Source organism: Mirounga angustirostris, unplaced genomic scaffold, assembly GCF_029215605.1.
Source record: "Mirounga angustirostris isolate CCGP_5_RB_7025 unplaced genomic scaffold, mMirAng1.0.hap1 SCAF_4, whole genome shotgun sequence".
NCBI lineage: Eukaryota > Metazoa > Chordata > Mammalia > Carnivora > Phocidae > Mirounga > Mirounga angustirostris.
In genome coordinates, this window is record NW_026991712.1 from 132,786 (window position 1) to 236,059 (window position 103,274).

General features: G+C 49.8%; 5 protein-coding genes, 1 long non-coding RNA gene and 1 other non-coding gene across 55 annotated transcripts; 4 read left to right on the forward strand and 3 right to left on the reverse strand.

Moving 5' to 3' along the window:
- Window positions 1-9,772: 9,772 nt before the first annotated feature.
- ZNF250 (zinc finger protein 250) lies at window positions 9,773-29,952 on the forward strand. 2 transcript variants are annotated; one of them, XM_045895616.3, is made up of 6 exons: window positions 9,773-9,973; window positions 17,145-17,237; window positions 17,463-17,604; window positions 17,809-17,922; window positions 18,106-18,168; window positions 27,903-29,952. In XM_045895616.3, exons 2-6 carry the CDS (start codon window positions 17,196-17,198, stop codon window positions 29,225-29,227), a joined length of 1,686 nt encoding a protein of 561 aa, XP_045751572.1. In that variant the 5' UTR covers window positions 9,773-9,973; window positions 17,145-17,195; the 3' UTR covers window positions 29,228-29,952. The 2 variants fall into 2 exon arrangements, with proteins under 2 accessions (XP_045751572.1, XP_045751574.1); XM_045895618.3 differs by having other exon boundaries at window positions 9,775-9,973; window positions 17,478-17,604.
- A 139-nt stretch (window positions 29,953-30,091) lies between these two features.
- Window positions 30,092-55,655, reverse strand: ZNF34 (zinc finger protein 34). Of its 25 annotated transcripts, none has more exons than XR_010410459.1 (8): window positions 53,572-54,165; window positions 49,377-49,464; window positions 47,781-47,834; window positions 47,276-47,362; window positions 46,841-46,982; window positions 46,294-46,413; window positions 42,502-44,046; window positions 30,092-30,656 (listed from the first exon to the last, which is right to left on the reverse strand). XR_010410459.1 is itself a non-coding variant. In XM_064587614.1 (8 exons), exons 5-8 carry the CDS (start codon window positions 47,306-47,308, stop codon window positions 42,683-42,685), a joined length of 1,659 nt encoding a protein of 552 aa, XP_064443684.1. In that variant the 5' UTR covers window positions 47,309-47,362; window positions 47,781-47,834; window positions 49,377-49,464; window positions 53,572-53,750; window positions 54,095-54,161; the 3' UTR covers window positions 41,967-42,682. The 25 variants fall into 25 exon arrangements, 22 of the variants coding, with proteins under 22 accessions (XP_064443684.1, XP_064443687.1, XP_064443685.1 ...); XR_010410458.1 differs by having other exon boundaries at window positions 30,092-32,690; XR_010410457.1 differs by lacking the exon at window positions 30,092-30,656 and adding an exon at window positions 37,616-37,948.
- RPL8 (ribosomal protein L8) lies at window positions 55,651-58,685 on the reverse strand. The gene is made up of 6 exons (XM_045895632.2): window positions 58,537-58,685; window positions 58,176-58,319; window positions 57,952-58,093; window positions 57,524-57,742; window positions 56,055-56,170; window positions 55,651-55,845 (listed from the first exon to the last, which is right to left on the reverse strand). Exons 2-6 carry the CDS (start codon window positions 58,311-58,313, stop codon window positions 55,687-55,689), a joined length of 774 nt encoding a protein of 257 aa, XP_045751588.1. The 5' UTR covers window positions 58,314-58,319; window positions 58,537-58,685; the 3' UTR covers window positions 55,651-55,686.
- Window positions 58,686-58,751: 66 nt separating this feature from the next.
- Window positions 58,752-80,148, forward strand: ZNF7 (zinc finger protein 7). 21 transcript variants are annotated; one of them, XM_064587598.1, is made up of 5 exons: window positions 58,752-59,053; window positions 67,763-67,807; window positions 68,139-68,298; window positions 71,736-71,936; window positions 76,082-80,148. In XM_064587598.1, exons 2-5 carry the CDS (start codon window positions 67,781-67,783, stop codon window positions 77,878-77,880), a joined length of 2,187 nt encoding a protein of 728 aa, XP_064443668.1. In that variant the 5' UTR covers window positions 58,752-59,053; window positions 67,763-67,780; the 3' UTR covers window positions 77,881-80,148. The 21 variants fall into 21 exon arrangements, with proteins under 21 accessions (XP_064443668.1, XP_064443672.1, XP_064443665.1 ...); XM_064587602.1 differs by having other exon boundaries at window positions 58,753-59,053; window positions 68,172-68,298; XM_064587588.1 differs by lacking the exon at window positions 58,752-59,053 and adding an exon at window positions 59,060-59,234.
- On the forward strand, window positions 62,008-62,080 carry TRNAQ-CUG (transfer RNA glutamine (anticodon CUG)). The gene has a single exon. It is a non-coding gene; the product is annotated as a tRNA-Gln (tRNA).
- A 5,253-nt stretch (window positions 80,149-85,401) lies between the features above and the next one.
- On the reverse strand, window positions 85,402-87,402 carry COMMD5 (COMM domain containing 5). 4 transcript variants are annotated; one of them, XM_045895634.3, is made up of 2 exons: window positions 87,308-87,402; window positions 85,402-86,148 (listed from the first exon to the last, which is right to left on the reverse strand). In XM_045895634.3, the coding sequence occupies exon 2, from the start codon at window positions 86,093-86,095 to the stop codon at window positions 85,421-85,423; it is 675 nt and encodes a 224-aa protein (XP_045751590.1). In that variant the 5' UTR covers window positions 86,096-86,148; window positions 87,308-87,402; the 3' UTR covers window positions 85,402-85,420. The 4 variants fall into 4 exon arrangements, with proteins under 4 accessions (XP_045751590.1, XP_045751589.1, XP_054368364.1 ...); XM_045895633.3 differs by having other exon boundaries at window positions 85,402-86,317; window positions 87,308-87,401; XM_054512389.2 differs by having other exon boundaries at window positions 85,402-86,662; window positions 87,308-87,384.
- A 1,730-nt stretch (window positions 87,403-89,132) lies between these two features.
- LOC135364048 (uncharacterized) lies at window positions 89,133-98,864 on the forward strand. The gene is made up of 2 exons (XR_010410462.1): window positions 89,133-89,170; window positions 98,387-98,864. It is a non-coding gene; the product is annotated as an uncharacterized LOC135364048 (long non-coding RNA).
- Window positions 98,865-103,274: the final 4,410 nt, after the last annotated feature.

Here is a 103,274-nt window from a genome sequence, read left to right on the forward strand (position 1 = left end):
TGTCATTTCTCAGAATACACAGTGCTGAACTCTTGAAGGATTCAGTGACATTTTCATCTCCCTCACTAACCTCAGGCTGCAGGTTGCAAGAGGGCTGTATAGCTTATTTAAACAAGCACTAATTCAATTAAATATGGTGTGTTCCAGTCATCAAATAACAGAGGCGAATTATAATGAGTGGTCTGGTTCCATTTTTTGATGTTTGCTGATAGCTTTGGAACCTCATCCCCCTTACTCTCCATGCCCACATCTGGACAAGCTGATAAGAAAGCTGTGCTCTCTCCTTTGACACCAGCAGAAGATTAAAACCACACAAGCCTTCACCTATGCTTGGCAATCCTACCCACCATACCCACTGACCACAATAAAGACCCTAAGTCAGTATCCCTTTCTTGGCTCTCCTCTCAAGCCATTTCACACCAGTTTGAGGGACATTCCCTACTCTCCCCAGATACCTCCTATCCATGCCTTCAAAAAAAAAAAAAAAAAATAGAAGCACTAAGCACTCTTTGGCCCCATGCGTTCCACTCTGTTCTTTGGTTTATGGACATCAACAAATTCCTCTGTGTTATGACTTCTCTGAAAGTTCCCTTCAACTTCCTGGGTTTTTTTTTTTAAAGATTTTATTCATTTATTAGAGAGAGAGCATGAGCAAGGGGAGGGGCAGAGGGAGAGTGAGAAGCAGACTCCCTGCTGATCAGGGAGTCTGATGTGGGACTCCATCCCAGGACTCTAGGATCATGACCTGAGCTGAAGGCAGATACCTAACCAACTGAGCCACCCAGGCATGCCTCAACTTCCTGTTCTAACTAAAACCTGGTTGTCCCCCGATCACACAGGTCACCTGAAGCCTTCTCCCTCCCCCATGTACCATTGGAACCGGAGATTGGGAGGGTGTCCTCCTTGCTCTTTACTTCCACTCCCAGACATTACTCCTACCTTCAACCAACAACCCCAATTCCTTTAACAACAACAAACAAGCCGCTCTAACAGCTGGTACCTGGCCTGGTACAAACTGCCAAAAGATTCATGTGCTTGGTAGAGTCCTGGGAGATCTCCCTCTTATAACCCCACAGTTCATGCCCCACAAGTGGCTCCTGAAACTTCTGGGGTCAAAGACTGATGAGGGGGAAGAAAGAGTTTCCCCCAATGTCCATAGGCACCCCTCCACATGAGGTGAAGCTGGGAAACTCTGGAGCATGGTATGTGTAGAGCAGGGCCAGGATATTTGCTAATCCTAAAGCCTCCATGGCTTGGAGAGAACTCCTGAGTGTGAGGGGAGAACAGGGCCCTGATGACTGGGAACAATTCAGGCCATGCCACGACAGCTGTGAGAGCAGAGTCTTAGCTGGACCATTCTCCTGGGGCTTGGCAGGCAAGATCCAGACAGTCATCACTGGCTACGGGGCTTCCCTGGAATTAACATGAAGGCATGAGTGCAGCCTGGCTCCCCAGTACCCCATGTGGCTTATTCTGCATGTCTTCTTCTGTGCCCGTGGGCTAGGCTCTGAGCCTTTCCACATTACAACATCAGCTGAGAAGACCACTCCCATATGGAAATTTGATACAAGAAAAAGGTGGCATCTCCAATCTTCTTATCAAGATGATGGGGGAAAGGATAAACCTCAAAGTATGTAGTTTCGGGATAATCAGATAACCATTTGGAAAAAAAAAATAGAGCCATTCTTCACATCATATATCAAAATAAATTCTAAATGAAAAACATTTAAATGTAAAGAAACAAAACCAAACAAGTAGTAGATGAAAACATGAATTCCTGTAGAACCTGGAAGTTAGGGAAATTGTACTAGCACTCAAAATCAAGAAACAGTGATAAATTTGACTACACAGAAATCAATATTTGCCTGATTAAAAACAATATAATCAAAGTAAAAAGACAAATGACAAACTGGGGAAAATATTTACAACTCATATTACAGATAGCTTGTATAAAATTAAGGTATAAAAGATTGTTTTAAAAATAGGGCCTTGGGCGCCTGGGTGGCTCAGACGGTTAAGCGTCTGCCTTCGGCTCAGGTCATGATCCCAGCGTCCTGGGATCGAGTCCCGCATCGGGCTCCCTACTCCTTGGGAGCCTGCTTCTCCCTCTGCTTCTCTCTCTCTCTGTCTCTCATGAATAAATAAATAAAATCTTTAAAAAAAAAAAACAAAACAGGGCCTTATTGGGCGCCTGGGTGGCTCAGTCGTTAAGCGTCTGCCTTCAGCTCAGGTCATGATCCCAGGGTCCTGGGATCGAGTCCCGCATCGGGCTCCCTGCTCGGCGGGAAGCCTGCTTCTCCCTCTCCCTCCCCCACTCCCCTTACTTGTGTTCCCTCTCTTGCTGTGTCTCTCTCTGTTAAATAAATAAAAAAAAAAATCTTAAAAAAAAAATAGGGCCTTAATTTCAACAAACGGTACTTGGACTATTATTAAATAATCCCATACCAACAAAATGAACCTCAACCCTTACACCACACCATATATAAAAATTAAAAGGTATCATCAACCAACTAAAAAAAGGGAGAGTGGGGAGGACTAAAATATATATATCATCAACCAAAATGCAAAGTAGAAACTTCTAGAAGAATATAGTAAAAACCTTAGTGACCTTGACTTTGGCAAATATTTATTAAATAGGATACAAAAGAGCATGACATTTCAAGGAGGGAAATCAGTGAATAGGACTTCATCAAAATTTTAAACTTTTGTTCCCCAAAATGAAATAATATGAAAAGGCAAAGCACTATCTGGGAGAAAATATTTGCAAAACATATATCCAACAAATACTCTGTAGCCCACCCTACAAAGAAGTCCTACAACTTAATTAGAAGACAAATGACCCAGTAAAAACTGGCTTAAGATATGAATGGACACTTAACCAAAGAATATATGGCAAATAAGCACAAGAAATGACACTCAGTATCATTAAGCATTAGAAAAATGTGGGGCACGTGGGTGGCTCAGTTGGATGAGTGACTGACTCTTGGTTTCAGCTCAGGTCGTGATCTCATGGGTCATGGAATCAAGCCCCATGCCCGGCTCCACGATTAGTGGAAGTCTACCTGGATATTCTTTCCCTCTGCCCCTCCCTGACTTGTGTGTGTGTGTTCTCTCTCTCTCTCAAATAAATAAATAAATCTTTAAAAAAAAGGATGGGGGAGGGACAGAGGGAGAGGGAGAAGTAGACTCCCCGCCGAGCAGAGAGCCCAACATGGGGCTTGATCCCAGAACCCTGGATCATGACCAGAGCCAAAGGCAGACGCTTAACCAACTGAGCCACCCAGATGCTCTAAGTCTATTCTTTGTAACTATTTCTCTGTTATCAGATTGCTTATTACAACTTGTACAGTTGCATCAAAAAGGATTATACAGGGCTTATTTTATAATTTTTTAATCTTAAACAATTGATAAATTGGTGCATTAAAAATATCTGCAGCTTGGAGCCACCTGGGTGGCACAGTTAGTTGAGCATCTGACTCTTGGTTTCAGCTCAGGTCATGATCTTATGGTGGTAGAATTGAGCCCCATGCCAGTCTCTATGCTCAGCACAGAATCTGCTTGAGACTGTCTCTCCCTCTCCCTCTGCCCCTCCCATTGGTGCTCTCTCTCTCCAAAATAAATAAATAAATCTTTTTAAAAATATATCTGTAACTTATGTCACAATGGGTTAACATAATAGCACTTCTAAAACCAGAGGGAAGAGACCACCAACTAGGAAAAGAAGCAAGTCACAGACAAGTGAAAATGGTGCTTAAATATATGAAAAGATGCTTGACTTCACCCACAAAGATGCAAAAGGAAACCACATTGAGATGCCATTTCTTCTCAGATTGGCAAAATTCCAAATATTTAACAAAATATTTGTTTATGAGGCTGTGAGGAAACATCACCAATGGGAATGCAAGATGGTGCAACCTATGGAAGGGAACTAGGCAACACACAGCAAAAACGAATTACAAATGCCCACTGAAGGGGCACCTGGGTGGCTCAGTCAGTTAAGCATCTGCCTTTGGCTCAGGTCATGGCCTCAGGGTCCTGGGATGGAGCCCCATGTCAGGCTCCCTGCTCAGTGGGGAGTCTACTTCTCCCTCTCCCTCTGTCCTCCCCACTGCTTGTGTGTGTGCTGTCTCTCTTTAAATAAAATCTTTATAACAAAACAAATGCCCACTGACCAGACAATTTGTAGGAATCTGTCTCAAAATTAAACTGGCAAAACTATGCAGAGACCTGCACAAAAACTATTCATTGTAGCACTATTTTTTTTTAAGATTTTATTTATTTATTTGACAGAGAGAGACACAGCGAGAGAGGGAACACAAGCAGGGGGAGTGGGAGAGGGAGAAGCAGGCTTCCCGTGGAGCAGGGAGCCCAATGCGGGGCTCGATCCCAGGACCCTGAGATCATGACCTGAGCCGAAGGCAGACGCTCAACGACTGAGCCACCCAGGCACCCCTCATTGTAGCACTATTTTTTTAAGATTTATTTATTTACTTATTTGAGAGAGAACACTTGAGGGGGGAGGGTCAGAAGGAAAAGCAGACTCCCTGCTGAGCAGGGACCCCAATGCGGGACTAGACCCAGGATTCCAATATCATGACCTGAGCCAAAGGCAGACGCTTAACTGAGCCACAAGGTGCCCTGTAACACTATTTTTAACAGCAAAAGATGGGAAACAACCCACATGTCCAGTAATTGCAGATTAGTTCAATACACTATGGTACATTCACACAGAAGAGGAGTATACCGCTGCAAAAAGGAATAAGGAATATTCCTAGACACTGCTAATGAGAGGTCTCCAGCACACTGTTAAGTGAAAAAAGCCAAAATGCAGAACAGTAGGTACAGGATGCTACTGTTCATTGAAATTTACTCAGATTTTAAATAAATGGTTACCAATAGGGAGAGGAAGGTAACAGGTTGGTGGGGACAGGGAGAGAAGCCAGACTTCTCTGAATGTACTTTGTTTTGTAGACTTGACTTTGGAACCATATAAATGTTTTACATAATCATAAAACAAAATTACATGAAAACCTGAAAAATTTGGGGCACCTGGCTGGCTCAATCAGTGGATCATGCAATCTCAGAGTTGTGGGTTCGAGCCCCACATTGGGTGTAGAGATTGCTTAAAAATAAAATCTTAAAAAAGAAAAAAAAGGGACGCCTGGGTGGCTCAGTCGGTGAAGCGGCTGCCTTCGGCTCAGGTCATTATCCCGGGGTCCTGGGATTGAGTCCCCCATCGGGCTCCTCCCTCTCTGTCCCTCTGCTTGTGCTCTCTCTGTCAAATAAAATCTTTAAAAAAAAAAAAAGAAAAACCTGAAAAACTTAACCCTAAAGAGCAAAAGCAAAATGAAACAAATGAACCAGTATATATTGTTAGAGTCTTAACCCCACAGAAACAAATTATTTTAATTTACTTTAAAGCAGAGGAATACCCTAAATGACATATATCCTGACACAATAGAAAGAACTACAAAAGAATGTTAGACTGTTTTCGATAATCATACTGTTAGTAATAAATGGCACTGTTACTTTTTTTTTTTTTTAAGATTTTTTTATTTATTTACGACAGAGAGAAACAGAGAGAGAGGGAACACAAGCAGGGGGAGAGGGAGAGGGAGAAGCAGGCTCCCCGCGGAGCAGGGAGCCCGATGCGGGGCTCGATCCCAGGACCCTGGGACCACGACCTGAGCCGAAGGCAGACGCTTAACCGACTGAGCCACCCAGGCGCCCCAATGGCACTGTTATTCTGACACAATTATATATAAATAATAAAGTTAATAATTGTGTTAAGGGACGCCTGGGTGGCTCAGTCGGTTAAGCGTCTGCCTTCGGCTCAGGTCGTGGTCCCAGGGTCCTGGGATCGAGCCCCGCATCGGGCTCCCTGCTCCGCGGGGAGCCTGCTTCTCCCTCTGCCTCTGTCTCTCTCTCTGTCTCTCATGAATAAATAAATAAAATCTTTAAAAAATAATAATAATTGTGTTAAGATAATCAGGATCCAAGATTTTTATTTTTATTAAACATTTTTATTTAAATTAAATTAATTAACATAACATGTTTTATTGGTTTCAGAGGTACAGGCCTATGATTCATCGGTCTTACGCAATACCCAGTGCTCATTACAGCACATGCCCTCCTTAATGTCCATCCCCCAGTTACCCCATCCCTCCACCCTCCTCCCTTCCAGCAACTCTCAATTTGTTCCCTATGATTAAGAGTCTCTTACAGTTTGTCTCCTTCTCTGGTTTCGTCAGGATCCAAGATGTTTAATGCAAGAGAAAAAGAGGTACGAATATAAAGAAGTTAATAACCGCCTAGCCCTAAATTCAAATCTGAAGTATCAGTGTGAACTCCTGAGGTATTTTTACATTAAAAACTTTTCCTCGCTTTCGTCCTCTGAAGACAGGCGTGGTAACCACCCTGGTGGCAACGGGCACTCCTAGAGTCCCAGGTGTGTGCCCCAAATGCCATTTCCCGCTGGGATGGACTGGGGTTTCCTGAGAAAACTATGTGATTCTAGGGCTCCAGGCATTATGGGAGATGAGTTTGGAATAGCTTGTCTTATCTGAAATCAAGTAAGTGATCAATGATCACAGGGCTTGCACCAGAAAGACTCAGGGTGAACTTAAAGAGGCTTCCACTGGCCAAAGATGGAATGATTATTAATTTTAAAAACTGTAATGGATTAAAATCCATCAAATATGTTAAAGTCTTTGAGTTCAAATGATAATAGAAAGAAAGAAACATACCTAATTGGTCACCTCTGAAGAATGACATTAAACCAGAAGACAGAATTCCTTACCTTACTCAGTCCTCATCAGGATAATTGTACTCTTAATCCCCTTCACCTATTTCACCAACCCCCCCACCCACCCACCAGTTTGTTCTCTGTAGTCAAGTCAGCCTTTTGATTTGGCTTTTCTTTTTTTTGTTTTGTTTCTTAAATTTCACATGACTGAAATCACATGGTATTTGTCCTTCTCTGATCGACCCATCCCACTCAGCGTTATACTGTCCAAATCCATCCATGTTGTTGCAAATGGCAAGATTTCATTCCAAGATATTCCAAGCTTGTCTCCCACTATTCTGAAAGCTCATAAATAAAGGCAATAATTAAGCATTTAACTTGCCTGTCCTGTATGGATGCCAAACAGGGGAAAGTTTGTCTTTCTGGAACTGTTCCCACAAAGGCAGAAGGGATACCAATACCAGAATGTCACCATCTTGCAAACTCCTAATGAAACACAGCTAGGCGGTGACTCTTACTGGAAATACATAATGTTCACTTATGAAGTATTCTTGTGTGCCAATGCAAAATCTAATTACTCTCCACCTCTAAATTTACAGGAACTTCTAGTGACAAAAAGACACCCCAAGAATGCAAATGCCAAAATCCCAAATATGAGAAATTCCACAGGATGCATGACCAGACTTCGATAAATTTCAAAGAGGTGAAAAAAAAAAGGGGGGGGGGGAGGAAACTATAGATTAGGATATTTAACCCTTATGCTCATTGCAGCACTATTTACAATAGCCAAAATATGGAAGCTGCCCAAGTGTCCACCTACTGATGAATTAAGAAGATGCAGTGTATATAATATATACAATGGAATACTACTCAACCATAAAAAAGAATGAAATCTTGCCATTTGCAACAACATGGATGGATTTGGACAGTATAACGCTGAGTGGGATAGGTCAATCAGAGAAGGACAAATACCATGTGATCTCACTCCCATGAAATTTAAGAAACAAAACAAAGGGAAAAAAAAAAAAAGAAAAGCCAAATCAAAAGGCTGACTTGACTACAGAGAACAAACTGGTGGGTGGGAGGTTGGTGAAATAGGTGAAGGGGATTAAGAGTACAATTTTCTTTTTTTTTTTTTTAAGATTTTATTAATTTGACAGAGAAAGAGACAGCGAGAGAGGGAACACAAGCAGGGGGAGTGGGAGAGGGAGAAGCAGGCTTCCCACCGAGCAGGGAGCCCGATACAGGGCTCAATCCCGGGACCCTGGGATCATGACCTGAGCCAAAGGCAGACGCTTAACAGACTGAGCCACCCAGGCGTCCCAAGAGTACAATTTTCTTGATAAGGATTGAGTAAGGTAAGGAATTACTGACTCACTCTACTGTACACCTGAAACTAATATAACATTGCATGCTAACTATACTGGATTTAAAATTTTTAAATAAGATTCTAGTTTAAAAAAAGATAAAATGTAAGTCTGTATACCAAATGCATTGTGCATTCCTAGTTTTGATGGGGTTTTTGGAATATAGGTGAAGTCCGGAGCCCATGGCCAAGAAAGAATACTTGAGACCTCTCTGGTGCAAAAAGGTGGTTTTATTAAAGCACGGGGACAGGACCTGTGGGCAGAAAAAGCTGCCCCGAGTTTGTGTGGTGTGGCTCATTACATACTTTGGAATTGGGGGAGGTATGGAAAAGGGAGGTTTCGAAAGGATTTTTGTATGTTAAAGAAGACTCACAGGATACCACAGCCTTGCCATTGTCAAGCTAAATTTGTTTTTCCTTCTAGTAAGGCATTAACAGTAAGATAGTTGGGAGCTTCCCAGAGGAACATTACACTTTGCCCACCTCAAGTATCTGTCGATGGGCTGCAGATTATAAGGACAATTAATTGTATCTACATTTCCTTCTGGAAGCCAGGTTATTGATAGAAATGCTTTGTTCTTGTAGATTGCTAAGACATTTATAAACTGAGGGAGACTCGTGTCTCGCAGGATTGTAATCTCTATAAATGATTTGTTTTTCCTTTAGGGCAGCCAGGCGTGCCTGAGGAATGTCACATGTATCTCACGGGGCGGGGGCGTTGTGGGGTGTCAGCTTCTGCTTTGTCCTCAGTTTGCCTTCTGCTCCCTCATCAGTTTGAATCACGATTCGCACAAACCGATTAAAAATAAAAACAGTATGAGACAGACGGAAGACTCTCAACACTGGCTATTTGATGATAATAAAGGATAATGGCTAACATTTAGGTGTGATAATGGCTTTGTAATTACCCTTTTAAGGGTCCTTATGGGATTGGGGAAGTAATAGGGAAATAGGTGAAGAGACTCGCTGTGGGTAACTGTTCTAGGTGTTTGATGGACACGTGTTAAACTACTCTCTCTACCTTTGTATAGCGTTGGAAGTTTCCATCATAAGAAGCTAAAATGAAAAAGTGCAGAGCGAGAGGGGCGGCCCCCCCCCCCCCCCAGCCCGCTTCATTCTTCTTCCCATCCCAGCACGCTCGCTGCCTGAGGTCCCTGGAACTCCCGATCCAGGGGTTCGCGTTTCAGGAGAGGCGAGACGGCCAGCTCTTCCTCCCGACCGCTCCCTCGGGCATTCTAGTCCTGGCTGCCTGAGCCTCCTCTCCCGGGGCTGCTCCGGCTGAACCGCTCACCGCCCTCCCGGGCGCAGGCCTCAACACCCCCCACAAAGTCCGTGAACACCAGTGCTGGTGGTCGAGGAGGCACTGTCACCGCCCGGCCCTTGCCCGGTCCCGGGGCACAGCAACAAGAAGCGACGTTCGGGGCGGGGGGGAGGGGTGTTGCACCCGGCTTGAAGCGGGAGAGGGAACGGTGAGACAGAATTGGGAAACCCAGGGCAACGTCGACGCAGTCCCGGCGCTGGGGAGCAGCACTACAAACTTCCGCAGGGCTGCCGGAAGTGCAGTTCGCGCAAGGCCGGAGCGCGGTGTGGCCTCTCTAGGCGCACCGGAGGTCTCGTCTCTCGGTGGCTCTGGAGCGCGCCGCAGAGCTGTCAGTCAGGAAAATGGCGCAGGCGGGGAAGGCGGGCCCGACGGCCGCGCTGGGGGATGTCGCACGCTAGGACTGGTGGCCCGGGGTGTGGGCGGGGACTGAGGAGGCGGGGCCCCCCGGGATTGGCGGATGCGCCGTCGAGGCGGGGCGCCCCCTTTGTCTGAGTGCGTCGCGGGCGTCAGTCTCTTCGCGCGTGAGCCTGCGGCGTGGAAGGTGAGTCGGGGCGCGTGTGGGCGCTGGCAGGCCGGGACCCCCTGTCCGCACGGGAGCCGGAGCTGGGTCGTTCTCACGGACCGGGCACTTCCCCGCGGGCACGCTCTGCTCCCGCCCCTGGCGCCGGTGCCCTCCTGCGGACGTGCAGTGGCGTTCTCTCTCCGCGGACCCCTCTCTCAGCCCCCAGCGCCCCGCCTTCCGCCACACCCCAGTCCCCTGGCTGCTCCTCGCTCCCGGGCCTCTCCCGACCCCCACCCCTCGGCCCCTGCCACGCCCGGGGCCCCCCTTGCCCTTGACACACCCCAGGCCCCCCGCGGCCGGGACCCCGGGCCCTCACCCACCGCGCCTGCCACGCCCCGATTCCCTCCCTCCCCCCCCCCCCGGCCGCGGGACACTTCAGACCCCCCGCACTCCCAGCCGCCCGGCCCCTCCCCCGCGGACTGCGAGCCGGGCCGGAGTTGCGGGGATGCCGCGGGGCCTCGGCCGAGGGGACCCGGCGCGACTGCGCCGGGGGGGGCGCTCAGCGACCCGCGAGTCCCGGGCTCGCTCTCGAGGGCTCCCCAGAATCCGGGACGGGAGGCTGAGAAGCCCCCGGGCCCCGCGGCGGGCGGTTGGCAGTCGGCCGTCTCCGCGCCCGAGCGGCCTCGGTGTCTCCCTGGCCAAGGGTGCTGCCTAATTTTACGTTCTTCTCCCTGTTCCTGTCCACGCCGTCTTTCCCCTGTTACTTTGTAAGAGCCCTTTTTAATGAATGAGACCGGTCTTTTCTGATACGCGGATATTCCCCTAGTTTGTTGTTTTTCACATTTCAGTAGAAGGTAATGTTTTTTCTTAAAATGTAAACATGTGAGAGAAACAGAGTCGTCGTCGGGAGCAGCCTGCCAGCATGCGCAGGGGAGGCACCGGCTGGCTGGCCTCGTACCCTTTCCGGATTGGCGTGCGCTTTTTCCGCCTCCAGCCTGAAAGGGAAGCTCGGGGGCAGAGGGGTGGCCGTGCCGTACCGGCCGATTCTTGTAGATTGTTCACCTGGAGACGGCCTTCGTGGCGGTGCGTCGTCTCCGTAGGGTGGGCCCGGAGTGGAGCGAGGGGAGGCTGGGCCTTAAGATCGCCCTCCCCGCATTGTTGTCGCATGAATGTTTTCATTTCCGTTCCCCGGTGATGGCGAGGTTGAAACTCTTCGTGTGCCTCTGTGCTCCCCCTTTTTTGCCTTTGTGTTTCCTTTGTGATCCGCCGGTTCATACTCTCCTCCGTGTATGTTGAAAATGCTCTTCACAGACTGACATTTGAGTCCAGTTACGGTGTTTTGTTCTGGTTTGGGGTTTTTGAAGAGATTTCAAGTTTTTAATGGTAAAATATTTACTCCTAAGGCTTTTGAGCTTTGTTATGTTTCAAAGGGCTTTGCCCTTGCCAAGATTATTTTTGAAGTAAACCCTTGTTTTTCTCTGGTACTTGTGCAATGTTGGAATCATCTGGAATTTATTTTGGTGTGGGGGGAGGGGACTCCAGCTGCATTTTTTTTCACTATACTGTTTCTAACACCACCTATTGAATAATCATCTTTCCGTTGATTTGGAAAACCACCTTTGTCATGCATTAAATTCTTACATGATTTTGGGTCCATTCTGGAATTTGATGGCTTTGATGTGCATAGGGTCTTCATTTTCATGCAGCAGATCTGGAAGTCTCTGCCCCCATATTTCTGCTTTTGGTATTTTGCTTTGAAAGGACCTTCCCACCTGAAATAATAAAAACTTACCTATTTGCATCAAGTTCTTTTTATAAAATGTACTTTAAAATTTCAACTCATTCATTCATTAGCCTAGTGGATTCATTAGACTTGTAGTATTTGATATGAGATGATCTAATTTTTTTCTGGCCTATTTTTTTTTTTTTTTTAATCTTTTTGCTCTACTTTCTGGGAGATGTGTTGAACTTTATGTACAGGCCTAATTTTACTTTTCCTAAAGCATTTAACTGGTCCTAGCCCCATTTACTGATCATCTTTCCTCAGCAATTTGAATTGCGTCCTCTGTTCTCCATTTGTTTATACAGACTTGGCCCTGCTCTGCCCCATTCCTGTGTCACCCCTTTTCGTCCAGGCCCACTTGGCTCTAGGCACCTTGGTTTTGTGGATACAGTGAGAATTTACATCTCATTTCTAAACTTTGTTTTAAACTTGTTTCTTGTGTCATTTATGAACAGAATCTTTTTCCCTCTGTATTTTCTGACTAGGTGTTGCTGGTGTATAGGAAAGCTATTGGTTTGGATGCGCGATCATTCACTATGGAAGATTGCAGGGTTGTTGGGGCGCCTGGGTGGCTCAGTCGTTAAGCGTCTGCCTTCGGCTCAGGTCATGATCCCAGAGGTCCTGGGATCCAGCCCCACATCGGGCTCCCTGCTCAGCGGGAAGCCTGCTTCTCCCTCTCCCACTCCCCCTGCTTGTGTTCCCTCTCTCGCTATATCTCTCTGTGTCAAATAAATAAATAAAATCTTTAAAAAAAAAAAAAAAAGATTGCAGGGTTGTGCTTTGTGTTCGCAAGTGGCTCGGAGGTGCCTCTTCCGAAGATGCTTCCACCATGGAGGGCAGGGTATTCCAGCAAGAAAACCCATAGGTGAGGATGGTGAGGACAGACGGAGGAAGATCCTGGGAGCCACCCACCCCAGACCAGGGACTCAGAGTGTGCCTGTCCTAGCTTGTCCCTGTGGGCGGGGTCTTTGGAGGATAGGCATGCTAGCTCTTTTACATCCAGCCCATGAGGAGTTCAACAGGGGCGTTAAGTTCCTAAAACTTAGCTTACAAAACAAAATAATAATAAATGTTAAATTCTAAGCTCTTTATGTCTCTGCAGTCCCTTCTTTAGTTCCTGTCTGTATTGCTGGCTGCTCAGTCATCACGAGAACCAGAGCCTGCTTGGCACAGAATGTCTCACTGCAGTGTGGCTTCTTTCCCATTAAGCATCCAGTGCTGCTGAGAACATTGATCTATTCTGGTTTTGTTTGGGTTATTCCCTGAGGAGATTTCCAAAAATGAAATTCCTGCATCTGAAGAATGACTGTGGCTGATGGATGGGTGGGCACTGGTGCAGGGACCCTCAGGGCGGGTGCGGTTTGTGTTTGGCCCTGTGTTGGGGGTGGCATAGCCTTCTTCACAGTCTGCTCTGATACTCCATGATGGTGATTCTGGCTCTGGGACTATCTGAACAGGACTGGGCATGCCCACCTGTTCTACCTTCCTGCCTAAACTCCTGGGTTGGGGTGCCTGGGTGGCTCAGTCTGTTAAGTGTCTGACTCTTAATTTTTGGCTCAGGTCATGATCTCAGGGTCGTGAGATGGAGCCTCGCATTGGGCTCTGTGCTGAGTGTGGAGCCCGCTTAAGATTTTCTCCCCCTCGGGTGCCTGGTGGCTCAGTTGGTTAAGCGACTGCCTTCGGCTCAGGTCATGATCCTGGAGTCCCGGGATCGAGTCCCGCATCGGGCTCCCTGCTCGGCAGGGAGTCTGCTTCTCCCTCTGGCCCTCCCCCCTCTCATGTGCTCTCTCTCATTCTCTCTGTCTCAGATAAATAAATAAAATCTTCAAAAAAAAAAAAGATTTTCTTCCCCTCTCTCTGCCCCTCCGTCCCCTTACTTAAAAAACAAACAAACAAAAACTCCTGTGTTTTTCTCACAGAGCAAAGCCTGGAGGTGGGCATCAGAATCATGGGGGTCAGGGTGGAGGAGAGGGTATCTTACTAAACGCCAGTTTTGGTGCCCTGGATGGCTCTTTTTACCTGCCTGACAGTTGTCAGGTTTGAGGGTCACGGTGCTTAGCACATATTTACATGCAGCCACAGACTTGTTCACAACTAGTTAGTATCACTCTTTGTATTGGTTTTGTTCATTTTTTTTTAATCAGAATACAGGTGTCTTAGTTCCTTTGGGCTGCTATAGTAAAATACTGTAGACTAGGTAGCCTATAAAACAACAGACATTTCTCACAGTTCTGGAGGCTGGAAGTCTGAGATCAGGGTGTGTCCATGGTCAGGGAGGACCTTTTAGGGTTGCAGACGTCTTGCTGTGTCCTCACGTGGTAGGAGTGAGGAAGCTCTGTCAGGGGTCTTAAAAGGGTATTGATCCCATTGTGAGGACTCCACCCTCATGACCTAAGCATTTCCCAATGGCCTCACCTCCTAACACTATCCCACTGATTAGGATTTCCCCATATGAATATTGGAAGGACACAACCCTTCCAACCCTAGTAACAAGCATTCTGGTATGCTTTTACTTGGTAATGTGTGAGGGTCCTTCTAGGTAGAGAGCCTTGGTTTCAGTGCTTTTCTAGGACTCTCTCTCCCCCTCCCCCATCCCCAGGAATCTTCCCCTTTGCCCTCTCCACCCACCTCCATGCCTCACTCATACTGACAGCCTGGTTTTTTGAGTTAATCTAATTGAATGAGCACCACAGCATTTGACTCTGCCCCTTGCTCTCCTCTTGCGGCCCGAAGAGGAGGGTTGTGATCTCCGTTTTATAGGTGAGGAGAAAGCACATACACACACTTCTTGGCCCTGGGGGCATTGTTTCTGAAAGAGGACATTATGGACATGCTCTTCGCGTCCCATCATTTCATTTACCCATTGGCTGTCTCGCACAGCTTAAATCTTTCGGGGTGCATGACCTGTCTGGAAGGACTATGGATTGGCAGTGGCACCATCCTTGACTCTGCGTCCATTCCAGGGGAGCACCCACTGTTGAATGGTATATCTGATTCATCTACATACTGCCAGGTGGCTTTCCTGAGAAAGAGTGTGAAGTATGGTCTCATAGCTCTTTAATTTCATTCACTTACTCAGCAAACATTGGACTGCTGGCTGCTCTGCTGGGACACGAAGGGAGAAAGAGGACTGGACGACGCAGAGGCCCTCAAGGTTGGGGGTTCAGGAAGGGCCTCAATGAGAGGGTGATATGGCCAAGCACCAGCCAAAGGGCAGGAGCCTCCCTAGCAGAAGGGAAGCCCAGACAGGGTTCTGAGCAGCCTTGTAGTAGCAGTGGAGGGGCAAAGAAGGGTTTGAAGCCAAGGACAGTCATTGGTCCCACCGCTGGGGGAGGGGCACAACCCTGTTGCAACAGGGCTGGGTTCTGGGTGTGTTTGGAGGATGGATTAGGAGTGAAAGAGTGAGGAGGAGGCATGGCTGGGTGGCTCAGTCTGTTGAGCGTCTGACTCTTGGTTTTGACTCAGGTTATGATCTCAGCATCATGAGATCAAGCCTTGTGTTGGGCTCCACACTCAGCGGGGAATCTGCTTGAAGATTCTTTTACTCTGCCCTTCCCCCTGCTTGTGCGCACTTGCATGCACTCTCTCTCAAATAAATAAATCTTTAAAAAAAAGCCAAATGCTTCCTGGGGTCAGCCGTACCCATCTCCAGCACCCACTGGGGAGATCCTGAATGGAGTTCCTAATCCTGGCCCAATTGCAGTGGGGCCATAATGCAGATGACTGCCTACTTGCACCAGGTCCCCAGGAGACCAGGGCTGGATTATCCATGAAGGTCAAATTCTCATGCAGCTGAGGACCGATGGAGGCCCTGGCTGAGGGCACAATATCCAGGAGACCTAGTGGGGACTGAGTTGCAGGAGGACAGGTGACCAACTGTCACCACTGCCAGCAGTGGACAAGGATCTGGCCACATGGAGGTCATAGAAGACCTGGACCAGGGCCGCTTTGGGGTAGGTGGGGAGGGTGGAGACCACACAGGGGAAGCAGCTGGACAACACCACGGGGAAGATGACTGACCAGGAGAGATGGCAGGATGGCAGGTCTGTGCGCTGCTCGAGAGGGTGTGGGTGTCCGGTACACCAGTAGGGCAGGAGGCAGAGCAGGTGGTGGCAGTGACTTGGTCATCGTTGTTCTGAGATCTGGTGAGGCAGCCTTCCCCCCCCACCCCAATTCTTTCAAATCTTATTCTTACCTGTTCTCCAGCATCTATTGTTCATATGAATGTTAAGGTAGTTCTACTCCTTTAAGACTCCTATTAGAATCCTAATTCTAATCTAATTAGAATTAGATTTCTGTTGCATTGACACAGAAACACAGATTTGGCGGGAATGGGCATTCTTGGTGAACTGAGGGATGGAGAGAGGCCAGCCTCTCTCCACCCGAGTCTGCTATCATGTTCCTCAGAGGCAGCTGCAGTTAGGAGTTCCATGTGTATATTCCCAAAAGCTGTCTATGCAAACATATGCATACATCTGATGTTCTACAAAGAAAATGGGGTTGTAGTGCTTCCTGACTTCCTGACCCCAAGCCTTCCCTTTAGGCAGTCCGCAGTGTGAGGCATCCTGTTTGTCAAGGTGATCTTGTACCATTTTTCCTAGAGTGATCTGCCTGCTAGGTTTCTGTGTCCCTGTTGCAGACTCCTTGTGACACTCCCAAAAGATGTGAGCCCCATTCCCCCATTAGGAGAGCTCTTAATGCTCCCACCCCCCTGTTTTTTCCAGTAATTTGAATATGACAGACACCTCAGGTTAATTTGTCCTGATATGTCTCCAGAACCTGCCCACCCCCAGGCCTCCCCATAGTGCTCAGACCAAATCCCTGGATGACTCTGGACTTAATCTACCAGAATCAACCATGTGACATGCCTCCGTTGCCAATCCCTGGTGGAGCTACCACCAGGCTGATGACCCCAGCCTCACTAGAGCACCACGGCACAACCAGTGGAGACTGAGGCATCAACAGGCCCACAGGAGTTACGGTCAAGTGAAATATGAAGGGCCTGGAGTGTGGACCTCAAGCAAAACCAGCCATTCTCAGCCTGTCTTCCCTGGAGATTATCTCTGGAGGCAGCCTGGCCTGGCACCCACACCGGACCTGATGACGGCTTGCCATCTTTGTGTATACTCTGGCACCAGCCCTTGTGCGTGGACTGTGAGCCTGAGCAGATGGCTCCGAGTCCTTGTTAGCTCCCAGCTGACCATGAGGACCCCAGGGTCTGGAGAACAAAACCTTGTGGCTGGAGCCTTGGGGTGCAGAGGTGTCCCCAAACATCTCAGAGGGGATGTTCCTGGGCTCATGGTTAGAGTCCAGGGACCATGGTTCCTGAACTGTGGGGTAAGAGTGGGGGGGCGGGGCTGGACTCCCAGAACTCAGAATCTGTGAGGGCAAGGCTGGGCCCCTCATGTGTTCCCACCTCTTCCTCAGCCCCACAGGCTCCTCTGACTTCCATCTTCCTCAGAAACCTCGGGATCAGGGATGGCAGCGGCCAGGCTCCTGCCACCACCGGCAGGACCCCAGGTGAGCTGCCCCCGAGGCCTCTACATTTCCTCATAGCCCTCCCATGCCCGGGGCTCCAGGTGGTAGCCTGAGTGTCACTGCCTCTATTGAATTCTGCAGCCTCTTCCCCCCACACCAAGCTGTTCACATGTGTTTCCCTTACCCTCTAACCAAGGGCATCTCCACTCCCCCCCCACCCCACCCTGCTCCATCTCAGATGTGGAGACTTAGTCCAACCTGCAGCAGCCCCTGTCATTCCAGGCCAAGGTGACCTTTGAGGATGTGGCCGTGCTCCTCTCCCAGGAGGAATGGGACCGCCTGGGCCCTGCTCAGCGGGGCCTCTACCGACACGTGATGATGGAGACCTATGGGAACGTGGTATCCCTGGGTATGGCCCCTCAGCAGCCCTCTTCTGTGTCTGTGTGCTTGGCCAGGGGTTGGGGGCCCTGTGCTGGGGGTTTTGGGGTTGCCTCCAGGTATTCAGCTCTAGAGGAATGTTAGTCCTGTCTGTCTTATGCCTGCAGGTCACTCAGGCGGGGTGGGGGTGTTCACAGATACTGTATTGACAAAAGGCCTTCCCTCCCGTGAGCAGGACTTCCAGGATCAAAGCCCAACGTGATCTCTCAGCTGGAGCGAGGAGAAGAGCCATGGGTCCTGGATGGGCAAGGGGCTGAGGAGTCTAGGGGCCTGGGGAGTGGCCATTCAGGTGAGTGAAAGGAGCTGGCCCTCCTTGACTTGGGGTTAATCAGGTCCGGGTGGCTGTGGGCACTGACAGGTGACAGCAGGAGTAGCTTCCACCTGGGACCTCTTCTGGCAGAGGCTTAACTCAGTGAATTGCACTACTGTTGAGAAGTGTTTTGTTGTCCCTTCAACTCTTTTCCTTTTGCAGACAACTACAAACATGACCACATGACAGCTCGTATGCGACAAGACAGTTCACCCTGTCCGTGGGGTAGGTGTATGTCTCTTCTTTTTAATCCATACAATTCCTGCAGGTGTTAATGCTCATGATTCCCCAGAATGTAAAGAAATTTCCTGGGGTGCTCTGATGCAGAATATGTTCTTCTTACACAACACATACAATCTCTACAAAACTGTCAGGAGGGGTTTTCTAAATTAAAAATTTGTTTCAGTGGAATTGTTTTTTTTCCCCTTTGTCTTGTCCCATGTAAAACATTCTTCCCTAGTCTGTCCTTGAAACAACCGAAGCCATGATTCTGAAAGTGAGGGCTCTGCTTAGCATCTCCTGCACCACGCGGGCACAGGGTGGCCTGGCGCTGGCACTGACAGCAGCTTAAGTCTGTCTGCGAACATGAAAGTTTGACCATGCGTTGATCTGATGCCATGGATGATTGAGTAACCTCCTGTACAGTTATTTTTTTAACTTATTAAAGTCATCTTGCTCATCTTGTTATTTTGGCATCAGGGAAGAAACTACCTATCCAGGAAACTTCAACCAGTAGAAATGATACTTTTCAGTGCAAATGGGTAATTATTTCTTTGGCTTACTAGCTTTATTCTATGACAGTGAGGCTTTATAAGTCAAACAGTTTCCCAGTTTCAAAAAAACATAACCTTTTAAAAATAAGATGTGTAGAAATTTTACCAAATAGATGACAGTAAACCCAGATTTTTTAAATGAAGAACCTATTAGTGTTACCATTTTTGAAACAATATACACTTAATGATTGTTCTGAAGATAATAAAAAATAAACAGAAATATCCAGTAGGAAAAATGGGCACAAAACTTGAACAAGTTCTGACAGAGGAGGAAAACCAAAGGGCCAATAAATGTGAGAACATGCTTGGCCTCATTATTCATCAGGAAGATGGAAATCAAGACCATTTTGATTTACCATGTTAACACCTTCAGAATGAGAAAAAAAAAAAATGGAAGGATCTGACTATCAAGTTGGAATGAGGATGTAAATATGCACACTCACCTTAGAAAACAGTTTGGCATTATCTAACGAAGTTGAAAATACAGGTCCCTATGTCAAATGTTCCACTCTTGTGTATATAGTAAGGATGTTTGTTTGTAAGCACCAAGAAACATATACAAGAATCTTAATAGAAGCATGCTTCATGATAGAAAAAATTGGGAATGGGGCACCTGGGTGGCTCAGTCGTTAAGCGTCGGCCTTCAGCTCAGGTCATGATCCCAGGGTCCTGGGATCGAGCCCCACATCGGGTTCCCTGCTCGGCGGGAAGCCTGCTTCTCCCTCTCCCACTCCTCTGCTTGTGTTCCCTCTCTTGCTGTGTCTCTCTCTGTCAAATAAATAAAATCTTAAAAAAAAAAAAAATTGGGAATAACCCAAATGTCCATCAGCAGTAGAATAGACAGAAGAATAAACTGTGGTGTTTTAATAGGAAAGGACGTGTTGTAGTGAAAATGGTTTAATAACTGCTAGGGAACAATATGATGAATCAGAAACACAGTGTTGAGAGAGGAAAGCAAATTGAAGAAGACCAGGTACCATGAAATTATAAAAATGTTAGAGATATGCCTAATTAAGTTATTGGTTAAAGATACAAATTTCTAAGATAAAACTGTTTTTTTTTTTTTTAAAAAAAGGCATCTACTTCCAGCCAAGATGGAGTAAACAGAGATGGGAGTCACCCTCTCACTTGAAACAACGTAAAAACGACAAGATACATGAAAACACAGCTCTCAAGGTGTTGGGCATCATTCTCTCAGTGGAAATCAATCGAGGAAGGAAATTAATCCCTGAGAGACAGGAAACAAAGGGGTGATCTCTACAGTTGCCCCAGCTCACAGCTTGAAGAAGATTACAGTGCAGGGAGGGGAACTCTGGCAGAGCCCAGTGGTCTCCCAGACTTGAGGACACATAGCCAGGAGTCCAGAGACACCAGGGAGGCTAGAAGTCCCACAGAAGAGTCCATTTGACAAAGAGAACTCTGGATATCCGCAGGGAGAGCCCTTGAGTATTAGCACTCACAAGGGAACAGTCAAATGCCAGGAAAGAGCCCCCTCTTTAGAAGGAGTAGCCGCTACAGTAGCCAGGATTTAAGATGGTCTTCATAACAGAATGAATGTTTGTGCCCCTCTCCCATTTATCTGAGGAAGCCCTAAACCCCAATGTGAATGTATTGGTGATGGAGCCTTTATGAATGTGTGAGGGTCCTTCTAGGTAGAGAGCCTAGAAGCGGCCATGTGAGCACCAGAAAGTGGCTGTCTGCAAGCCAGGAAGAAAGCCCTCACCACAAACTCAACTGCACTTTTGTGGAAGTAATTTATGGAAGTAATTAAGGTGAGGTAATAAGAGTAGGGCCTTGGTTTGCTAGGATTAGTGTCTTTTTAAGAAGAGGAAGAGAGACCAGAGCTGTCTTTCTTGGCACACACAACCTCCCAGACCACTGCCCCATGATGTACGTGCCCTACCTCCATAATCCCCATAATCTCTCGCTGTGTCTCCCTCTGTCAAATAAATAAATAAAATCTTTAAAAAAAAAAAGAAAGAAAGAAAAAACAGTCCTGTTAAACTGACCAGAAATGACATCAGTGATAGAATTGGGAGACAAGGATATTAAAATAAATTTATTCCATATGTTCAAGGACTAGAGGGAATACTGAGCATGTTAAGTAGAAGCATGGAAGATCATCGTGAAAGACCCAGATCTGATTTTTTTTTTTTTAGATTTTATTTCTTTATTGACAGAGACACAGCAAGAGAGGGAACACAAGCAGGGAGAGGGAGAGGGAGAAACACGCTTCCCGTGGAGCAGGGAGCCCGACGCGGGGCTCGATCCCAGGACCCTGGGATCATGACCTGAGCCGAAGGCAGACACTTAACTGAGCCACCCAGGTGCCCCCCCAGATCTGATTGCTAGAGATGAAAACAACAATGTCTGAGATGAAGAGTTCAGTGCGTAAAATTAGTGGCAGATTAGACATTGCATAAGAAAAGATTAGTGAAAACAAATTATTTTGAAACTACTGAAAAGGAAACAGAAGGAAAAAAAAAAGACTACAGGATATCAGGGAGCTGTGGGACAATCTGAAATAGCCTAATACATGTAGCTGAAGCCAACAAAGGAGGATGGGAGGGTCAGAAAAAATATTTTAAGAAATGATGGTTGAAAATTTTCCAAATTTGTTGAAAAGTATAAACTCATCTAAGAAACTCAACGAACCCTCTACCTAATAAATGAATAAAATTACACTAAACTACATCATAATCAAAAGAAGTGTTATAACTAAGAAGCCAACAAAGGAAATAAAATAGAACCATGAAAAGTAAGTTGATTTTTTTAAAGGAGAAAGAGAAGAGGAAACAAACCATGGATGTTTAGTGACTGCTCTAGGGTTTACAATACACATCTCTCACCATCGTTTACCTTCCAACAACGTTAACACCGTTTCACAGGTAGCATAAGACTTAGAACAGTAGACTTCTGTAGTAGTCCGCTCAGGCTGCCATAACAAAAGGCCATTGATGGAGTGACTTAAACATCAAAAATTTTGTTCTCACAGTTCTGGAGGCTAGAAGTCCAAGACAAAAGTGCAGTTGAGTTTGTGGTGAGGGCTTTCTTCCTGGCTTGCAGACAGCCACTTTCTGGTGCTCACATGGCCACTCACATGCCTGTGAGTGCGTGGGGTGGGGGGAGGTGGGAAGTGAGTAAGCTCGCTGGTGTCTCTTCTTATCGGGCACTAATCCCATCGTGGCGGCCCTATCCTCGTGACCTTGTCTAACCCTAATCACCTCCCAGAGGCCCCACCACCAAATACTACATGAGGGGTTAGGGCTTCAACATGTAAATTTGGGGGAGGGGGAACACAAACACACAAACATTTGATCCATTTTACAACAACCCTGTTCCTCTGTCCCAGATTCTGTGATCGTGTCGTCATAAGTTCTACTCTTGAATATGTTAGAAACCCACAGTGCGTAACTATTTTTTTTTTAAGTTTATTTAAGTGATCTCTACACACAAGATGGGGCTTGAACTCACCACCCCAAGATCAAGAGTTGTTCCCCAGCACATAACTATTTTTGTTTTGGACAGTTCTCTTTTAGAGTGATTTAGAAAACCTTTTTCACATAGTCTTGTATATTTACCTTCATTTTAACCATTTCCAAAAGCCTTTATTTCCTTGTATAAATCTGACTTTCTGTCAGGTATATTTCTGCAGCCTGAAGAATTCCCTTTAACGTTAGTTTGGATTTGATTGTTGGGTGTTTTCTCCATTGGTGTTTGTAAATTGACAAGTTTTTTCTTTTCTGCACTTTAAGGATGTCAGTCCATTGTCTTGACTAGTTTCTGATGATGAGTCCACTATAACTTTACATTTGTTCCTCTGTGTCGTGTGTGTTTTTCTTCTAACTGCCTCTAAGATATTCTCTCTGGTTTTTAGCAGTTTGAATATGATGTATCTAAGTGGTATTTTAAAAAACATATTTGTGATTCTAATATCTTGGATCTGTCTTTTGATGTCTTCCATTATTTTTAGAAAAATCTCAGCTATTATCTTTTCAGATATTTTTGCTTCCTGTTCTCTTTCTCTTCTGCAATTCCAACTACATGCAGGTTAGGCCATTTGATATTGACCCATACTGGTTTTATTTTTTGTTTTATACATTTCTGTCTCTCTTTTTTTTTTTTTTTTCTTTTTTTAAGATTTACTTATTTATTTGAGAGAGAGAGAGAGAGCATAAGCCGGGGGAGCAGCAGGCAGAGGGAGAAGCCGACTCCCCGCTGAGCAGACCCCTCCCCCCCCCCCCAATGACATGGGGCTCGATCCCAGGACCCTGGGATCGTAACCTGAGCCAAAGGCAGACGCTTAACCATCTGAGCCACGCTGTCATTGTGGGATTTTTCGGGTAATTTCTGTTGACCTGTTTTCAAGCTCACTGGTCTTAGCTGGGTTGGGTCCACTGATGAGCACATTAGAGGCATTTTTGTGTTGCTGTTTTTTACATCTAGCATTTCCATTTGGCCTCTTAGAGTATCTCTCTGCTTAAATTCCCCATCTGATCATTCACATTGTTCCAACATATGAGTCATCTCTAATTCTAGTTCTGTTGATCACTTAGTCTCTTGACTATATGTGTGTGGACATGTAGCATCTTTCTTCTTTCTTTTGGGTGTCATAGTTTTTTATTGAATGTCAGCTATCATTAACTGGGACAGTAGAGATAGAGGTAAATGGTGTATCTGTCTGGAAATGTAGCCTGTCCTACTAGGCTGATAGTGTGAAAGCCTGAGTCAGTCTAGTCAGGACTTGGGCTGGGCTCTGTTGTTCCCAGAATTGCCTTCAGTGCATCACTAGATTCACACTCCTGTGGCACTTCCTTGTGCGTAGGGTGAGGGCTTTCAGTCTTTCAGGTATGCCTACAGGAGAGGGTTTTCTTCTATGCTCTTGCCCCCACCCTAGCAGTAGTAGGCAGTTGCTGGTTACTCAGGGCTTGCTGGCCTTTGGGGCAGGGGCAGGGAGAAATGAGAGGATGCTCCATTGTCCTGGTCCATCCTCAGTTTTAGGCAGGTTTGTATTCCTGGGTCACAGCCCTTCCCCTGGTTGAAGCAGACTTCTCACTGCTGGGCTCATGATCATTTCCTAGCTCTCCCTCAGGAGTAGAAGATAGTTTTCTTTCCCTTCCCAGCCATTGGAATTTTTATCTGTATCTTAGAATGAGAAGTTTGCTTTCGCTCGTGTAGTGACTTGCAGCTTTTGTTCTGTAGAGGAGAAGGGTTCATGTGGCTGCTTTTGTTCTCCTCTTGTAAGCCTAAGCCACCAAAAGAGGCTTCCTCTGGACCTGCTCCCAGGGGGACATGAGCCCCTGTGTCTGGAGCTCCCCGGGGTTCTTCGGAAATTCATTAATGTTTTAGCCAGGTGCTTCTTCCCTGCTTGGGTGGTGGCCTGTCTTCCATCTTCCTCTTATCTCCCTCCCTTCCATCATCAGTGCAGTTGTCTTCCCGTGCACGCACCTATCTCTCCTTAGGGTTCAGGTTGTTTGGTTGCCACCATGACCTTGGCTCTATGATAGATTCAAGAAAGTTACAATTTTATAGATTACCTGACTTTTTCTTGCTGTTAGGGTGGAAGTGATATTCTTTCCAGCTTTCTCCCTCCTGGGGGAATTCAGTTAATACATAATAATAAGCAGTATAATAATATATATTGTTTTACATAATGTATAATAATAGTGATATTCACAGTAAAAGGGACACGGGATTGGTCAGTGTATCCACCCGACTTTGTATGTCAGACTGGGGTTTATGTGCTCCTGTTGGTCATGGTGAGGAGCTCTCCAGTACCACTGATGAGCAGGCAGTGCTGGGGCAGAGGGACACGGGACAGTACGCTGTCCCAGGGCACCTGGGTGGCGCAATCGGTTAAGCATCTGACTCTTGGTTTCAGCTCAGGTCACAGTCTCGTGAGTCTTGGGATCGAGCCCCACATCAGGCTCCACACTCAGCATGGAGTCTGCTTATGACTCTGCCCCCTCGGCCTCTCTCTCTCTCTCCCTCTTTCTTGCTCTCAAAAATAAACCTTTAAAAAATTTTTTTTGAAAACAGTAAGCTGTCACATGGTAGTCTTAATAGGAACAAGGGCTTGGACACTGGTGGGGAAAGAGGAAGATAAGGGATCAAAAAAAAGATGTGGATCCTGAAGGCCCACCAGCCACAAGAGGTAGGGGCTTATTCTAGGAGGAAGGAAGAGCCAAGTTTTCTTTTGGACTCTTGACGTGGATGTGCTGGTGGGCCATCTAGATGGCAAGGTCTGGCGGCAAGCAGAGCACCCACCTGAGCCTGGAGAGCACTAGGAGATGGAGGAGTCAGAGTGTCTGTGTCTGGAGGTGCAGCTGAATCTCAGGGTGGGTGTGAAGAACCAGTTCATCAAGCCTGGAGTAGGACTCCAGCCTCTACAAGGAGGCCCCTCAGTCAGGGGAGTCTCCCACTTCCCACTCCTGCCTCTTCTCAGATGATCAGCTGTTGAGGGTTTGCTTCCATATGGCTGCCACCAACTTCTGCAAGAAGTATTAGCATTTGGTATGTCTTTGCCCCTCCAAGGTACCTAGCTGTCAAAAGGCAACACAGATCAAAACAAGCATATTTTTATCTATTGACCACCTTGGCCCAAATCTTTCTCCGAACACCAGTCAGAAGTCCCATCTTAGAAGGTCCCTTGGCTTTGTAGGGGGACTACTTGGCTTCTTTTTTTTTTTTTTTAAGATTTTATTCATTTGACAGAGAGAGACACAGTAAGAGAGGGAACACAAGCAGGGGGAGAGGGAGAGGGAGAAGCAGGCTTTCCGCCGAGCAGGGAGCCCGATGCGGGGCTCAATCCCGGGACCCTGGGATCATGACCTGAGCCGAAGGCAGACGCCTAACGACTGAGCCACCCAGGACCCCGGGACTACTTGGCTTCTGAATCTTATTTTTCCAGGGTCCATGTTGGGGGTTCCAGGTGGCCCATTATATAGCATCTGTCTCCCCAGACCAAGTTAGGAAAAAAACCTTGCCACCTGATTGAGGCAGTGAAGGACCACCACAGGCCCCCATGCTGGGGACTGCCTCTGAACGTGAAGGAGCAAAGCCGAATATGGTTCCCTGAGCTGAGAATGCCCAGTTCTTACGCACATGAACCAGTGAAATAAGTTACTCCACCTACCCTGGAGAGAAGGGGGAGCAAAGAAGCACTCAACACATAGGGGCACATGCACATTTGGATGCCATCCTAGCTCCTGATCTCCATATTGCTGGATCAGCATTTGTAAATTTCCCCTCAGAGCTGCTGACCCCTCAGTACCTGTCATAGACCTTAAGTGTGTCTGTGAGAATTCTCTCAGATCTTCCTCTGCCTAGAAGGCTTTGAATTCTGGAATATCCCTCAAGTGCAACAGTTTTTAATGCTGTTCCTGGCAGAGGTCTTTGGGAAGCTGGGGGTGGCAGCACGGTGTTTGGAGTTGGCCTCCTAAGCTGCAGGGCTGAGATTGGGCACTTGAGAGTGCACAAGGAGGCCTGGCTGCTGTCATGCAGTCAACTTCTTGCTTCTGGCCCTCACATGGCATCAGCTCCACCTGTTGGGTGACACTGATAAAGATCACGCCATGAGCACAGCCCGTCCTCTCACAACATCCCTGAAGCCCCTTGAGAAGTCTTGGTCTTCTGACTGGCATCTTGTCATCTCAATGGCTTGAACTCCCAAGATTTAAAACACTTGTTCTCTGGCCAGCTTCACTGGCTCAGATGGTAGAGCATGCAGCTTTTGATCTCAGGGTCGTGAGTTCAAGTCCCACATTGGGCGTAGAGCTCACCAAAAAAAAAAAAAGTGGGTGCCTGGGTGGCTCAGTTGGTTAAGCGACTGCCTTCGGCTCAGGTCATGATCCTGGAGTCCGTGGATCAAGTCCCGCATCAGGCTCCCTGCTCGGCGGGGAGTCTGCTTCTCCCTCTGACCCTCCCCCCTCTCATGCTCTCTCTATCTCATTCTCTCTCTCAAATAAATAAATAAAATCTTAAAAAAAAAAAAATCAACACACCCTGTCCTCCCCCACTCACAGCCCAGAGTCCCCAACCTGATACTAAAAACATCTACCCCAGCCCCTGCAATACTTGCTGCTGCCCACTGCAGGCCATGTTCCAGCTTAGATGTGGTAAGACTCCCATTGTGTCTCCTCTTCCCAGTGCATTCTCCACAAAGAGGAGGTCACACTCCCCCATGTACAAGTCTTCTCTTCCTGTGTCTGTTGGACATGCACACCAGAGCTCACACTTCTACCAGCTCCACGCTAGGTGTTGCTGTCAGCCCAACAAGGCTCTCTGCAGTCCTGGGTGGGTTTAGGGTTAGATGATGGCCTCTGGAAGCCCTGTACATAAAGACTCCAGGGAGGGACGCCTACGTGGCTCAGTCGTGAAGCGTCTGCCTTCGGCTCAGGTCATGGTCCCAGGGTCCTGGGATCGAGCCCCACATCGGGCTCCCTGCTCCGCGGGAAGCCTGCTCCTCCCTCTCCCACTCCCCCTGCTTGTGTTCCCTCTCTTGCTGTGTCTCTGTCAAATAAATAAAATCTTAAAAAACAAAAAAACAAAAAACAATGATGGCATCTTCAATGGTATAATCCTTCCAGGTTTTCACGTTGAGTTCATATTGGGGTTCTCTTCCATAGTGTTGACAATCCTTGCCATAGAGTACCATGTACAATGAGCCTTAAAGGTCCTCATGACCCTCTGATCTAGAGCCTATGTTAGAGACACTGTGTTTGGGGGCAAGTAGACCACTTTGATACCTTCAGTGTTGAACTCATGGGGTTCTGGGTGGCCAGGGGCATGGTCCGATATGAAAAGAACTTTAAGAGGCAGTTGCTTGGGGCGCCTGGGTGGCTCAGTAGCTCAGTGGGGAGTCTGCCTCTCCCTCTCCCTGCTTGTTCCCGCCAATAAATAAAATTTTAAAAAACAAAGACTCCGGGGGAGTGGGATTCGGGCAGTACTGGGCTGCCACCAGCTGCGGTGTGCCTTATGTCCGTGACACCTGCCGCTCAGACTGCCCTGTCAGCCTGGGCCCGCGCCTAGTTCCTGGGCACAGATGCGAGTTTTCTGCTCCTCCGCAGCTCACGCGGCCATGTGCGTTCAGGGACCGCGGCCCTGCGGGCCACCTCTGCTTACACTTGCTCTGCTGTTCTGAGTGGGTGAGCAGCTGACATTCTTCCTTTGGATTTGTCGTTTCAGAATATGAGAACAAGGGAGAGAACCGAAATGGGGATTTGAGCCTGCGGCCGTTCATCCCCGAGGAAGTGTCCGTGCTTCTGGGGGAAACATCCACGGGATGGACGGATCCAAGACGGCTCGAGCGTGAGCAGAGCTTGAGTGTGAGCGCACGCCCCGCCGGCCGGCCCGGAGCCCAGGTCCTGAGTCGGAGCGCGCCTGTCCCTCCGCATCAGGCTGCGCCCAGTGGGGAGAGACCCTACAAGTGCACCGACTGTGGGAAGTGCTTTGGCCGGAGCTCCCATCTGCTGCAGCACCAGAGAACGCACACCGGAGAGAAGCCCTACGTGTGCGGCGTCTGTGGGAAGGCCTTCAGCCAGAGCTCCGTCCTCAGCAAACACCGGAGGATCCACACGGGCGAGAAGCCCTACGAGTGCAACGAGTGCGGGAAAGCCTTCCGCGTGAGCTCGGACCTCGCGCAGCACCATAAGATCCACACGGGCGAGAAGCCCCACGAGTGCCTCGAGTGCCGGAAGGCGTTCACGCAGCTCTCGCACCTCATCCAGCACCAGCGGATCCACACCGGCGAGCGGCCCTACGTGTGCGCGCTGTGCGGCAAGGCCTTCAACCACAGCACGGTCCTGCGCAGCCACCAGCGCGTGCACACCGGCGAGAAGCCGCACGAGTGCGCGCAGTGCGGCCGCGCCTTCAGCGTCAAGAGGACGCTCCTGCAGCACCAGCGCGTGCACACGGGCGAGAAGCCCTACACGTGCAGCGAGTGCGGCCGCGCCTTCAGCGACCGCTCGGTGCTCATCCAGCACCACAACGTGCACACGGGCGAGAAGCCGTACGAGTGCGGCGAGTGCGGCAAGGCCTTCAGCCACCGCTCGACGCTCATGAACCACGAGCGCATCCACACGGAGGAGAAGCCGTACGGCTGCTACGCGTGCGGCAAGGCCTTCGTGCAGCACTCGCACCTGACGCAGCACCAGCGCGTGCACACCGGCGAGAAGCCGTACGTGTGCGGCGAGTGCGGGCACGCCTTCAGCGCCCGCCGGTCGCTGGTGCAGCACGAGCGGATCCACACCGGCGAGAGGCCGTTCCGCTGCGCGCAGTGCGGCAAGGCCTTCAGCCTGAAGGCGACCCTGATCGTGCACCTGCGGACGCACACCGGCGAGCGGCCCTACGAGTGCAGCCGCTGCGGCAAGGCCTTCAGCCAGTACTCGGTGCTCATCCAGCACCAGAGGATCCACACGGGCGAGCGGCCGTACGAGTGCGGCGAGTGCGGCCGCGCCTTCAACCAGCACGGGCACCTGATCCAGCACCAGAAGGTGCACCGGAAGCTGTGACGCCGCCGCCCCGCCGGCGCGGGTGCTGGGCGGCTCGGTGTCCCGGGCACGCGTTCCCGTGGAGGACCCGGAGGACGCCTGTGTCGTTCACCGCCACGCCCGAGTTCGGTGGCACAGCCGCCGCACGGTCGTAGCGGGTTTCGTTCTTCCCTAACGTGAGACCGTGTTTGAAGGATTTCTTACATTCTAAATAAAGGTTTTTCTAGAACGTGACACGCCTCTCCTAAAAACAGTTACTCTAATTATTGCACATAGACTTGGATTGTTTGCAGTATGCTGTTAGACCGCTGAAGTGTTGTGTGGACAAAATGACATAAGGAAAGGTTGTCATCAAGTAATATGGCTACAAGTCCTAAGCGTGTGGAGCGCGAACAAAGGAAGAGGTCTAAGGATTAATTAGTGAGCAGTGATGTAAATTAGAAAACGCTTCATCTGGTGTTTGAACTTTATTCAAGATCAGAAGGGATGTCTTACCTTTTTAAGTGAAAATTCAACTCAAAAATGGATCTTTGCCTCAAAACCCACCCTTATGACTTAAGAGACCTTGTGCCCCAGAAATCATGGGATGCCTTGGGCCTCCAGACCCCATGTGGGTTGGAGGGGAGCTCTGCACGCAGGGCCCAGACCTCATAGCTGCTGTGTTACTCAAAAGACAGTTCTTTGGTAGATAGTTTTAAAACCTAAAATTCTCAAATTCAAATAGCTTTCTTATTATCTAAAATTTCCATTTCTGTGTTTGAGGTTTTTATTTTTTACTCCTGATCGCAAGAGCGTCTAGTATCCATTTTCATGTACTGTAGTGAATCTGGTTTATTCATAATTTTTAAGAGGTTTTTTTCCTCTTGAAATCATCAGCTTCTTGGGAGAAATGAAGGACTATAGTGTTGACCCATAAGTCCACAGCAATACCCTGATGCAGATAAAAGCTTGTTTTCCCCCTCTCTGTGGTACAGGTGAGAGGAGCCAGCCTCACAGGTGAAACTCTGGAAGCTGAGGTAGCAGGTGTACTGCAGAGAGGAGATGGGCTCCTGAAAGGAACTGACATCACTATCAGTACTGCAGAGCAGCTGGGACAACAGGGGCTAAGGCAATTGAAGCAAAAACAGGACTTGGGATCACTAAGGTAGGTGCTAGAGAGGAGGCGCACTCGCTGAGGTAGTCCTTCGGAGATGGCTGGAACCTCGGAGGAGATGCTGGAGAAGCCGAGCTCATGGTGCGATTCAGAGGAGCTGAAATCCCTCCATGTTCCTGCAGACGGTAGCTGAAATCACTAGAGCCAGGCTGCAGATCAACAGAAGCGTTAAGTGAGATGCTAGCTCGAAAGTCCCCACAGAGGGAAGCCAGCAGCCCTCGCTGGTTGAGTGTAGCTGCCGTCTGACTCAGTGACTGCCCTCAGAGCCCACTGCTATTCAGGGCACAGTTCCTAACCCTGTGGAAGAGTTAGAATAAGAAACAGTCACGTTCTAGTCAAGAGGAAAATAAGAGTTCAGTTACATACAATGTACAGAAATACTTGTTTGGAAAGACACTGTATCACAAGACAACGTAAGTGATACAGTACAAGTCATTCTGGATTGGTAAATCCACCAAATCTAGGGTTTTTGGGGAAACTGCAAAATGTATAGTTCACTTTTCAACCTTCTTAAATGAAGTGTACTTAATATCATTCTGCCTTTTCTTCCTGTCAGCTGCCATTGACCCATTGGTGTGTGTACAGGCTCAGGTGTCCATGGAGCTGGAAGGTGAGCTTCAGTGCCCTTCTCCCTGGGGAGGATCCCTGGGCCGTGCATGTTTGTCACCTACCTCTCCAAGGACCAGGAGGTAGCACAGAACCTGCTGGAACATATGGGCAGTCTTTGTTTTGGGGAAGTGGCATCAGGCACCAAAATGACCTTCGGGGTCCCTTCACCCTGTTAATAGCCTTCTCAGCCATTAACTGCCCATCTCTGACTGATCAGCAACAGACCACACTTATTTTGGATTTTTAAATTTTTATTTAGAGGTCTTTACATTTTATGCATTTAAATCTTTATCCTATTTTTCCTTACTGCTACCAAGAATTTGACACTTAGTTCTCAATTTTTCTATAATTTAGAAAACACCCAGAATTTTATTTCTGTGTACTATGTATAACCTGACATTTTCCAATAAAAAAGGAATGACTGGAACACCTATTTGTGGGTGAAGGGAGATGAATGACTTTGGTATAGGGACCTACTACAAATCAGCGACCAGAGGACATGAGCTGACAGTTCCCAATAAAGGGACGTACAATGAGGAGAGCCTGGAAAAGGCCAAGTGTGCCAGCCACCTCCTGATCAATTAGTAAAGGGTATCCTGTAACGCACAGAGCTATGACGGTCTGTAGGGGCATGGGTGTTTTCACGCCTTGCTAGTGATATCAATACAGTCCACCCGTGTCAAGTATAGGGCATGTCAGGACCCATCACTTCTCTGGAGAAAGATACCTGCACAGCAGGACCCAGCTTGGCAGGTGCCATGCAGTCCAGAGATGGCCCTGAGGGAGGCAGGACCATTCCTAGGGGACAGGCTGGGGAAGCTCAGGCCACCAAAAGCCACTCTGCAGAGGGTCTGGTGGTGAAAGCCCAGGAGGATCTTTCGTGGGAGACGGGCTTGCTCCAGGGCTGAGGAAAATCCTGGGTTGGGGGTGGGAGCAGCACTACTCTGCCCCATCCGGGTGAGTTTGGAGAATAAAAGTTCCTGAGCTGAGAAATGCAGGTGAAGTATAGGGGTCCCCAAGACTGCCCTCCCCTCTGACACCAGTCACAAATTTGGGGATTCCCAAGATCACCCTGAAGTTCAGTAATTTGCTACAAGGACTCCTAGAACTCGCCTAGAAACCTGATACACACACGGTTACAGTGTATTACAGGGAACAGACACAGATAAAATCAGACCAGGGATTTCATGCAGGCAGAATCCAGAAAAGTACCAAATGCGGGGTCTCTGTAAAGTCATGGACAACATTACTTTCCTGGCTCTGATGTGTGACAGTGTGCATGGAGTATTGCCCACAAGGGAAGCTCACCCGAGCTTTAGTATCCAGAGGTTTTTTTGGGCTTGGTGACACATATAGATGGCCACCTGCATGACACCTGAGTCTGCAGCCTCTCCAGAGGTTTGAGTAGGTGCCACATGGCCAAAGCCCCTCCCATACACCATACTGTTCCTGTAGAGTCCCTGGCTCTGGCTCTGAGTAAACAAAGACTCTCAGGCAGGACACTCCAGCCACCCAGAAGTAGGACAAAGGCCATCCCTCCCCTGGGGTCAGGTTAATCCTTTCTGCAAAAGTGGTTAAAAGTGGGTCAGGTCCCAGGCCCACCTCCAACTGCTCCGTGACCTCAGTCCAATCACCTCCCTTCCTCAGCCTCAGCTTCTGATCTGTAGATGAGAATATCACCACCATTCACACCACAGGGCTGCCTCGAAAATGAAATGAAATCTACAAGAAGACCAGCGCAGCACTCAGTTCTGGGTAGTCTGTGTGTTGGAAGTTAGTACAACTGTGAACAGGTGCAGCAATCATGCGAAGCAGGGGGCCACACAGAAAGCAACAGGCCAGGGGAGCTGCTCACCTGCCGCAAGAAGACAGAAATGCTCCCCAACCCCAAGGGATCTTGGAGAAGCTCAGCCCACAGTCACATAACCCATGCAGGAAACAGGCTGGGCAGGGCAGGGTACACCTGGCACTGAGCAAGGACTCACTCCCTCCTCAGCATGAAAGGCCACACAGCCCCTCCAGCAGGGACTCCAGGACAGCCTAGAAGACACTAACCCCAGGGAGCACCTGAAGATGGGCCCGGCCCTTGAGGACAGGGGTGGGAGGACCCAGATCCCGCTCTGACCTCTGGCTCAGGTCTGACGCTCTGCCTGGGTCCCTCTGCCTCAGGGTGTGTATCGGGCCATCCACAAAGATGTGGGCATGGGTACCACACATGCACACTGTGAGCATGACCTTTACCTTTGGGGTAAGCTGTTCTGTATTTTACCTGGAGGTGCTGACTCAAGCCTCCCCTAACAGGCCAGAGTCCTCAGCTGTCTGATCCTCTGACGCCAGCAGTTCATCTCCTGACTGGTAACTGCCCACAGCTATTAACAATTATTAACAATCAGCCTGTGGTCTGAGATGACATTGCTCCCAAAGACCCTCTGTCATCAGCAGGCTGACAACTCAGGTTTTTGATCCTGTAAGCTGAGGAGGCAAGAGGGTAGCAGCAGGAGTTAACCCACTAGACACCCAGACTGTCCAACTGAGAAGCAACGAGTCCCTTCGCCTGCACTCCCTCCCATCCTTAGATGAGCTTGACACTTGGCTCCCGTGCGTGTCACCATGGATGGTGCCAGCCCTCTTCGGCCAAAACCAAACAGCCAAGAAAACTTGTCAAACCGTATGTTCTCTAGTTTTGCACAATGAAAACCACCAGCATATTTTTTTCCAGGTATTTCCATTAAATATGCTTCTTCAGACTGCACTGCCCCACCACACCTCCCCACCCAGGGCTTCAGGGCTCCCTTCAAGGCCACAATCCCTTGGGGGTGCCCGTGGCTGAAGGGACATCCATGGAGGAGGAAGGGACCCCCAGAGCACGGGTTCTTAACAAGCAACCCAATGAGAAAGAATCGGGGCCATTAGCAGTGAGTGATAGGGCAGAGGATGTGAGAGGTAGTTTTCGTTAAAACCAACACAGAGAAATACAAGCTTCCTGAGTAATCAGTCAAATTCAATACCAGCCAGAGTCGTGCCTATTTAATTAGCAAACAGAGGTGAAAATTATAGTATCTAGTACAGGGAGGTTGTGTGGAACTCAGGCTGTGCTCTACTCAACTTTGCATCCTGACATGGAAGGTAAATGTTTTCCAATGATTCAGTGTGGTGACATTACGTATTGGGAACAACCACCCTGGAAAGCATTTGCTTATATACACCAATGTTCTTTAAAATGTTTATCCTGTTGGGGTGCCTGAGTGGCTCAGTTGTTAAGCATCTGCCTTCGGCTCAGGTCATGATCCCAGGGTCCTGGGATTGAGCCCCGCATCGGGCTCCCTGCTCGGCGGGAAGCCTGCTTCTCCCTCTCCCATTCCCCCTGCTTGTGTTCCCTCTCTTGCTGTCTCTGTCAAATAAATAAAAAATCTTAAAAAAAAAAAAAAGAAAAATTTTGAGTCCTGGGGCGCCTGGGGGGCTCAGTTGTTAAGCGTCTGCCTTCGGCTCAGGTCATGATCCCAGGGTCCTGGGATCGAGTCCCACATCGGGCTCCCTGCTCCACGGGAAGCCTGCTCCTCCCTCCCCCACTCCCTCTGCTTGTGTTCCTGCTCTCGCTGTCTCTGTCAAATAAAGAAAATCTTTAAAAAAAAATGTTTATCCTTCTCCTGGGGCACCTGGGTGGCTCAGATGGTTGAGCATCTGCCTTTAGCTCAGGTCATGATCTCCAGGTCCTTGGATCAAGCCCCATGTCAGGCTTCCCGCTCAGCGGGGAGGCTGCTTCTCCCTTCTCCCTCTGCCCCCCACCTCCTCTGCTTGTACTCTCTCTCTCTCTCAAATGAATAAAATCTTAAAAAAAAAAAAAAAAACAAAAAACGTATCCTGTTCCTAAGAATGTATTTTAAAGATTTTTTTTTTTTTTTTTTTTTTTTTTATCTCAGAGAGAATGGGAGACAGAGAGCATGAGAGGGGGAGGATCAGAGGGAGAAGCACACTCCCCGCTGAGCAGGGAGCCTGATGTGGGACTCGATCCCGGGACTCCAGGATCATGACCTGAGCTGAAGGCAGTTGCTTAACCAACTGAGCCACCCAGGCGCCCCCTAAGAATGTATTTTAAAGACATCTTTTATAAAAAGAGTAAGGCCTAATATTTAGTCACTGTGGAGTAACATATGTCCAAATACATTTTATAAACTAAAGTATGTCAATTAGATAGAATTTTGTTGCTATTATAAAGGCAGTTATCATGGAGTAATGTCATACAGGAATCCATCCCTCCAGCTAGACGGCTATTGGCTGGCGGGAATTGTCTGAAGTAACTATTCTGGAACTGTGAAGTTTAGTCAAACACCTGCAGCTTCCAGGAGTGAGCTTGATGAAGAAGGTAGTAAATATCAGCAAATTTCAGTGAACCTCCATGTCTAGCACAGCACCTACCATGCTCATCACTTACCCCATGGCATGCAGCCATGTGGATAGCAGCCTTCATTCCTGGTACGGCTTGCTGAAGCCAGGTTACATAAGGACCTTGTCCTCCAAGTACCAGGGTTGTGTGTTTTGATGGTTTATTGCCACTTCTGATCACTGTGAAGCTAGCATAGGCTTATCTGCCATCGTTTTAACTACTGAAAAAGTTTCTGGGGTGGGGTAGAGGGATTAAAGACATAATGCTTGTTTCTTCCCTTTTTGGGAGACAGACAATGAAATCTCCTTCAGGATGCTGGATGACCACACAGTGGAACAGAAACTTCAAGGACCACGCACACTGACGAATAAACACTTCGGAAAACTGAAAAAGTCACAGGTGGCTCCAGCCATCAACAAGTAAGATTCAGCAAAATCTGAGAACTGGGAGACTTAGAATTCCAGAATCACCACACATAACACTCAAAACATCTGGTTCTCAACAAAAAATATTACAAAATATACAAAGAAACTGGAAAGTGTGGCCCATTCACAGGGTAAAAATAACTTGACAGAAACCATTCCTGGAGGGGCGCCTGGGTGGCTCAGGTCATGATCCTGGGGTCCTGGGATCAAGTCCTGCATCAGGCTCCCTGGTCAATGGGGAGTGTGTTTCTCCCTCTCCCTCTGCTGCTCCTCCCCCACTTGTGCTCTCTCTCTCTCAAATTAATGAATAAAATCTTTTTAAAAAAAAAAAAAAGAAAGAAAAGAAAAAGAAACCATTCCTGGAGGAGTCCAGACACTGAAATTACTAGTCAAAGATGTTAAATTAATTGCCTTATATATGTTGAATGACTGAAAGGAAGCCATGGACAAAAAACTAAAGGAAATCAAGAAAATGATATATAAACAAAAAGAATATTAATAAAGAGACAAAACTTATAAAAAAGGAACCAAACAGAAATTCTGGAGCTGGAAGTACAATAATTGAAACGAAAAAAACTCACTGGAGCAGTTCAACAGATTTGAACAGGCAGAAGAAAGGATTAATGAACTTGAAGACAGGACAACTGAAATTATCCAGTATGAGGAGCAGGAAAAAAAAATAACGAACAATGAATAGATCCAAGAAACCTATGGAACACAGTCAAAAGTACTAACATATACATTACACAATTCCAAGAAGGAAATGAAAGAAAGGAGCAAAAAAGATATTTGAAGAAATAATGGCTAGGAACTTCTGAAATCTGAGGAGACATGAATATGCCTGTCCAAGAAAGTCAATGAACTCCAAACAGGATAAACTAAAAGAGATCCACACTGAGACACATTGTAGTCAAATTGTCAAAACCCAAAGATAATGAAAATGTTGAAATCAGCAACAGAGAAACAATTCCACATGCACAAATGAGACTCAGCAGGATTAATAGCTGATTTCTGTTCACAAACTACGGAAGCGAGAAGGTAGTGGGATGGTTTATTAAGTTTGAAAGGAAAAAGTTGTCAACCAAGAATTCAATATCCAGCAAAACTATCCTTCAAGAAAGAAAGTGAAATGAAGACATTTTCAGATCAAGAAAAGCTGACAGAGGGGCGCCTGGGTGGTTCAGTCAGTTAAACGTCCGCCTTCAGCACAGGTCATGGTCTCAGGGTCCTGGGATAGAGCTCCACATCAGGACTCCCGGCTCAGTGGGGAGTCTGCCTCTCCCTCTCCCACTCATGCTCTCACTCTCTCTTGCTCTTAAATAAATAAAACCTTTAAAAAAGAGAGAGACACTTAACCAACTGAGCCACCCAGGTGCCCTTGTAATATATTTTTAAAAATTAAAATCATAAAAACTTTTCAATCACAATACAATAAAATTAGAAATCAATTACAGAAGAAAAACTGGAAAATTAAGCCAAACTCTTAAACAACAAATGGGCCAAAGAAGAAATTACAAGGGAATGTAGAAAATACCCAGTGACAAATGAAAACAAAAACACAACACACCAAAGCTTATAGGATGTTGTGAAAACAATGCAGAGAAGGAAATCCATAGCTTTATTTTTTTTAAGATTTTATTTATTTATTTGACAAAGAGAGAGACAGCAAGAGCAGGAACACAAGCAGAGGGAGTGGGAGAGGGAGAAGCAGGCTTCCCGCCGAGCAGGGAGCCCAATGTGGGGCTCGATCCCGGGACCCTGGGATCATGACCTGAGCTGAAGGCAGACACTTAATGACTGAGCCACTCAGGCGCCCCAGGAAATCTATAGCTTTAAAAGCATACATTAAGGGATGCCTGGGTGGCTCAGTTGGTTAAGCATCTGCCTTCGACTCATGTCCTAGGATCGAGTTCCACTTTGGGCTCTCTGCTCAGCGATGAGTCTGCTTCTCCCTCTTCCTCTCCATCTGTGAACTCTCTCGCTCTTGCTTGCTCTCAAATAAATAAAATGTTTAAAAAATAATAAATAAAAGCATACATTAAAAAAAAAATTTCTCAGGGCACCTGGGTGGCTCAGTCAGCTAAGTGTCCAACTCTTGATCTCAGCTCAGGTCTTGATCTCAAGGTCCTGAGTTCAAGCTCCTACACTTGGCTCCATGCTGGATGGGGAGCCTATTTAAAAAATAATAATAATTAATTAATCTTTAAAAGTTCTCAATCAATAACCTAACTGTATACTTCAAAGAAAAGAGTGCCTGAGTGGCTCAGTTAGTTAAGCATCCAACTCTTGATTTTGGCTCAGATAATGATCTCAGGGTTGTAAGATCAAGCCCCATGTTGGGCTCCACACCGAGTGTGGAGTCTGCTTAAGATTCCTCTCTCCCTCTCCCTCTGTCCCTCCCCACCACCACACACACACACGATCACTCTATCAAAAAAAAAAAAAAAAAAAAAAAGGAAGAAAGAGAGTGAAAAAATAAACCAGGAAAAAAAGCAATCTAAACACAAGATAATAGATAGAAGATTAATAGTAAAGATCAGAGATGAAATAATGAGCTAGAAAATATAGAGAAAATCAACAAAACTTCAAGTTAGCTCATTGAAAAGATCAACAATATTGACAAACTTTTAGGCTAAATAAGTAGAGAAAATTCAAATTATTAAAAACCAGAAATGAATGTGGGGCCATTGTGACCAGCCTTACAGAAATAAAAAGGATTATATGAGAATACTATGAACTGTATGCCAACAAATTAGATAACCTTGATGAAATGGACAAATTCCTAAAAACACACAATCTACCAGAGACTCATTAAGGAGAAAATCTGAATAGATTAATAACTAGTAAGAAGACTAAATCAATTACCAAAAACCTCCCAACAAAGAATGAAGAAAAAAACCCATTTGATCTTTTCAAGTGATACAAAAAAGCTTTTTTTTTTTTTAAAGATTTTATTTATTTCACAGAGAGACACAGCGAGAGAGGGAACACAAGCAGAGGGAGTGGGAGAGGGAGAAGCAGGCTTCCCGCGGAGCAGGGAGCCCGATGCGGGGCTCGATCCCAGGACCCTGGGATCATGACCTGAGCCGAAGGCAGACACTTAACGACTGAGCCACCCAGGCGCCTCCAAAAAAAGCTTTTGACAAAACTTTGGTTTCTTAGGACGCCTGGGTGGCTCAGTTGGTGAAGCGTCTGCCTTGGGCTCAGGTCATGATCCCAGGGTCCTAGGATTGAGTCCTGCATCGGGCTCCTTGCTCAGCAGGGAGGCTGCTTCTCCCTCTGCCTGCTGCTCCCCCTGCTTGTGCTCTTTTTCTCTAACAAATAAATAAAATCTTTTAAAACAAAGCAAAACAAAACAACTTCATGGTTTCTTGATAAAAGCACTCAATAAACTAGAAATAAAAGGAAACTTCCTCAGCATAATGAAAATTATATAGAGAAACCTAATGTGATACATAATGGTAAAGACTGAAGGCTTTAAGATCAGGAACAAGTAAAGGATGCTCACTTTTGCTACGTCTACTCAACAAAGTACTAGGAATTCTAGCCAAAGCAATTAGGCAAGGAAAATAAATACAAGGCACCCAAGTTGGAAAAGAAGTAAAACTATCTCTGTTCACAGATGACATGATCTTACATGAGGAAACCCTAAAGAGTGCACACACCAAAAAACAAAACAAAACAAAAAACAAGCAAAACAAAATCGTAGGAACAAAGTAACTCACTCAGCAAACTAGCAGTATACAAAATCAAGACATAAAAATCAGTTGCATTTCTATGCATTAAAAATAAATAATCCAAAAAAAAAAAAAAAAAGAAATTAAGAAAACAATTCCATTCACAATAGTATTTCAGTAAATAAAATACTTAGGAATAAATTTAACCAAGGAGGCAAAGAACTTGTACACTGAAAACCAGAAATGATCACTATTAAAGAACATATAAATAAATGAACATACATCCCATACTCATGAAGACTTGATAAGATTTATATGACAATACCATCATAACTGATCTATAGATCCAATGCAATCCCTATCAAAAGCTGTGATTTTACAGAAACAGAAAATCCCATCCTAAAATTCATATGGAATCCCAGATAGGGATCCCAAATAGCCAAAATAATCTTGAGTAAGTACAAAGTTGAAGGACTCCCTTCCTGATTTCTAAACCTCCTATAAAACTACAATAAGTGACAGTATGGTGGTAACATAAGGATAGGCATATACATGAATAGAATAGAACCCAAAAAGAAACCCCTACATATATGGTCAATTGATTTTAGACAAGGGTGCCAAGACCATTTATGAACTGTTTATAGTCCCCCCCCAAACACACACACACACACACACACACACACACACACACACACCCCACCATTCACTATGTTGAAACTCTAACCCAATGTGACTGTATTTGGAGATAGGGCCTGTCAACTGTTGATAAAGGTTAAATGAGATCATAAAGGTGGGGCCCTAATCTGATAGAGCTAGTGCCCTTATAAAAGTTAGAGACATCTGAGATCTTACCATGTGATGACTCAGTGAGAAGGCAGCTGTATTTCAGCCAGGAAGAGAACCCTCACTAGGGCTGAATCAGCCTACACCTTGATCTTGGACTTAGTTTTCAGAACTATGAGAGACAGATTTGTTTCTTTTGATAAATTTGTTTTTTAAGCCACCAGGTCTGTGGTTTTTTGTTTGTTTTTGGCAGCCCGAGCCAATACAGGCATACCTCGTTTTACTGTGCTTTGCTTTATTGTGTTTCTTACATAGTGAAGATGTGTGGTAATCCCATGGTGAGCAAGTCTATTGGCACTATTTTTCCACCAGCTTTTATTCACTTTGTGTCTGTCACATTTTGGTAATACTCTGAATACTTCAAACTTTTTCATTATTATATTTGTTATGGGAATCTGTGATCAGTGATTATGACTTGCTGAAAGCTCAGATGATAGCATTTTTTAGAAATAATGTGTTTAAATTAAGGTTTATACAGTTTTCTTAGACATAATGCTATTGCACACTTAGTACACTGTAATGTAAACATAACTTTGCTTTACTGAGATATCTGCTGTATCACAGTGATCTGAAACTGAACACACAATATCTTTGAGGTATGCCTATACTATTCAATGGGGAGAACAGTCTTTTCAAAAAATGTTGTAGGGAAAATTGGGTGCAAAAGAAGTTGGACCCTCACCTTATACAATATATAAAAATTAGCTTAAAATAGCCTTTTGTGCATCAAAGGACACAAACGAGAGAGTAGAAAGAATTCACAGAATGAGAGCAAATATTTGCAAATCGTGTATCTGATAAGAGATTACTATGCAAAATATACAAAGAACTCCTATACCTCAACACTTAAAAAAATAACCAAAAACAAAAAAACAAAGAACCCAATTCAAAAATGGGCAAAGGATCTGGACAGACATTTTTCTGAAGAAGACATACAGATGGTCAATAAGTGCCTGAAAAGCTGTTCAACATCATTAGTCATCAGGGAAATGCAAACCAAAACCACAATGAGATACCACTTCACACCCATTAAAATGACATTATTTTTTTTTTAATGGGAAATAACAAGTGTTGGCAAGGAAATTAGAACCCTCTATTCATTGCTGGTGGGGATGTAAAATGGTACAGCCACTTTGGAAAAGTTTGGCTATTCCTCAAAAAGTTAAACATAGAGTTACCATATGACCCAGCAATTTCACTCCCAGAAGTACACCCAGAAGTACTGAAAGTAAGGATCCAAGGGACATCTGGGTGGCTCAGTTGGTTAAACACCCAACTGTTGATTTCAGCTCAGATCATGATCCTGGGGTCGTGAGATTGAGCCCCACATCGGACTCTGTGCTGGATGTGGAGCCTGCTTAAGATTCTCTCTCTCCCTCTCCCTCTGCCACTAGGTCCCCAACCACCTGCTCATGCACTCTCTCTCCCACCACCCCAAAAAGGATCCAAAAAGCTACTTGCACACCCACTCATAGCAGCAGTATGCACAACAGCCAAAAAGCAGAAACACCCAAGTGTCCATCAACAGATGAGTGGATAAACAAAACATGGTATCTACAAACAAGGTCATTTCTTTCAGCCATAAAAAAGAACGACATTCTGATACAGGCTACAAAATGGATGAACCTTGAGAACATTATGCAAAGTGAAATAAGTCAGCTATAAAGGGCAAATATTGTATTATTCCTCTTATGAGAAAACTAGAATAGGCAAATTCACAGACAGAAAATAGAACAGCGACTGTCAGCGGATGTGAGACAAAGGGGAAAAGAAGAGTTATTGTTTAATGGGTACAGATTTTCTGTTTCAGATAATAAAAGAGTGGTGATGGTTATACAACACTGTAAATGTATTTAATGCCACTGAACTATACACCTAAAAATGGTTAAAATAGTAAATTTTGTTATGTTTTACCACAATAAAAATGGCAATTATCAACTCTATTATAAAGACACACAGAAAAGTATGACTGTTAATTTTTTAAATTTACAATATGTAAAGATATGTAAATATGTAGAATTCTTTCCAGTGTGAGTTTTCTAGGATTGAGGAAATAGCAAAGCCAAAAGAGCCTACGTCCTGCAATGACAAGCACACAGTAGTTTCTTTTTAAAATGCTCTTAACTATGTGTGAAAGGAAGCATGTATTAAATCAGCAGTGATGGATTCTTTTTCTAAGTGGGGGAGAACTACTTTTTGCTTACCTCTCTCAATTTCTCCAAAATGAACATGCACTGCTTTTGGTTTAAGAAAAGGGTTTTGTTTGTTTGTTTTTAATTAGAAATGCCCTTCATCTGTAACAACACTGTGTGGACAATAAATAAATGGGTGGGGTAGGTCATAAGGAGGAACTGCACAGCGGAACTCATGGGCCCTTCTCCACGGTCACCTCGAGAAGTCTTCCCGGAGGTGAATCCTCTGATGTTGGCACATGTTGGAACTGTGCCGGAAGGCCTTCCCACACTTGCTACACTTGTAGGGCTTCTCTCCAGTGTGGATCCTCCGGTGCTGGATGAGATAAGTACCCTGGCTAAAGGCTTTCTTGCAATCGCTGCATTTGTAAGGCTTCTCTCCATGGTGCGACCTTTGGTGGTGGATGAGTCTGGAACTGTTGTGGAAGGCTTTCCCACACTCACTACACTTGTACGGCTTCTCTCCTGTGTGGATCCTCTGATGCTGGATAAGGTGTGTGCTCTGGCTGAAGACTTTGCCACAGTCATTACATTCATAGGGCTTCTCTCCAGTGTGGCTTCTCTGATGTTCAACAAGTTTGGTTTTTTGGATGAAGGCTTTCTCACATTCATTACATTTATAGGGTTTCTCCCCAGTGTGAATTCTTTGATGTTGGATAAGGTTAGAACTTTGGGTAAAGCCTTTGCCACATTCTTTACACTCAAATGGTTTCTCCCCAGTGTGGGTCCGACGATGTCGAATAAGGATTGAGCCGTCACTAAAGGCTTTCCCACAGTCGTTGCACTTATAGGGTTTCTCTCCAGTGTGGATTCTCTGGTGATAAATAAGGGACGAATAGGCACTGAAGTGTTTCCCACAATCACCACACTTATAGGGCTTCTCCCCTGTGTGAATCCTCTGATGTTTCATGAGGTTAGGCCTCTGATTGAATGTCTTCCCGCACTCACCGCATCGGTAGGGGATCTCCCCTGAGTGCATCCTTCGGTGATTGATGAACTCACAGCTCTGGCTGAAGGCTTTCCCACACTCGTCACACTTGTAGGGCTTCTCTTCACTATGAAGCCGCTGGTGTTTGACAAGGTTAGCACTGTACCTGAAGGCTTTCCCACAGTAACCACAATAATGAAATTTTTTCCCAAGAGGAATTTTCTGATCATCTTTAACAACTAAATTTGCACTGAAGAATTCCCCAGAATCATGGACTATATTTGTCTTTTTTGACCTGTGTACTCGCTTATGGTTATTAAGGTATGATCTCTGTTCGAAACTTTGTTCACATATATCGCATTTGTGAGGTCTCTGATCAGAGACAGGGCTTGACCGAAACCTGAGGCTTCCCCCAGACCCCTGGACACTATCCTCAGTGGTCAATGTGACTGGCCTCAGGCCTCTCTGCTCCACAAGCTTGTCCAGGCTCTCCTCTGGCTCCCAGACACATGCATGGGTCTCTCCAGGATCAGGTCCCTGGGGAACAGCCCTCTGGAGTTGATCCAGTTCTTCCCCATCAAGCATCTCCCTTGAAGACAACTCCTTGTACTCAGTCCTGGTCCCATGACCTGGAACAATGAACACAACATCTTAGGACCACCTGTTCTGACCTGAGAAGGAAAATATGGAGATGCTGCTGACTACCTGTACAGTACCAATTCCATCATCTCCAAAGTCACAACACCTTACAGAGATGAGAGCCTGCAGCTCAGAGGCTTAAAGACCTCACCCAAGGCTGCAATCTTGCAGGAGTACAAGTATTTCAACCCAGGCCTGACCAATTCTTCCTGCCTGCCTTCTGCCTAAGTGGGACTGTAGAATGCCAGTCCTCACTAGAAAAGGAAAGAAGACAGAAACTTTGTACCACCATGGAGACCAGAGGGGCCCTGAAAGTCACGGAGGACATCTGACAGGCAAAAAAGTGAGCCTAAGGCCACCTAACAATAGCTAATCCACCCTAAAATCCATGGTAGGAAAATCAGTTGCCTCCTCAGGACAGCAGAGGGCCAACGTTGTGCCAACCATGGACAGAAGGGCACACCGTGACCCTCAGCTCTCCCTAGCAGGCTGAACCCATTCTTTGGGCTTTTCTCAGAGGCCTGAGAGGCAACCCAGTTAGCCACCAGCCCCTTAAACTCAAGATGCCATACAGAATGCTTCCTGATACCCTCAAGCCTCCATTCCTTACTTCTTGCCTAGACATTCACACATCAACTCCACTTGCAGAAACACACCATCAGAAATGCATTCTCTGTGAGGAAGAGAAACAGTCACAACAATCCCAAAATGGGGACAACCAGGTATTAACAAGAATGGAAAATAATTTGTGGTATATTCATATGATAGAACACTGTACGACAATGGAACAGAACATACTTTGCACAACATGGCAGCCCTCACAACATTCAGATGCCCCAAATGAGACCAGACACAGAGCTAAGAGGCAGAGTGGCCTCCAGAAGTCAGAGAGAAGGACCCTGTGAGGAGCAGTGGGAAATGACAGAGGAGGCCCAGTGGGTTCCCAGGGAACTAGAAATGTTCTGCATTTTGATTTGGAAGATGGTTTTTATAAAAACTCACTGAGTTATAAACTTAGGATTTATCCTGGTTCTTTAAGTATTGATATCTGAATAAACAAATTTACAAAAGAGAAATTCAAGTCCTTTAACCAGTAGATGCTTCTTAGGACATTATCAAGACGTGCAAAATAATGCTTATTGGAGTTGTCCATAGCAATGAAACTAGACAGCACCCTTCCCACTGGCACTTCCAGCAAAAGTGGTGACTGAGACTCATGTGTATAAAAACGGACACTCACTGAGTGAAAAAGGAGATGAGGAGATGACAGCAGTACACATGGGATCGCTGCATTCCTGTCAAGAAGTGACCTTCGTGGGGCGCCTGGGTGGCTCAGTCGTTAAGCATCTGCCTTCGGCTCAGGTCATGATCCCAGGGTCCTGGGATCGAGCCCGACCCTGCTCTGCGGGAAGCCTGCTTCTCCCTCTCCTGCTTCTCCCTCTCCCACTCCCCCTGCTTGTGTTCCCTCTCTCACTGTCTCTCTCTGTCAAATAAATAAATAAATAAATAAATAAATAAATAAATCTTTAAAAAAAAAAGAAGTGACCTTCGTATATGGGTGTAGAACAGAGAGCACTAGAAAGGGGCTAGCAGGCACACGACAGAACACACTGGTATGTGGGTGATGAGATATTCTTTCTTGTAACGGTCTACAATTGTCAAGTGGATAATTTAGAAAAGGAGAATGAAGCAATGGTCTCTATCAACATGGCCCCATCTGACCCTCCTCACAGGGCATGAGCTCTGCAGGGCAGGGCTCCATGGGGTCCTGGGGGTCCAGACTTCCCTCTTCTCCTCTGCCAACAATGCCCCCTCTCACCCTCCTAGAAGATTCAGCTCAAGAATCACCACACTGAGGGGTGCCTGGGTGGCTCAGTTGGTTGGGCGACTGCCTTCGGCTCAGGTCGTGATCCTGGAGTCCCAGGATCGAGTCCCGCATCGGGCTCCCTGCTCGGCGGGGGGTCTGCTTCTCCCTCTGACCCTCCTCCCTCTCATGCTCTCTCTCATTCTGTCTCAAATAAATAAATAAAATCTTTAAAAAAAAAAAAAAAAAGAATCACCACACTGAGGCACCCAGGCTGATGGAGGGGACCTGGACTTCAGCACAGGCTACTCCCAGGGTTGTCATGCTGCTCCTGATATACCTTGTTCTAAATGCCTGAGTCATTAACCACACATCTTGGATCCTGACAAATGCTTAGCCAGCAACTGTTAGGGAAGTGGCCCCCCTCACGCACCTGAGATACTGACTCTCAGTCGCTCTTTCCCCTTGGCGCCCTGTGCATCCAGGACCCACGGCTCATCCCCTTGCTCCAACTGTGTGATCACCCCAGGCTTGGGACCTGCAGGTCCAGCTCCTGGGAAGAAAACGGGGCCTAGGGTTGGTGCCAAGGATGCAGGGCTGCACTGAGTGGATTCTCATCTGGGACTCTGGTGGGAAGCAGAACCACAGGCAAAGTGGGGTGATGGGAAGTCTGGACACTCTGGAGGGTTGGGGATGGTCGTGAAGATGAGATCTGAGCACAGGGAACAAAAGCCCAGGGGGCTCTCTCCACCTGGAGGTACGCAATCCCTCTGGAGAGGGGTCTGTCTTGGGCCTGGGGCAGGGAGGCCGTCTTATCTGGGAGCTCAGAGGAGAAAATCACTGAACCAGCCCTACTTGGCCCCTCCTCTGTATAGACCAGGACTGCCTAGGACCAGAGGGTGAAGCCCCCAGCCCAGCCCCTGCTGAACCATCAGTCCCCAGGGCTGTTCCCTGACCAGCATCCTAGTGAGGGGCCTTACCCAGGGAGACCAGATTCCTGTAGGTCTCCAGCATCACATCCCTGTAGAGGCCCCTCTGAGCAGGGCCCAGACGGCCCCACTCCTCCCGGGAGAATAGCACGGCCACGTCCTCGAAGGTCACCTCAGCCTGGAATGACAGGGGCTGTTGCAGGCCCAGGTGTGGCTCAGGGTGGGCCCTGGGGGCGGGAGCAGCAGAACATACCAGGAGTAGTAGCACAAGGGTGACTACAGGCACGATCCCCCAGTACGGCCCAGGAGAGTGGCCTGAGCCCCTGGTCATGAAGCCAGTGACTCCAGAAGGCTGGGGGAGTCCCAGGGTCACCCGTCCTCTGCTCAATACCCCAGACCAAGATGCCTGACAGTGTCTACTAAGGCAGAGCAGGCAGGGAAGCCCTGTGTGGAGATTTCAGACATCTAGGGAAAATGGATGCTCACCTGGGGCAGGGCAGACAGGTGCAAAGCCGCCATCACCTGGTACCCTGGGCTTCCCAGGGGAGGAGTCAGCAGTGAGTCACACTGGTGCTGAGGGAAGAGAGGGGAACACATGGAGGCCCAGGTTGGCCCCTCCTATGGGCAACTTCAGAGCCACACTCATCCCCATCGGGGCACAGCTGGTCTCCCGGGCAGACTCCGCTCCCTGCCTGGGGCTGCCCTGCCCTACTCTGCCCCACTGCAGGCACAGGTGCACAGCTCTTCAGGCCATCTGTTCCCCTCAACCTGACACACCAAGCTGTCTCTTTCAGGAGTAAGATGGCGATACTCATTCACTTTATATGAAAGAATAAAGACAACTTGTTAAGTGTTGAGGAGAAAGAGAAGGAAAAAAAAAAATCAACAGAAGGTACAGAACAAAGTCAAAGTACAGATGGTAAAATATACAACACTATAGAAACAAGTTCAGTAGCTGAGTAATGGTAAGAAATAAAAGGATTAAACTCACCTACTAGAAGCACAAGATTCTCTGATAGATACACACAAAATGCACCTGCATAACCTAAAATAAAGTAACACAGAAAGGCTGAATATAAGCTAGACCACACAAACGCTAATTAAAATAAATAGTAGCTATATACCTTTTCTTTTTTTTTTTAAGATGTAATTTATTCATTTAAGAGACAGAGAGAGAGAGCACATGCATGCAAGAGCAGGGGGAGGGGCAGAGGGAGAGAGAAGCGGACTCCCCGCTAAGCAGGAAGCCAGACGTGGGGCTCAATCTCAGGACCCCAGGATCACGACTTGAGCTGAAGGCAGAGGCTTAACGGACCAGGCGCCCCTACATTTTCTTTACCTTTAACACTCTTTATTGAAATATGACATTTATGCAGAAGAGTTGACAAATCCTGAACACACAGCTCAAGGGGCAGTCACAAAGGGCCCATTCCCATAGAACCAGCACCCACGTCAGCCCTCCTGCCCCTGCAGGCTCTACTTCCTTCCTGAACTCCCAAAGGTGAGCCTCTATCCTGACTTCCACCAGCTGTGCTTCTGGTGAACTTTATCAAAGCAACTATGCTGTCTACACTCCTCTGGCTTCTTCCCTTCATCGTGATGCTTCTGAGCTTAACATGCATTGCTATGTGTAGTTTAGCAGTATGTATACCAATCAAAACAGAACAGAAAGTAAAAATCATTAATAGGAACAAAAATGAATAATACATATTAATAAAAGGAAAATCCACCCAGAAGCTATAATTACAGACAAGTGTGTATCTACCAAGAAACTCAAAATGTAGAAAGCCAATGCTAAGTGAAGTAGCAAAGAGCAACTGGCAAACCTCCCCTGGAATGAGAGATTTCAACACACTTCCCTCAGAAACAAGTGGAACAAGTAGAGAATAGTTACTTGAAACATAGAGAATACACATTTTTCCAGATATATATTCAAAACTATTAGAAAACACCACAGACCATGCCAACAACGAAAGTTTCAACAAATTCCAAAGACTAATAACATTTAGCAAAACATTCTCTGACCACTGTTGTTATGCTGGAAATATATGATAAAAAAGTACCACCTCAGGGGAGCCTGGGTGGCTCAGTCGGTGAAGTGTCTGCCTTCAGCTCAGGTCATGATCTCAGGGTCCTGGAATGGAGCCCCAAGTCAGGCTCCTTGCTCAGCAGGGATTCTGCTTCTCCCTCTCCCTCTGCCCTTCCCCCCACTCATGCATGCTCTCTCTCAAATAAATAAAGAAAATCTTTAAAAAAAAATAATAAAAAGTACCCCCTCCAAGAAAAACACAGAAATGGAAACAGAGGCTACCTAAGGAAAAATGTGCCTTCTTAGTGCCCTTATTTTAGCACAAGAGAGACTGAAATAAATGATCTAAACATTCAATAAGAAATTAGACACAGACTAAGAAAAGTGATTCAAGAAAAAATGGAGGAAAATAAAGAATACTTGATTTAAAGAAACAAAACATAATCTCAACATTGCTAATAAAACACACAAACATCTGGCAAGTCCAATGGGGGGTGGGCAGAAAAGAGATAGAAAAAGAAATATTAAGAACAAAAAAGGGGACATAATTCTACATACCATACATGCAGCAACAGTTGTTATCAGAGTGCGGTCCAAGACCCTGGGGACAAAATGATAAAACTTTATGGAAGGACATCAAGAAGACCTATGGAAAAACAGTGTTCATAAACAGGAGAACTCAGTATCATAAAAATGTCAATTCTCGGGACACCTGGGTGGCTCAGTTGTTAAGCATCTGCCTTCAGCTCAGGTCATGATCCCAGGGTCCTGGGATCGAGTCCCGCATCCAGCTTCTTGCTCGGCGAGGTGCCTGCTTCTCCCTCTGCCTACTGCTCCCCCTGCTTGTGCGCTCGCTCTCTCTCTCTCTCTCGCTTGCAAATAAATAATAAAATCTTAAAAAAAAAAAAGTCAATTCTCCCCAAATAAATCTATTAATTCTGTACAATCAAAATTACAACAGGACATAACATGAAATCTGAACAAAATGACTCAGTATCATAATAATGATCCAAGATTAACTAAGGCAATGCCAAAAAAGAACTAAGGTAGGCAGAGGCACGCCCTACCACATAGCAAGACTTATTGTAAGGCTACGTTAATGAAAGTGAGATTGGAGCATAGTAAAGAAAATAGGGAACACCTAGATCCATAGCAAGACTTACTGTAAGGCTACGTTAACAAAAGTGAGATTGGAGCATAGTAAAGAAAGTAAGGAACATCCAGATCCGTGTATATGCTAAGGACATAATGGCACGCTATTCAAAATGGTACCAACACAACGGATTTTCCATAGGAAAGTAAAATTCAATCGCTGCCTTCTACGGCACACAAAAATATATTTTAAGCACATTGAAGACCTAAGTGTTTAAAATAAAATTTATAGCTGTTATAAGAAAATAATATGCAAAATACAGTACATCAAGGAAAAAATTGTTTAATTTTACTCCAAAAATTTCTGTACAAGACACCACAATATTAAAAGACAAGCTTTTAAAAGAGTGAACGATATTTGTAAAAATACTTAACACATAAAAAAAGATCTACAAAATATGTTTTAAAGTGCACCAAAAAAGACCATTTATTTGAAAAATGAACACAGGATGACTTGGGAAATCAGATAATGAGATCAAAGAGGGACACCTGGGTGGCTCAGTCAGTTAAGCGTCTGCCTTCAGCTCAGGTCATGATCTCAGGGTCCTGGGACTGCATCGGACTCCCTGCTCAGCGGGGAGTCTGCTTCTCTCTCTGGCCTCCCCCCTCATGCTCTCTCTCTCTCAAATAAGTAAAATCTTTTTTAAAAATCTGAAAAGATCTTCAACATCATTGAGAATTAAGGAAATGCAAATTCAAGACTTCTCTCCCCATAGACTGGGGGACACATAAAATGCTTCACAATAGCAAATGTTGAAGACATAAGGGAAAATAGAGATTCTCAGAGTCCTATAGGAAACTAGTACAGTCACTCTGGAAACCCATCTGGCACCACCTGGCAGAACTTTAACCCTGCAAATTCAGTCAGGACACCTAATTCTAGGTATGTGCCCTACAGAAACTCTTGCTAATGAACACAAGAAAATACACCAGAATGTCACCATGTGCCTGTGTATAAGAAAAAAAGGGAAACAACCTCAATATCCATCATCAGGGAACAGTCAAGGTCACAGTGGTCGGAAGAAATGAACCACATCAATGTCAGAGGCAGCGCAAAGCTTTAAGGCTGAGTGAAACGGTTAAATGTAAAATATCAATATTATATTATGTATGTAGATTTTAAAACACTAGTAGGTGTGTAGAGGTGTAAGAAAATGTGCTGACAGCAAAATAACAGAGTGAAAAGGCAACTGAGGAATGGGAGAAAATATGTGCAAACCATGTATCTGATTAGAAATTCAGATCTAAAATATATAAAGACCTCACACAACTCAAGAGAAAAAAAAAAAAACCCAATGGGTTTAAAATGGGCAAGGAACCTAAATTTCTCCATAAAAGACATACAAATGACTAACAGGTAAGTGAAAAGGTGCTCAACCTAATTAGAGAACTGCAAATAAAAACCACAATGAGCTATCACCTCACACCTGTCAGAACGAGAATTATCAAAAAGCAAAAGATAAGTGTTGGCAAGGATGTGGAGAAAAGGAACCCTTGTGCACTGTTGGTGGAAATGCACTGTGGAAAAGCGTGGAGGTGCCTCAAAAAGTTGAAAATAGAACCAAAATACCATTTATTTAGGTCGTTGTTGGCGTGGTTTGTGGTGTTTTCTAATAGTTTTGAATATATATCTGGAAAAATATGTATTCTCTATGTTTCAAGTAATTACATGATCCAGTAATCCCACTTCTGGTTATACTAGCCAAAGGAAATGAAATCACTGCCTCAAAGAGAGACCAGCACTCCCATGCTCATTGCAGCATTATTCACAATAGACAAGATGTGCAAACAACCTAAGTGTCCAACGATAGATGAATGGATACAGAATGTGGTATATACACACAATGGACTACTACTCAGCCATGAAGAACGAGATCTTGCCATTTGCTACAACATGGATGAACCTGGAGGACATTATGCTAGGTGAAATAAACCAGACACAGAAAGACAAATACTACATGATTTCACTGATATGTGGTACCCAAGAGAGTCCAAATCATAGAAGCAGAAAGTGGAATGGTTGGCTGCCAAGTTTTGAGAGTTGGGGAAAATGGGAGAGAGGTCGGTCAGAGTACAAACTTTCAGGTATGCAAGATGAAAGTTGTGGAGATCTAAAGTACAGCACTGCGACTACAGTCAACAATACGGTATTGTAACCTCGAAATTTCCTAAGAGAATAGATATTAAATATCTTCACCACAAAGAAAACAAAAAAAGAAAATGGTACCTATGTGAGATGATGAACATGCTAATTAGATTGAATGTGATTATTTCACAACGAACACATATACCGTAAGTGTACACCTAAAATTTATAGAATTCCTGTTTATCAATTACACCTCAATAAAAATAAACAAACAAAAATGCGGTTGTTCAAAATAAGGGTTGCTTAGGGAAGCAAATGGGACTGGTGAGCTTGCATCTAAGAGCAATTCTGTTTCAACAGCTTTCTTTAAAAAAGTTGAGGGGGGTGCCTGGCTGGTTCAGTCAGTAGAGCATGTGAGTGTTCATCTCAGAGTGGTGAGTTCAAGCCCCACGTTGGCCACAGAGATTACATATATGTTTTTGTTTTGCCTTTTTTAAAGATTTTATTTATTTATTTGAGAGACAGAGAGAGAGCTAGAGAGCACAAGTGGGGTAGAAGCCCGACGCAGGGCTCAATCCCCGGACTCGGGGATCATGACCTGAGCCGAAGGCAGACGCCCAACCGACTGAGCCACCCAGGCACCCCTGCTTTTGTTTTGTTTTTAACTACAATCTTTTCTTTCTTTATGGTTTTATTTACTTGAGAGAGAGAGAGCACGCAGGAGAAGGGTGAAGGGGCAGAGGGAGAGGGAGAAGCAGGCTCCCGGCTGAGCAGGGAGCCCGACCTGGGACGCGATCTCAGGAACCTGAGATCATGACCTGAGCCAAAGGTAGACGCTCAACCAACTGAGCCACCCAGGCACGCCTTAACTACAATCTTTACGTGCGGCAAACCCAGTCACTAGTGTTTGGTAATCCGTTCTCTGTACTTTAAAGTTTTCTCTAAAAGTTTTTTTTTTTTTAACGTATTTTCAAAACAAAGACACGGTGCATTTTTAATTTAAAAAGTCTACAGTGTCGGGCGCCTGGGTGGCTCAGTCGGTTAAGCGACTGCCTTCGGCTCAGGTCACGATCCTGGAGCCCCGGGATCGAGTCCCGCATCGGGCTCCCTGCTCAGCAGGGGGTCTGCTTCTGCCTCTGCCCCTCCCCCCTCTCATGTGCTCTCTCTCTCTCAAATAAATAAATAAAATCTTTAAAAAAGAAAGTCTACAGTGTCAGACCTTGAATAAAGGCCTCTAAAGAAAAAAACAAAAATCTGGCTGCTGAGGGAAAGGCCTTGGAGCATCAGAAGCAAAAAAGGGTGGGAAAGCAGGAAGGTACACGCAATTTTGGGAACTGCTAAAGGCAAGAGGAAGCACAGCAACTGCAGGCGGCACGGGATGGGGGCGGTAAATGCGGAAGACGATTAATTAAGAGCTGACAAGAAAGTGTGTTGGGCATTAACTGCTCCAAGCCAGAGACCAGGTGAGGGCGGAAATGGGGCGGTGGAGGGCTGGGGCAGAGTGGGGAGTACAACCTGGACCCAGAAGCGAGGGAAAAGCCCGGCTCCTGCTGGGGCTGCGGTGGCGGGCTGAGTGTGGAGAGCTGGTGACCGCCTGCCGGGTGGAGAGGCGCCGGGAAGGCCAAGGGCCTCGGGTCACCAGGCCTTGAGGGTCCCGGGCAGCCCGGGACGCAGAAGCAGCCCCTCGGGACGACCTGGGAAGAGAATCCGGCGGGGAGACCCGGGAGGAAGGCTCTCGGGCGGGGCCGGGGCCCGGCAGGAACAACCCCGGGCCGGAGCAGGCGGACAGCGGACGCCGGGCTGGGGAGGGCACCAGTTGGGGCTCGGGGCCCGTCGGAAACCACGAAGCGGGGACCGCGCTCGTCGAGGGGGCTCCGAGAGTGGAGACGGGGCCCGCCCGACAGACGCCGGGGCGAGAGATACTGCCGAGCGCGGGGCGGGCCCCGGACGGAGCATCTCGGCGGTTACAGGGAAGGGCCGGTGCCCCGCGCCCGGGAGACCTCGCGGTCACCACCGCCCCGGCCCGGCCCACACTCACCTCAGCGCCGCAGAAGAGCCGCCGCCGGGCCAGGCCCCGCGAGCCCCACCCGCCGCGCCAATCGAATCCAACCGGAAGTGACGCCCTCACCCCGCGTCCTAACCGGAGGCACCCTCTGGCCGCTCTAGGAAAGGACTTCATGTCTCGGTAGGCAGCCTCCCTGAGGAATGGGACGTACGGTGTCGCAAGTCGGGTGTGCCGCCACTAGGTGGCAGTCTGGAACCACAACCCCGAAGCTCCAGAACGGAGGCGGGGTGAGCAGCTTTGATTTTCAGTGGAAACCTCGCTCTAGGGAGCCGCTAAAGGCACTGCAGCCAAAAAAGTATCAGTCCCTTTAGAGTTGGGTAGAGAAGCCATGGGATGACCAGGAAAGAGGTCGCTTACTGGCCACTTTGTTTTAGCACACCGAACCCAGGCCCAGCTGGAGCAGGGTCCACTCTAGGGGCTAGGGCTTCCTTGGGTGCCTGCTACTGGAGCAAACCCTCCCTGATGGCCAGGTCATCTTCGTCCAGAGAACCAAGCCCAGCCCCTCCTATTTCCTCCACCACACCTAGGCTGTGGTGGATGGTCAACTGGAGACCAGAATGGCAAGGTTCACACTAGGGACAAGTGTGGACCCTGACAGCAAGGAGCTACGTGGCAGCCACAGAAAATCCTTCTCAGGGAGATGGTCTCCAGGAACTCTGGGTCCACTGCCTTTCCACCTGCAATCTGAACAAGGGGCATTCTACCTCTGCCAGCCACTTACCTCTGTTGTCCCCCAACTTTTTGTCAGACAGCAAGCACAAGCAGGGGGAGCGGCAGGCAGAGGGAGAAGCAGACTCCCTGCGTAGCAAGGAGCCCGATGCTGGACTTGATCCCAGTATGCTGGATCATGACCTGAGCTGAAGGCAGCCGCTTAACCGACTGAGCCACTCGGGCGTCCCAGTCCCCCAACCTTCTGGTCTCTGTGATTATTTTGGCACAGTGGCCTGCAGCCCCTACTTTCGCACTGGCTCATGAGGGGAACCACTGGGGCAGGGGACTCTGGGTGGCCGCTGGGAAGCAAAGCGTCCCGGTCCCGAGGCACTAATGAACCTCCACTAACATCTCTATGCCTCATTGGCTCAGCAGCATCTGCCCTGGTTTTACCAGTTTTGACGAGCCTAAGTTTGGAACAAGGTACCATGGACAGAAACAGGAAGCCCATTTGTTGAGAAACTAGTCTGACTCCGTCCTGGTCCTTCCACTGCAAAACAGCTTCCTGGCTCTCCAACCTGTGGCTTCAGGAGCACCACTCTCATCCTGAGGCATCCACACCCTCTCCCAGATCCCCCAAGTGCCCAAGAGAAATTAATGCAGATGTCAGTGAGATCCTCTGCTCCCTGTGCTGGTGTCGGGGGAGGGGGAGGTGTTCCAGAAATCAAAGTGTGAAGATACCTAGCACCCCCATCCCTTCTCTCCAGAGCTTTCACTATTCACTGGTGCATCCAACTTTTTCTCCTTCCTACACCAAAAGCTCCATGGCAGTCCTCCCAGCAAGGATCCTTCCCTCTGAAACCATGGGCAAACACAGCTTAGTGACAGGACAGACTTTATTGAGGCCCTCAGCCCTAGTTCTCCTTCTCCTGCACAGTCTTGGTTCCCCGGAGACGCCCGGTCCGGCGGGCAGCAATAAGACCCACTTTGCGGCCAGCAGGGGCATCTCTGCGGATAGTAGAAGGTTTGCCGATGTGCTGGTGGTTGCCACCTCCAAAAGGATGCTCCACAGGCTGCAGACAGAAAAAGGTGGCATTAATATAGGAGTGTGGACCCACCTACCTCAGGACCTGGATAAGAGCGGGATAACTGACCTGTGCCAACAAACCATAACCCAGACCCTCTGTCACAGAAGGGAGACACTCCAGGAAAAGACTGGTCCATCTAGCCTCCCAGTCCCCAATCCCTGAACACCCCAACTGCCCATTTCTGGGCTACTTACGTTCATGGCCACACCCCGCACACGTGGCCAACAATTCCTCTTTGCCTTATACTTGTGGTAGGCACGGCCAGCCTTCAGAATGGGCTTGTCAATGCGGCCACCTCCAGCCACCACACCTGTTGGGAAGATCAGGCACCTCAGGAAAGTGCACCATACCTTCCCTAAACTTCAGGACCCTATCAGGCAGAGCATCCTTACCAGTGCCCCACCCCCATACTGATCACCCTCTCACTTTACTCACACACCATCATGAGGTTCCCAAAATCTCACTAACATCTTCTCAACTACCACCAAGCAGTAAATGCCTTTGCAGCCTAGCAGATGACATCAAGTTTCTTCAAGATTGCTGGGGCAGCCAAGCCAGGCCTTTGCCCATACCATCTGCAATGGCTTTCTCGACCTATGGTTCTCTCCAGGGAAGCCCCCCTACTTTACCCCGTCTCACCAAGCAGGTCACTCAATCCAACCTCAAATGCCAGCAAAAAGGCTGACTCAGTCTGTCACACACATCTCAACCAGTGTTGCTTCAACATACGCTCAAGAACATTCCTTGGCTGGGGCACCTGGGTGGCCCGGTTTGGTTCAGTCGGTTCGGTTAAGGATCCAGCTCTTGGCTCTGGTCGTGATCTCATGGGTTATAGGTTCTAGTGGGGAGTCTGCTTGAATATTCTCTCCCTCTACCCCTCTCATGCATGCACTTTCTCAAATCTTTTTTTTTTTTTTTTTTTAAAGATTTGAGAGAGCGAGCATTGGGAGGGTGCAGAGAGGAAGAGCAGACTCCCCACTGAGCAGGCAGTCTGCAGCTGGGCTTGACCCCAGGACCTTGGGATCATGACCTGAGGCAAAAGCAGACCTGGCCACCCAGGTGCCCCTCAAATAAACAAATCTTTTAAAAAATCAAAGAAGGGGCGCCTGGGTGGCTCAGTCGTTAAGCGTCTGCCTTTGGCTCGGGTCATGATCCCGGGGTCCTGGGATCGAGCTCCGCATCGGGCTCCCTGCTCGGCGGGAAGCCTGCTTCTCCCTCTCCCACTCCCCCTGCTTGTGTTCCCTCTCTTGCTGTGTCTCTATCAAATAAATAAATAAAATCTTAAAAAAATAAAAAATAGAAGAAAGAGGGAGAAAGAGGAAGGAAAAAACAGAACAAACATTCCTTGGGTTTGTTTCAAAGGTGTTGTCGTAGCACCACATGAAAAAATCAGGTTTCAAATCCTCCTCAAGGCACTCACTAGGTAGCTTAAAGTCACATATCCACGAAAAGACAGACTACTAACCCCTGTGGATGCGGAGTATGAATCGTGGAAGTCCGCATCATGCCTGACTACAGACAAGGCTGCCTAACAAGCCCCAGTCCCAGCCTCACTCAACTCCCGGCCAGTGACGCCCACCTCACAGATACTAGCCGGGGTCTAGCTGGTGACGTTCACCAGCAACGCACCGCACAGAGCATCCCGCGGCTGCCGGCCACTCACCGACCACAGCTCTGTTGGAGGAAGAAATGACCTTCTTTGAGCCGGAGGGCAGCTTCACTCGGGTCTTCTTGGTCTCCGGGTTGTGGGAGATTACAGTGGCATAGTTTCCGGAGGCTCGGGCCAACTTGCCCCGGTCACCAGGCTTCTCTTCCAGACAGCACACGATAGTGCCCTCGGGCATAGTGCCCACCGGGAGCACGTTGCCTATGTTGAGCTGGGCTGCAAGGAGAAGCGCCGCAGGTCAGCGCCGCCCGGCCACGCAGAAAGCCCCGCACGGCACCCCGCGTCCGGCCCCCCCCCAGCGGCCTGGGCGACCCAGCCGGCAGGTGCAGGCAAACCGGCCGCACCACGAGAGACTTCCGCCTGGACGGGCCTCCTCGCGCAAGCGGCCGTTCCCTCTGCACCCGACCTTCCCTCACGAGGCTCACCCTTCTTGCCGCAGTACACGAACTGGCCGGTGTGGATGCCCTCGGCGGCGATGAACAGCTCCGTTCGCTTCTTAAACCGGTACGGATCCCGGAAGACGACCTTGGCGAGGGGTGCACCGCGACCCGGGTCGTGGATGATGTCCTGCGGGCCGAGGGCGCGTGAGCGGCAGGTCCCCGCGGGGCCACCGAGCCCCCGCCCGCCCGGGGAGGGGGGCTCCCCGCACCTTCACGATGCCCTTGATGTAGCCGTGCCGCTCGGCGAAGTCCACGGCGCGCAGACGCGCGGCGCCCTTACGGTGCTTCACGTGCGCGCGGAACACCGAGCCGGCGCCCTTTCTCTGCCCACGGATGACACGGCCCATGGCGGTCTGCGGGTGGCTCACGGTCAGCGCCCAAGCGGCCCAGGCACCCCCGCCACCCCGGCTTCAGGGTCCCAGCTCCCCAGCAGCCTCCCTCCAGGTCCCGACCCCAGCGCACTCCCTCTCCGAAGGCCCGCCGGGGTCCCTAGCGGGCCCCAGGGCGGCGGATGGCGGCGGATGGCGGCGGATGGCGCCAGGGCCACCACGCCACACACGCACACCCTACCTGCTGCCGAGCGCGGCCGGAAAAAGAGACGCGGCGCAGGAGAGCCGCCTTATCTTCCGGGGCGGGGCCGAGAGGCGCTTGACCTTCCGGCTCGGCGTGAGCCCGGTGCACGCCGGGACTCGTACTCGTCCCGCCGGAGCCTGGCGGCCCTGGGCCTCTGCGCAGGCGCATTGGGATGACGGCGCCCGCGGAGTCCAGATGTCCTGGCGTCCGGCCGACGTCTGGCCGGCGGCCCGCTCTCCCGCCGCGTGGTTAGCGTGTGGGCGGCGCCCGGGAGGGAGGTTGGAGGGCAGTCGGGACCTCACAGTGGTCTCCCGGCAGGCGACCGTCGCCCGCTGAGCAACCGAGGAGGCCCGGAGAGGTTGAGTGACTTTCCAGAGCGACTCGCTCCGGGCGTGGGGTCGCAGGGCTCCCCTCTTGGCCTGGTGAAGGCCCCCTTCCATGACTGGAGACTCCTTGCAGTGGGCTCTCTTGTAGGGCAAGGGCCCCTTTCTAGAATGAGGCGCTTCCTCGTCAGGTGAGGGCCCCCTTTTCAGGAAACGGGTGGACCGTTTGGGAGAACGTGGTGGTTCACAGAAAACGGGGGTCTGGACGACAGAAAGCAAATGCCCGACTTCCGCCAGTGCGGCCCCTCCGGGGACGCTGGGACTTTGTGCGCTGCTGGGTTTTCGGAGAGCTCGGAGTGGCCGTACCTGGATGTGAGTGTGGGGGAGACAGGGACATCCTGGTGGCTGGGAGAACTTGGGCGGGGCATGGGACCTCCGTGGGGGGGGCGACGGCCGAGGCGCGGGAATCCGTCGGGATGGCGGGCCCCTCCCAAGCTGGTGGAGGAGGGGACGCCAGCCCAGGAAATCGAGCAAAACTGGGGTTGGGAGGGGGGAGGAGAAGGGGGTGAGCAAAGGGAGACTGGGTGAGTGACCCTGGGGTGAGGGAGCACGCTGACCCTGCTCAGAACCCTGTGGGGAGGGGCGGATGGGGTTGGAGCTGAGAACGGGAACGGGAGCCCTGGGGGGTGTGGCCTGGAGGAAAAGAGCAGGTCTCCCGGGGCAGGGTTAGGGTTGGCGGGCATAAGCCGCTGAGTGAGGGCTTCCTGGGGTTACACGGAGGAGTGGGAGGGGCCTTGAGGACAGGGTGCCTGGAGGTGGGATCGCTGCCTGAATGAGAACTGCCCACCGGCAGGTCAAGGTAGAGCTTGACCAGGGCTGTGGGTGTGCAGGTGAGGCCAGTAGGGGAGAGGAAGTGGGGGGAGGGGAGTAAGGCAGAGGTCCCAGTAGACAGAGGCTTGCACTCAGGACTTTGGGGTAGGGTGTTTGCTAGCACCAGTGTGGTCAGGTAGGCCTTGGAGGGGTGGCGGCAAGAATGGCATCGTGGGAAGGTAAGAAGAGGTAAGAAGGGGGGGCCATGTGGCCACATGCTGAAGCTACAGAGGAGCAGAGCGGACTGGTGAGGCCCCAAGAGAGGCAGCAGATGGGTTGGCAGGGATGGGAGATCAGGCACAGCCCAGGCAGGGCCGGGGGCTGAGGGGCACCTGGGCCTCCTTGGGGCAGGATGAGGGGTTTTGAGGTCAGCCTGGGATAGGCGCAGAGGACCAGAAAGGCAGAGAGAGAGTGGAATGGAGGTGGGGACAGTACTTGGACACTCAGACTGGGGGGTCCCGAAGAAGGTCCCATGGGTCTCTGCGATGGGATATGGGGGGGGGAGAGGCCCTCTACTCTCCCTTTCCTGGAGCTGGATGCAGCCGGAAGGTGACTAACCAGGCCCACTGCAGGACGAGTGTTCAGAGCCTTGCCATTGGTAGATGGTCAGTAATGTGTGAAACAAAGGCAGAAGAAAAATTACTAAATTTCCTTACTACCTACAGCCCATTGACAAGTGTTTAAAACAGGCAGAGTGATATTCCTCTAGGAGCTCAGCTGCCTCAATGTTAATACCTTGCTAAAGGCAAAAGGCAATCTTAGCCCAACCCCCGGGATCTTGTCAGTCTACTTTAACCTATAAAAATGTCTTTGGAGGGGTGCCTGGGTTCCTCAGTCAAGTGTCTGCCTTTGGCTCAGGTCATGATTTTGGGGTCCTGGAATCCAGCCCCATGTCCTGCACCCTGCTCAGCAGGGAGCCTGCTTCTCCCTCTCCCTCTGCTACTCCCCCTGCTTGTGCTCTCTCTCTCTGGTTGTCTCTCTTAAATAAATAAGTAAAATCTTAAAAAAAATGCCTTTGGAAACTTCCTTTATCTCTACCCCCCAAGATACATGTTGGCAATCACCCCCCCATAAGCATATGACCCACCGATATACATCTGAAGGGTCTCATGACTGAGGTTTTATTAGACAGTAATAAATGACCTTTTCCCAACAATAGCTACTACCCTTTCCCAACCTGCTACTTACCCTGCTTGAGCTCTCTCTACAAGCAGGACCCCCCTCAAGGTACTGGAAACCTTGCTTCCAAAATTCCTTAGAGACTTAGGCTATCTCTAACCCCCTCCCAACTTGACAGTATATAAGGGGCCACTCCTTCTGCCTCCAGTGCAGCTCTTTCTGCCCATCGGTCCTGTCCCTGTGCTTTGATAAAACCACCTTTTTGCACCAAAGATGTCTCAAGAATTCTTTCTTGGCCTTCGGCTTCGAACCCTATCTTTCCTACATCAGTCAGTGCCACAGTCTGCGGTGAAATGGTCCGCAATGCCAGCCCGAGTTCCAAGGGATGTCTCGCAGCTGGGACCAGGGAACCCTCAAGAAGTGCTGCTCCAGGGGGCTTGTGTGCTTGGGCTCCTCCTGAAGGCCTACCTGGATATGGCAGGCATGGACTTAAGGGAGGGCAGCCAGTGCTGGGGCTCTTGGAGGTGCCCTGCCTCATGCTCAGTGCATCTGTCCTTGCAGAGATGGGGTTCCTGGCTGGTGTGTCCCCCCCCTTCAAAGTCCAGAGACCTCTGACTTGGCTCCATCTCACTAGCCTGAATGTCAACCTCCATGTGAGAGGCCAGCAAGCTTGGCACACAGCAGGGACTCCATAAATCTGGGTCACCTGATGTTGGGGGCCTCTCTAGGGACAGCCACACTGGGCATGGGGTTCTCAGGCCTCCAAGAGGGGCCCACCTGCCTCTACCATCAGATGGGACCCTCCCCACAAGGTACCTTTGCTCCTGCTGGTGAGCCCACCACCCTTTTCTAACCATCGAAGGCCACCTCTTCCCAGCGATTCAAACTTTATTCTCAGAAATTCTTTATTTCCAGGGCACCTGGGTGGCTCAGTCGGTTAAATGTTCAACTCTTGATTTCAGCTCAAGTCATGATCTCAGGGTCATGAGATCAAGCCCTGTATCTGGCTCTGCACTCAGCATGGAGTCTGCTTGAGATTCTCTCTCCTTCTCCTTCTGCCCCTCCCACTCATGCTCTCTCTTGAAAGAAAGAGAAAGAAAGAAAAAGAAATTCTTTCTTTCCTTTTAAAGTTGTTTTTTAAAAAAGAGGGGTCAGTGCCTGGCTGGCTCAGTGGGTAGAGCATGCGACTCTGAATCGCAGGGTCATGAGTTCAAGCCCCATATTGGGCATTGAGCCTATTTAAAAAGAAAATGTTTCTTGTTACATACACAGAAGAATAATTTGGTATAAACGTGTGCCCATGAACCTCTCCTGTCTTGTTCCACTTGACTCCCCACGCCCAGCATCAGTTGCCCTTAACAGAACACTATTCATTCTCTTTTATATGGGAACAATAATACTATCTTTCATAGGGTTATTGTGAGTTAAATCAGTGAATATACACAAAGGACATAAAGTGCGCCTACAAAAATCATCAGGGCTAAGGAAGTCAGAGTGGCTACACTTGGGCACCAACAAGGAAAGGTCATCTGAGTGCGACCAGAAGAGAGCCCCACAAGGCTTTGAGGTCTCTGGGCAAAATCAGCTTGCTGAAATGGGTACTAGTTTTATAGGGTAGTGTGTGAAAATTCATCGTGCAGTATGCTGAACGTATTTGTAATTCCTTTCTATGTATCTACTTTTTTAAATGATGTTTTTTTAAAAAATGTGCATGAAAACCGGTAAAAATTCCTGGGATATCCAAAAGCTGTGGGACGGGTGGTATTCAGGCCTGTATCTCTAAGCAGAAAAGAGCCCAGCTAATACCTGGGGTAAAGTTGGAGTAAAAGTTAATTCTTATATATATACAAAGCAAAACAAAAAATGAAGTAAAATATACATGTCGAGACAAACCTAACAAAATTTAAGTGAGAAAAGATAAATCACTTCTTCATGCATGCTTTTAGTAGCTGAATATATATGCTGGAAGGTTATATATGTATGTAAACAGGCATAGCTTGTTTTATTGTGCTTTGCAGATACTGTGTTTTTTATAAATTAAAGGTTTGTGGCAACCCTGAGTTGAGCAAGTCTATTGGTGCCCTATTTCCAATAGCATTCGCTCATTTGTGTCTCTGTCACATTTTGATAATTCTTTTTTTAAAAAGATTTTTTAAAATTTATTTGAGAGAGAGCACAAGAGCAGGGGGAGGGGCAGAGGGAGAGGGAGAAGCAGACTCCCCGCTGAGCAGGGAGCCCGATGCAGGACTCAGTCCCAGGACCCTGAGATCATGACCTGAGCCGGAGACAGACGCTTAACTGACTGAGCCACCCAGGTGCCCCTAAATTTTGATAATTCTTAAAAAAATTTTTTTTTAAGATTTTACTTATTTATCTATTTATTTATTTGACAGAGAGAGGCAGCTAGAGAGGGAACACAAGCAGGAGGAGTGGGAGAGGGAGAGAGAAGCAGGCTCCCCACTGAGCAGGGAGCCCAATTCGGGGCCGGGGTGGGGGAGCCTCGACCCCACGACCCCGGGATCATGACCTGAGCCTAAGACAGATGCTTAATGACTGAGCCACCCAGGTGTCCCAATTCTTAAAATATTTTAAACTTTTTCATTATTATTGTATTTGTTATGGTGATCTGTGACCAGTAATTGAACTCGCTGAAAGCTCAGATAATGATTTGCAATTTTTAGCAATAAGATATTTTTTAAAGATTTTATTTATTTATTTGTCAGAGAGAGCTCAAGCAGGGTAAGTAGCAGGTAGAGGGAGGGGATCATGACCCACGTGGAAGGCAGACACTCAACTAAGCCACCCTGGTGTCCCAGCAATAAAACATTTTAAAATTAAAGTGTGTATGTTGCTTTTTTTAGATATAACGCTACTGCACACTTTTTTTTTTTTTAGATTTTATTTATTTATTTGAGAGAGAGAGAATGAGAGACAGAGAGCATGAGAGGGGGGAGGGTCAGAGGGAGAAGCAGACACCCTGCCGAGCAGGGAGCCCGACATGGGACTCCAGGATCATGACCCGAGCCGAAGGCAGTCGCCCAACCAACTGAGCCACCCAGGCGTCCCAGCTACTGCACACTTAATAGACTACCACATAAACATAACTTCTTAAAAAAAAGATTACTTTTTGAGAAAGACAGAGTGCATGTCAGTGGGGGGGGAATAAAGGGAGAGAGAGTCTCAAGACCACTCCATGCAGAGGGGGCTCGATCCCACGGCCCTGGGCTCATGATCTGAGCCAAAGCCAAGAGTTGGATGCTCAACCAACTGCACCACCCAAGCTCCCCAAAGGATCTTTTTTTTTTTTTTTAGATTTTATTTATTTATTTGACAGAGAGAGATAGCGAGAGAGGGAACACAAGCAGGGTGAGTGGGAGAGGGAGAAACAGGCTTCCCACAGGGCAGGGAGCCCGATGCGGGGCCCAATCCCAGGACCCCGGGATCATGACCTGAGCCGAAGGCAGACGCTTAACGACAGCCACACAGGTGCCCCCCCAAAGGATCTTTTTGTTTTGATAAAGAGCACTAGAAGGGACAGGGTGCAGAGGGAGATAGAGATAATTTTTAAAAATATTTTCTTTATTTTAGAGAAAGAGAGAGAGAGCAAGAGCAGGGTGAGGAGCAGAGGGAGAGGGAGATAATCTCCAGCAGACTGTTGAGTGCAGAGCCTGACGTGGGGCTCAAACCCAGGACCGTGAGATCATGACCTGAGCCAAAATCAAGAGTTGCACACTCAACCAACTGAGGCACCCATGTGCTCAGAGAGGGAGAGAATCTTAAGCAGCCCCATACGGGGCTGGATCTTGGGATCCTGAGATCATGACGTGAGCCAAAATCAAGAGTCGGAAGCTTAACCAACCAGGCCACCCAGGCACCCCTCTAAACATAACTTTTATATGCACTGGGCAACCAAAAAATTCATTTGTTTTATTGCCATGTTCACTTTATTGCAGTGGTCTGGAACCGAACTTGCAATATCTCCAAGGTATGCCTGTATACTTATATTAACATATACAGAAGCACATATATATAATATACATATTAATTTTTCTAAGTATCCTGTAAAGTGTTTTCATTCTCTTTCAATTCCAAGTATGTTACAGAGCCCTTTATGATTTTCTTTTTCTCCCAGAGCTATTTAGTAGGTTGCTATTTAGTTTCCAAGCATATTTGTTTAAACTATTTAACCACATCTAAATTTAATGTCCGATTTTCAGATGATGTAGTTTGTATGATGCCTCCTTCGCAGCCTCACAGATTTCCGCTGGGCCTCAGCACCCTGGTATCTTCACCCCAACACTGCCCAGGTGTGGGCTTGGTGGACACTCTGGGCCACGCTCTCACGGTGGCTGAAATAGCTCTGTCCTAAGGGTCTGCAGACCCAAGTGTCAGCTTTGGCTCCTCGTCTTGCCCCTTGCATCATCCGGGGCATGACCCCGCCCACCCAATTTGAGCAGGCCAACCTGGGGCCGGGACCCTCCCAGCTTGGGATCCTGCGGTGTGAAGACTCGCTCCCAGTAGGTCGGGACCACCCGTGTGCTCAGCGCACCTGGGCTTCTTCCTGGAAGCGCTTGGTTGGGGATTAGGACCTGGAGGGCGACTGGGAGGTTGGCATTGTTCCCAGTCCTTCCCGATTCTCCATTCACTGGTTTATGCATCCTTTGCACAGATGCTCCCTGAGCGTAACCAGAGAGGGTGTGGGGCTGGTAGAGCTGAGTTCGGAGCTGCTGGGGCGCAGAGTGGGAGCGCTAAGACCGCGAGGCAAGGGAGAGGAGATGGTCTCTCAGGAGGGCCCGGCAAGGCCCGTTTTTCCCTAGGACCACCCCTCGGAGTGGGGGCGGGGAGCTGACTCCGCCCGTTTTCTTCCCCGGCTTGGCACCAGATCTCACTGTGGCTGTCAGGGACCCCAGGATTTGGGTCATCGACGAGTCGGGTGTTAGGTCCCTCCCCCCGGAAAAGTTCTGCGCATTCTCTGCCCCGCCCTTCCCGCCTCCCGGGGGCGCATCACCTCCGCTGTAGGTTCCCTGAGCCGCCCGCCCTGCCCTAACGGTGCCCTAGGCCTGGACCAAGTGCCCCCATCCACCCAGAGAACACCGGCCGTCTCCATTCGGCTTCTCTACCCTCCTCCCCAGCTGGCCGCTCTCCCGTGCCCTCTCTGCCCCGGGTCGGGGATTCTCCGCTGTCCCGTGCCTGGAACGTGCTCAGCGGGAGCCTTCTATAGAAAAGCCCGGGCACAGATGCGGTGCAGGGACCAGCGCCCCCGAGGTGATCCGAGGTAGGCGGGGCCCGGCCGGGGCGACCCCAGGCTTTCCACCTGCTTCGCCGGGATCCACTCCGCCCTTCGGCCCGCGTGTCCTTCACCCCCCGGGGCTGTGACACCCCGGACCCGCCCCTCCCTCCACTCTGGCCCCTCCCCTCCGCGGGCCCCGCCCACGCCCACTTCCGCCTGCGCTCCGGCCCCGCCCGTTCTCCGTGCCCTGGCCGCTAGGCTGGGAACCACCGAGACGGCCGAGCCTCCGAGCCGCCCAGAACAGCCGGAAGTCTGTGAGACGGAGCGGGAGCGTGCGGCGAAGGCCCGTTTCCGGTTTTGTCGCGCGTTTCGAGCCTCGGGCGGTCGGCGGGAGGGTGAGTGGGCGCGTCGGGCGCGGGCTCGGGGCTGGGCGGCTTACGTGCTCCTCGGCCTCGGGCGGAGTGGCGGCTGGCCGGCCCCCGCGTCCTCCCGCCTCCGGCATTGCGGGCGCCGCGCTCGCCTGCCTCCCCGCGGGGGAGCGCGGGGAGCGTGAGCGGCTTGGGGAGGCCGTGGGCGCCCGGGGTGGGTGGTGGCCGAGCTGCAGCCGCCTCGGCCAGCGGGGCAGGAGGCGTTTGGCCGAGCCCTGCAGGCCCGGTTACATGGCACCGTACTGGCCGCGGCCTTCCCACCAGGTCTAGGCCTGCCCCAGGCGGGATCCTCCTTTCTGCATAGCCACAGCTTCTCGGGTCCTCTTTTCCCCTCATTTACTGCCGGTGAAAGACCTAAATTTAGAGACAGGGGCAGAAAGGGCTGTGCCTTGGGTAGGGTGGGCTGTCTGCCTTCTCTGAATTCTGGCTGTTGCTCGGGGCCTGCTTTTCTCTACTGGGGACCAGCGTCCCTGCTGCCCGGGTCAGCTTCACTATACCCAGAGCCTGGGGCTTCCGCCCACAAGCCACTTTCTGAGCCAGAAGCTCCCCCAGGAAGTCCACTTCTCGTTCAGACCTAGGGGAATACCTGGGGAGGGGGCCAAGTTTATATAGGCGGCGGGGGTTCCTGTATCCGCTGCGCTTCTTCCTGTGATCCATTGTTCTGGTCCCATCCCCCAGTCACACCACCACTTCCCCTTGCTGCCTGTGACCAGCTCCACTGACTCATTCCGCCCTATTCCTTCTTGCCTCAGTCCCTCTGCCCATGCCTTTCCCTGCTGCCTTTAGTGCCCTCCCCACCTCCATCCCCTTGGTCTCGTTAGCTCCTCTGGGACCCATCAAACCAAACCAGAGTTTCCTAGTTTAAATGCATTCAGAGTTTCTTCCCCTGGGCCATGGTCATGGTTGGAATGTTGTGTTTGCATGGTTGTTTAAAGACGGCTTCATGAAGGCAGAGTTCTTGTGCATTGTGCACGGCTGCGTCCCCAGTCTAGCACCTGGCAGAGGTGGCACCCCCCGTCTTATGTTGTGGAGTGATTCACACACCTCACACACTCTGAAGGGTGAACAGAGCTTCAGGGGGGCAGATGCTCAAGTGCTGTGGCCACTTTGGCTCCACCTTATGTCCCTGCCGAAGAACATCTGGGGTTAGACGTAAAGGATCGGAGAACACAGTACCCTCTCAGTAAGCCTGGAATTCAAGGATAGGGGTCCTCCAGCACCCTGACCTCTGACCCTTTCATAACTGCCAACAGGTCCCTCGGCCAGGACACATGGATGCCCACCCACCGAGCCTCATGGTAGGAGTCTAACTGCCTCCATTTCCTCACTTGTCCTGTGAGGACCCCTACCTTTTCCTCTGGGAACCTACCCTCCACTGGCCCCTTGTGGCCCTTGCCAGGCTCAGGCATGCCCACCCTCAAGGGAGTGAGCAAAACCCTGCCCAGATTGGGGCCTGCCGGAGGCCCTCATGGGGGGAGGTTTGTAGATCACCATGATCTGGCTCCCTCCTACTCCTCCATACTGCCCCTCCCCTCAATTTTTAGAGCCAAAGGGGCCTGATGACTGTCTCGCCCAGCCATGTGCCTGAGACACACCATGAGGTGGAGCCAGAATGAGGCTGGCACCCAGGGTTCCCTGGGGTGCTGGTGTATGTCTTTTCAGGAGGCTGTGACGTTTGGTGATGTGGCCGTACACTTCTCGAGGGAGGAGTGGCAGTGTCTGGACCCTGGCCAGAGGGCCCTCTACAAGGAGGTAATGCTGGAGAACCACAGCAGTGTGGCTGGACTAGGTGAGGCTGCATCTTGGGACCCCTCCCCCTGCATCATTGGTTAGCACCCACTTAGCCAGGCCCTTGTCAGAAGCTGGGGATATGGGGCCGTGGGTCTTTGTAGATCAGGGGCTGACCCTGGGAGGTGTTATGGTGAGTTCTGTGCATTGTAAATACCTTTTTCCATGCTTTTATGTTTGTTAGCTTTGTGGGGTCACATTTTAATGAAATTAAATCTTTTAGTTTTTGCCTTATGGGTTGTACTTTTGAAATTTTATTTAAAAGTTCTTTCCTACTCCAAGGTCGTAGAGACAGTCTATGTTCTCCTGTGGACTTTAGAGTTTATCTTTCTTGTTTAGATCTGGGCTCCACGTTTGTGTCTGCAGTTAAGTAGGAGAATCTTGTCTCATATGTATGATGGTGTGTTTCCGAGCTGGCCTTGTAGTGTGTCTTTTTTTTTTTTTTTTTTAAAGATTTTATTTATTTGAGAGACAGAATGAGATCGAGAGAGAGAGCATGAGAAGGGGGAGGGTCGGAGGGAGAAGCAGACTCCCTGCTGAGCAGGGAGCCCGATGCGGGACTCGATCCCAGGACTCCAGGATCATGACCCGAGCCGAAGGCAGTCACTTAACCAACTGAGCCACCCAGGCGCCCTTGTAGTGTGTCTTAATGCCTGGTAGGACAGCCTCCCCTTTTTGTTCTTTTTTTTTTTTTTTTTTTTGGCCAAACTTTTTTTTTTTTAATGTTCTTTTTCTTTTTAAAACTTCACTTACCTACTCATGGGTAATGGAGTAATTCTTTCATATAAATATATAAGTTTGAGTTTTTCAGTTCTTGGAACTGGAATTTTTATTGGGGGTGCTTTGAATTTGTAAAACTCACAAGAGAAGAGCTAACCTCTTTCTCATATTAACTGTTCCCGTTGAAGACCGTGGAATGTGTCTCCATTTATTCCGTTTACCTTCTGTGGCTTTGTTAGAGTTCTGGGATTTGCTTCACAGAGTGGTCTGGTACCTTTTCTAAATGCTTTGTTTTTGCTTGTTTTGTGAATGTATCTTTTTCATGTTGCTATGTTTTTAGCTGATTGTTGTTGCTGTATGAAATGCTGTTGGTTTTGGGGGGTTGATCTTGTATTTGGCAACTTTGTTAAACTTCCAGCTAGTCTGGTGCTATATTCTAGGAGGAGGCACCTGCAGCTGAGCCTGGGGTGGTTTCCTTGGTCCCCCAGGGTCCCAGCCTTTAGCCATGGCCAGAGCCACAGTGCTGTGTTAGACAGGACTGATGTGGGCAGGCCTGTTTTGTTCCTCATTTTACAGGGAATATTTCTAGGGGCACCTGGCTGGCTTAGTCGGTGGAGTGTGCAACTCTTGATCTCAGGGTTGTGAGTTTGAGCCCCACATTGGGTGTGGAGATTACTTTAAAAATTTTTAAGAAATAAAAATAAATAAATAAAAACCTTAAAAAAAAAGGGGGGGGACTACATCTAATTAAAATCAGAAGAAAGTGGCTAAGGAGTTTTGTTTTTAATCATAAGTACATAGTGGGGGGGTGGCACCTGGCTGGGTCAGTTGGTGGAGCGTGCGACTCTTGATCTTGGGGTTGTGAGTTCAAGCCCCAGGTTGGGTGTAGAGATTACTTAAAAAATAAAATCTTTAAAAAAAAACGAAACAAGTACATTGAATTTCAAATTCTTTTTCTGCATCAATTGAGAATTTGTATGATTCTTTTTAAGTTCATTAGTCTAGTAAATTATATTGATGTTGTATTTTTGGAATAAACCCTACTTAGATTATATTTTACATATAAACTCTGATATCATTTTGGACTCAGGCAGTATTTCAGATTTTTCATCCCTGTTCATAGTGAATTGGACTTTATTGTTTCTTTTTGTGAATCGTTCTTCTATATTTTTGGCAAATGGCACTTGGCATATGAGTTTCATAAGATGAACTGGGCAGCTTTTACTATCTTTTTAATTTCTGGAAGAATTTAGGTAGGTGGAATTACAGGTTTTGGTAGAACTCACCTGTAAAACCATCTGGGCCTTGGGCCCTTGGTTTGTTTTTTTTAGTGAATAATAGTGTGTCAAGTTTGTGAATTTCCTTTTGTGCTAATTTTGTCATTTTTAGTGTTCCTATAAATTGATGTGTTCGTTTAGATTTTCAGGTGCTTTATGGTCTATTTCTTCACAATACTCTTTATTTTTAGTCTGTATCATGTGTGTAGTTGTTTCCCTTGTTTATTTTATTTTTTCACTGTGGTGACCTTGATTGATTTTGCCACAAGACTGTCATATTGGGCTTTTCAAAGAACCAGTGTTTGGTTTTGCTGATCTTTTTTGGGGGTGGGGTGTTGTTGCCTTTGTTCTCTATTCTTTGAATCCCACCCACCTTTATTATTTTCATCCTTTTTTATTTATTTGGGTTTGCTGTGTTGTTTTGCTCCCAACTTCTTGAATTTAATATTTACCTCATTTGTGTTTTACCTTTCTCATTTCTAGTAAATGTATTTAAAAATGTAAAATCTCATACCATGAGTTTGATAGTAAATATAGCTATCACTTAGTAATTATTTAGTTTTCAGGTAGCTGATAGTTTTGAGGTCATGTGATCACCTTCCTATCCAGTTGCATTTTGGTTGGGGGCACAGTGTGGATGGTGCCATGACTCCCTCCCTGGCTCCCCAAGGATGTTTCTCTGTGGACGTTCCATGTGTACTTGGAGAGAATACTTGTTTCCCGCTGAGCGTGGGCTCCTGTGTGCATGTGAAGCCTTTATCCTCCAGGGTCTCTCTGCCTGCCCTCCTCTGTCCCCACAGCCAGAAACCTGAGGGAAGCCCTTGAGGGCTTGCCCAGCCCTTCGATGGGCTGGGAGCATGCCACAGCGTGGCACCCCAGTGTGGGGGCTGGTGGCCCTGGAAGGTGGGTGCCACTCCGCAGTCTGCTGAGGCCCCCAGGGCTTTGCACAAGGACATGAAATGGGGGAAGCCAGGTGAGGGTCGGACCTTAGCACCTTCTGAATTAAAATCTACTCATTTGTTGGTTTATTTTTGTTGTTTTTGTCTTGCTTCTTGGCCACTCTACCTCCTGGAACGTTCCAACCCTCTGAACTGGGGGACAGCCCATCTCTGCTGAGGGAAGTGCTGGCTGCTTTCTCCCTGGGCTAGAGCTGGCCTGCTCTTTGCCAACTCTTTGGTGTCAGATTCCAGGAGGATTCTGGCCCTGCTGTGGATGGGGATGGGCTGGGAGTCCAGGCATCTCACTGGCCAACCTCCGGAGCTGGGCCGATCTGGCCCGAGAGGGCCGCTGTGTCTAGACCCTCAGCCCCTGATGCTCCCTTTGGAGGCTCTGCTGTGCTTCAGTAGCTCCCTGCCTCTGTCCTCTTGGAAACCAAGGTGCTGGGCCCTGTGCTGTACCCTCAGCCACACTGACACAGTCCCCTTCTCTGCCATCCCCACAGCAGGGTTCCTGGTCTTCAAGCCTGAGCTTGATCAGCCCTTGCTCAGCCACACTGACACGGTCCCCTTCTCTGCCATCCCCACAGCAGGGTTCCTGGTCTTCAAGCCTGAGCTGATCTCCCGGCTGGAGCAAGGGCAGGAGCCATGGGTCATTGACCTGAAGGGAGTCGAGGGGAGAGAGGGGGCAAGAACCTGCCTTACAGGTGAGGCTCAGGCCTGAGAAGCTTCTGGGGACGGATGAGGAGGTGTTCAGAGAACCCATGCCCAGCAAGGGCTGAGGGGGTGGGAAGCTGGAGATGGACCCGGGACCGACCAAGCAGGCTTGGTGGGATGCCCGTGAGCACCGTGGGGCCACAAGTGGGCCCGCTGACAGAGCGTAGCCCAGTCACGGGGTCGCATTGGGAGAGACTGAACTACAGAAAGGCAGGGATGTTTTGCATGTTACAGCAAAAACAGTTTGTTTTTAAGGCACGCGTTGTTCAGTTTCTAATTTTACTAATGCTCTCATCAAGCAGAGGTACAAAGGTGTGGATCCAAGGGAAGCACCAAGTTTGGCTCTTAGCAGCTTCTCGGGCAAATACCACTTCCCTCCCTCCCACCAACAGCTCCCTCCAGAACTTCTTGGGGCCCTCTCCGATCAGGCTGCAGGGCCGTGTTAGTATCCTGGGGCTGCTCTAACAAAGCACCACAAGCTTGAGGCTTGAAAGCACAGAGATTAATCGTCTCACAATTCTGGAAGCCAGACGTCCAAAATCAAGGCATCAGCAGGTTCCTGTCCTCTGTGAAGCCTAAGGGGGATGGCCCTTCCTACCTCCTCCAGCTTCTGGTGGCCCCAGGTGTTCTTTGGTTGTGTCTGTGCCACTCCAGTATCTGACTCCATCGTCACCTGGCTTCCCCATGTCTTCTTGAAAGGCTATCAGTCGTATAGGGTTATAGAGTAAGGCCTCTCCTTACTTCAGTGCAACCTCATCTTAACATGGTCTCAACAATCCTGTTTACAAAATAAGGTCATATTCTGAGGTCCTGGGGTTGGAGTTTCAGCACATCTTTTTGGGGGGCACAGTGAGCCCATAAAGGGGTACCTGCCACCTCACAGCGTTGGCTCCCACTGGGCTTTGTTGAAGAGATGCCATTGCCTCCAGCCTTGTCTGAGCCTCCCTGGCAGACATGTTGCCCAGTTTGGTCAGGGAAGCAGGGTCGCCTGTATCCCGACCACAGAAAGGAATCCTCCTGGCTAACTGTCGCGTCCCGTGGTCACTGTGCAGCAGAGCAGGGCCTGACGCTCATGCTGTGGTCCCTGGCTGGCCGGAAGCAAGTTGGAGAATCAGATTGTGACAGTTACTGTTTTTGTTTTTAAGATTTTATTTATTTATTTGACAGAGAGAGACACAGCGAGAGAGGGAACACAAGCAGGGGGAGTGGGAGAGGGAGAAGCAGGCTTCCCGCGGAGCAGGGAGCCCGATGCGGGGCGCGATCCCAGGACCCTGGGACCATGACCTGAGCCGAAGGCAGACACTTAACGACTGAGCCACCCAGGTGCCCCACAATTCATACCTTTTTTTTTTAAGATTTTATTTATTTGTCAGAGACAGAGAGAGTATAAGCAGGGGGAGTGGCAGGCAGAGGGAGAAGGAGGCTCCCCGCTGAGCCAGGAGCCCGATGCGGGGCTCGATCTCAGGACCCTGGGATCATGACCTGAGCCGAAGGCAGACGCTCAACGACTGAGCCACCCAGGTGCCCCCACATTGTGACAGTTAAGGGTTGTGCTCTTCCTGCCTGGAAGGGCCTGGAGTCCTTACAACAGGTTACTAAGTCTCTGTAAAGCATCGTCACACTCATCGTCGTGTGGAAGGCAGCAAAGGTATGGGCGGGAGTGTTGGGAGCCCTGACCCCAGCCCCCAGCATCCTTGGCTCTGCAATTGAAGGCCCTGCCTTCCTGTTGAGGCTCCTTCCTGATCCTTTCTGGGAAGGAGGTAAAGCTGTAGGCTAGCCCAGTTAAAACCCAGCCACTGTTAAATATTTCCAAGGTGGAGGGGAGATTTTGATTCAAAGAGGGTGCCATGGCAGAAAAGCTAGCTGGAGTTAGCAGAGTTGGGTAGTTCAGGGGGTTTATACGCAGCAAATGGTCTTTATGGTGATGAGGCAGCAGCAAAGAAAACATCCCCACAATGAGAGAGACCTGCTCGTGAGCCTGACAGCCCAGGGCAGGAGCACGGCCTGGCAGGTGAAAACGTGTGGAGCATGTTAGAAAAACGTATGTGCCCAGAGATGTTACTTGTGTCGGACTTGTGCAGCAGATAATTGAGGAGGGGCCCAGAGTGGCACGAGGGTGCAGGGCCTGCAGGGACACACGTCTGTTCTCTGAGGGAAAACCACTTCCAGAATGAGGCTGTTTTTTTAACATGCGCTTGTATCTCCTCAGAGGTTATCTAGAGCTGCAGAGAAGAGCTCTCAAGTTCCGGGTGAGGGTGAGAACTCTGGGCTGCAGTTAGGGGTCCCCAAGGATGTGCTGTGGGCCCCCAGAGAGGGAGCGTGTACGAGCTGAGCCTGAGGGGAAGCCCCTGAGGCTGGCACCAGGGCCTGGTGTGTAGGGAGGGTTCTTAGACTTGGTTGTAGGGAACCAGATGGAGGCCGACTCCAGCAGGGTCGGGTGGGCTTGTGGCTGCTTAGCCACGTGGGGTTGTCTTTTTCTCCCCTTGCGAGCAGGAGGTCCCCACCCCACGACTACAGACATCACCATGTTCTTCCCTGGTGTCCGTAGAGGCCTCTGCTTTCCAGCAGGAGGCAGCGGAGAGCAGCACTTTCTGTTTGCTCCTCTCCAGAGCAGAAGGAGGCCTGGGCAGAGGGCTGAATGAGCCAGCACCACATGGCCAGTCCTGCCCTGTGGAAGGCTGTGTGATTGTGCATCGAGGACCAGGCAGGACATACCCTGTGTCATAAGGGCACAGAGAGGTCGAAAGGACAAGTGTTGGGGGAACAGACCTGGGTCCATTTCTGATTCTCATTAGCTATGTGACTGGGGAGCCAGAGATTGCTCATCTGTGGGGTGGTGATTCCACTGTTGACCTCTTTGGATTGTCCTGAAGACTCATTGAGGAGTGGCTGGGAACTAAGTATTCCTTACCCACAGAAGATGCTCCGTGTGTGATGGCCTTTGCCTCACCCGGGACCAACCGAGAGCTGCAGATCCCTGGAGCTGGAGAGGGCGCTGATGTTAGGAACCACCAGGAACCCTGTAACTGGGGCCCTGGAGGATTTCGCTGTGGGGTAGTGATGGGCTGCTTATAACTGGTTATCACACTGATTATGAAGTTGGTTGTGATGCTAGTTATGACCCTGGGCGTGATTGCGGACACCAAGGAGGTGTCTGACTTTAGCAAGGGTACTCTCAGACTACAGAGTAGGAGAGAGACTGACACTTATATGGAGAGTCCAGAAGGAAGGCGGATGTCAGGAAGGCCTCGTGGGGGGCAGGCAGGGGTAGATGGAGCCTCTGGAACCCCAAGGGAACAAGAAGGCAGTATGGTGTGGCCTCCTGGAAGCTGAGGGGCCCACAAGCAATGGATGTGCATGGTTAGGTGTGCATCAGAGGCGGCTGGACAGCAGCTGGAGGAAGCAGAGTTAAGGCCTGGGGTCCTGCTCAGAGCCCTGCCCCCTCAGGCTCACCCCTGGTGTGCCCCTCAGCAGCAGTCCAGCCTTATCTTCCTTAGATCCTGCCTGGCCCCCCACTCATAGTTTTCAGTCCATCTTACCCTCACTCCACCTCCTCTGGATCCAGGAGCCTCTGGCCACACTTGGCCAGGCTCTCAGGCTCACTGCTTCTTTATGGATTTTCACTCATCCCAGTTCCCCACAGGATGGACCTCTCCTCATGTACCCGCACCCAGGGGTACACAGTCGTTGAATGTATGCATAAAGTAAAAAGTATTAATGAAACCAAATTTTGAAAACTGTCAGAGGCATGACTTCTGGTAGTAGTTTCTTTTCTCTCTTTTGTTTTTTTTTTTTTGAAGATTTCATTTACTTGACAGAGACAGCAGGAGAGGGAACACAAGCAGGGGGAGCGGGAGAGGGAGAAGCAGGCTTCCCGGTGAGCAGGGAGCCCGACGTAGGGCTTGATCCCAGGACCCTGGGATCATGACCTGAGCCGAAGGCAGACGCTTAACGACTGAGCCACCCAGGCGCCCCTGGTAGTGTTTTTCCGTGTGGGTGTATCCTTGCTTGATGCAGCCCGTCCTGGCAGGGAGCTCAGTTCCCAGGGATGATGTGCAGCCCCCATCCCCACCCCTGGTCTTTGTCCTTCTCTAAGCACAGGGGATAAGGGCGTTTTATTTCCTGTTTCTTTCAGATTCTGCAGTTGGGATTGCAGGTGAGCAGGCCTGTGAGGACATGGATGTTCTAAAGTCAGAACCCTGTGTGGCCATGGTCAGAAGCCCCCCACAGGGTTTTCCTCAGAGTTCTAGCTTTAGAGACACCTCTGAGTCTGAGGTCTGGTCAGAGAGTAAGCCAGGCTCCCTCCTCCAGAGAAACCGCTTGAACACAGGGACTGTGGCTCCCAGGAAGACCTTCTCCAAGGAGGGTGCCCAGAGATGTGGCGAGCTGGAGAGCAGTGGCGGCCTGGGTTGTCAGCCTGGCAGAAGTCAGGGAGGGGCCGCCGAAGGGACATCCCAGAGATGTGACCTGTGTGGCACAAGCTTCAGATCTACTTCAGACATTGCTCTGCATCGAGACATGAATACACAGAAGAAACCTAACAGCTGTCTGGAGTGCAAAAAAAAATTACCTGACTGTTCACAGGGGAAACATGGAAGTAAGTGCCACGGAGAGAAGCCGTATGAATGTGAGGAGTGTGGGAAAGTCTTCAGGTTGTGCTCCCAGCTTAATCAGCATCAGAGAATCCACACTGGAGAAAAGCCATTCAGATGCATCGAGTGTGGAAAAGCCTTTCGTCTGAGCTCAAAGCTTATTCAGCATCAAAGAATTCATACTGGAGAAAAGCCCTACAGGTGTGAGGAGTGTGGAAAGGCCTTTGGTCAGAGCTCCAGCCTCATCCACCACCAGAGGGTCCACACGGGGGAGAGGCCCTATGGCTGTCGGGAGTGCGGGAAGGCCTTCAGCCAGCAGTCCCAGCTGGTCAGACACCAGAGGACCCACACCGGAGAGAGGCCCTACCAGTGCCAGGAGTGTGGGAAGGCCTTCAGCCAGAGCTCAACCCTGGCTCAGCACCAGCGGATGCACGCTGGGGACAAACCTCAACTTCCAAGGAACCCAGATGGTCCCAGCCTTGTTGCACATCAGAGAATCCACCCTACAGAGAAACCATTTAAGTGTGACGAGTGTGGAAAGGCCTTCAGGTGGGTGTCTCGCCTCAGTCAGCACCAGCTGACCCACACTGGAGAGAAACCTTATAAATGCAACAAGTGTGCAAAAGCCTTTGGTTGTAGTTCACGGCTTATTCGCCACCAGAGAACTCACACTGGAGAAAAACCATTTAAGTGCGAGGAATGTGGGAAAGGCTTTGTCCAGGGCTCACACCTAATTCAGCACCAGAGAATTCACACTGGAGAGAAGCCCTACGAGTGTAGTGACTGTGGAAAAGCCTTCAGCCAGAGCTCAAGCCTCATTTACCATCAGAGAATCCATAAGGGAGAGAAGCCCTACGAGTGCCTCGAATGTGGAAAAGCTTTCAGTATGAGCACACAGCTCACGATACATCAAAGGGTCCACACTGGGGAGAGACCCTACAAGTGTACTGAGTGCGGGAAAGCCTTCAGTCAAAACTCAACCCTTTTCCAGCACCAGATAATCCATGCAGGAGTGAAGCCCTACGGATGTAGCGAGTGTGGGAAAGCCTTCAGTCGGAGCTCCTATCTTATCGAGCATCAGAGGATCCACACCCGGGCCCAGTGGTATCATGAGTACGGGAATACCTTGGAAGCTTCTACCCACGTGAGCCGTAAAAAAGTCAATACTGTAAAGAAACTGCATAAATGTAATGAATGTGAGAAAATATTCAGGTGGCGCTCACATCTCATTATACATCAGAGAATTCACACCGGAGAGAAACCTTACAAATGTAATGAATGCGGCAAAGCTTTCAATCGGAGCTCAAGGCTTACTCAGCATCAGAAAATTCACATGGGATAGACCACTTACCTTTATAAATGTGTATAAATGTGAATAAACCTACAGCCTTAACTTTACATATTTTATATGGGATCATTTATACTAACAAGAATTTAGAACGTGGGGATAGATTCCAAATTACCCTCTTAAGAAAGAAAATGTCTAAATTCATATAAAGTGGATGTTCCTTTGCTGGGACGTGTGACCGTAGCCCACTCAGCAAAGCCTGTGTCCCTCGAGTCAGGGTGCACATGTGTAGAGTTTCGAGCTCACAGAGGGAAGACCCTCGGTCCTATGGATGAGGAAGATCATGGGAAAAGGCCTGTGAGCTTTGCCACACAGGTAGCTTAGAAGTTACCCAAAGTGTCTTCCCTGAGCACTGGTCCTTCAGGTTGGCTTCAGCAGTCAGGATGTGGTAGCTCGTGCTAGTGGAAGCCCAGAGGAAGGTGCCTAGAACCCCTTTCTCCCACCCCACCAGAGCAACCCGGGGTTACAGCCGGAGGGCTCAGTGCCGGCCTGTTCAGAGAGGAGCTTGGATCAGCGCAGGACTCCAGGAATTGCACCCGGGCCCAGGGACCTGCTCTGTGACTCTGGGATGCCACTGTCCTTGAAATCCAGAGTCTCTCTCCTTATCAGCATTGTTACAGGGTGATCATAAGAATTGAACTGTAAGAGAGCCTCCCCCCTCCCACACTGAGACCCCAAGCTGGCATCTCCAGCCAAACCCAGTGCAGACCTGGCCTCAGCAGGAAGAGCTCACGGGAGCCCAGCAGATGCCACCCAGAGGCCAGGGTGTGTACTGTTCCTGCTGCTTACCAGACTTCTCTGAATTCGTCCTGCCATAAACTGCCAGAACTGGGAGGGTCTGGAAGCTGACAGATGAGCCTGTTGCCTTTTCCCAGAGGCTGGTGGAGATGGAGACAGACTGCTCACCAGCAGCCTGAGGCTAACCACAGTGTGGATAGTGGCCCTGCCCTAGGGTCCTGGACTCACCAAAAGTTGGAGGGGACCAAAAGTCTCATTCAGACTGGCTGCAGCCCACTACCACTCACTTGAGACCTGTCGATCTTTGGTGTCCTTGCCAGTTACCATGAGCAAAATTGGGGCTGGTGAACCCTCCTCCCCATCCCACATACAGAAAGGTAACCCAGAGGGACACAGGTCAGTCACTTCGGGATTTATGGCTTGATTTGGCTATGACTTGATTTGGGTCACTGCCACACCGGTCTGGCTAAGGCTGTGGGTAGGTCCCTGAGACACTGCCTTCATGGCCGATCACCAGTAGCAGCTTATGGATTTGTATCAGGTGAAGAAAGGGCTGACTGGTCCCTGTGTTTGCAGTGGGAGGTTCCAGAACTTTCTGGAACTGGGAACAGCAGAGTTCGGGATGGTTAGGTCCGTGTGGGTTTCTGTGTTTCCAGCACATGGGCCAGGATCTCAGCCCGATCACCAGCCACTGCTGCTTAGGCAGGCACAAAGTTCCGTGTGTTCTCAGGCTGCGGTGCCAGTTCTTGGGTTGAAGGTTGTGCCCTGGCCTGTACCTGCCCCTTTGGAGGTGTCCCCTCTCCAGGTGCCAGGACACTATGAAATCACTGTGCCCATTTCAGTAGTTGTAACCGCCCCTCCAGCTGTCCCTACTCCACCCAGAGCTTAGGTCCAAAAGGGTCAGTGCAAGAGGACCAGGGACTGCAGTTTGGTCACTGACTGTGCCATCCCCAGAAGGGAACCCTCTCTCGGCTACTTGCTGGGAGGTTCCACGAAGTCTTCCGGGTTCCAACCTGGGCATGATGCTGTCCTCTAACAGCAACTCCAGGCCAGCCAGAAAGGGCCAGAGGATTCCACCGAAATCATCTCCAGCCCCTGGATTCTCTCTTTGGATTGACATGGTCCTAGATCAGGGGCTGGAACACGGAGGCCATTAGACGGGGTGGCTCTCGTGCCTTGGTAGCTACATAAGCTGACCAAAATCTAGGCCGGAGTCGATTCCTCTTAAGTGCACTCATCTGAGAAAATGAAATTTAAGAACAACCAATCACAAACAGCCATAAGCAGTCTTCTCTGTGAAAACTTCTCCCCTGTCTCTTCCCAGCACAGAACTCTGGTTTTTTCAGGTGGGCACTGCCTGGTTCCAGTCCACGTTTGCTCAAGTAAACTCTTTAAAACTGATGTACCTCAGTTTACCTCTTAAAAGGCTTAAAAGCTAAGAAGGGAAAAAAGGACTATTTTGTGACATTTGAAAATTATATTGAAATCATATTTCAGTGTGAATAAATAAAGTTTATTGGAACAGAGCTGGCCACCCGTATGACGCGAGCCAAGTTCACACTTGCTGGCCTTGTTAACCTGGGTAGAAACTCCATGCCCTCAATTCTTAGTGTGGTTTGTTCACTTAAATGTCCCAATACAACCAAAAATTCAATAGAGATAAACCTAAAGTCTTACATTCCAGTCCAGGGCCTCAGCTGCAGAAGTACAGGGTGAGGGGTCCTTTCTTAGCTGCAGCCACGTGGAAGAGAAGCGTCCTACTGGCCTGCTCGGCAAGACTCTGTGAAATCAAACTGCCTCAGCACTTGAGATGCGGGGGCTTGAGATCCCGGGAAGAGTGTCTGCACACGTCACATGTTCTGGTGGCTCTTTGCAGAGAGGCAGTGCAAGCTTTGGGATACTGCGTTCTACTTTCACGCTGTATCTCCCAATTTGGGCTTCAGTGAATATAACAAGCATTTTTAAGACTAGGGCCCAGTCTTAAAGGCCCAGGTGAGTTCACACAGTGTGTGTGGCTTACACTCAGAGGCTAGGAGATGTTTGTCTAACGTCCCAATCTCAAAGCCTGGATGCTCCCCCAGTGCAGGATTCACTTGCTCAACACTCAGGGAAGAGAGGAAACCCACTGGCATCGCGTTTCCACAGAGGGGTGTCTGGAGGGCTCCCGATGGTGGAGTGTGAGACTTGATCTCGGGGTTGTGAGTTCGAGCCCCACATTGAGTGGGGATTTTTTTTTTTTTTTAAGTTTCCATAGAGATCTGAAAAAGATCCAGAAAATGGAAAAGGGTAATCTTGCAAGTGTGAGTGTCCATTCTCTGTACAAGGCCTTGTGCGGGCCTGGGGACAAAGGTGGGCCTGGAGCCCGGTCAGTGGTAGGGACTGACCACAGGTGAGGGTGGACGGCTGCTCTGGGCGCACAGGGTCCACACACCCCAGCCTGCCAAGAGCTGGGCTGAGGGAAGCAGAGCAGAGCCACCATCCATCTGCCACCTGGTTTCGTATGAGGTAACAATGGTCTTTAAATGGCTGAAAGTGATTTTGTGACACATGAAATTAAAATTTCAACACCAGTAAGAAATTTTTACTGGAACGTGACTGTGCCCCTTGATTCACGTAGCGCCCAGCCGCCCTCAAGCAACAGTGCCAGAGCTGACAGCACCCTTGTGACCTGCAAAGCTGGCGCGGCCCGGCGCGGCCGGCTCCTGCCACGGCGGCTCTGCAGAGCAGCAGGGGAGTGGAGGGAGGGGCAGCGTGGTCAGCGCCACCGTGTCGTCTGCCAAGGATGGGGGACGGTGCTCCGCCCCCACCGTTGCTGACTGGAAGCCGCAGCACAGAGGCGCCTTCTGGGAGGCGGCTCGCGAGTGGGCAGAGTGTCCGGACCCGCCAGGAGCAGAGGGTGTGTGTGACCAGATGCCATACCTTCGAGGGGCCCAGGGCCGTCCCAGGGGACTGCAGAGTGGACGCACCAGCACAGCTGTGGAGACAGACTGCCAGACCACCCCAGCCAGGGGCACAAGGACGAGGGGGATTAGGTCTCTGTGCCCCTTGGGCAAGGAAAGGAAGTGCTAATCCGGGTGCCTGCCCGCTGGGCGGCTCCTGGAACTCCCACCTGGGAGTGGAAAAGGGCCTTCCCCCTGCAAGCGCTGAGGGGCTCCGAGAGCCTCTCGGGAAGGAGCTGTGCGTGTTCTCACAGATGCCAACAACGGGGTGGCCTGGGAAGTGCCTCTCCTCTGCTCGGCATGTAACTTAGAACCGTGGAGGCCCAGCCACGTGGCCCTGTGGTGGTGGCAGAGCTCGGAGCACTCGCCGGGACATGTAAGCCTGGCTCAGGCCCTAGGTCTCTATTCCTGGTTGCACCGGCCAAATTCCAGTAATCTTGCACAGCGGAAGCCCCTAAATCTCAACAGCTCACAACCCTAAAGGTGTGTCCACAGGAGCCAGCAGGGAGAGCCTCTTGAGGCCCCCCAGGTGGTCCTGCCCCTCCAGCCAGCCTGCACGGTCACTCTGGCGGTCAACAGACGGAAGACACTGCCAACAGTGCAGCCCGTCCAGGTCGGGAGGGAAGGCTGACCACACCAGCTCCCCCATCAGCTGTTTGACTTAGGGCAAGCCTCTGACCTCCGTCACGCGGGGAAGCTTCAGCCTGTGAGTTAGCGGGTGGACACACGTGCAGGACGGAGACCGGTGCGCAGCGCCTGCCCTTACACCCGTAACAACCCTGCGCTCGCGGCTGCGCTGCCCAGGGACCGGCCTGTAAGGGGTGATGGAGAAACCTGTACCGAGAACGGACTTCGGGTCACAGCTGGTCGATGATGTCAAGGGCTTTAAAATGTTCACATTCTGCCTCCTTCGTTCCCATTTCCAAACGGTTTCAGTACATAAAATGGTTTTACCACTAACCAGCACTGTGATTTTTAACAACACAGCCTCTATGGTCTGTGTCACCCCCTCCCCTCCAAAATCTGTATGTTGAAACCCTAACGCCCAGTGTAACGGTCTGAGGAGCTGGGGCCTTGGGGATGTGATTCGGCCATGGGTTCAGAGCCCCCAGAGCGCTCCCGCACCCCCGGAACCTTGTGAGGACACGGAGAAGGCTGCACCCTGATTCCGGACCATCAGCTCCAGAGCTGGGAGAAGCAAACGATGTTGAAGCTGCCCAGCCTGTGGCGTTTTGTTTGTCGTGTCAGGAGGGACACGGCACACCTGCCAAGGGGAAGGGCACGTTCGGCCACCGCTCGCACCAGCGGTCACACCCGGGAAGAGAACGGAGCTGCCACACACACGCTCACTGTAAGTCCGTTGCCGTGGCTGGCTGTGGGCAAAAGGACTTTGAAATTCCTTTTCCTTAAGTTTGTTTTTACTTTTTTTTTTCCCTGAACATGTCTAAGGGTCACGACAGACATATTGGCACAGAAGGCCTCCATCACTGGGTGGGCGGACATGGTGCTCAGCAAGTACGTGGGCCAAACGGCAGCTTGGATGGCCCAGTCCAGCTCCCATCCTCGGGGCAGCGGGGCCCCGGATGACCGCGGATGCTGCAGGAGACAGAATCCGCGCCCCTCAGTTGAGCCAGGCCTGGGCCCCACCTGGGGGCTCCACCTGGGAGCTCAGCCTCTGAAACCCTACCTCTGCGTGCGCAGCCCCACGCCACCTTGTCCTCAGTGCCCCACACCCACACTGCCGTGACCCTGCCTCTGAGGGAGAAGGATTAACTGAGAAGGTGGGAGTGCTCTGCCCTCGATGGGGCCCCAATGGGGCCCTGGCACAGAGCAGGGGGGCAGGAAGGGGGTTCTGGGAAAGGGCAGGGCTCATGAGCTGTTTTTCAGGGGAAGTTCCTGCAGGCTGCTCAGGCCTATTTATCCTACAAGACTTGTGAGCTGGTTGCTTAGCGGAGAGACCATGGAGGTGGGGACACCGCCAGGGGAACACAGACTGACAGCAAACGTCTCTGCAAAAAGCAGGACCCACGTCCCCTACCTGGGGGCCGGTTATGCTGGGAAGTGCAACACTGGCCACGGGCCTGAACACTCCCACCCTGGAGGCACCCAGCAGAGATCCCGCTCTCCTCCACCCTGCACTCTCACTGCCAAGTACTGAATTGTGTCCCCCGCCAAGTTCATGTTAAAGCCCTAACCCCCCGTGTGACCGTTTATGGAGATGGGGCCTTCAGGGAGGTGATTAAGGTTAAATGGGGTGGGGCTCCGACCCAACAACAGGACCGGTGTCCTTAATGAGACGAAGAGAGAGCTCTCTTCTCTCACACATGCACGTGGCCTGAGGAAAGGCAGTCTGCAGGCCTCTGACCGGGACCTGACTCTGCTGGGACTCTGATCTCGCACTGCCAGCCTCCAGAACCGTGAGGAAATAGAATTCTGTTGTTAAAGCCACTCAATCTAGAGTATTTTGTTATGGCAGCCCGAGCTGCCTGAGACACCCACTCAGGGGATCCCAGGAGAGGCCCCTGTCCCCCTGTCCCCCTGTCCCCGACTCCACCTCAACCCTGGCAACAGCCTCTCCACCACAGGGCTCCCAACCCCTGCCCTTGTGCTCTACTGTGCTCACAACACAGCAGCCAGGGAGATCCAAGGACTAGAGCCCAGGACTAGAGCAACTGTCAGATCACACTGCTCTGCTCAGAGTAGAGCCGAAGTTGTTACAGAGCCCCCGGGCGTGCCCTCCACACCCTCTACTCACCCCTCACCCAGCCACAGCTGCTCGGGCTGTGCACCAGGAGCTGCTGCCCCCACCCCTCAGACTGCTCTGCTCCCTTACCTCCTTCAAGTCTTTGCTCATATGCCGTGTCCCCACCCCATGACCCAATTTAGGATGACAGCCCAGCTCTTCCGTAATCCTGCCTCCCGTCCTGGGACCCTGCTCTATTTCTTTTCTTTCTTTCTTTTTTTACTTTAAGATTTTATTTATTTATTTGAGATAAAGACAAACAGGAGTGGGGGCTAGGGGCACTGAGCGGGGAGCTGGACACAGGGCTCCATCCCAGGACCTGGAGATCATAACCTAAGCCCAAGGTAGACATTTAACCGACTGAGCCACCCAGGTGCCCCTCTTCCTTTTTCCTTTTGTAAATATTTATTTTAGAGAGAAAGAGAGCGTGAGTGGGAGGAGGGACACAGGGAGAGAATCTCAAGCAGACTCCTTGCTGAGCAGGGACTCTTGATCCCAGGACCCTGAGATCATGACATGAGCCGAAATCAAGAGTCAGATGCTTAAGAGACCAAGCCACCCAGGGGCCAACCCCTGCTCTGTTTCTGCACCACTTACCCTCCTCTGAAAAGCTTTGCCAGTCATTTTGTATTATGCATTTTGTAATGTCTCCCCCTCACCACTAGAATGTTGGCTCCATGAGGTCAAAGATATAAGACAGGAAAATGAGATGTCCACACTAAAACAAAGGGTTCACAAAAGCTAATAAGCAGATGCTACATGAGGCCAGGCCAAGTGACCACACAGTGTCCACAAAAAGGCCTTGACCTGGACACCCGATGGCAACCAAACCAGAACCACACATGGCCCCCCCACAGCAGCAGGTGCCCTCACCCAGTAATAAAACCAATAGCCAGGGGAGGGTGTGCAGTCTGATGCCCACCCAGGAGGACGCTTTTTTTTATAGTTGCTTTATTTCCAATAAAAAGGGAAGATCAGCTTTCTCAACTAAACAGATAAGGACATGATTACATTCAAACATCTCAGGAATGCCTCCTGGAAGGGCAGGCTTTGTTTGCGGACACCTGTCGGAGCCAACTCTCCCCAGGTGACTGCAATGGGGTTGCAAGCACGGTCAGTCCTGCAGTTTGAGCTCACACCTCTTCTCCAGGTCGGCCATCTCCTTGAGGACCAGGGCCACACTGTACCGCAGCTCCTGGAACTTGGCTGTGGGGATCTCAAAGCGGAATGCCGACCCATCTGAAAGCTTCAGCTGCATCAGGACACTTGGCTGCAGGGAGCGGGCCAGGGCACTGGTGGAGATTGCCACGTCCACCCTCCACCACAAGCCGGCAACATGGGGCAGCCAGGCCCCCTGCTGCCCGGCCACAGAGTTGAGGAGAAGCCGCTGGCTCCCAAACACCACACTGGCCAAGTCTGTGACCAGGTCTTGGGGGATGCAGAGCTCCTGGAGCTGGTCCTTGAAGGCGTCAGGCTTCAGGCTGGCTGGGGGCAGCCGGATGGCCTGCTGGAGCAGTGTGTTTGTGCCGGCAAGGAGGACACCCAGCCGTTCCTCCGACAGGTCTGCTCCAGCCCTGAGGCGCTGCACAGCCTCCCGGCAGTCCTCTCCCTGTAGACTGCTGACCACCAGCTTCAGCAACTTTCTGAACGTGCCCCTGTCCAGGTCTCCCAGGAGCCGGGGCATTGCTGCCACTTCTGGGGGGAGCTGGGCCCCCAGGAAACTCACCCGGCCACTGTGGCTATCACCAGGGTAATGCAGGTATGGAGCTGCAGTCCCCAAGCCAGACATTGCTGCTTCCTCCTTTTCGATCAAGCAGCCCAGAAGAAAGGTCTCAGCTGCAACTGCCAGGGGCGGGGAGAAGAGAAGTCCAGTGACTCCCGTGTGCTCTGGGCCAGAAAATGAGGACTTCAAGATGCTGACAGCATGAACCACCTACGACAGCCAATGTGATGGGAGGTGCCCTGAGAGCAGGTGGCAGATGGGCCCACTTTAATCCCGGCAAGAGACGAGCTGGCAGGGAAGGGAGGCAGGGTGGGCAGGAGAAGAGAACCAGAAGACAGGAGAGGACACGTAAGTTCTCCAAATACATAATGGAGAAAAGAGTGAAGAGAAGAGAAGTCCGGAGAACACAGGGATTAACAGCCACTGCTGCTGCCAGCCGTGACCACACTAAGCTCCGTCAACCGTGAATCGCACGACGGCTCCGCGGGAGCCGACAAGGAAACCGAGGCTCCAGCACGACTGCCCAAGGACTAGAGCCCAGGCCTGTCCATCGAAAGTCCCCACCGTTTCCACAGCACAGGAGAAACCAGACAGGCAGGCGGGAGGGGCACGTGACAAGAGGTACCGTGGCACCTGGAGAAAAGCTCGGGGTCAGTACCTGACGGTGTAACGTCACGGCACATCCCAGGTGACCAAGCCACACGCACAGGACAGAGCTCGGCGGAGCACAGAAGGGTCCTCACCGCACAGCGAAATGGGGCGCGGCGAAGCGCGGGGCAGCCCGGGGGCACAGGGGGTCCTCCACTGGCTGCATCGTATCGCATTCTCCCGGGAAGGCAGGGCCCCCCTCGCCCCGCCCGTCAACGACCACCCACTGCCCAAACGCGGGTGTTCCCCAACTGCCTGGCGCCTGGCCCCCATCAGGAACTGCCTTCCACTGCCCCGGCCGCGCGACGCTCAGACCCTGCTCCCGGGAGGACGGCGTGCTGCCCCCCGCTGACGCTCTCCGGGCCACCGGCCCCGAGGAAGCAGCCTCCGGAGACCGGCCCGGCTGGAGTCGTGGCCCGTGCTCGCCGGGGAAGCCCTGGCCACCTGCCGCACGGCCGAGCGGCCGCCCACGAGCCGCGGACCCGCCGCCGGGCCCCGCCCCACGCAGCCGCGGACCGGCCTCCAGAGCTTCTCGAATGGAGCGGCCAAGGAGCCACATCGCGGTCCGCTGCCTCCGCCCGGAAAGAGGGACCCCACCCCCGTGCCCCAGAGTCCGAGATGCCCCCGCACCTGCAGAGCGCGGCCTGGGGCTACGCGGCCCCGCGAAGCTCCGCGGCGCGGCCACACCGGAAGCGGGGCCAGATGCCCGGAAGCGACGCAGAGACCCTTCCTGGCAGCTCTAGGACGCCGGGAGGACCCGGCGCTCTGTGATCCGGTCCTCAGAGCAAGGCGTTTGTCCTGAAGGGGCTGAAGGGGGTCAGAGCCTGCGGGATGCACCTGCAGCCGTCGTTCTGCGAGGATGTCAAAGGCCCTTCACGGACGGGCGGGTCCCGGTCTCCGCTGGGGGGTCTCTGGGGCGGGACCCTCATCCACCAGGCCGGACCAGGAGGGTCCAGGAAGAAGGCCGGTGGCACAGACCCCCGGGGCCTGGGCAGCCCCCACCTGAGGGAAGTCCAGCCTGCATCCCCCGCGTGGCTGTGGGTGACGACGGCTGCACAACAGTGTGAATGTGCTTAACGTCTCAATTGTACATTTAAATGGGTGAATTGTATGGTATGTGAATTATACCTCAATAAAGCTGTTATTTTTAAAAGTCGGTGAAAGGGAGGCAAACAGCCCAATTAAAATGAGCAGAAGATTTGAATAGATATTTCTCCAAGGAGGATATAAAATGGCTAACGAACGTGGGCAGAGATGTTGGCTGTTGTTGGCCATTAGGGAAAGGCCACAGGGAGGTGCCCTTGCATGCTATTAGAAGGGTGACAAGCAAAAGACTAGGCAAGGGCTGAGTGTTTGTGTCCCCCAAATTCATATGCTGAAACCCCGATCCCAATGTGATGGTATTTGGAAATGGGGCCTTCGGGAGGGAATTAAGTCATGAGGGTAGGGCCCCGTAAACAGGATTAGTGCCCTTTAGGAAGAGGCCACAGGGCCAGCTCGCTCCTTCCACTACGTGAGGGTACAGCCTACAACCTGGAAGGGGGGCCTCAGCCGAACCCGACCGTGCGGGCGCCTGATCTCAGACCCCCGCCTCCAGGACTGTGAGACAGCAGCCTCTGTTGTTTGTTAGCCACCAGTCCGCGGTGCTTCGTTGCAGCCGCCCAGACAAGCGGAGAACAGCGATGGAGAGGACGTGGGCAAGGTGAAAGCCTTCCGAACGGCTGGCGGCAATGGAGGAGAAAAGGGTCCTGCGCTATCTTAAAAAATTAGAACTACTAGGGCGCCTGGGTGGCTCAGTTGGTTAAGCGACTGCCTTCGGCTCAGGTCATGATCCTGGAGTCCCTGGATCGAGTCCCGCATCGGGCTCCCTGCTCGGCAGGGCGTCTGCTTATCCCTCTGACACTCCCCCCTCTCATGTACTCGCTCCCTCTCATTCTCTCTCTCTCAAATAAATAAATAAAAAAATCGTAAAAAAAAAACAAACTACTTATATTACTCATATCGACCTTAAAAGTGAAACAGCCAGGGCGCCTGGGTGGCTCAGTGGGTTAAGCATCTGCCTTCGGCTCAGGTCATGATCCCGGGGTCCTGGGATCGAGTCCCGCATCAGGCTCCCTGCTCCTTGGGAGCCTGCTTCTCCCTCTACCTCTCTCTCTCTCTGTCTCTCATGAATAAATAAATAAAAATCTTAAAAAAAAATTAAAAAAATTTTAAAAATAAAAAAAAAAGTGAAACAGCCAGTTAGTTTTTGGCAAAATGGGTTCGCTTGGTGTGAAAATTCATAAAAGGAAAGCTCATTTAGCATGGAGCCAAGCGGCCAGCAGGGGGCGCGCTGACACCCCACCGCTCCTCGGGGCCCATGCGTAGTACTTTACTGCCCCGGAAGAAGATTTCCTCCTCCCGGCAGCCCAGCCAATGAGGAGCCGCTATACTTCCGGCTCCCGGTTTAGTCCGACGGACTTCGCGTTGACGACAGCGCCTCTTTTGCTCTAGGTTTGTTTTCCTGAAGTGCGGGTCTCTGCTGTTCCCAGACAAACCTGTTTTTGCTGGTAACCTGAGGAGTAGTTTTATTTTCTATGTCTGCTAGCAAGAATCTGTTCCGTTTCATAGTTCCGTGGATTGAGTGGACCGCGGTTTGTTTCTTGGCGGGACAACAGCGGTCTTTCCAGGGTTTGCCCGTCCTAAGTAGATCTGCTGTGAGTTTTCGGGTTACAAGTTTTTTTGTGCACATATTTTCATTTCTCTTGGGTTAGGAATGAAATTGCTGAGTCAGAACAGGCGTGTGTTTCATTTTATGAGAAAGTGCATGCTTTTGATTCTGATTTTTTGGAGTGGTTGTATCACTTTGCATTCTCATCAGAAGTTTCAAGGAGTCCCAGGTGCTCCATCTCCTTGCCAGTATTTGGACCTGCCAGGCTTTTAAACACCCATTCTGGTGGGTGCATGGTGATGCTTTTCATTTCCGTTTCCCTAATGACGAGTGACACACACTATCTCATGTGCTCGTTGGACATTCATGAATCTTTGTAAAGGTATTGGTAAAATATTTTACCTATTTTTTACTGAGTGGATTGGCAATTGTTACTATTACTTTAACCATTTTATTGAGGTACGATTGACACGTAAAAAGATGTATATATTTAACGTATACAACTTGATGAGTTTGGGGATAAGGATTCACCCATGAAACCTAAAGTTTCCTCCCACCCCCTTTATTATTCTTCTTGTGCATGTGCAGCCAGAACACTTGACATAAGCTCTACTCTCTTAGCAAATTTTAAGTATACGATACAGTATTGTTGACTATCGGCACTACACTGTATAGCGGATCTCTAGAAATTATTTACCTTGCATAACTGCAACTTTGTACCCTTTTACCATAATGTCCCCATTTCTCCCTCCCCCAGTCCCTGGCAACCATAGTTCTTTTTTTTTTTTTTTAAGATTTTATTTATTTATTTGAGAGAGAGAGAATGAGAGACAGAGAGCATGAGAGGGAGGAGGGTCAGAGGGAGAAGCAGACTCCCTGCCGAGCAGGGAGCCCGATGCGGGACTCGATCCCGGGACTCCAGGATCGTGACCTGAGCCGAAGGCAGTCGCTTAACCGACTGAGCCACCCAGGCGCCCCTGCAACCATAGTTCTAATCTCTGTTTCTGAGTTTAGCTATTTTAGATTCCACATATAAGGGAGATGATACAGAATTTGTCTTTCTGTGTCTGGTTTATTTCACTTAGCATAATGTCCTCTAGGTTCATTCATGTTGTAACACGTGGCAAGATTTCCTTCTTTTTTGAAGCTGAATAAAATTCCATTGTGTGTATATGTGTATATATATAAATATATATATACTATATATAAACAACTATATAGCACATATACTTTGTATATATATATGTGAATATATGTTACATTTTCTTTATCCACTTGGTTGACACACAGTTTGCTTTCATATCTTGGCTATTGTGAACAATGCTGCAATGGACATGGGAGTGCAGATATTTCTTGGAGATCTTGCTTTCAATTCCTTTGGATAAATACCCAAAAGTGGGATTTTTAATTTTGGGGGGAATCTTCATACTGTTTTCCATAACAGCTGTAGTTACATTCCCGCCAACAATGCACAAGGTTCTCTTTTCTCCACACCCTTGCCAACAATTGTTTGGTTTTTTTTTTTTTTTAGATTTTATTTATTTATTTATTTATTTGAGAGAGAGAGAGAGAGAGAGCACAAGCAGGGCGGGGCGGGGGTGGAGCAGAGGGACAGGGACAAGCCCACTCTGCGTCAAGTGCAGACCCTGACACAGAGCTCAATCTCATGACCCTGAGATCATGAGATCTCATACAGCTCAACAGCACACAAAACAAGATCATGACCTGAGCCGAAACCAAGAGTCAGAAGCTTAACCAACTGAGGTACCCAGATACGCTGGGTTTTTTGTTGGTTGGTTGGTTGGTTGGTTTTGGGGTGTTTTTTTGTTTTTGGGGGGGTTTTGTTTGTTTGTTTGTTTGTTTAGTAATAGCCACCCTAATAACTCTGAGGTTTTGATTTGCATTTCCCTGATTAGTGATGTTGAACACCATTTCATGTGCCTGTTGGTCATCTATATATCATCTTTGGAAAAATGCCTTTTCAGGCCCTTGGCCCATTTTTTAATCTAGTTATTTGGGGTTTTTTTGTTTTGTTTGCTTTGTTTGCTGTTGAGCTGTATGAGTCCCTCACATATTTTAAATCTGAACCCCTTATCAGGTATGTGGTTTGCAAATATTCCCTCCCCCATTCCACAGGTTGCCTTGTCACTTGTTGATGGTTTCCTTTGCTGTGCAGAAGCTTTTTAGTTTGATGTAGTCCCACTTGTTTACTTTTGCTTCCCTTGCTTATGCTTTTGGTGTCATATACAAAAATTCATCAATGTCAAGGAGCTTTTCCCCTATGTTTTCTTCTAGGAGTTTTATGGTTTTGGGTCTTATGTTTAAATATTTAATCCATTTTGAGTTGATTTTTGCATATGGTGTAAGATAAGGGTCCAATTTCATTCTTTTGCATGTAGACGTCCACAGTCTTCCCAATGTGAAATAGTAAGAAACACATACATATGTCTCTGACCTGAGTTCCTGCTAATATTTAGTCTTTGACTCCACTTCAGCACCAAGCTTCTGAATGCCTTGTAATTTCCAAAGTGATAGGAGTGTCTGAGTGATGGTGTCCAAAGTGATAGGAGTTTAAGGAGTGACCCTTAAAACCCTTGGAATTCCCTGGGTGATAGGAGTGTCTTTTTTAAAAGATTTATTTATTTGAGAGAGAGAGCATGCACACAAGTGGGGCGAGGTGTAGAGGGAGAGAATCCTCAAGCAGAATCCTGGCTGGGTGTGGAGTCCAACCTGGGGCTCAATCTCACGGCCTGAGATGAGATCATGACCTGAACTAAAACCAGGAGTCGGACGTTCAACTAACTGAGTCACCAGGTGCCCAGTGGAGTCTTTTTTTCTAGTGAGGTGACTCTCAGTGTGCCCTTGAATGGTCTGAGTAGAAGCTTGGAATGTTCAGTCCTACTCCCTTGTCCTCCAGAGAGGGGAGAGGAACTAGAAAATAAGATAATTATCGATCATGCCCATGTGATGAAGCCTCCATAAAAATTCCCAAAATATGGGGTTCAGTGAACTTCGGGGTTGGTGAGTACTTGGAGAGGTGGGGAGAGTATCACACCTTCAGAGGGCATAGAGGACCCCATCCTCATTCCTCATCCTGTGCATCTCTTCCATCTAGCTGTTCCTGATTATACTCCTTAGAATAAATGGGTAATCTAGTAAGCAAAGTGTTTTCCTTTTTTTTTTTTTTAAGTATTTTTAAAAAGATTTTATTTATTTATTTGACAGAGAGAGACACAGCGAGAGAGAAACACAAGCAGGGGGAGTGGGAGAGGGAGAAGCACGCTTCCTGCTGAGCAGGGAGCTCGATCCCAGGACCCTGAGATCATGACCTGAGCCGAAGGCAGACGCTTAACGAGGTGCCCTCGTAAAAAAAGACTCCACTGTGCACCTGCTCCACTGGGCACCTGAGCCACCCAGGCGCCCCAGCAAAGTGTTTTCTTGAGTTCTGTGAGCCACTCTAGCAAATCATCAAAGCTGAGGATGGGTCGTGGAGCCTTTGACTTATAGCCAGTTATTCAGAACAACCTGATCTTGGCAATCAGACTCTGATGTCGGACTGAGTCCTTCACTTGTGGAGCTGCCTCTACTTCCCCAGTATGCCCTTTGTTTGCATGGGGCTGGCATGGCCATCATTACCTACACTGCAAGGCTGCCCTCTGCCCTGCTCTGAAATGCCATTCTTATGTGGCCTTCATGTACTTCCCAAACATGTCCGTGCACAGACCCCCAATTACTGCCCCTGACTTGTATCTTTCAGACTGAAGGAAAAAGGGAAGCAAGAATTTCATTAGCAAACATTTTCATTAGCAACTTCCTGAACCCCTGAGCTCTTCCTTTCCTCACAAATAGGCAACAGATATCTTGCTTGGCAACCGTGGTGGCCAGGAGAATGTTCGTAACACACCTGCAACTACAGGGACGTCATTAATTAAGGGTTCCGTGGTTGAGCTCTGAAACTTATTAACATGTTTGTGCTGAGGCCACACCTCCCAGGGCTGGTCCCCACCAGCTACTGAGCGTGGCAGGGACACTAAGGCAGATCCATTCCTGGAATACACAGAATCCCAAGGTGGCAGACTTGGTCTCAATAAGTTTGCCTGGGGGGGGCGCCTGGGTGGCTCAGTCGTTAAGCGTCTGCCTTCGGCTCAGGTCATGATCCCAGGGTCCTGGGATCGAGCCCCGCATCGGGCTCCCTGCTCCGCGGGAAGCCTGCTTCTCCCTCTCCCACTCCCCCTGCTTGGGTTCCCTGTCTCGCTGTGTCTCTCTCGTCAAATGACTAAGTAAAATCTTTAAAAAAAAAAAAAATAAGTTTGCTTGGATGGCACAGGCCTGGGATGATTCCACCCAAACTTCTCTCTCTGATCAGACTTGAATTGTGGTCTGATAGCTCTCCCCAACTTCCCTGACTCCCTATTTTCTCTCATACAGCTCTTTTGTAATATTTAATCCTGTCTTGGTGTCTGCGTCTTGGAGGACCCAGACTAACACAAATGAACCATACATGGGTGATCAGGAAGACATTTGGGACTGCTTTGCCCACTGTCTGGCTGGTGAGGAGGACACTGTCCTGGTTAATAGGTGGTCCCTGACACAAAATGGTGACTCATTTGCTAAGCATGTCACCTGTGGTGACCTTGCCAAATTACCCAGTGGGAGGAAATGCCATGAGAAGTGCAATGATGCAGGCATTTGGAAAATATGGGGAGAATGACAGAATGACAGAGTCCTGAGATTTTGGAGCATGGCTGTGCCATCTGCTGAAGAGAATTATATGCCATGTGAGAAACGGGTCTTGGCATATTCCTGGACCCTGGTAGGGGAGAAAAAACGCTGATTATGGGACATCAAGTGGCTATGTGTCCATATATCCTTCCCATTATGAGGTGAGGTCTGTAAGGCCTACAAAGGCATAAAGTTAGGGAGGCCCAGCAGCAATCCATTGTAAAGTGGAAATGATACATCCAGGCTGATGCCCAAATAGGGCCAGGGGACACAGGTAAGCTGAGTGGGTAGGTAGCCCAGGCTCCCATGTCTCTCGCCCCCAGCTCGCAGCTATGACCATATCGGGGTTTCTGCGTGAGCAGCTAAAGGAGGAAGGAAGCGAATGGACTTGGTTTCTAACTGGCTCAGCTCAGTACGTGGGCACATGTCAAAATGGGCAGGGGGAGGTGTGCTACAGCCACACACAGGGTGGCCTTGAAAGCCAGTAGGGGGGGAGGTCACCAACGGGCGGGGCTGCGTGCCATGTACCTGCTCATCCAGCCCGTGTCGAAACCCAGGTGGCTTGTGGTGAGAATATACAGATTCCCGGGCAGTGCCAGGTCTTGGCTGTCTGGTCGGGGGCCTAGAAGGAAAAGAGGGCTTGGGAACAAAGAGGTCTGGGGTAGAGGACATGGGAGTGGGCATGGGGTGTGCAGATTTGGGTATTATAGCGGAACCAGAAAGCATCCACCACACAAGAGGCACCAAACAACTAAGAAGTCAAGAGAACTCCGGACATTAGCCAGCCACTCTGGAGCCAATAAAGTGGGTACCTGAAAGTGACTGTGGTAACAGAAATGGGCCCTCCCCCTGTGACAGGGCCTGTCTAGCAGCTGCCCCCTCTGTCCAACGTGTGGGAAACAACCTGACTACATCAGGCAGGCCGCTTCCATCCTGGAAGAGATGGAGACCGATTCCAGGCATGAGTTTTCCTTACCTGCCCAACCTCAGCCAGTACCACCTGGGGCTTGCAGATTGCTTCATCCACAGGCATGGAATCTCACCTAGTGTGGTAACCAAATAGGGGACCCACTTCACAGTGAAGGAAGTGTGAGACCCAGTGGTTGTATCCTGTAGCATATCACCCAGAGGCAGCTGGCCTCACAGAATACTGGACTGGCCTTCTAATAGGTCAGGTGAAGCCTAAGTTTGGAGAAATCACCATCCTTTGGGACACGTGCATTAAATCATACTTTGTGCTTCCAACGTAAAGATCACATGGGTCTGGGAATCTAAGCGCTGAAGCAGGAGTGGTCCTACTCACCATAACTCCCCATTTTCCACTGGGGCTTTGTACTTCGGAAGCCCACAGTTATGGATTTTGCAGAATTGGATGCCCTGGTCTCCAAGAGGATGCAGCAAGGGTCCCGCTGAACAAGCCATCACTGCTGCCAGGGCAATTTTGACTGGCAGGAGTAATTGGATCCTGATCGCCAGGGGGCTGGGCTACAGTTATACAAAGGAGGCAGGGAGGAATGCGTCCAGACCCAGATTGTTTTTGGGGGCATCTCCTGGTTCCCCCTATCCCACAAGAATTGTAAACAAACACAATGGCAGCTCAGCTAAAAAGGGTGTAAGTGCGGGCACCTGGGTGGCTCAGATGGTTAAGCATCTGCCTTCGGCTCGGGTCATGATCCCGGGGTCTAGACCCAGATTGTTTTTGGGGGCATCTCCTGGTTCCCTCCACCCCACAAGAATTGTAAACAAACACAATGGCAGCTCAGCTAAGAAGGGTGCAAGTGTAAGGGGCTCAGACCCTTCTGAATGAAGGTTTGCATCACATCACCAGGTGAGCCAAGACCTACCATGTTGACAAGAGAGGGTGGGGGCACTTTATAGTGGATAATGGAGAGGAGAGTGAGAGCTTTTTTTTTTTTTTTTAAAGATTTTATTTATTTATTTTAGAGACAGAGCACAAGAGGGGGCAGCGGGAGAGGGAGAAGCAGACTCCCTGCTGAGCAGGGAGCCCGATGCGGGACTCGATCCTGGGACTCCAGGATCATGACCTGAGCCGAAGGCAGTTGCTTAACCAACTGAGCCACCCAGGCGCCCCGTGGAGAGTGAGAGCTTTTTGCCGGGAGATCAACTTCAGTGCTGGGAGTCTGTTCATCCCACTGACCTGAGTTTCATCTCAGGAAGAAAGACCATTGGAGAGCATGGATCTCTGAACTGATAGCAACGACTACAGAGTACAAGGGGTGGACAGTGATGGTCATGAGAAGGCACCTTGCAGACCTCCCACTGTAGGAAACGGAACTAAGGTCGTAAAATTCATTGCTCAGTGTGCCGTGTCAGTGCTGAGGCAATGATTCCTGCAGGCTACTCCCTGCCGACAACTGAGTGCCGCAGGAACAGTAGGCACTGTCTGGGGGTGACTGGGACTCCTTTGACAGCTGGCTTTGGTTCAAGGACTCCCTGACAACTTTGCTGACCCTTCTTTAGACTGCTTGGCAGCCTGGAATGCTTTCACCCAAACTTCTCTTTTTCACTCTGGGTAAAATTTGCATTGTCCTGATTCCCTCCCTGTTTTCTCTTACACAGATATTTCTCCTAGGAATATCCTTGCATGTTTATTCTCATCTCGGCACCTGCTTCCTGGAGCACCTTAACTAACATAGGAACCTAAGTTTTCCTATCATCTTTACCCCATCCACTTGGATGGAAGCTGTTTCGTTCTTCTCAACTGACTTCCTCAGTTAATGCCTTATATACACCTGATGCTGACAACTCTTTTGACAACACTCAGGGCCCCTTTTCTCTTGGGCTTCCCTGGAATGCTGAGCCCACATTTCCCTGGGCTAGAGTTCCTCATATTGCCTAGGGCATCCTTCTGATGGCCTGCCAATTACCTCTGTGGGGTATAGAGCTGCCACTTCCACCCCTCCTGGCTTGCTATTGGGAGCAACCAACCAGTGTTTAGGTCATACGTTAGAATGCTCACGTTGCGGGGCGCCTGGGTGGCTCAGTCAGTTGAGCGTCTGACTTTTGGTTTCAGCTCAGGTCATGATCTCAGGGTCCTGGGATGGAGCCCCGCATTAGGCACCACACTCAGCACAGTTTCTTCTTGAGATTCTCTCTCCCTCCCCCCCGCCTCTCCTGCTTGTGTTCTTGCTCTCTTTCTAAAATAAATAAATAAACCTTAAAGAAAATGTTCACATTGTATCAATTTCCATGTTATGTCTCCAGGAGGATGTCCCAGACCTGCTTAACTTGAATCTCTGTTAATTGTCAATAAGACAAGGTTTATACAAACTACTTTGAATCCTCTAAGTGTAAAAACAAGATTTTCCTGAGATCTTTCCAACACTCTGAGTATTTTTGCAGTGAGGTAAAGACTGACATGGAATGGCTGAGAGCTTCAGGTGAAGTCTTATCTGCATTTCCAAAATTAACGATAATCTCTTAAGCATGCAACATCTGATGGTGACATTGTCTTGGTTTCTCTCCAGTATGAAGTGTAGCTATAAGAAAACATGGGGTTCCCAACTATAGGCTTTCCCATATCTGTTGTGTATGTGCAGCTCCTGTCTAGAATAAATGTGACATTTAATAAAGTTTGAAACATGAGTGGTATTCACATGTAATGCATCAACAACTTTTTACATCAGGGTGAATTTTATTTTATGTAGAGTAAGATATGAACTCTGAATAAAGGTTTTCTACATTCATTACATTTGCGCTGTTCCTCTCCAGGGTGAACCCTCCAGTGTGGTGTAAGTTGGGGGCTCTGGCTGAAGGTTTTCCACACACCACACACATAGGGTCTGCCCCTGTCTTTGTTGCTGAATATGCAGTGTGTTTTGAATGAAGGCTTTCCCACACGTACTGCATTTACTGGGCTTCTCTCCAGTGTTAAGTCACTGATGTTGAATAAGATGTGAGCCCCAACTAAAGGATTTCCCACATTCATTACCTTGCAGGATTTCACTCCAGTGTGAGGTCAATAATGTAGAGCAAGATGTAAATTTTTTTTTTAAGATTTTATTTATTTATTTGACGGAGAGAGACACAGCGAGAGAGGGAACACAAGCAGGGGGAGTGGGAGAGGGAGAACCAGGCTCTCCGCTGAGCAGGGAGCCCAACGCGGGGCTCGATCACAGGACTCTGGGATCATGACCTGAGCCGAAGGCAGACGCCTAACGACTGAGCCACCCAGGCGCCCCGAGCAAGATGTAAATTTTGAGTGAAGGTTTCCCCACACTCTGCATGAGTGAGGCCTCTCTCCGGCATGAATTCTCTGATGTCTACTAAAGAGCGATCTCTGATTGAAAGCATTTCCATATTCATTGCATTCACAGGGTTTCTCTCCAGTATGATTCTTTGATATGGAATAAGTTGTGATTTCTGACTGAAGGCTTTCCCACATTCTTTACAACCATAAGATTCTTCTACTGAATGAATTTTCCCATGCTGAAGATGACCACAGGGTTTCCTACATTCTTCATGCTTAAATGGCTTCTCTCCAGCGTGAGTTCTCTGGTGTTAAGTTGTGGGTTAAGACTGACTGCTTTTCCATATTTATTACACCCCTAAAGGTTCCCTTCACTATGAATTAGCTGATGTTAAGTAAGGCATGAGCTACAAAGGCTTTCAAACATTTATTACATTTATATGGTTTTTCTCCAGTGTGAATTTTTTTTTTTTTTGACCTCTAAAATTTAAAGTTTGACTAAAATCTTTCCCACATTCAGGGCACCTGTGGGATTTTTTTCTAGTATGAATTTGCTGGTGTAGAATAAGATCTGAATTGTATTAAAGCTTTGGCCACATTCATCACATCTATGGGCTTTGTCTTCTCTGGGATGTTTCTCACTGAAGTTTTCTTCTAAGTCATAAAATTCCTGGTCACTCTGACACATTGTTTGTCCTGTGACATGATCATTTCACTAAAGCTTTTCTCCCAAGTTAGGGATTTCCTCAAAGCAGCCCTTTGGCATTTTCCTGACAGTTGTCTGATACATCTTCATCTTCCTTAGGTCTTGGCAGGAAATTCTGAAGGAGTATTTCTAATACTCCACAGGCGGCTATGTATGAAATCTTTAAAAGTAATGGTTCATTCTCTCTTTTTATTTATTTATTTATTTATTTGAGAGAGAGAGAACACATGAGAGGGGGGAGGGTCAGAGGATGAAGCAGACTCCCTGCCGAGCAGGGAGCCCGACGCGGGACTCGATCCCGGGACTCCAGGATCATGACCTGAGCCGAAGGCAGTCGCCTAACCAACTGAGCCACCCAGGCGCCCAGTAATGGTTCATTCTCAATCCCCATTACGGAATCTGGAAGAAAGAAGAGGAACAAAGATGCAAATATGACCACCACTGTGCGGGCACTGAGGAGTCATGTTTAAGCAGCTGTTGGTGCCCATCTCCAGGGAGGGGGACGGCGGTGGACGGGGGGTGGGGGTGTGGCCGGAGGGGGACGGGGGTGGTGGTGGCCGGAGGGGGGCGGCGGTGGACGGGGTGGGGGGGTGGGGGTGTGGCCGGAGGGGGGCGGCGGTGGACGGGGTGGGGGGGTGGCCGGAGGGGGACGGGGGTGGGGTGGCCGGAGGGGGGCGGCGGTGGACGGGGTGGGGGGTGGCCGGAGGGGGACGGGGGTGGTGGTGGCCGGAGGGGGGCGGCGGTGGACGGGGGTGGGGGGTGTGGCCGGAGGGGGGCGGCGGTGGACGGGGTGGGGGGGGTGGCCGGAGGGGGGCGGCGGTGGACGGGGGTTGGGGGGGTGGCCGGAGGGGGGCGGCGGTGGACGGGGGTGGGGGGTGTGGCCGGAGGGGGGCGGCGGTGGACGGGGGTGGGGGGTGTGGCCGGAGGGGGGCGGCGGTGGACGGGGGTGGGGGTGTGGCCGGAGGGGGGCGGCGGTGGACGGGGGTGGGGGGTGTGGCCGGAGGGGGGCGGCGGTGGACGGGGGTGGGGGGTGTGGCCGGAGGGGGGCGGCGGTGGACGGGGGTGGGGGGGGTGGCCGGAGGGGGGCGGCGGTGGACGGGGTGGGGGGTGGCCGGAGGGGGACGGGGGTGGTGGTGGCCGGAGGGGGGCGGCGGTGGACGGGGGTGGGGGGTGTGGCCGGAGGGGGGTGGCGGTGGACGGGGTGGGGGGTGTGGCCGGAGGGGGGCGGCGGTGGACGGGGGTTGGGGGTGTGGCCGGAGGGGGGCGGCGGTGGACGGGGTGGGGGTGTGGCCGGAGGGGGGCGGCGGTGGACGGGGGTGGGGGGTGTGGCCGGAGGGGGGCGGCGGTGGACGGGGGTGGGGGGTGTGGCCGGAGGGGGGCGGCGGTGGACGGGGGTGGGGGGTGTGGCCGGAGGGGGGCGGGGGTGGTGGTGGCCGGAGGGGGGCGGCGGTGGACGGGGCTGGGGGGGTGTGGCCGGAGGGGGGCGGGGGTGGTGGTGGCCGGAGGGGGGCGGCGGTGGACGGGGGTGGGGGGGGTGGCCGGAGGGGGGCGGGGGTGGTGGTGGCCGGAGGGGGGCGGCGGTGGACGGAGTGGGGGGTGTGGCCGGAGGGGGGCGGCGGTGGACGGCGGAGGGGGTGGCCGGAGGGGGGCGGGGGGGGGGGGTCCCAGGTGGCGCCTCCTGACTTTCTTGCTTCGATCCTTGACTCAGGAGTTGCGGAGAGGCCCTTCTTTGCCAGCCCCGGTCCTAGATACAGCAGGGACAAAGCAGCCGCGTCCCTTCCCCGCGGATCATAAATAACTGCACCTGCCCCAGCGTCGTGGCGGCCGGCGCTCCTGAAGGTGAGGGGCTCGTCCCGATGGGATGGGAGTGGCTGCCGTGGGTGGTGCCGGTGTGGGGGCTGGGGGTGCCCCCCCAGCATGTGACGAGATCGGATCGGGCGTCCAGGGCCCGGGAGGCGGTGGAAGCAGGGGACGGGAAAGGTGGGAGGACGGCGGAGGTCGCAGGGACAGAGCCCCGTGGTTGCTGCTGAAGCGGGTGGCCGAGGAAGACTCGGGTAACGAGTCCTCAGATTGTCTGACTTGAGCGACTCGGCCCACGAAGGTACCGAGAGAAGGAGCCCTCAGGAGGGGCAGGCGAGGAACCCAGCTCCCAGTGTGAAACGCCGGGGGCTCATCCGCCGCTCCGAGCCGCGACCTGCGGGGGGCAGGAGAGTCTGGGTTGCGGCATAACTGGGGTGGGGGGTGCGTACTGACGCCTCTGGTGCCGCCGGAACACACAGGTCACCCAAAAAGACTGTTGAGTGAGAAGAGGCCCTGGAGCCCTGTGGCTTCTTAAGGTCTGAGCAGTTGAAGAAAGTGGCATCTGGGGGTCTGAGGACTGTTGGGGTGGTCCTCGGTGGCAATGGCCTTAGAGCCATGGGGCTGCTTCCATAGAGACCCTCGTGGAGGGAAGCCACCAGGACCCTAATGTTGCTGAGGCCTACTGGGGTCCATGAAGAATGAGAAAACAGAACTTTACTTCTGGTAGGAAAAGTAGGCCTCTGTGCGTACTTCTGCGTGGTTGTGGTAGAAGACGGAACCCACAGCACGACTCAGAAGCTACACGTCAGAGCCTGGGTCTCATCACTGACTTAAGGAACCTTGCCTCCTCAGCACTCAGCACTCACAAAGATAATGTTGCCCTTTGGGCTCTAACCTGGTAAAGTGCACCCGTGACGGTGACAGCACCAGCCATTCATTGAGTACCCGCAATGTGCCAAGTGGTGCCAGGCGCCCCACATGCACCAGGTAGGTATTTTTTTTTAAAGATTTTATTTATTTATTTATTTGAGAGAGAGAGAATGAGAGAGAGCACATGAGAGGGGGGAGGGTCAGAGGGAGAAGCAGACTCCCTGCCGAGCAGGGAGCCCGATGCGGGACTCGATCCCGGGACTCCAGGATCGTGACCTGAGCCGAAGGCAGTCACTTAACCAACTGAGCCACCCAGGCGCCCGCACCAGGTAGGTATTAATATCACCATTTACAGGTGAGAAGACAGGGGTTACACAAAGGATCTTGACTACATAAGTGAACCCACGTCCGTCTGATCCCCATCCCCGAAGCCCCAGACTTTCACAGTGGGTATAGTTGGTCGTCTGTGGGGACAGAACAAGAGACTGTTTCTGAATAGTTTGGAGTCATTCTAAACCGTCCTCAACCCTAAACTTATTGCCCAAGAGGACAAGAGAATGTAATTTTAATTTAGTAAAGGGGAAACCTGATCACTCATTAGAGAAGGTCTGAGGAAACCTATGTTCAGCTTAGATTCCACACCTCAGAGGAAAGAAGACAAAGAGCCAGACGTGTGCAGACATCCAGGCTCTGTCCCAGGGCCACTGTGGCTGGGCCGTCAAGAGCAGTGACCACATGTGTGACTTGATCCTTGTTGTTGAGGTGGAGACAGCACTGTCAGTGCTCAGAGCCACTGAAAGTTGAACCCTAAGACCCACTTCCTAAGGTCCGACTCCCTGCTCCCCCAGCTTCCCTTGAACCTTGTGTACAAAGAGGGGTGCGGTCCTAGCAGCAACAGGCTCCAGCAGGACCCACATTTGTGCCCCAGTTCTGTGCTCTTCTGCGGCTACTTCCGGAATATAGGGAGTGCCTCAGCACAGCGTTGAGCCAGAGTCTGCAAAGCTGAGGAGCCAGCCTGAGCTGGTGAGCATGTCTCTGGATGGACTCCCTGCTGGCTTCCCATGCTCCTGGCCAGACATGGACCCCACTTAGCCACAACCTGGGTGAGATTTTTGTTCTCAAGTCCCACGAGAAGGAAACAGAGCATGAGGCTTGGGTGATCAGGAAACTGATTTACAATCTCTGAGTAACAGAGAAGCCTCCATATTACACTTGGGTGGCAGGTGAGATGGGCCACACAGAGTACCTCCCAAGAGGCCTTCACACCCCACATTCTTAGACAGCCTGAATTTGAACCCTGAAACCCTCTGTGGACAATGCCTCCCTCTGTCTCAAAAACATCCCAAGGCTCCCCAGCCTCTGGGACTGAATCCACACTCTCCAGGAGAGCCTGAAAAGCCAGGCCCTGCCCCAATTCCCAGTCACATTCCAACCTTGCCTACATCTGGGAAAACAGGCTTCTTTCTACCTTGCATCTTTTCTTGTGCGACTTCTGCCCTCTTCTGCCGTCATCCGCTTCTTCCTCATCGAGCCTTGCTGACTGTGGCCACTCTTGCCACTGTGCTCCTGTGATATACACAACAGGACAAATGGAGGGGAGAAAGCAAGCCCTCCGTCAGTGACCCAAGGAAGTGCCAGT

What these genes read in the sequence shown, in the direction of transcription:
- ZNF7 (XM_064587588.1), top strand. Translation starts at nt 59,142, where the DNA reads ATGCCCGACTTCCGCCAGTGCGGCCCCTCCGGGGACGCTGGGACTTTG. An exon ending in CCCACCCACCGAGCCTCATG is followed by an intron (nt 67,808 to 68,138) that starts GTAGGAGTCTAA and finishes GCTGGCACCCAG; the next exon opens with GGTTCCCTGGGGTGCTGGTG. An exon ending in GGCAAGAACCTGCCTTACAG is followed by an intron (nt 71,937 to 76,081) that starts GTGAGGCTCAGG and finishes TGTTTCTTTCAG; the next exon opens with ATTCTGCAGTTGGGATTGCA.
- RPL8 (XM_045895632.2), bottom strand. Translation starts at nt 58,313, where the DNA reads ATGGGCCGTGTCATCCGTGGGCAGAGAAAGGGCGCCGGCTCGGTGTTC. An exon ending in ACATCAAGGGCATCGTGAAG is followed by an intron (nt 58,094 to 58,175) that starts GTGCGGGGAGCC and finishes CTCGGCCCGCAG; the next exon opens with GACATCATCCACGACCCGGG. An exon ending in CTCCAACAGAGCTGTGGTCG is followed by an intron (nt 56,171 to 57,523) that starts GTGAGTGGCCGG and finishes TCTTCCCAACAG; the next exon opens with GTGTGGTGGCTGGAGGTGGC.
- COMMD5 (XM_064587633.1), bottom strand. Translation starts at nt 86,853, where the DNA reads ATGCGATACGATGCAGCCAGTGGAGGACCCCCTGTGCCCCCGGGCTGC. An exon ending in CCGTGACGTTACACCGTCAG is followed by an intron (nt 86,149 to 86,687) that starts GTACTGACCCCG and finishes CGCCCCTGGCAG; the next exon opens with TTGCAGCTGAGACCTTTCTT.
- ZNF250 (XM_045895616.3), top strand. Translation starts at nt 17,196, where the DNA reads ATGGCAGCGGCCAGGCTCCTGCCACCACCGGCAGGACCCCAG. An exon ending in TGGGAACGTGGTATCCCTGG is followed by an intron (nt 17,605 to 17,808) that starts GTATGGCCCCTC and finishes TCCCGTGAGCAG; the next exon opens with GACTTCCAGGATCAAAGCCC. An exon ending in CAGTTCACCCTGTCCGTGGG is followed by an intron (nt 18,169 to 27,902) that starts GTAGGTGTATGT and finishes TTGTCGTTTCAG; the next exon opens with AATATGAGAACAAGGGAGAG.
- ZNF34 (XM_064587617.1), bottom strand. Translation starts at nt 47,308, where the DNA reads ATGGCGGCTTTGCACCTGTCTGCCCTGCCCCAG. An exon ending in ACCTGTCTGCCCTGCCCCAG is followed by an intron (nt 46,983 to 47,275) that starts GTGAGCATCCAT and finishes GGCCTGCAACAG; the next exon opens with CCCCTGTCATTCCAGGCTGA. An exon ending in CAGGAATCTGGTCTCCCTGG is followed by an intron (nt 46,414 to 46,840) that starts GTAAGGCCCCTC and finishes TTTTCTTCCCAG; the next exon opens with GAGCTGGACCTGCAGGTCCC.